Source organism: Triticum aestivum, chromosome 1D, assembly GCF_018294505.1.
Source record: "Triticum aestivum cultivar Chinese Spring chromosome 1D, IWGSC CS RefSeq v2.1, whole genome shotgun sequence".
NCBI lineage: Eukaryota > Viridiplantae > Streptophyta > Magnoliopsida > Poales > Poaceae > Triticum > Triticum aestivum.
Window position 1 is genome coordinate 489,900,373 of NC_057796.1, and position 144,179 is coordinate 490,044,551.

The window sequence follows — 144,179 nt, forward strand, 5'->3', positions numbered from 1 at the left end:
GAAAATTAATAGAACACGTTTATTTTTATTAAATGCTTAGTTGAATTAGTTGAATTAATATAACTAGTAAGTGTTTAATGTTTCACCTATATGAACATAGGAAATGTCGTCTGACGACGAAAAAGATTTTATTAAGTGCGAATTCTGTGAAGACCAGCGCGGCCTGTGCGACAAAAATTTCCTTGTTGATGATAGGCGCTTCAGCATCAAGCTGGATGAGACCTTCGAAGTGGATACAGTAAGTCACAAGGACAGGTCTTTTTCCGTAATTAAGAATGACTTATATATGCTTCATTTGCTTCAACTTATAACTTTAAATTTTCACTATTCTACTAGCGCATCCCCTGCCATGCAAGAATTTTTGTCTTGGATAAGATAGGTTTCAGTGCTATGGAAACTACGGAGGTAAAGAGAGTTTACCTGAAGACCGAGCATGCTGGTTATACTTTCAACGTCAAATTATACAATGCAGACACGTACACATATTTTGAATGCAAAACTTGGCAAGCACTATGCAAGGCTTATGCATTTGAGCCTGATATGGTTATCACATTTGATATTCGTCCGGAAGATGATATTGAAGGTAATAGAGACATCTGGGTCGATGTGCATACGCGTCCAGTTCTACCATTATGTGAGTTTCTCAACCATATTTATGTCTTTGATATTGTTTATTCAAAAATAGTTGACAACTAATTTCTATTGACAGCTTATTTCCATTCAAGCAAACATGTCCGGCGCTTGGTAGACAGGACCTACTACTGTCCCGGAGCTGAACTAAACTGCGAGGAGATAAGTCATTATGTTTCATGGCTTGAGGATCTTGATGCCGTTAAGAGAAATCATTTTCCTGAATTTGAAAATCTTAGTACTGAAAACGTGCGACCAATAGTGATCGTATTGAACTACGGTCACATGTATTTAGGAAAGATGGTAAGATTTTACTATTAGTCCTCAGTGCATCTTTTGCATACATTATTTTTCAAGCTAAACTTTCATTGCTAAGTATATTAATTACTATACGATGTTCTTCAACAGGGACTCCCGATGACAGTTGTGCCTCAGTGGATCGAGACTAAAGGTCGCATGTCAATTGTTAGCTTACGGCCAAGATATCCTACAGTGCACATGAGTGCATTCAGGATTTCTGAAAGCGATGAATGCTTAATAGTGAAAGATTGGAGCAAAATTGTTAACGATCGCAGAGAAGTACTAGGGGGCAGCAATCAGAAGCGCAGCCCACGATTAGGAGACAGGTTCATCTGCATGCTCCAATATGATGAATCAGGAGAGCTATACATGTTCTATGCTGTTTTACCTGAGAGAGAGAGAGCAGCAGGAGTGATTTAGCTAGTTATCATGCTCTTAGTACTTGTTGTCCTCTCATGCGTGTCCGTGTTCTTCGTCCTGAACTTAATCTCAAAGAGTGATTTGCTTTTGTGGTGTTATCAACGCTTATAATATCATGACCATGTTGAACTCGATGATATCTTTGCTAGCTAGTATATACTGTTGTTGGTGATGATATGATGCAAGAGTTTTTATATTAATATGATGATGATGAGTTATTATATCATTTATGAAAGAAACCACATATTAGTTTCAACTGGATGGATCCTAGCTAAGTGATCAAGTATATGCCATATCCATATTACTTGATCACTAGTGATCAAGTAATATGGATATGGCATATACTTGATCACTTAGCTAGGATCCACATGCATCTAGTCGAAACTAATCTGCGGTACTTTCACCTAATGATTCAACAACTCATTATAATGTAAAACAATCACTAAATTAAATTGAAAACACAAAACTAAAGGAAAAATAAAAATTAAAACCAAAACACACCCAAACATTTAGTACCGGTTGGTGTTACCAACCGGTACTAATGTCCTACACGCACCCGGGCCTGGCTCGTGCCACGTGGTGGCACGTTAGCGCCGGTTCGTGCCAAACCGGTACTAAAGGGGGGGCTTTAGTCTCCACTCCATAGTGCCAGTTGCAGAACCGGCATTAAAGGCCCTTACGAACCGGTGATAAAGGCCGGTTCTGCACTAGTGCCTTCCATCATCCCGCATATCCCTCCCATCTTTTCTTTCCGCATATCGCTCCTTCCTTAACCGCCCAGAAAGTTTTGGTGTCCAGAGGTAGCCGTCGCCGGGATAATCGCCATCGCTCTGCGGAAGCCCACGCCGACGGCCGAGTAAAAAGAAAAAGGTATCATCCTCCACGTCTCCTCCCATCTCTTGAAACGTTCATACTTTTTCCGTTGATTGGACCAAAAAGGAGGTTGTGATGAGATTAGAGATGCCATATTTGTGTGCAAGATCTTTGGTATTTGTTCCTGGCGGATTAGTTTTTCGTCGAAGGTACTATTTTGGTGCAAGATTGTGTGTGCATGTCTTTACTTGGAGTAAAGGCCGTTATGAGATTAGATGTGATTGCAAGTTCACAGTAGTTCATAATACGATCTGGTTATGGAAATATTATGTTGGTGGAGCTAATTTTCTAGCCCTTTCTGCTATACTGGATTACTATGAATGATTTGCATAAGGTTGGAGTGAAGAATTTTATGCAAGAGCTTTGCGATTGGTTGTTAGGGGATCCTGATCATACGGTCTAGTTATGGATATAATTTTGTCGTTGGATTTTCTTTACAAGACCTTTAGGCTATCTTCCATTAGTAGGAATTATTTGGATGATGTTTGATTTAGCCACTTAGATGTGGCGTACAAAGACTTGTTCTCAATACTACAGTAAAGGAGGTGCTGTTGAAGGAGTTGCTGGATTATTTAGGACTGATTTGGATGAGGTATTAGGAATACGAATTTTAGGAGATTAGAGCGTTTGCTGGAAATTCATGATTCAGTTCACATACCATGCTATTCTATATTACGAGGTATTTAAATAGTCCTATGTTGTAGTGAGAATCGGTATATTTTGACAATCTGGATCTCATTAATCGCATTCTACTATCTGCTGTTGTAGGCACCATGGATTCACATGTGCATGGCAATAAGCGTGCGGAGTACGACATGTTGTTGCGTGAAGCCCGCCGGGAGATCGACGCGAAGGTCCAACACGAACGTGATGAGATGGACAGGGCACTCAAACAAGAACGTGCGTATGTCGATAGGATACTTAAGGATGAGCGTGCTGATATGTCTCAGAAGATTAAGCAGATGCGTGAAGAGATGGAAAAAAAGTTAAATCAGGACCGCGAGGCCATGGAAAAGAAATTCCAGCTGGCGTACAAAGAGATGCAGCTTAAATTGCAAAAGGACTGGAAGGTTGTCGACGGCCTTATACAGACAGAGCGTGTCAACATGGACGCGAATGTGTTGCAGGCACGTGCCAATATGGACATTAGGCTGCAACAAGAGCGCAAGGACATGGACTACAAGGCTATGGTGGAGCAGGTCATGATGGAAGGAAAGATGCTGGAAGACCGTGCGATGTTTCAATCCCACGTTCAATGCCACAGCAGTCAACCACAAGAGCATGTCTTCAGTACTCCCCCTGTGAGTACCTTGCAACGATGCTATTTAGTCACGATCACGACCGATATTGTGTATTAATAGTTTTTTTTTGTGAGTAACTTTGTGTAAGCTATTCATATGCAATTCAAGAAGCGTTACGCAGCACAATCTCCAAACACTAAAGGCCTAGTGATGTCGGTGTCACCCGTTGAATGCCACAATTCTCCACTCGAAGAACATGTCTTCAAGTCTCCACCTGTAAGTACGTCGCACCCATGGTAAACATTCACATCCAACATTTTGTATGACCATATTTAATTCATGTGTAACTCTATGTCGGCGATTCATATGTAGGCTAAGCATCCAGTGACGGAACAATCCCGAATCCTCGCAGATGAAGTTTACATCCCATATAATAATAAGGTAACTTTGTCGCGATGTTGCTACGCACATAAAAAATTATTTATGGAACTTTGGTGATTGCAATGTATTAAATTTGACGTGAGATACTCGTATGTAGGTGCTGGTAATGGAATTTTACATTCATAGGGATTGTGAGCTTTCGCATGTCCCGACAGGATACTTTGACGAAAGACCCATTGAGATGAGATTGTTCGAACCCGGCGTATTGGACTATGATTTTATCATGAAGGAAGTGGCTGGATATGGTTATAAAAAGGATTCGGATTTGTACCACTTCTTACCTGAGCATGCGTGCAACCTACCGGAAGGAATGTTCCTGATTTCAGGACCAGGTGATTTTGCAAAGATGATTTCCCGCCTGAACGGCAGCAAGACATGTCATTTGTATTTGGTGTATAATCGTCCACCGAAAGATGATTATGAGTGGTGGTCGGGCATGGATTCAGAGGTTCCTATTCTTCATGTTACATCAATTTTACGGCTTCATCATCCTTAAGTTTGTCCTAATACGTTAGTATGATTTTACAGGAACTGCGCATCCAAGACTTGCAGCATGAGGAGGCTCTGCCTAGAGATCTTGAGGCAAAGGAACAACTTAAATCCTTAGGTTACATTGATGTACCGTGTAAAAATATTGGAGAAGGTGGGTCGTCGCAAATCCTGGCGCAAACTCCAATGACCAATACGAAGAAGTCACTGGATTTTGGCACCGGAGACGAGCTTCCGTAGGAGGGCTAATGTTATTTTAAATGTTTTAAGCTGGAGACAACATTTTTTGGTTTTTTTACGAATGTTTGCTGTTATGGAACAATTCATTCACGATGGAGGTCTTGTAACAACATTTTTCTTGCGACATGCATGTGTTTATACCCAACTGTACACTCCGTCCGTTCCTAAATACTATATGTTTTTAAGATATTTCAGTATGAACTACATACAGATGTATATAGACGTATTTTAGAGTGTAGATTCACTCATTTTGCTCCATATGTATTTCATACTGAAATCTCAAAAAAGACTTACATTTACGAACGGAGGGAGTAGTTGTTGATGAGCAGGTGCAGCAGGATCATGTACAACTGCGACTGAAAAAAATTTGCTGCAAAACGGTGCAAGAAATAAACCAAACAGACATTTTATGTGGCACAAAGTGACAAAATTGCTGGCGAATCATCCTCGGGATCCGCAGAGTCAGACCTGACGAGATCTGCTCCGGGATCGGTGCGGTGTCAGGGCGCATCGAAGCACAGGCGGATCCCCGCCAAAGCACACGAGAAAGGGCCATCGCACGCCCGCGCGTCGTCACCCGGAGACAGGCCGACCGAATTAATCTATGCGGGCCCGCACATGTACGCCTGTCGGGCCCAGTTCGATAATCCCGCGCGATCCGCCTGCTGTGCAGTTCCATGCATGCACGTAGGTTTCCTACGTCCGCCACGCCTCCTCCCCCAAAGCCCGGCCCATTCAAGCAATTCAGGGCGGGCCGGCCCACGTCGTGCCGATCTCGAGCCAGGATCACGTCTTAATATTTTTAGTCACACCTCGCCCCCCCCCCCCCCCGAGCAAGTGCTGCACCGGCTTAAATACCTATCTATTTGATTATCACAAGCGTTGGTCTTCCTTGCACTCTACTTGGAGGATATGTAGGATGAGTATGATTAATCATATGTATTCATCCTATATATTCTTCACTTGGAGAGCAAGGATGACTGATGTATTTTTTAGGAATTATAGAAAATGCAAACCAAATATCGCAAAAAAGAGAATTTGAAATAAGATGTAACATGTTATTTTTTGAGTGGTCAGGTAATTTTTATGTAAACAAAAGGAAAAGGAAAAAAATAAACAAAAGGAAAAGCATGGGCCAGCCTAGACATCTAGACCCACGCGTCGTCCAGCACGCGGGATAGGCTAGCCTGTGAAAGCCCATCTAATCTGGCCCGTCGCGTGGGCGCACCAGGGCAAAGCAGACTGTGGTGGGAGTTTAGTCCCACCTCGCCGAGCGAGAGGGAGACACACCAGCTTATATACCTGGCTGTGCCTCCCCACTCAAGCTCTTCTCATATGCAGGCAGTACTTTGCCTAATGTTTCATGCTCTTTGCCCAGTTGGCCCCACCAACAGAAGAGTAATCTGCACCCCGGGCCTGTATCCTGGCCCATAAACTATTGGGTTCCTAGTCGTATACAGGTCGTGGTGTATGAAAACTCCTGCCTCTGGTATGGTAGGTGTGCATTTTTTTGCATTCATATTGAAATTAGTCAACAAAATTTAACACATGCTCACTGAATTACCTAGCTTTGTTTGTGCAAGAGATCATGTGTGCCAAAATTTGGGTGATTTGGAGGTGGTCGAAAAAATCACCGCATTCCGGAGGGACCATTTGGTCTAACTTAAGCCATTTTTTGAACAAAGGTGATTTTTTTCCACCACCTTCAAATCACCCAAATTTTTTATGACACGGTGACCCACATGTGCCAAACATGTCTATGAAAGAAAATTTGGAAAAAATATATTTTACAATGCCCCCTTGAGGTATAGACCGATGTTATGATCAGTCAATCTAGAGGGCAGTATAAATTCAAAAAGATTCAAAAAAAATATAAAACCTTGGAAACCTAGCTTTGTTTGTGCAATAGATCATGTGTGCCAAAATTTGGGTGATTTGGAGGTGGTCGAAAAAATCACCGCATTCCGGAGGGACCATTTGGTCTAACTTAAGCCATTTTTTGAACAAAGGTGGTTTTTTCCACCACCTCCAAATCACCCAATTTCTCTATGACACGGTGACCCACATGTGCCAAACATGTCCATGAAAGAAAATTTGGAAAAAAATATTTTGCAATGCCCCCTTGAGGTATAGACCGATGTTTTGATCAGTCAGTCTAGAGGGCAGTATAAATTCAAAAATATTCAAAAAAATATAAAACCTTGGAAACCTAGCTTTGTATGTGCAAGAGATCATGTGTGCCAAAATTGAGGTGATTTGGAGGTGGTCAAAAAAATCACCGCATTCTGGAGGGACCATTTGGTTTAACTTAAGCCATTTTTTGAACAAAGGTGGTTTTTCCAACCACCTCCAAATCACCCAATTTCTCTATGACACGGTGACCCACATATGCCAAAGATGTCCATGAAAGAAAATTTGGAAAAAAATATATTTTACAATGCCCCCTTGAGGTATAGACCGATGTTTTGATCAGTCAGTCTAGAGGGCAGTATAAATTCAAAAAAATTCAAAAAAATATAAAACCTTGGAAACCTAGCTTTGTTTGTGCAAGAGATCATGTGTGCCAAAATTGAGGTGATTTGGAGGTGGTCGAAAAAATCACCGCATTCCGGAGGAACCGTTTGGTCTAACTTAAGCCAGTTTTTGAACAAAGGTGATTGTTTCCACCACCTCCAAATCACCCAATATCTCTATGAAACGGTGACCCACATGTGCCAAACATGTCCATGAATTTTTTTTGAAAAAAATATATTTTACAATGCCCCCTTGAGGTATAGACCGATGTTTTGATTAGTCAGCCTAGAGGGCAGTATAAATTCAAAAATATTCAAAAAAAAATAAAACTTTGGAAACCTAGCTTTGTTGGTGCAAGAGATCATGTGTGCCAAAATTGAGGTGATTTGGAGGTGGTCGAAAAAATCACCGCATTCCGGAGGGACCATTTGGTCTAACTTCAGCCATTTTTTGAACAAAGGTGGTTTTTTCCACCACCTCCAAATCACCCATTTGGGCGGTCCTGATCTTCTGTGGGCCGAGGCGCTAGTGAGAGTGGAGCCGCAGAAGATCCAGGGCGGCTCGCAGACTCATCATGAGCCCATGATGCTGCAGGCCCACTGGAGTCAGGGGCTGTCTCCACGTCCGCCTGGCGAACGGCGGGGCGCCGCTTGTAGCACACGGGCTGGGCCGCAAAGCGCGTGCATCCCTGACCATTATCTGGTTGCCGCGTGGCCGCCGGTTATTGGTGCAGGCCGGAGGGCGCGCCTCGCCCGGTCCGAGGTGGCCGCGTGTCGAGCGGCGGGTCGGAGGCGCGCGTGCAGCCGACCGCAGCTGGCGCGTCTGGTCGATCTGCCGTGGATCCGCAGCTGTCACCTGGCGCTGATCCAGGAGACGATTGCCTGGGCCTCTGTGACGGAAATCCCGAGGAGGATATGTTCCCCACGCCGCGGCACACGCGATATAACTCGCCCGGAACGATTTCTTCACCAGTTTCTTCGCTGTTTTCACTGTTTTGTTTGCCTGGCTCCCTTGTAGCATGGTGAGTTGTACATGCAGATACAAACACACTGTGATAAGAAGTCGCAAGCAGTTTTCCTTGCACTCTACGTGGAGGATATGTAGGATGAGTATGATTCATCATCTGTATTCATCCTGTATATTCTTCAATTGGAGAGCATGGATGACTAATGTATTTTTTTTGGATTTATCAGGCTTTTATTTTGTTTTATGGAGCGAAATATAATTCCTCCATTACATCTATTTCCAAATTTTATCGTGCAACCTAAACAAGCTACACGCTGGCCACGAAGAAACCATGATTCTTGAGGTTGCACTTGAAAAACTCACATATAAAATGCAAAAAAAATATCCCAAACTAATACTGTTACAAGGGAGTGGACAACCAAATAGTTGACTCATACAATATGAGTTAGTCACTAACTGACAAAATGAAGTATTTTAGAGAAAAGGTCACACGATACTAGACATAGACGACAATGCACACGCCAACATCAGGTTGATCGTCGACGTACTTGATGTCCGACCGTGCGCACAATGTTGTAGCTATCATAGTTCTGCTTTGATATCCTGCACATAAGGATATTATTAATGCCATGGAATATATTTGGACACATTAAAACATTAAATTACAGCATATTACGTACCTCTATCAATTTGGCGCACGTACGTCGATTGTGACCATCTGCCTCATGACAATAGCTACATCTACCCTTTGTTCTGGTTTTCTTCATCTTTGCCTGTAGCCTTTTCTTCGGAGCACCCCGGCTTGGCACATGCACGGGATCCAGAACCTTTTCGAAACCTTCACCATCAAGGTTACCGATTGTGGCATCAACGGGCCAAACCTAATGCTGTTACCCTGAGCATTAGTTGATCCCTTGCTATCAGCTTGTTCACTTGTTGATCCCTTGCAAACATCTTGTCCTTCCAAAACCCTTTTTAGATGCTGAAACGCCTCATCAGAGTGGCATGCCTTGAAACATGCTGCGTGACTAAAATTCCTTAGCTTACAGTACCTTTGTAGGGCTGCAGAGTATGCATACATCTCGCTCTTTCTGGTCGGTGCGATGCACATTTTGCACTCATTGTCCACCTAGTGGGAACATAACACCTGGGCAGTGTTTCTTCTTGTAAAATTACCAATATGTAAAATATGTGGGAACATGGTGTGCCTGCGCATTCCAATTTGCGGCAAGAACAACTGATACTGCGAAGCATACCTTCCTTCGACTCCGTGCGCACTTCGATCTTTTTATCCATTCTTTCCTTCTTAGACACAACGTATGTGGTAACCTATGCTGCATCAAGTACCTCTCTGATCTCACATTTTTTGACAGCATCTATGCTCCATAAGACCAACTTAAACACATCAGGAGTGAAAACTTTCGCGGCGTGTTTTTTAAGAACTGAAGTATTTTCCTCTGTGAACGGAACGGACAGTAAGGCCTCGACGTCTTGGAGAGCCTCGTTCAAGCGTCGCGACGCAAGGCAACGCTCATAGTGCTCTAGCATTTGAAACAACGTCATCTTAGCCTCAAGATGCGTATGTAGCACCGAGTTTAAACTCTCACTCCGCTGATTGCTGCTCAATCCTAGAAAAGAACGGCCCTCAAGATATGGAGCACACCACAGTTTTCTCATCTTATACATCTGATGCAGCCAGGAGTCCTCACTTGTTACTTTATTCCATTGTAAGAAGTGTAACTATTTTCTCTCATGCTCTTCAATGGAAGATGTATCATATATGAAAGATCGGAATTCCTCCTTTACCGCGTCATCATGCAGATGGCGTACAATGTTCTGCTGAATGTGCCATATACAGAGCCTATTGTTTGAGTCAGGCCACAAAACCCTGATTGCTCTCTGCATTGCAAGGTCCCCATCCGTGATCACAGATATAGGATGCTTCTGTCCCATAGCATCAGGAAAGGTCCGTAACATCCACTCGTATGCCTGGCTTGTTTCATGTGAAATGATACCACATGCAAAAATAACGGTGCTGCGGTGGTGATTCAACCCGACAAACGGCACAAATGGCAGATTGTACTTACTGGTTCTGTATGTGCTATCAAAAACAATAACGTCTCCGAAAGCCTCGTAGTCAAGTCGGGATTGACTATCACACCAGAATAGTCCCTTCAGATGGCCAGCTTCATCAACCAAGTACCTGAAGAAAAAATCTGAATCTTGCTCTTGCCTCGCCACCATGTGATTGATCACCGTTTGAGCATCCCCGGAAGAAATTGTTTCCTGCTTGTTAGCATGGCAGAAATTGTAAATGTCCCTCATAATGCATCCAACCTCATCATATCCACCGTATTGCATGCACATAATATCTATGGTGTTTTCTGATCCCAGATTTTTCCATGTCTGCAATGTCCGCTTTCTGCTCATCGCTAATTCTTCTGTGTGAACGCAAAAGACACGACAGATCCCGTGGGGCTAGAGGATGGTTGTGTTCATCGATGAAATCCTTGATAAACCACTGACCTATTTCCTCCTGTCTTGCAATCACCAATTTAGCTTTACACCCTACACGAGTTATACTCCGTGGCATCCTCTTTCTATCTTCCATCTTCCTCTTCATGTGCTTCTCTTCACGAACCCCTTCATGACTACACACAAATTTCCTTAAAATTATATGGCAGTTGGATCCATCCCACTCGACATAGCTTCTCCGGACACTAAAACCTTTCTCAAGACCATGTTTGTTATAGAATGTATAACCTTCATCCTCACTATTAAACATCTTGTTGGCAATATGATAGTACTCCATCATTGACTCGTGACTTACGTCCGCCATGTCTTCCTGCATCACAATTCGGACGAATAAAAATCTGAAAGGACAGACATAAATGCATGCAAAACCCAGTACGAAATCTTGCATGGAATTTTAAACTTTGCTCCTTGTACATGTTATGGCAAGTGATCATAAACGTCCATAAACTGGGTCCCCCGTAAACTAGTGAAGTGACCATGGATGATGAAAAGATCTAAATTGAATTGCATGCACTAGGGAAACCTAAATCGATGATGACTAAACAAATCTAAGTAGGAAGTGCAGGCTACGAATCAAAGTATGTTGAGATTCGGGCGATTCATACCTTAAGATGCAAGTCCGGAAGCGATGGGATCAGCGGGGGGCTTTCTCCTATACCGCCGCCGCCGTCGCTGCCGACACTGCCGCTTCAGATGTCATGCCTTATTCTTCTTCCTGCCGCCGACCACGTCGTTTATAGTGAAGGGGACCAGGAGGAGGACGAGAACGACGCCGACGACGGTGAATTGGTTCCTCTCGCCGGGCTCGTCGGACAGAAGGAAGAGGACGAGAACGATGCCGACGACGGTGAATTGGTTCCTCTCGCCGGGCTCGTCGGACAGAAGGAAGAGGACGAGAAGGAGGACTTGACCGAGCTACTAGATCTATACGTGGTTCTGGTCGTGGACATGATCGGTTGATTTTTTTTTTTACCCTGGACCATTATGCCCTTCTCTGATTAAACTAATTAAGTTAATTCATTCTTAATCCCCCACCAGATCGGACGGCTAATAAAAATCGGAGGGGTAAGTACTCGAAAGTACTCCCAGTACCGCCCCAATCACCGTAAAGGAGCTCATCCATCATAGCCTGATACTATGTTTCCCGGGAGAGATATGGCCAAGACACATACCCTTTTTATTGGTTGTATCTGGCTTCATCTATAGTTTCCAGCTCCGATTAAACAACCATGTGATTTTATTCACCGGGTGAACTAAATTGTTCTTTTTTCTGGAGGCTGGTGAGCTCTTATAAGCTTCCCATCGAAGAGATGTTTTTCATTTCGCTGATGTTGTATTTTTTTCAAAACAAGGTGTCTTTTGGAAAACAGAAAATTGCAAAGCAAAGTAGAACCATGTCTAGACAAGGTTTTGCCGCCAGATTCAATCTCGCTATCTCTTGAACCTGCTTTCGTTTTGTTATCAGAGAAACTAGTTTACTCAAAAGGAAATGGAAAAAAACTGCCTAGCTGAGAGTGTGAGTGGTTTAGTCGTGGCCGATGTCGAGTCGGGTGGCCAGTGTCGAGATAGTCGCCATGGAGCCGCGGGCGCAAGGAGGCGCTGAGTTAGTCGTGGGCGCAGTGGTGTCCAAGTAGTGGTGCGCCAGAAAGAAGACATTATTGATGAGGCGTCGCGCCGGGTTTGTCAAACCCGGGGGCACGTCGTAGACGAAGGCACACGTCGGTGTTCCAGCACCGGGCATGCGTAGACGGACGGAAACGAAGTTGACGAAGTGCCGCACCTGGCTTGCCAGGCCTGGGGACACGTCATGAACGAAGGCACGCATCGATGTTGCCAGCATCGAGCATGCGTGGACGAGAGACCTACACGAGTGGTACGCCATGTCGAGGAGTCAGAGGGCCGGCAGAGAAGAAGACTCGACGACGGTTGTGGCTCCAATCAGCGTGGAGCAGATGTTACCGACGGTGGTCGGAGTAGACGAAGTGGTCGGGAAAGATGACGGCGACGCTGGCGACGGACTGATGTTGGGCGAAGATGAAGGGGATGGACGGGCGGCGGGCGCCCGACGGTGCGTGACGCTGTGCTCAGGAATTTGAGTGTCAACCGGCAATAGGTTCCAGGGTCCTTAAAGACAAAGCGCTGCAAACCAATAGTAGCATCATGGCCGGCTCTATATTGGGATTTTATATTTTGGGATGTTCAATCTCAATCCTCTTATTGTATTTTGGGATGTTCAATCTCAATCCTCTTATGGTATGAACAAAATTTTGAGACAGAAGTTTATGCCTCGATGGGTCAGTGAGCAATTTCTAGGATAAACCATAATTTGAAACCCTAACAACTAGTAATCGAACATGTTTCAGTGAATCGATGGTACGTGGGCGTACAAGTTTTTGGCGAGTGTTGTGAGAGGCTGGATGATGGCGAGCTCGCACGTCCCTCCTTGCCTTTGTTGATTTGACGTGCGGCGAGGCACTGGTACACAGTCGCAACCGCCGTTAAGCTTAAGACCAACTGACGAAATCGTGAGATGTGTTCTCCCGATGCCGTGCGGTTTCGTTCTGTTTTTTTTTTCTTGTAACGGTTTTGTTCGGTTTTTTCTTTCTTTTCGCTTTGCTAAATGTGTGAATGTTTTCTTTAAATTTGCGATTTTTTTTCCAAAATCCATTAAAAAAGCAAATTCTTGAATTTTTTTCAAAAATCAATTAAATATTTGTCATATTTTTGATTTTTTTAAATCCATGAACTATTTCCAGATTTGTGATTTTCTTTTCAACTCGATGACTTTTTTCAAATTTGTGAATTTTTTCAGAATTGATTAATTTTTTTTGAAATATGATGATTTTCTTTTCAAATGTGATGAAATTTTTTTCATAATTGATTAACTATTTTCAGATCCTTGAACTTTTTTCAAAAGGTGATTTATTTGAATTTATGATTGTTTTTTCAAAATTGATGAGCTTTTTAAATAAAATCAATGAACTTCTCCAAATTTGTGAAACTTTTTTTCAAAATCTATGAACTTATTCAGAATACGTGATCTTTTTTTTCAAAATGACCATGAACTTTTGTTTGAATTCATGATCTTTTTTCAAATTCCTAAACCTTTTTTCATTTTCGTGAACTTTTTTGTATTCCCAATTTCTTTCCTATTTTTGTTTTAAGTCAACGGTCAATGATCCATATCCTCGGGCAATGGTCAAAGGTAGCTGATCAATGGCCCTAGGTCAGTGTGTGCTTGTAATCAATGCGATTCTAATGTAGTGAACGCCGGTTGCGTTCATGTGCTGTTGGGCTGCCCACAACGATCGTCACACAGGTGCTAGAAGGTGAGCGGACGCATAAGGTGTCCTATAGGGGCTCTCAGGAACCACGACACAGGCTACATGAACTAGTGGACTGTTTGCGTGGTGGCCCGATGACCTCAAAACTTATAGCCAAGAATAAAAGTTGCATCCCTTTGACTTTTTAGGAAGGGCGCGCGACTATATCTCCGTCACGTGAGAGAAGCTTGCGACTAACTGATGCGATTAGCAATGTCGTGAGCATATGTGCCGGCCCAGTGTGTGGGAGGCCACTGCCTCATTATTTTTCTATTTTTTCACTTTTTTATTTCATTTTTATCCATTTTTACTTTTGTTTACACTTACAAATATTCTAACCATATAGGAGTATATTACAAATATATTCTTTACTTTTGTCTACACTTACAAATATTCTAACCATTTATATGAAAAATGTATACAAAATAATCTACAATATGTGTGAAAAAGTTGATCATGTATTTAAGAAAAAATGTTAATCAAGATTTTGAAAAACAATATTGACCATGTAATAAAAAAATGTTAAACTTGTATTTGCAAAATAATAAATGTGTATTGACAAAAAGTTAACCATGAATGAAAAAAGTTAAATTTGTATTTGAAAAATATTAAATAAGCATAAAAAAATTGTTGACCATATATTAAAAAATGAACTTGTATTTCAAAAAAAGCTAAATGTGTATAGAAAAATTATTGAACATGTATTAGAAAATTTTTAATTGTATTTGAAAAGAAGGTAAATGTGTACATTAAAAATGTTGACCATATATTAAAAAAGTTCCACTTGCATATGAAAAAATGTTGACAATGTATTAAAAAATGTTAAACTTGTATTAAAAATGATAATCAAGCATTTCGAAAATGTTATACATGTATAGGAAAATTATTTACCATGTATTTCAAAAAATATATAAATATGGTATTTGAAAATGTTAATAAAGCATCTGAAATATGCTAAACATGTTTAGAAAAAGGTATTTTATATATACCAAAAATGCGTATAGAAAAAAGAAACCCAAGAGAGAAGGGAAAACCAATGATAAACAATAAAGGAAGAAACAAACCCGAAGAAAATGATAGAAAAGAAAAGTTAAGGAAAAAATTAGTGAAAACCGAGAAAGTAATAAAGAAAACTTTTGAAAAACAATGAAATAAGAAAAGAAAAGAACCTGTGAAAATAGAAAAAAAAAACCCAGAGAAAAACTGTGGAAAAACAAAAGAAAAAACTTAAGAAAAAAGGCCGGAAACCCAGCGGAAAAACTGGCTGGTTTCGCATCAAGTAGGTAGCTCTCCTACTATTTAAGTGCATCTCGAACAGACGCACAAAAACTGCTCCGCGCGCTAAAATTTTGGTTTTTTGGGCGCCGAACAGCTCTAGCGGAAACTGTAAAATAGTGCACACACAAAAAAGGATGGGGAACGCGCTAAAAATCGCTATTAAAAGCTGCAAATTTGGGACACCGAATTACGCGCGCTTCACAATTTGCACTGCGTGTTTTTTGTACACACTTTTTTGACATCTGCTAAACCAATGTTCGGTCCGGCGCACTAAAAATGCTACAGTGACGCACATAAACTATTTTAGCATGCGAAATTTTTGTGGGCCTGTTGAAGATGCTCTAACACCAACCGGCTGCAGCGCGGAATTAATTAAAAAAAAACCGGATGCAGCGCCGGGCGTCTTAGGAGACCAGGGTTCCATCCCTTGCGCGCTCCCCTTTTCCTTCTCTTAGTTCATTTAACTGTGCGAGAATGGGCCAACCCACCCAATTACTGTAGACGCTTCAGTGAGACTGAAGGAAAACTCGCTATAAGTGAGATATAGCCTTTTAATTTTTTGCACGCGATGACATGGGCCGTCTGAGTCCGGTTCCGCGTTGTGCTAAACTTGGGCCCGTAACGCGTTAGAGTTCTCGAAACAAAAAGGGTGATCTCCCATCGATACAAGCCGAGGAAGGGGTACGTATCGTCATCGATCGATCATGACTGCGGCGCTTCGACTACAGGCGGCGGCGAGGATGCTCCAGCGATCTCCGGCGGAGCAACGGCTCCGGCTGCCGCCACGGCGCCGGTTCGCCGTCGTTCCCCTCCGCTGCTGCCGAGGTACGTACCTACATGCTCCATCATCTCACGACGTACTTTTCCTCATTAAAGCCTCATACATGTACTCACTCGTGTTGCGTTGCGTCCGTTGGTCACCAGAGGCTCTCGTTGGTGCAACTGCACGAGAGGCAGCAGGAGCTGTACCCCGTGCTCCTCGAGCTAGACAAGAGAATACTAGGCAAACACCACAAGGCCACCGGCTTGATCTTCCACACCAGATACTCGGATCTGCTCGGGATCGTCCAAGCACGTCGATCCTAGACCAAACGACTCCAACTGGTACGTAAGTATGGTACATACTACCTCTGTCCTGGTTTATTGTTCCCTTTATAATTTGTGCCAAATTTTGATCAAAGATTTAACTAATAAAATGTTAATGCATGTCAACAAAAAAAATATTGTTGGATTTGTATTTGAATGTAATTTTTAATGACATAATTTTTGGTGACATACATAAATATTTTGCTAGTTAAATTTATGGTCAAAATTTGACACAGAATACAATGAAGACCAATAAATCAGGACAGAGGTAGTACATACATACATACATACACACCTATTTTCTTGCGCTCTTGTTAGTTAATCAGTAGTCTTTTCTTTCATATGCATGCTTGCAGGCGGTGGTTTCGAGCCAAAGTGATATTGTCCAATAGGTGCGCATGGTTGGTGAGTTTGGGGTTCCTACATTGCATGTGCTTCCATGATTTCACCCTGTTTGCTGCAAAAGAGACTCCCGCGGAAGAAGAAGGAGATGATGTAGAGGAGGAGGAGGAGGGATAATTTTCATATATCTCGATTGGTGTCAGGTCTTTAGTTGCTCTATAGTTTATATATCATGTTTTTATCATTCAGGTCTTTTCTGGAATGCAAGGGATCTAGGAGATCCTCACATGCAAACCTTTATTGCTAATTTTATTTGACACTGAAACTAAAAGGCAATCTTTTACATATATGTTTTTAAACAAAATTAGTGATTACACTAATTTTGAGTGTATTTTTTGTCCCGCTGGGTGTTAATACTAATGCTTGTAAGGTATTAGATTCGAAAATGAAGTTGGCATTTATTTTGTTAGAGCTCTGGTAAAACATTCAAACAAAACAATAAAGTTTGGGAAAAGTTTTGGTGGAGCTCAGGCTCCATGGCACCCGTCTTACTATTCATGCGCTTAAATCGTAATTTAAAGTTTCAAAAAATTCTTTAAAACATACACATGAACATAGAGATGGCCATCAGGGGCTCCATAAATCTGCCGTGACCCTCCAGGGGCGTGGAGCATGGCGGGGAAGAAGCAGTGCCAGGGAGATGGACGTGCACGGTACATGACGCCGCCGACACTACCCTCGTGGTGGCCGGAGATGGCAGACGGTCTTCGGATGCCTTCAGCGCCACCTTAGGATCCGAAGTTAGGACTAGGAGTGTAAGCTATGTTGTTAGCTCTTTCTAACAACCTCAAACCCCCTTTATATTATTCCCGCGCTTAGGAATTGGACCAAAGCCAAGTAGTTGGTTCAGTGCCCCCGATCATGGCACTTATGAGGGAGTTGTCGGCTCCCCTTTACCCTCTCAGTTTGTTACAACTGGAGATTAATTCCAACACCCACCCTTAATCATGAGGTTAACAAACATCATAAGCCCACTCTCAATAGAAATAACGCAAGGTAAGGTGTTGCAATGATCAGTGAAATGCTACTGAACCTCAGTGCCTACAGTACATCATTCTATTTTGGAAAGGAAAATATATTGCTTTATGGCTGTTAGTTTATTTAATGGTTCTTGTTTCCATGAGAAAAGGGCTCCTAAGCCTATGTCAGCAACACCATCATAAAATAAAGGGTGGTAAGCCTTTAGTAAGCGGAACCGCAAAACTTATAAATACAACATCTTATGTTTGATCCTAGAATCTATCTTTCACAATGCAGACATAATGTCAATGTCTTTGGCAACACCAATTGACTAGTTGTTACTCGCATATAGAACTGTGTGATCATAGTCGCAGTGAGTGGTTTAGAGATATTGTGTACCACTCTTAACTTCGGAAATAATATTATTTCAACATCTTGACATGCCACAAAATTGCATATGATGATGCCATGGTTGTTATTTAGGAGCTTTTCCATGATAAAGCTCATTGTGCGAGGTGCGGATGTATCATGACGTCAAATTCTGAATATCCGCATACCTCACCAAAACAATGTCTGACTAACCCACAATTATGAGGTTATCGGACTCATTATCGACGAGCATGTAATAATCATCGCCTTGCATATACTACAAAGCTTGATAATGGCTTTCTAGTGACCCAGTTCTGCTTTAAACACAATTTTGCCAAGAATCCCAATCATAAATAAGAGGGCGCATTCATACTTAATACGCAAGGTGCTTCTGACAACTGAAAAATGATGAACCAATATTATCTGATCTGTTTAAAATTTCTTCTCCTTGGTCACTAAAATGTCCAACTTCATCACCATTAGCCTTAGCAGCATGTGATACGGAGTACTAGCGCACAACGTATTTCTTTCATACTCTGTTCATGTATGTCATCATAATATGAATTTTACTTTGACTCGATAAATCTCCATGCAATTAATGCACAAGATAACACCAAGATCATTCATGTCATTATTGGAAGATAGAAAACCTCTTGGTTTAGACAATAAGCTTTTCATCTACACGAGGGAGAGAACTTACTCCCCCAGAGTAACATTGTCTCAACGCTTGTATTAGTTCCTAAAATAAATTCTCCAGACAACATGTCTTATATATGCTCTTTTATCCTTTAATGACAAAACCTTCTAGATGAGCCATGTAAATAGAACATGTCAACACAAAACATGCCATCATGATAACACAATTTTTTTGACCATTCCTTAATCCCGACAAAATGAAAGATGTCATAAGACAAATTTCTTCTCTCTTTATTATAAGCCTTCCAGTTACAAGTCTTTTAGCCTCTTTAAGGATTTCTCTGAGAGTTATGTCTAGATTTGTGAATCCATTTATAGCCTACAATATTTAAATCATCTAGAAAACTGCACTAGATCATAGCCTTCATCCTACATGGCAACAAGATACTAAGATCAACACTCACACATTATTTATCACAGGGAAATGATGAGGGTTAACACGTGGTGTTGTGTTAGTGGTTTCATAATCCTCAATGCACCTCATGCACAGGAACACAGATCTCATGGTTAGTCAGTTTCTCCTCAAGTTTTGTGTTACTAGGCTCCAAGTTCCCAGTGATTACTTTATTCTTATAGAACATATATCATGCTCTAGAGTCTAATGTCTTAACAAGTATACATTTCAGTTCTGATCCACATCACCGTAGGGAAGAAGACGGAAAAAACTTTAAATGTGGCACATAATTACAAACAAGAGGATCCTAAATTAACATTGTCTTCAAATTTGTTGCCTTATTTGACACTAATAAACTTTTCTTTCCTTATTTAACACCGAGTGTAAATTTTATGCCTTTTATGAAACTTCCGTCTATTTTAAGCCTTGACGGTGTTAAATGACACCTTAAAAACATATTTAACCTTCATGTGGTATGTGACCAAAATGTTACGTGTATGTGCATCCGGCCGACTCGATCTGTATTGGCCTCGACTGTTGAGTATATGAGCAAATTACTACAAGATTTAATCCGAATAAATAGTAAATAAATCATGACAGCAACAATAGAGATTGAACTAATCATGCAGACTAACATAGTAGATGAACAAATCGAATCTAGGGCACAAAGTAGAAGTAGGAATTCTAGTACGATCCCAAACAAGGAGGACATAATCACATACGATGCAGTAGGAATAGGATAGCCTGGCGTTGATGTTGTCGCCCATGTCATTGATGAAGAGATTGCCAAGGTCGGGGAAGAAGTTGTCGTTGGCGAAGTTGTCGCTGCCAGCAGTCGCGCGAGTGCGCTCGCCAAAAACCTAATCGCCCCTCTCCCGTACAGGATCACGAGAGGCGGGGTTCCGGATGCCTGCTGTCCCTTCTCGTAGTGCACGCCGGAATGAGGGATGGAAATGACTTGCGTGGCGGCGCAATGATCTGGAACGGTGAGAAACCATATGATGTGGTGGCGGTTAGGATAGACGTCCGCCTGCCTATATAGAGCGGGTCAGCTAAGTCTTGTCGTGGGAGTAAATCCCACGTCCAAGTCAGTAACAGCCCGACGATCCTAAAGAATCGAAAACGGCTGACTAATTAACGCGTCCGTTATTAGTAATTAATGACTCATTAATTTTCCCGAGCAGAAAAAAATATAGACAATGTGCATAGCTTTGTCCTCGGCTCATCTCATCCCGAAACCCGGCCCGGTCTGACGCGGCGTGACGAGGCGGGCGAGGAGGCAAAGCGCGCGTGTAGGTCTCCTCTTCTCATGCTCATACAAGTGCTAGAAGGGCCCACCTTATAAAGAGGTGCAACTACCACTCAACTAGCGGGGTGGGACTAAACTTTAGTCCCACTCACGCCACTCACAGCCATGCATGAATGGGCCATGATAATTTCAGATTTTTAGTCAGGCTTTGGGCCAAAGGCCTACTAACAAATTCCAACAATCCCCCACAAAGTCTCATTGGCACATGCCATCATTTAGTTCCAAAACATTGTTTATATATCTGTGTTTACTGAAGACCGTTAAGTTGAACTTCCACTTAGAACTTTTTGCTACACTAGACCACAACTTCAATAGTGGACTATGCCTTGAACTACAAGTTTTCTGGGAACTAGTTTCACACAAATCCTTGGCCGATAATGGGCTGCCGCAAGCCTTCCCCGCGGGTGGAGCGTATACGCCATACTCCAAGGCCTTTTATGAATTTATTAGAGAACACCCAATTCTCACAGACTGTGACATTTAACAGTCAAATTCATGTAGGCGTGTTCATCAGGATATGCTCTGCAGGACAACATCTCTGCTTATATAGACAGGCCACTTGGAACATATTAAGACAAGTATTAACCTACCATGCAGATTAGGAGAGTACTTCATCTTCACGGAGTGGGATAATTAATATAGGGATACTCTCCACCAGCTGACCGACAGCTTGTCTCCCATTTTTATTTCACGGGATCTCCGATCACATAGAGTAGGCTACCATTGTGGGTAACTCATATGGTGGGTCTCAAACCCATCTCCATCGATGCATTATCTATCACACTGCGTGATAAAACCCTTTGTGAAGGGATCTGTCAGGTTCTTAGACGTTTGGATGTAATCCAACATAATAACACCAGACGTCAGGTTCTTAAAAGTTTGGATGTAACCCAACGTAATAACTTCGGAGTTCAATCTTTTTGACAGATTTCAATCTCCTCTTCACATGCCTTGAGGCCACTATAACCCTATTTTATAAGACACAACAAAGATGAAAAATACACAACTCCCAGGCTACGCCTTCAAGAAGGAATCACCACATGGTTGAACTCAGGATTCTCATACCCAAAGCCAAGCTTCAATTAACCACCTTCAACAAGAACACGACGCAGGCACGCGTCGACATAGCCCGATCTGTGATCTTGTATTTCCACCGGAGTGCATAAACTCGTCGTTGAAGCCTACTATACCATCCACCCTTATCCGTCTACCGATGCCTCGATAGCCGGATACCTCTGGAGAAGACAACGGAAGACAAAGACGTCCCATACGGCCTGCCTCCCACTACTACTGCACTACCTTCGATCCAACAACAACAGTCTAAACATGAGACCTCCACCAGAGCCACCGTGCATCACTTGCCGATAGCAGGCATGACTTGACGTCTCCACATAAGACGTTGTGCATAACATCCGTCGGTAGCGCATCCACCGGTGGCTTCACCTGTCGGCGACATGCGTTGCCTGACAACTCCGAAAGAGGCACATGTGTCACCCGCCGAGCCACATCGAACCCATACCGCCACCACCTCGAGATGCAGACTCCGAGTCACCCACACGACCTCAGAGTCCGCCGCCGTTGATGAAGAGGGGCCGCCACCCCGATTCCGGGCGCTACAGGGAGCACCCACCATCCCGCCAGTCGTTGTCGTCGCCCATACAACGACAACCAACGCCGCGATCCCGCATCAAGCTCCAGCTGCCACGCGCGTCCTGCGACGAGCTCGGAAACGGGGTCCCAAGATCCGCCGCACCGGCCGCCACAAGGACCCACCACCTGGCCCGTCATCCCTGGCAGAGGGGACGCCGCGATCACCATGACCGGATCCGGGCCAGACGCCGCCGCCGCCACCGCCACCGGTCACGCCCAGCCCCACCTCCATCCTCTGGCCACGCCCATCCGATCGCCACGCCACGCCCAGCCGAACTCCACCCTCGCCGTCAAGCGCCGCCGCTGGAAGCCGCCACGCCGCCGTGCCCTGAATCAGCATGACGCCATCGTTGAAGCCGTCGTCCCGCGCCACGCGACATCGAGCAAGGAGAAGAGAGATCCCCGCCGCCGCCTACGCCGACCGGATCGGCGCGCGCACCGGCGGCGACGAGGGAGGGAGCTGGAGGAGGAGGCCTAGCCCCGGCGGTTAGGTTTGCGCCCTCGCTAGCTCTAAGGAGCGCCGCGAGGGGGTATGAGGTTAGCGAGCTACTTGTCCCCGGATCAGGTGCACGTCTAAAATGGGAGATATTTTCACTTCCCAGTCTCTGCACCAACTAGGATGCATACAACCATTTTAGTATGAGCACCATGATAAACATGGTTCTCAACTTTTTTAAAATGAGTATCAAGATATTTCTTCATGAGTGGTTCCACCATACACCAAGCTTAATTCTCAATAAATGGGAGAAAATCATTGTGCATCACTTGTCAATTCTAGGAATTGAACTCGGGTCGTTAGGCTGCACAACCGCATGCCAACCACTGAGCCAAGACTCCTTTTGCATAGATCTCAACCTGTAGCCAAGACTCCTTTTGCACAGATCTCAACCTGGAGCGACAAACTCGCTTAGGCAGGTGCTGGTAGCTAGTATGCCTCGCTCCTATCATCCAACGTTGATCATGGCTCACAGGTGGGTTTACATTTTGGTTTGGGTAGCTCTCTCCCTAGCTCATTGCTTGTCGAAACGACTGTTCGAAACCTACTACTACCAGCGGTTCGATTACTGAACCCAAAAGTCCAACAACTGTATGGACCAAACTTATGCTCTAAAACCAGCTTCAGCTGATCTTCGAAGAGGCTGTCACTTGGTAAGCAAGCGGGGCTGAGAGTAAGAGGCGCTGCTAGGTTGAGGTTTGCACTAATCTTGTGTCTACTGTAGATGAGCGTTTTCGTCGAGTAGAGGTTTTGGGGCGTGGAAAGCCAAGGATCTGAGCACTATCTTAATCATTGGACTACGCAAATTATGGTTGGAGCTGAACTCAAGAGTCTTTGAAAAGCAAAAGCAACGGCGGTGGAGAGACTAAGAGCTAAACTTTGGAGGATGGCCAAGAGCAAAGAAGCAGGGAGTAGCGAGGAGTAGGCTTAGAGTTTGGCGGCGTTCGCTCGAGTGTATGTAAAATGTCGGTGTCTTGTGGTGGGGCATGAGCCTGTTCTCTTGCCCCACTGTGCCCTTGTAAATGTCGTCTCTCTTCCCCTTAATGATAATGACGAGAAACGTTGCGTCCCTTGTTCCTGAAAAGAGTACTGCATATCCAATTCTCAACTATTATCTAAGACCGAGTGCTTGCACTGTCGTCGCATTCCCTACCGGGTTATAGACCAGCACGTATGCCACCTCGGCACCTCCAGTGTCCAATATGACAGTTTCGCCGCAGATCTCAACCTGGATCGCCGACTCGCTTAGGCAGGTGTTGGTAGCTAGTATGCCTCCCTCCTATCATCTTGTATGTATCTACCTCTACCTGTGATGGCTTCCACCGGAGCGATGAGCGTTTCTCTTAAACCCTGATGCTCACCAATGCTCGCTGCATCCTAGGCATTTTGTATATTCTTTTCGTTGCCAGCGAACATTGATGCTCACTGCATCCTAGCTAGACACCATATATCTGCCAATTCCTCTTAATTTAATGGAAAAAAAAATGGATAACACCTACTCCCTCCGTTCCGAATTACTTGTGGCAGGTATGGATGTATCTAGATATATTTTAGTTCTAGATACATCTATTTCTGTGACGAGTAATTTAGAACGAAGGGAGTATTATATATACTCCAGCGGTTTGATTACTGAACCAAAAGACAAAAAGCTGTAACCATGCGTAAACTACTCCACGCACTTAGCAGCATGTGCAAGGCACTTCACATGACTCCACGCACTTTCCGGCACCAAACACGTTATGTCTGCCAAAGTTTGCACTGAGGCGGCACATTAGCCGAAACTACACACGTACGCCTTGGTAACTACTCCCTCCTCCCATAATGTTTTTTGACATTAGTGTAGTGTCAAAAAATGTCTTACATTATGGAACGAAGGGAGTAAATTAATACCCATACTAATACTAACTCAAGTGCATATAGAGCTGCCTTAGCACACCAAGCATACAGCTGTTAAGTATCGATCCAAACAAAAAAAATATATACAAGTCATAGAGATGCGTACAACTCTTCAGTAAAAAATGAACACACACACAAGGACTGAGCATAGAGTTGCTGTCTTGATGCAATTACCAAGGTCCGATCCAGCAGACCAGCACCCAAACTTCAGCAAGCAAGATCCCATCACGAACCTCGCCGTCGTCTGCCCTACCATTCTTCCTCCCAGCACCTTCAACCCAACACGTACGTGTTGAGAGGCGGCGGCCATGGCTGCGCTTGGCGGCATGCTTGCCGCTGCCATCCTCAAGGTGGTGGGCGACCAGGTTGGTTCTCTGATCGGGGGTCAGATCGCGCTGCAGATGAACTTGAACAACGACCTGAAGAAGATGAAGATGGCGCTGGAGAGTGTCGATGCCGTGCTCGAGGACGCCGAGAGGCGGTCCATCACGGATAAATCGACGCGTCTTTGGCTGAAGCGGCTCAAGGACTTCATGTATGTCATCTCGGACATGATTGATGAGTTCGAAGCAGACACACAAGCCATCACCCAGCCATCTGCGCGCAAGGTATGCATTTGTGCAGTAAATTGACGCAGTTATTTAATTTCTGAGTATGCTACTCTTCTCTTTTTGAGAAACAAGTGCTTTACGTCTGCTGCATCCAGATGCACACCGGGGTGCTGAGCGATAGCTTGCTTGGCTACAAAATGAGCTGCCATATAGGTATTCGAAAACAATTTGGAAAGAATGAGTTAAACTTACTGAGCTATTGAATCTGCTAGTAGATTGTTTGGCTTGATCTTGGATCTATGATTGTCCACATCTTCACCAACACTTTTTTTCACAAATGATGGATTTTATCGACTGAAAATGAAATATCAAGCGGACACAAACACAATGAGCACACACTCTGCCTGTTCATAGTTAGGATGCACACAACTAATAAACACACCGACATCTTTACAATACTTGGTATCTGTTATCCACTCTCCACATAATAATAATTTGGGCACCAGATCCTTGGATGAACTAGACATGGTTTTGACAGGCCTCAGCCTTCGGGCTGAGCATATGAAATATCTCCATATACCATTTTGTTTTAGCTCCAGTTCTCAGAACATCATTAAAGGTGGCATTGGTCTTAACCTTGGCAGTTACTGTCGGAGGTTCTTAGAAATAACAGGATGTCCCTCTTAATGTTTTAACCAATTTTTTTGTTGGCTGAATGCATTTGTAATATCTTACTATACTAAACTTCTGGGTGCTGGCCATTTTGTATTTTACTAACAAAGCAACTGTCTTGCAGTTCTCCTTCAAAAAATATTTGGCGTTCATGATCCCTTGTCTCACAATTGGCCCCAACATTACAATGGCCAATAGGATGAAGAACATGAGGGACGACCTGAAGGTCATAACAGATCAACACAAGGAATTCAAGTTAACAGACTGCACTAATGCCAATGAGCCAAAGGTGACTGATATACGGGAAACATCATCAACCCTGGAGACACAAATCGTTGGGAGGACTGAGGAGAGAGATATAATATTGGATTCTTTATCTGAGAGCATGACAGAAGATATCACAATCCTTCCTATATATGGCATTGGAGGCCTTGGCAAGACAACCTTGGCAAAAATGGTTTACAATAGTTCCCAGTTCAATGAATACTCTCAAGTGTGGGTTTACGTGTCTCAGACATTTGATGTGATCAAAATTGGAAACTCTATAATATCACAACTATCAGAGAAAGATAAAGAGAGTGCGTACACTGGAAAGCAGATGATCCATAATTCCCTTGAAAAGCTCCTCGCCAACAAGAAGATTCTGATTGTTTTAGATGACCTGTGGGAAGACAACATGTCTAATTTGGAAGAACTGAAAGATATGTTAAAAATTGGGAAGAGCAGTAACGTGGTTGTTATAGCAACCACACGAAGTGAAGGCATTGCAAAGGAAATCTCCACCATCCAACCATACAAATTAGCACCATTGACTGATGACATGTGCTGGTCTATAATAAAGCAAAAGAGTGCATTTGAATCTAGAGGTGATAAGGAACAATTGGAGGAAATAGGGAAAGTCATTGCAATGAAGTGTGCGGGTGTGGCTTTAGCAGCTAAATCACTTGGACACACGCTGAAATCTATGAAGCCTGGTCATTGGGAATCAGTGAGAGATAGTAATATCTGGACTGCATCTTCTTTGGAAGATACATCTTCTACACAAGTGCTTGCATCTCTGAAGTTAAGCTATAGTGTTATGCCTTCGTATCTGAAGCTATGCTTTGCCTATTGTGCAATATTTCCAAAAGGTCACAAGATACTTATAGATGATCTTATTCATCAATGGGTTTCTCTACTCGGGAGCTTGGCGAGAGATACATTAGTCAGCTTTTGGGCCTTTCTTTTCTTGACCATTTCAAGTCATCATCGGTGAGTTATGCATACCTTTTATGATTTATTTTCATTGTTCTTTTGGAACTGGTGTAAGATGATCAAGTATAGTTGTAAAGTACACAAGCTGAAAGATATTGAAATTATAATATAATTCTAAAATTGCTGAGAATGATTTGGAGTACATCACATAATCATTGCTTACAGTGCAGCTTTTCCAAAAATAACTTCTTGACAATATCTCAATGATTGATACACACAAATGCAACCCAACACATCCCTACAATATTCAATTATTGGTTTTACTGTAGCATCCTAGTTAAACAAAAAGTACACATTAGTAAGTACTCCCTCGGATCTAGTATAAAGTTGAACTAAAGCAGAGCGACAAGTAATATGGATCCGAGGGAGTACTAAGGCCATCGGGAAAATTGTAATGTCCTGTTGTAAGAAATGCCCACCCCGAGGTCTTTAGTTCGCATCCAAATGTGGCATATGCATTTGCATAAACACAGTCTCTTACTTACATATGCTATTGGGCTTACTGTTACTAGCATGATTACTTGGTGCGAGAAGTTAATCTCCCTGTTCTTTTTTCGATATTCTTTTAGAATCAGTCATTTTACAACATTAATCGTGAAATATACACCAATATATTTCGGTTCACTGTAGCGGTTATAGATATTCAGGACTAAAACACCCATCCGATGCGGTCTTGGAAACCATCATGGAGAATCACCCCTGGTATACATGCAAACCAGACAGTACCATCACAAAATACAGAACTGTTTCAGACATACTCCCTCCACAACTTAATATAAGATTTTTTGACATTGTTATAGTGCCAAAAACGTCTTATATTAAGTACGGAGGGAGTAGTGTACATTATACTAGCGGTTTTGCCAGCCACCAGTACTCGCGGGACAGAGATAGCTCGAGCTAACACACGTGGACAGAGGAACCCGCCAATGAACACATGCATCAGACGTTCAATCGCTAGCCATCTTCCATCAGCCAAAAGTAATAATAATAATATTCCTGCTAGCGAGCTCACATTACAAAAGCATTGATGTAATTCCTTTCACACAAAATGGTCAAATAGACAAATATATACACGTTTCTGTACAACTAAGAATAAGTTCGTACATATAATTATAAGCATATCTTCTGAAATCAGTGAGATCCCATCTTTAATGGACCATGGCAGCTATCACCACCGGTTTCGTCAAAATTGCTGGTGATGTATCTTATGTGATAGGTTGTTCCGTACTAGTGAGAGACTGAAAAATTGTGGTTGCTGCCGGGGGATCTGATGATGCAGGCTGCCTGTTGCAGCTACCACCTGCCTACATAGGGCGGTGGGAGACGATGAACAGCAATCTCCTCGTCTTTCTCGTTGATAGGTCATCATCCCTAGAGGCGAGGATGAAGCAAGGCACTGCGGGGTTTTCATTTTCCTACATATTCTTGTATTTTTGTGCTTCTCTATTGCAATAGTGTTCGCAGTGTTTTTTTCTTATTCTGAATTTTATCAAATAATCATTTTCCTTTCCTATTTTGTTATTTTTTGTTAAGTAAAATCATGTTTAAGTGGGCAGACGCTGACGCAAAAGAACAGCCGCGTCATCAAATATGATCTTGCAATGTTTGAGACAAGAAATTCGTATGGGCTTGAGACTCAAAAGTTCATAATTGTCTAGTTTGGATCTTAAAGACCAAATCTAAACTTGGGAAATAGCAGATGACCAAAAATAAAATTTAGTATTTAACCGAAAAAGGCTTTCTCCCTGCTTTATATATAAAGCAACGATCCAGTTACAACCAACCTCATACAACTCCACACCAACACACAGGGCAAGATACAAGAATGTTGGAACAGCTACACCACCCAACACAACTCCAAGCCATCTACAGGAAGGAAGAGAGAGTGCCGCTTGAAGTCGCCGGGTGCCTCAACCGTGAACGAATCACAACGAAGAGTTGGAGCTGTGCACGACGAACCGATCGCTCCAAGGCGGAGCCTTCAACAAGGTCATGGCACCTAAGTACCGCCACCGCCTGATCCAGGGATCGAGGTTTTCCCCGGAGCAACACGGAGGAGGAAGAGGAACCACGGCGGCGCCTTCAAGAAGGATACGATGCCCGTAGGCGCCGCCGCCGCCGACCTGGCAAAGCCAGAAAGAGTTTTCACCCGACAAGCCCTCTTCGCCTCCGAGACGGAGTGCCGCAAGCACGCTGCAGAACCACCTCCACCGACCATCATACCCAAGCTACCACGCCGCCCGCACGACCATGGTAACCGGCCAACATCCGAGCCGCGAGCTCCGCCCACGAGCATCACGCCTCCCACCACCGAGGCCGCCGCCCCGGCATCCGAGACCACCCCTCGACCGCCGCCGCCGCACACCGACATCGTCAACCGGTGAAGGGGCAGCAAAGACACCCTCTTTCCGCCCCAAACAAGCTCCTTTGCGCCGGCAGCCAGATCTGGGCAGGGAAAACGCCGATGGCCAGCCGTGCTGCAGCCACCCGAGACACCCGATCTGGCACCTCCAAATCGCGGCGACGGCTAGTCCGGGAGGCACCCCTGCCTCCCCCTCACGGCGCCCTTGCCATTCACCGGCCAGCCGAGCCACACTAGAGCACAAGAGGAGCCGCCACCAGCAGCCGATTCATGCGCCACGACGGCCGTAGAGGAGGGGGGCGAGCATACCGCTGCCGCGCCGCCACCTCCGCCAACCCGCGCCGGAGAAGAGGCAGCCACCCGCGACCTGTGCCGACCGCAGCCCTTGCCGCCGCCGCCCCAGGCACACACCACCAGCGCGCCGCCCGTCGCACCGTCGCTGCAGACGAACCGCCGTGGCGCCCGGCGTCAGCACCACGCCCCGGCCCGGGGTGTTGACCCGCGGCAACCCCACCGCGCGGGAGGACGAGGATGCCCCACCGCCGCCGGCGCCGACCGGCCTTTGTCCGGCCGGGCCCCCTGGCGGCGGCGAGGGAGGAGGAGGGAGGAGGGGAGGGGAGACCGGCGGCGTGATCTAGGGTTCCCTCCCCGTCGCCACGCGGGGGCGACGCGGGAGGGAGGAGGGGTCGGGCGGGACTTATCACATTTGCTCCGACCAATTTAGTATTTAATAAAGGAGTTGACGCATAAAAATGTTTTAGATTTGAAGAAGGAAGTCATAAATTGTTTAAATCTAAATAAATCCAAAAGTCTGACACTGCTGAATGATTATGTTGCAGACTTTTGAGCTATATGATGAAGATGTTATATTGTTGACCATGCATGACCTGGTGCATGATTTAGCAAGATCTGTCATGGAGGATGAAATTATTTTTGTTGGCAATATTAATAATGCTGAAGGAAGCCGCTACCACTATGCATTGCTAGATGATTGTAGCAAGTCATTGGGATCAGACTTGTCCAAGATAAGAGCGTTGCGTTTTATGGATTGTGACAAATATGAACTTCATGATGCTGCATTTTCATCTGCCAAGTCTTTGCGTGTCTTGGACTTAAGTGAGTGCGCCATATATACGTTGGCAGATTGTATTGGTGAACTGAAGCAATTGAGATATCTTAATGCTCCAAGAGTCCAAGATGCAAAGATTCCAGACAGTATCACCAAGCTCTCAAAATTGATTTACCTGAACCTTCATGGATCTCCTACAATCTTAGCACTACCAGAGTTAATTGGAGAAATTGAGGGTCTAATGTATCTTGATTTGTCAAATTGTTCCGGAATTACAAAACTGCCAGAATCATTCAGGAGGCTAAAAAAATTGGCGCATTTGGATTTATCAAATTGCTCGTCTATTGAAGGAATATCGGTGCTTTTGGAGAGTCTCACACAACTAGAGTATTTGAACTTATCATACTGCACAAATATTGGAGACACACCAGAAGTTCTGTGCGGCCTATCCAAACTGCAGTATTTAAACTTATCAAACAGCGCATATCTTCAATGTGGTGAAGAAGCAGAATTTTTGGGTGCCCTCACAAAAATCGAGTATTTGAACTTATCTTCAAGGGAATGTGGACTCAAAAAGCTCCCTGAATCTTTGGGCGGATTCAGTCAACTCAAGTACTTAAACTTATCTGGTTGGCCATATATGAAAAAATTGCCAAGATTATTTGGGAGTCTGAAGAATCTGCTCCATCTTGACTTATCACGTTGTTTGATGATTGATGGTGTAAATGAAGCTTTGGTCGGTCTTACCAGTCTTCAACATTTGAATTTACAACATACACAGCTAAGTTTGCTGCCAGATGATCTGACCAACCTCCGGTATTTAAATCTATCTAGACTAGGAACAATTCCGGTAGATTACTTGTATGATCATGAATTCAGTTTTCACTCTGAAGAAACCTGGGACATTCTCATCAACCAGATATGCAGAATTAATCTTTCAGAGCTAGAGCATTTGGACTTGTCTGGAAATTGTAATATGCAAAAAATACCTGAAAGTATCTGTAGCCTGACAAAACTGCACACATTGGACCTCTCGGAATGCATAAATTTGCAGAAAATACCTGAAAGTATATGTACAGTTGGTAGCGTGAAGTTTCTTTATTTTGAGAATTGTTGTTAGTCTTTCTGAAATACCTCAACTCGGTAGCAGTGCAACATCGTTACCACACTTTGTGGTTCGTGCTGGTAGTGATGGATCTAGCAGCAATCTTGTCCTGCTAAAGTCCACAGCTCCTTCTGAGCTGGAGATAACTAAACTGGAAAATGTGAAGTCCGCAGGAGAGGCACATAGTATAAAATTAATGGAAAAGCAAAGCATTTGGAAGTTGAAACTGAAGTGGACTCAAGGTGTTGACAGATTTGTGGATGACAAAATGTTGCTGGAAAACTAGTGCCACCAAGCACATTGAGTACATTGGAGATAAGTGGTTATAACAGTGTCATCTTTCCAGGCTGGGTAGTGGGCCAACTACCAAACCTGGACTCACTGGTTCTCAGAGATATGCCAAATCTGGAAGAGTGGGACGCTTCATACTCCACCGGTGAGGAAAAAGTGTTAACAAGAGTAGAAATAGATGGTTGCCCAATGCTAAGGATGAAAGGGCCTCTGCCTAAATCCAAAGATTGGGGGATAATATGCAGTGATAATGTGTTATCATCATGGGATGAGTGCATTGTGTCACACACCAGTGCTTACTCCTCTTCTCCAGTAACTACTTCGATATCAGTTAGAGACTGCAAGGGGCCTCACCAATGGAGGTGGCTTCAACACTTCCCTGGAGTCACTTATTTGTCTATTGACGATTGTGGCGATCTAACCGGCTCACCAGAGATCACCCAGCATCTATCCTCTTTGGAGACACTACGCCTAAAAGACGAAGACATGGAAGAACTGCCGAAATGGTTGGGCGAGCTCCCATCTCTGAAGAATCTAAAAATAAGAGGTAGCAATGGTATAAAGGAGTTGAATGAGAACATGAGGAAACTCACAAAGCTTGAATCACTAACACTGAGTTTCTGCAATAGCATATCCGTACTGCCACATTGGCTAGGCGAATTGACCTCTCTCAAGAGAATTTACCTATATAGCAATGGAGGCTTGAGGTCTTTGCCGGCAAGCATCCAACAACTCACCAACCTCCGGAAAATACTACTTAGTAGCTGCCATGCATTAGAGCACGTGGTTGCTGAATCAGAGGAGGGAAAGATGAAGCTCACTCACAACCAAGAAAGGGAATCTGTGCTGCCCACCTCTCTAAAGAGTCTTTATCTGAGTGGATGTGATGGTATCAAGTCTTTTCCAGAGGGAATACATCAACTTACTAACCTACAGTACCTAACAATAAAGGGGTGCCCTGGACTAGAGCAATGGTGTGAATTAGAGGAGACGAAGACCTTTCTGGCTCGCATAGAAAATAAGGTATATGTCCTGCCAAGCCCTTTGTCATACTAATCTTATTCTGATATGCTTCATCTTTCGTTTTTTCTTGATGTATTCAGTCTTGCATTTATTATTGGGTTCTTTCATGCATAAATGCAGAGATATTCATCTACTTGGATTTGCAATTTTCCTTTTGTTTTTTAGAAAAGGAATTTCCCTTTTGTTTAAAAGCGCCTTGTTTTGCAAAATATAATAATAGTGCAAAGACAAGTAGTCTAATTTCTAGAGTATGTCTACTGACAGTGTACCGCTACCAATGTAAAGATGGACATAATAAGTGTCTTGGGAGTTTGTTTGCAGTACAGGCCAGTGCGTTACACTTTTCTTCTTGATCTGAACAAAACATCTTACTTGTGTATATTGAACCTGCACTTATCATTCATATCAACTGTAGAATCGAATCTAATCAAATAATTTTCGCCATTCGTTTTACAGACGATTGAGTTCTAGACAGTGCATGCATATACTGCACAACCAGGTTGCAACATGAATCAACCTGCAAGATTTTGTTGTGGGTGATTCTAATTGTTGGAGTTGAAGAAGGACCTGAAATTACAAGCCATGGTGACGTGAAACTCGTTTGCAAGACCGGCAGCATGTGAGTTTGAAGCTGCAGGCCCAGGCCATCGACTGTACTAGTGTTTTGTTCTACGGGGTCTCCAAACTCAATGTAGTCCTCTCCTCTCCCCCACCATTTCTACTTTGTGCTTAGTTTGCAGGTATATGTTCCCTGCTCCTTTCACCGCCTCTCTGTTTTTGTATGTTTGACCAAACGGAAGATTGCAGTACTTGTAACGCCTGTGATTTCCATTTATTCGGTCCCGGTGAGTATGGTGGGTACTCGCTTGTGTTGAGCATGCCTAACACTTGTAATCTGCCGCTAGTTTGTCTGTCAGCAAACTACTCCACTCCTTACAGTCTTACTCGGTGTTAGCAGCCAACCAGAGTTCGCTACATGGTTGCAGGCCTGGATCAACCTAAAAGGTTTTGTTGCGGGCGGTGTTAAATTCACAAAGTTGAAGGAGGACCAGTGTTTTGCAAGATGTGCAGCATGCATGGATCTGCAGCATCACCTGTACTAGTGTTGCTTAGTTTGCATAGTTTTGTTTCCTGCTTCGATCACTGTACAAGTTTTGTAGCATCTTTGACCAGAGAGACAGATGATTGTAGAACTTGTATGTTAGTGGCTTGTATTCATTCGGTCCTGGTGTGGGTGATAGGTACTCTACTGTACTTGCTTGTAGAGCATGCCGAAACACTTGAAGTCTGTTGCTAGTTTGTCTGTCAGCAAACTACTCTACTGGTACTGTTGCTACTCTAGTCTGTTAACAAGCAGCTAACCATGCTGAAGAAAGCCTGAAACATATGACAGTGGCAATACATCGTCTTACCTGAGTGGTCGTCCGGTGCCCACGCGTCGCCGGTGAGGCGGTGACCTGTCTGTCTCCCTCGTCATCTCCGGTCACCGCGCGTCGACCTACGCACGCTACCAGTCAAAACATATAGAACAAGACACAAAAAATCAAAAGCTCCGATAAGAATAAAGAAGCAAAGACCAGCACCGGCAAGTCTTTAGAGGCGACCACCTGCTCCAGGTCCGAGGGATCTAGAGCGTCTCGTGTAGAACTAGCCAGGGTGTGGCCACATCAGCAACGGTGGATCTCGGGCCTTTTCACCATATCCGCCAGTGAGTCCTTGGCAAGCCCAGAGCACAGGACTTCCCACAAAGACAAGATGGACGCAGTTTTGCGCCACAAAGCCTGCATACCATACCAAACAACATAATTGAAACGCATGCCATTTCTAATTTTCCAGAGAGCCCAAAGAGCCCCAAGACCACCAGTTTGAGATAGACACCTTACTAGAAAGGGGAAACACCGATTGATTCCAAATTTTACCATCATCTAGGTGGTACCTCTTGACCCAAGAGGCAAGCAAACATAAATTCAAATTAGCTACGTTGGTTATACCCAAACCCCATGCTCTTTTTTAATAGTTATAAAGAACCCCAAGCAGCCAAGTGGTATTTGTGATGACCCTAGCTCATATTCATCACAAAAACAATGAGCTAGCTGGGAGTTGATCAAAGTAACAACCCATTTATGGAATTAATAATTCTCATAAGGTAAGAAGGTAGTTTAATAATTCAATGCCAATCATGCTTGTATGTTTTGGTTGTTGCGAGGAATCATGCTCGTATGAAGTTTTTGTACACTTCGATGCTCTTTTATTTCTCTCAGCTTTGCTCGTCGGTTTTTATGTTATCCGGACCTATGTTTTTTCCTTTCAATGGAAACTGGCGGGAAACTAAAAAAAGTTGCAGTACGCAAAGGAGGAACACATATGAATAAAGGAGCTCCGTAAAATAGGTGGTTTGATCATGCTGGCAATTTTTTAAACCTATTTGTGGACCATGAATACACAATCATTTTCTCAGTTATTACTTATTAGAAAGCCAATTAAATTCCATCTCAGTGGCAAGGCCAGTATAACATTATCATCATATATTATATTTGAGAAAGGCCCAACTAGAGCATGCAATATACAAAGATAGGTAAAAGGTAGGGGTCGTATACTAGTTGGTATTTATGTCGATTACTTATTGATCACTGGAGCAGATGAAGAGGTGATTGCAAATTTCAAGCTACAAATGAATTAGCTTTTCAAGTGGATGACCTAGGGCTATTGAGTTACTACCTAAAGATCGAGGTACAACAAAAGCTGGAGGGGGTCACGCTATGCCAGAAGGCATACACAAAGAAGGTACTTGAGAGTTGTGGCATGAAAGATTGCAATCCAACACATGTTCCAATGGAACATCGTCCTAAACCGAGCAAGAAGAGTAAAGCACGTGCGGTTGATGCAGTAGAGTATAGAAGTGTGGTTAGAAGTTTGAGGTGTCTCTTGAGCACAAGACTAGAGTTTGCCTATTTTGTTGGGATTGTGAGTTGTTTTAGGGAAGCACCCACTACGGAACATTGAACGGTTGTGGACAATATACTCAGATATGCCAAAGGGACGGAAAATTTCGGTTGTGTCTATGCGACAAAGAAGAAGAAAGAGACAACAAAACTACTCGGCTATAGTTATACTAAAAGGCAAGAGTTGTTGACGACTGTAAGAGTACCTTGGGCTTAGAATATTTCCTCGGTAGAAGCATCGTAAGTTGGCTATCACAAAAGCAGAAAGTGGTGACATTGACTTCAAATGAAGCGGAGTATATTGCAGCTCCTGCCACTATGTGTCAACTTGTGTGGCTAGGGAGGCTATGCAATGATCTCTTGGGTCGAGATCCCGAACGAGTGGTGCACAAAATTGACAACAATCAACAAGTCTACAATTTTTCTATGTGAGAATCCAGTGCACATGATAACAGCAAGTACATTGATGCGATGCATCACTACATAAGTGAGTGCGTGTAAGAAGGTATGATGAATCAACTATGTTTTGCACAGATGGTCAGCTAGCAGACATCATCGCCAAGGCTTTGGATCGAGTGAAATTCTTGCAGATGCAAAGAAGGGTCAACATCCGAGCTGATGTATCACTACATAAGAGAGTGCGTGGAAGAAGGTAAGATGAAAGTCAACTATAATTGGACAGATGATCAGCTACCAGACATCCTCAACAAGGCTTTGGATCGATAAAAGTTCTTGAAGATGCAAAGAAGGATTGGCATCCGAGCTGTAAAGTGAGCACATCGTGCTTAGGGGGGTGATATGGGTATACGTGGAGTGTCACACTTGGCATAGCCTTTGCCGAGGTGAATTTAACCTTCACCGAGTGGTTTGCACACTCGGCTTAAAAGCTTTTTCCTGTAGTGTTTCAACCTTTTTTAATTAAAATCGGAACTTTAATCATTAGAAATAACCATTACATCGTTTGTGAGGATCGTTACAATTTCATTTAAGGGTTCCTCAAACCCACCAGAAGTCAAAGAAAATCTAGCTAATCTGGCGAGCTCATGAGCAACTTTATTTGCTTCCTTATTACAATGTTTGACCCTAGTGATAATGAAATCTCAAGCATAATGAAAACAATCATCGAAGATTGCCTAGTGTTCTAACGTTGATCAAGGGTGACTGGTTGGTGCACGTTTAGGTTGGAGTAGGTCTTCCTAAGGTGTTGATTATTGAAACGATTGGTCAAGACCTACTACCATCTGTTTGGCTAATTGTTGAACATTGGTTAAAAAAAGCCTAATTGTTGAACACAAATGCCTAAAGCTCCATTAACCAAAAAAAAACACCCCTCTTGTAGGTGTCTTCTAGATGGACGCCATGTGAATAAATTACCCTATAAGCCTTGGACCAAACCAGGAAACGTTAACACGGAGGCGGCTCATTAGCCAAACCTACTCCCACCTTGGTTAATTGATTAATCGACGTGGTGTTAGGCGGCGCATCAGCCGAAACTACCTCCACTGTGGTTAGTTGATTAATCCTTGTGCTATTCAAGGGTGTCTCCTTCTAAAACAATATTTATGCAGAAAGCTGCACATTAAACAGGGCCAATAATACAGACGATGCAAAACCATCTGTTTGGCAGCACTATCAAAAAGGTATAATAACTGTGACAACAGTGCTTTATCAGAGTAAGCCAAACAACAAAATATAATAAAAGTGATCAAGACCAGAGCAAGCACATGATATGTACAGCTTTGTTCATTACCCATCCATCACGCGAAACAAAGTTCCCATCGCGCACCTAAGAAACGCCTACCTTTGCCATTCTTGTTCCCGCGACCTTCAACACCCTCATCTCGAGAGACGCCAGCACCAGCAGTGGCTGGCCATGGCAGAGCTGGGCGGCATGCTTGCCGCTGCCATCATCAAGGTGGTGGCCGAGCAGATTGGCTCTGCGATCGGAAGTCAGATCGTACTGCAGAAGAACTTCAATGAGGACCTCAAGAAGATGAAGATGGCACTGGAGAGCGTTGATGCCGTGCTCGAGGACGCTGAGAGGCGGTCAATAACGGATAAGGTGACGCGTCTGTGGCTGAAGCGGCTTAAGAACTTCATGTATGAGATCTCCGACATGATAGATGAGTTTGAAGCAGACACACAAGCCATCGCCCGGCCGTCACCGCAGAAAGTACGTGCCCCTACGAGAAACCATGTTCTTTAATTTGTTAGCATATGCTACTCTTTTCTTTTCTAGAAACATAACACTGGTATCTGCTGCATATTGGCATATACACCGGGTGCAAAAGCAGTATCTTACTAAGCTCTTGAAACTGCTGGAGGATAGGCTTTATCTTGGCTATGTGGTCGTCCTTAGCATTCCATATCGATCTTCACCAACACTAGGTAGTCAGTCTTCACAATAACATTCCATAGCATTTTCTTTTGGCCCGCATGATGCTGCATGCGGCTCCTCGCCACCACTCCAGTAGGCAGTAGCTCCAGTTCTCCGTACAACATTAAAGGTAACATCGGTGTTAACCATGACAGTTACAGTCGGAGGATCTTGTAAATAAGAGCACGTGACAGTTATATGTTTTAAGGGAATTTCCTATTGGCCAGATGCATGTGTAATACCATACTATATAACTGGCTATTTCACATTGTACTAACTAATCAACTGTTTTGCAGTTTTCCTTCAAAAAATATTTGGCAATAATTATGATCCCTTGTCTCACAATTGGTCCCAAGATTACAATGGCCAATAAGATGAATAAGATGAGGAAGGGTCTGGAGGTGATAACAGGTCAGCACAAGGAATTCAAATTAACTGAATGCACTAATGCCAATGAGCAAACAGTTACTGATGTACAGGAAACATCGTCAAAATTGGAGAGACACATCGTTGGGAGGACCAAGGAGAAAGATAAAATATTGGCTTATTTATCTGAAAGCATGATAAACGAGATCACTGTCCTTCCAATATATGGCATTGGAGGCCTTGGCAAGACAACCTTGGCAAAAATGGTTTACAATAGTCCCCAATTCAAAGAATACTCTCAAGTTTGGGTTTATGTGTCCCAGACATTTGATTTGAAGAAAATTGGTAACTCTATAATATCACAGCTATCAGAGAAAAATAGGGAGATTGCGTACACTGAAAAGCAGATGATAGACAATTACCTTCAAAAGCTCCTTGCCAATAAGAATATTCTGATTGTTTTAGATGACTTGTGGGAAAACAATAAATCTCATTTGGAAGAGTTGTTGGGTATGTTAAAGGTTGGGGAGAGCGGAAAGGTGGTTGTTGTAGTAACCACACGCTATGAAGACATTGCAAAGAAAATTTGTACTATTCAACCTCACAAATTAGCACCACTAAAAGATGACGAGTGCTGGACTATCATAAAGCAAAAGAGTGACTTTGAATCGAGATATGACCAACAAGAGTTGCGGCACATAGGGAAGGACATTGCAAGTAAGTGTCGAGGTGTGGCTTTAGCGGCCCAATCACTTGGACACATGCTGCATTCTCTCCCGTTTGACGAATGGGAGTCGGTGAGAAACAGTGATTTCTGGAATTTATCTGATTCAGAAGATACAAGTTTGACACATGTGCTTCCATCATTGAAGTTAAGCTACAGTGTTATGCCATCGTATTTGAAGATATGTTTTGCCTACTGTGCGATTTTTCCAAAAGGTTACAAGATAGTTAAAGATGATCTGATTCATCAGTGGATTTCAATGGGATTCATCAAGGCAGAGAGCAAGTCATCCACTTGGCAGCTTGGAGAGAAATGCATTAGGCAGCTTCTTGGGCTCTCCTTCCTTGAACATTCAAAGTCAGCACTGGTGAGCTAGTTCATAACTTATACTTGATGGTTTTAATGATTTCTCTGAATTGTTGTAAGGCAACTCACATGATGTATATGTACATCACACACACTGCATGACATTGAAACGACCATGCAACTTACAATATATTTTTATAAAGTTTATTGTGATGATGTATTCCATCATAAAGGTGCATCTCAGTACAACATACTATTTTCCAAATAGCATTTGAAAAGATGCCCACTGTTCATATACCAAAAAAACCTAGCGCAATCCTTGATATTAGAATATTGATGTTGTTTTTCTAAGTGTCTCCCACTGCATGTCCATGGTTCATACACACAAAAAACACACCCCATAGAACATCCCTATACATTAGAATATTGATGTTTTTCTGTGGTATGATACTTAACAAAGGATATCCTGTAATATTATGAAAGTATGCTCGCAGCAAAACAATGTTCAGGTGTAGAGAGAATCTCGTGTAAACATAGCTTCTCAAACCTCTCTTGAGTAGGTGGTACTTTGTGCTTCGCTTTGACTAACTACCAGGATTAATTAGCATTAGAAATAACACCATATATTGCCTGACCTGTGGGTTTAGAGGCATAATGTGGTCAACCTACACAACCATGTGTGTTTTTCTGGACTCTTGCATGCTACATGTCATTTGATTTTAGTATGCCATAAATGTGTTAATACAGAATACGAACTGGAATATTTAAAACTAACATAGCTAAATTATCATTACAGACTATAGGAGTGAATTTCGAAAATGATACATTGTTCACTATGCATGATTTGGTGCACGATCTAGCAAGATTGGTCATGGCCGACGAAATACTTGTCTCTAGCAAACAAGGCAACACTAGGGGAAGCTGCTGCCACTTCGCATTGCTCAATGATTGTCGCAAGCCATTGGAGTCATCCAAGATAAGAGCACTCCGTTTTCTAGGTTGTGAAGAATATAAACTCCATGATGCCGCATTTTCCTCCGCTATATCCTTGCGTGTCTTGGACTTAAGTGAGTGCACTATACATAATTTGGCATACTGTATTGGTGAACTGAAGCAACTGAGATATCTTAATGCTCCAAGAATCCAAGATGCAAAGATTCCGGACAGTATCACCAAGCTCTCAAAATTAATTTACCTAAACCTTCATGGATCTCCTACAATGTTAGCACTACCAGAGTCAATTGGAGAAATTGAGGGTCTACTGTATCTTGATTTGTCAGGTTGTTCTGGAATTGCAAAACTGCCAGAATCATTCAGAAGGCTACAAGAATTGGTGCATCTGGATATGTCAAATTGCTCCTCTGTTGGAGGTATATCGGTGTTCTTGGAGAGCCTCACACAACTAGAGTATTTGAACTTATCATGCTGCCAAAATATTGGAGACATACCGAAAGCTCTGGGAGGCCTATACAAACTGCAGTATTTGAACTTATCAAACAGCTCCTATCTTCAATGTTGTCAAGAAGCAGAATTTTTGGGTGCCCTCACCAAGCTCGTGTATTTGAACTTATCTTCGTGGTATTGTGAACTTCAAAAGCTCCCTGAAGCTTTGGGCAGATTCACTCAACTCAAGTACTTAAACTTATCAGGTTGGCGAGATTTGACGAAATTGCCAAGATTATTTGGGAGTCTAAAACATTTGGTGCATCTTGATTTATCACATTGTTCCATGATTGATCGTCTACATGAAGCTTTAGTTGGTCTTATCAATCTTAAATACTTGAATTTAGAATATACACGCCTCAATTTGCTGCCAGATGATCTGACCAAACTCCGGTATTTAAATCTATCCAATCTAAGAAACATGCAGGAAGATGCCTTTGACAGTCTCATCAACCATATATGCAGTAATCTTTCCGATCTAGAGTATTTGGACTTGTCTGCTAATTATGATATTAAAAGAATACCTGAAAGTATTTGTAGCCTCACAAAGTTGCATACATTGGACCTCTCGAGATGCAATTTGAAGAAGGTACCAGAAAGTATACATACAATTGGTAGTTTCAAGTTTCTTTATTTAAAGGGATGTGACCGTTTTTTCAGAAAGCCTCAACTTGGTGGCAGTACAGTATCATTACCAAAATTTATTGTGCGTGCTGGTGATGATGAATCCGGCAGCAATCTTGTGCTGCTACAACCCACATATCCTGTTGAGCTGCAGATAATTAAACTTGAAAACGTGAAGTCTACAGGAGAGGCACATAATGTAAGATTAATTGAAAAGAAAAGCCTTCAAGACTTGAATCTGGAGTGGACTCGAGGTGTTAAGAGATTTGTGGATGACAAAATGTTGCTAGAAAAACTAGTTCCACCAAGCACATTAAGGAAATTGGAGATATGTGCTTATAATGGTATCAGCTTTCCATCCTGGCTAGCGGGCCAACTACCAAACCTCCAGTTTCTAGTTCTCAGAGATATGGCAAACCTTGAAGAGTGGAACACGTCATACTCCACTAGTGAGGAGCACGTGTTTCAAAAAGTGGAAATACATGGTTGTCCCATGTTAAGGATGAAACCGCATCTGCCTAAATCAAAATCCTGGGTGATAGAACACAGTGATAATGTGTTGACATCATGGGATGAATGCACTGTGTCACACACTAGTGCTTCTTCCTCTTCTTCTCCTGTAACTACTTGGTTGTCGGTTCAATACTGCAAGGTGCCACTGCATCAGTGGAGGTTGCTTCGACACTTCCTTGGACTACCTTCTTTGTCAATTCACAACTGCGGTGATCTAACCGGCTCACCAGAAATTACCCAACGTCTATCCTCTGTGGAGACACTATGCCTAGGAGACAAACACATGGAAGAACTACCGAAATGGTTGGGTGAGCTCAAATCTCTAGAGAATCTAGATATAATAAGTGGCGATGGAGTAGCGGAGTTGAATGAGAACATGAGGCAACTCACAAAGCTACAAGCACTAGAACTGAACTTGTGCAACAACATAACACTGCCGCCTTGGTTAGGCGAATTAACATCTCTCAAGGAACTTAACATAGCTCACAATGGAGTCTTGAGGTCTTTGCCGGCAAGCATACAACAACTCACCAGGCTCCAGGAAATACAAATTATTAACTGCCCTGCACTAGAGCACGTGGCTGTTGAATCAGAGGTCGGAAAGATGAAGCTCAGTCACAACCAAGAAAGGGTATGTGTCCTGCCCACCTCTCTCAAGCGACTTAGTATCAGTTATTGTAATGGTATCAAGTCTTTGCCTCAGGGCATACATCAACTCACAAACCTCCAAGAACTAGACATTTCTAACTGCCATGGACTAGAGCAGTGGTGTGAATTAGAGGAGAACAAGATGAAGCTGGCTCACATAGAAAAGAAGGTATGTGTTCTGTGGCGCTCTTCTTCATACTAATCTTATTTTGCAATCCTTCCTCTTTCTTATTTTCTTGAAGTTCTTTTCTTGATGTTATTAGAATATAATATATTCAGTCTTGCCTTTCTTATTGGGTTCTTTGATGCGGAGATGTCTATTGGATAGTCATGCACTTTTCCCAGTACTTTTCCTTTTGTTAAATAACACCTCAGTTTGCAAAATATGGCAATATCAATTAGACGACTTATATGATTTTTAGAGTACGTCTAGTGATTGTGTGCCACTACCAATGTAGAGATGGACATAGTAACTTTGGGATTTGCAGCACCGGCCAGTGCATTGCACTTGGATCCATTTGTTTGTTGATTTGAACAAAACATTACCTGATGTATAACTCTTATCACTCATATGAACCAGAATCCAAGCTAATCAAATAACTATCATTATTTATTTTGTAGGAATTTTACTGGGGTTAGTGACCTAGACGGCGTACATACAGCCACCAAGTTGCAAAGCAAGACCTGTCAGATTTTGTCCAGAGTAAAGAAAGAAAGAGTTATGGGAAGCAGTGACAGGTTTGCAAGATTCAACCGTATTGATCAAGCCTCTTGGACCTTCCACATGATTGCACAAACGTACGGTTTGGTGTTTCATGATCTTAAACATGTCATGGACACTCGATTTGATCTTAAATGTAGGGTTTAACACTATTTCACAATCACCTTATCTGCAGCATGGAACTGGGGTCTTGAGCCCCCAAATTGATTTCCATGGGGGGCCAGGCTGCACGTCATCATCCTGTACAATTGTCCTCGACTGGTGTTACTTGTAATCCGGGAGAGGAACCGTATTTTGCAAGGTTACTTGGTGCTAACCATACCATGGTCACATGACAGTAGTACAATAACAGTGGTCATCGTCTTACCCGATTGGTCGGCCAGCAGCTCCGCCTACCAAGCGTCTCCGACGAGGCGCGCGTGGCGTGACCTCAATCACCCGCATCCTCTCATACCGGGGATGCATGGAGGAGATAGAATTACGGCAGGCCCCCCGCTTGGAGGAAGTGGGCAGCGGAGGAGTATTCCGGCCGGCCGGCGAGCTGGGCGCCGTGTTCTCTGGGATTTGGGGATCGAGCAGTGAAGAGGACGAGTCTTTTTTTTTCAGCAACAGAGGACCAGCCTATTTTTTTTTTTTTGTTTGAGGGGTACCAGCCTATTGGTATCGGTACCCATTTTGGGCTCGATTTGGTTAAGCGATCCATCTGTTAGGCCCAGCCCACCGCCGACCAATCCAGTTTTTTTTTTTTGCGAATAGACCAGTCCAGTTTAATGACTGGACTGGTTCATCCATCTGAGTGGACCTATTTGAGGGTAGTTATGTTGAAACTGGGATTTACAAACAGATGGGTCAATATTGTTATGAGTGTGGTCACCTCAGTTTCTTTTTTAATACTATTTAATGAGCAGAAGCTTGATGCTAAACCAACACGTGAAATCTGTCAGGGGATCCTATCTCACCATACCTCTTTTTGCTCGTAGTAGAGGGCCTTTTGTGCCTTTTAAAAACCAGTGTTCAGTCATCTAATCTTAGTGGCATCCAAGTGGCATCATCGGCTCCACCAGTACATACAGCCTGCTTTTTTTAAAGCAAATAATGAGGGAGCTGAGGATGTTTCTCTTTTGTTAGAGACATATGCAAAAGCTTCGGGCCAGAGAATAAATAAAGATAAATCCTCCCTTTTCTTCAGTATGGGGTGCCCTAAGGAGGTAAGGGTGAACATTACGAATATTTTGCAAGTCCCAAATGAGAAACCAGATGAAAAATCCATTGGTATGCCCTCAGATGTGGGGAGGAGCTTTCAAATATCTTGAAGATAGATTATGGAGCAGAATAAAAGGTTCAATGGAAAAGCTCCTATCTTCAGCTGGTAAAGAGGTATTACTTAAATCAGTAGCCCAAGCACTGGCAGTTTATTCCATGTCATGTTTTAAACATCCCAGATGTTTATGCCAGCAGTTAACTTTGGTGTTTAAAGCTTTCTCTGGTGGCGTAGTAAGCAAGGACAACATAAACCGTATTGGGTGTCATGGTACTCGATGAGCATGCCAAAATATATGGGAGGCCTGGGCTTTCGAGATTTTGAAATTCTTAATATGTCTCTTCTGGCAAGGCAGGCATGGAGGATACTTTAGAACCCGAGCTCTCTTAGTGGTAGAATCCTCAAAGCGGTATACTTCCCAGATAGTGAGTTCTTGTCAGCAGAGCTGGGTGACCACCTGTCACAGATTTGGAGAGGCATGTTAGAAGGCCATGATACAATGAAGCTAGGCCTAATCAGGTGAGTAGGCAATGGAAATACAACTAACATATGGGATATGAATTGGTTACCACGTAGGGAGAACATGAGGCCTATAGTGGCGCTAGTTGCTGATCCTCCTCAACTACTGTCAGAATTGAGAGACCAAGGAAATGCAAGATGGAACAGTGCATTGGTCGCACAAACTTTTCTTCCATATGATGCAGCGGAAATACTTAAGATTCCTATCTGCACACGAGTAATGGAGGATTTCTGGTCGTGGGCTTCGAGAAGAATGGAATCTTCTCGGTTCAGTCTGCATACAAGATGATCGTGGAAACAAAGAAACGCAGGGAAGATTGTTTGGAGGAGAAGGCAGGATCCTCGAACAATACTGAGAATGAAAAGGCCTGGAAGAAACTATAAGAAAGGTGGCGGTACCATCAAAGATTCAAAAAAATTTGTGGCGTTTGTCAAAAAATTCGCTACCTACTGAAGATGTCCGCAAACACAGGAAAATGTCTCATCATGAGGAGTGTTTTGTGTGTGGGTCCCAAGACTCTTGGTGTCACAGCCTGCTAGCGTGCAATATGGCAAGATGTGTATGGGCCTTTGTAGACCATGATCTTCTCGAACATATGATTGCCACAGCGGAACCTTCGGCACATGCATGTCCTTTTTCCATGATGGAAGTATTGACTCACGAGGAGCTGAAAAAGATGACCGTTACACTTTTGGGCAATATGGTATGCTAGGAGGAAACTTATCCACGAAGGGATAAATCAGAGCCCATATGAAACTCAAAGAATTGTGGCTAGTTTCATTACAGAACTGGAACAGCTAACACCTTTTTTAGAGACAGAGGAGACATCAAAAAGGGTGCAGTCTAATGCGACATTCAGGTGGATCCCTCTTGCCGATGGTTTTATTAAAATAAATTTCAACACGGGTGTTTCGACTGATCAAAATGGGGGCACAACAATAGTGGTATGCAGAGACCGGGATGGTGCTTTTCTGGGCTCGTCCATGTTGGTGATACATGGCTTGGTCGATCCTCTGTCGCTCGAGGCGATTGCTTGTAGGGAGGGACTATCTCTAGTGCAGGATCTTGGGATGCAGTTCATTCAAGATGCATCGGACTGCAAACAAGTGATACAACATACTCATCAAGGAGCAGGGGGGTTATGGAGCTATCATTAAGGAGATCCTGCAAACTTCTTCTACTTTTACTTCATGTAATCTTGATTTTGAGTCTAGAGGGTGGAACTTTGAAGCTCATAGGCTAGCTAGGCTCGATCGGTATTTCTCTTTCGTTTGGGAGACATATTTTGCTGGGCACACCCCATGACCAAATTGTAATTCCAGCAAACATTCTAGTTGATCAACAAAAGCCTAGAAAGCTTTGCTAGAATATCCATCTAGTGAGTTTAATAAGTATTTTTGATCGCCTTGTTAAACTTGTAGCTCGCTTATTAATGAACACAGTCAATTTCTATCATGGCTATGTGTCATTTTAGGACAGTAAAACAGAGCCATTTCCATGCCCAAACATCCTATCAGCATCTTGAGCCATCTGATTTGGTGTTTGGATCATTTTTGGCCATCCAATGATTGTTAATTGCCAGCAGGTTCAAATTTTCAGCTTCATATTAAAACAGAAGCCGTCGAAGCGGACGCTACTCCGGAAGCCGAATTGAAACATATTGGTTCATTGGGCTGTCCGCCGTGTCTCCGTGCTTGTGAAAAAGGGCCCAGATAGTCTACCAGGTCCATCTAACACAATCGCTTTCGTTCATCCCGACCCTTGCTCCTCGCATTCCCTATTTGGTGCTTTAGCCCGATATAGTGCTTTTCTCCAACGGGCGCACACCCCTCTTGCGAGCCGGGCCGGCCATCTATGTTTCTTTTTTCTGTTTTTAACCCGCAAAAAGAGTGTGTGCGCTCTGTGACTCGAAACCCCGACCTTCTGATTGAAACGACATTGCACTAACCAACCATACACCTCACATTATCAAATTCCTTACATCGTTTTACACCTTTTGTTCTTTTCACTTTTCTTTTTCTCCTTTTCGCTTTTTATTTTTTACTTTTCCTTCTTCCTGGTTCGATGAACTTTTTCAAATTCATGATTTTTTTTTCAAAACTACTGAACTTTTTTCAAATTAATAAATTTTTCTACAAGGTCAATGAACTTTTTTTTATTTTTTGATAAACTTTCTTCAAGATCGATGAACTTTTTTCAAAGCCATTGTAATTTGTTTCAAAATCATGGAAATTTTTTCAATCAATATTTTTTTCAAATTTGATGAACTTTTTTCAAATTGATGAACCTTTTTCAAATTCATGAAATATTTAAAAAATCCTTGAACATTTTTTCAAAATCTATGATTTTTTTCAAATTTCTGATTTTCTTTTTAGAATTGATGGATTATTTGAATTCATTCACTTTTGAAAGTTGGTGAACTTTTTTCAGAATCCATGAACATTTTTTAATTTATGAAATTTTCTGATTTTTTGTGATTTTTTTAGACTTTAAAAAGAGTATCAAAAGTCAATGGTTGACCGGTCAACCACGACCAGTCAGCAGCTACCCAGCGATCACTCAACAACAAACGAATGAAGTTCTTTTTCTTCAGCAAATGAGTGAAGCGGCGTGCTTTGGGCCGGCCCAAGTGTGGATGCATGAGCACCCCTTCACGAACGGGCAAACCCTCGCGTTGGGGGGAGCCCAAGATGAGCCGGCCCAGCCGCGCAGGAGGCCGCGACCTGTTTTTTTTTTTTCTATTTTCTGTTCTCATTTTTTGCTATATATTTGTACTTTTCCTTATACATTAAAATATTCTACACACACATTACAAAACACTCTTCGAACAAGTATGAAAAATGTTGAACGAATATTTGAAAAATGTTGAACAAGTATCTGAAAATGTTGAACAAGTATTTGATAATGTTGAATCTATATCTATACCTAATAATAAAGGACGGAATCTTTCATAGTTCTTCATAAGTCATGCATTTATATCCTTTGATTTTTTGTTAATCATAAAGATTGACGATTGAGATTTAAAAGTACATCTACACAACTTTACGTAAAATAAAACATGCACATAACCTATGGAGAATCCCTTTGATTTTTTGTTAATCATAAAGATTGACGATTGACACGTCTATGGAGAATCCCTTCTCCTTTTAGAGTATGATGAGAGTCAAACCCGCCCACAAACACATTGGTTTCCTTTTTGTTTTGAAAATAACACTTATATATATTACAGGTTAAAGTACGGATTGTTTTTCCACTTTTTTCATCCTATTATGATCTTTCGTAAGTCAGCCACGTGTGTGTTCGAATTATTAAACAGAGAAAAAAGAATAAAATAAAGGGCTCAAGCCAAGGATTCGATCGTTGGTCTCTTGTGTGGAGTCACGCGCTGCCAAGCAGTTCACTAAGCTCATGGCTGCGCTTATAAATGGCGCCTGGTCCCTTTTGACCCAAACAGACCTGTGTGTGTGTAAACAAAGAAACAAAAATAAGTGTGTTGGGATTCGACCCCTGACCTCCTAAGTGGATGCTCGCAGTGGCAAGTGGCAACCACCTTTGTTGGCTCCTGCCTGTGATTTCTAAGGGCCCCTGGTTCATTTCGAAAGATAAGACGATTTTTCTTGTGGCGCAAGGATGTTGTCGAGTTCATGTCTTTTTGGCGAGCAAATCAGCTGTAGTATGCTGCGGGCGTGCAGACATAGGGTGTGGTGGTGGCATGGGTATGCAAAGCAGCTACAGTTGTCATGTGTGCAGTGATATGCCTATGGCCCATCAAGGCAGTGTATAACAATCCTATAATCAATATTCTTATATCTGTTCACCCATTAATAGACCCATCTTGCTATCTTGCACACTATTTTCACCGGTTTATACATAATTAAGCCGATCATTAAGAAGGCTAGAGCAATGCGGCAGCCCCGTTGGTTCAAAAAAAGGGATTTATGACATGCATGATAAAGGATAGGCAAAACGAAAAACATAATCACAAGGTGACTCAAAGGATGATGCACACGAAACGCCATTATGATCACTGAGAAGGCTGGAGCAATGAGCCGTTGGTTTAAAAAAATGGGATTCATGACATGCAAGATAAAGATTGTTAAATTCTTGGATCAGTCAAAGGAAAACAACATAAGGTGACTCACAGGATGATCAAGAGTCAAACAGCGGCCAAAATGACATAGAACATACGAACTGATCTATATATCGCGGTGTCGCTCTAGGGACTGGAGGAACTCGCGATTTCCAGGCTCGGTCAGACTCATGAAGCTCGTAATAATGGACGAGCGACGCTCCAAGGTGTTCGAAAAAGGTCGTGCCAATCCAAAGTCTCCCGTTGCAATGCACGGGCAAATGTGCTAGTAATTATTAAAAAATGTTGAATGAGTATTTGAAAAATGTTGAACACGTATTTACAAAATATTGAAATACGTAAATATTGAACAAGTAATTGAAAAATGTTGAATAAGCGTTCGAACAATGTTGAATGTCTATAAAAAAAGTTGATCGCTTATTAAAAAATGTTTTTTGGGACATACGAAAATGTAGAGTGAAAACAAAAACAAAAGAAAAACAATAAATGCAGAAGAAAAAATAAAACCAAACAAAAAAATGGAGAAGAAACAAAATGCAAGAAAACAAAAAGCAAAGAAAAAAAATTCAAGAAAGAATGAAAAAAATGGAGAAAAAAATAAAAGAAACAACAGAAAACAGGAAAAAAAAAACCCGGCTCGAATAGCCTCAAGTAGGACGCGCAGACCTTTTAAGAACAATAGCTTACCTTAAGCACAATAGCTTACCATCAGAGGGACCTAGAAGGAGTGGCTTTTTTTAGCGGTCCTAGGAGGAGTGGCTAGTAAGGCCAACCACTCGCTACTACGTGCTACTGATTATTTACATCGCAGACCTTTTAAACTCAATAGCAGACAGACTATTTATTGCACAAAACGTGTTTTTTGAGATGTGAACCAAAAAATTGATAGTTCACATATTTCAAAAGGAAAGTTCATGAACATGCCGAAAAGCTCATGTATTGAAAAAATGTTCAAACGGTTTGAAAAAATTCACAAATTCAAAGCCATACATGAATTTGAAAAAAGTTCGTGAGTTTGAAAAAAAGTTCATTGATTGTGAAAAAAGTTCATCAATTCTGAAAAAAGTAATTTTTTTTTTGCAAAAAGTTCATCGAATTTGGAAATAAGTATCGATTGTGAAAAAAGTACATCAATTCTGGAAAAAGTTCATCGATTTAAATTTTTTTCATTGAATTTCAAAAATGTTCAACAATTATGAAATAGTTCATCGGATTTGAAAAAAAGTTCATCAATTCCAAAAAAGTTCAGAAATTTAGAGAAAGTTCATTGATTTCAAAAAAATTCACGAAATTTAAGAAAAGTAAAAACAAAAACGACAAGAAAAGGAAAAATAAAAGGACAAGAAAAAAGGAAAAAGAAAAGGAGAATAAAGGAAAGAAGAAGAGGAGGGAAAGGGGGGGGGGGGGTTAACATGTCAGGCATTGTGGTCGGGTGGTTTGTGCTGATTACCGAGTACGTGAGATCCTGGGTTCGATTCTCCTCGGCGTGGGGGAGGGGGAGGGAGAGGGAGGAGCCGGCGCGGATGGGACAAACCCCGTGTATGTATGCCGGGCGCGGGTGATGTCTCTGCTCGTGCTGGTGCGTTGGCGTGTATGGTGTCTCGCCGACGGGCGCGACAGCGGCCGAGCGCCCCAACCTCAACCTCGCGCTGGAGTTGCAGATTGCAGATTATTTGGTATACTACTGAAGAATTAAGTATCTAAAACATTTGTGTCATTCCTTACAGAATTAGCCCAGCCGACATATATGAATTGGCATCAAATATTTAGGTCGAGTAGTGTACTTATATTAAGTTCAACATGTTTTACATTCACCAAAGTGTAGGTAGTTCTCACCATCAGCATCACATGGGACAAGTATAAATACAATCTCTAGTCGAGAATGTAATTTTCATGTTAGTTTGCTACTGATCATGATCATATTTTGTTAGTATTGATATACCTTCATATTAGAATATCTTTCTTATATCAACTATTTGCTTCAGACTGTAACTTAATTGTTGTAGCCATGGGGTAAAAGAAGCAAACAAGCATTTGAATCCATCTAGAACCTCAAAGAGCGTACGACTACGGTGCGGGCAACCCCTTGCAGCGGAATAAAAATGTGCCACTGCAGCCTCCCCCCTTCTACAGTGATGGGATCATGCCTCCAATCTCGACTGACTCATGCGAGGGTGCTGGTGCCCCCCACCCCCACCCCACTTATGCATCAGGAGGTCGCCAAAATATTACCATTTATGTTGCATCTTTAGTTTAGTCGAGACATATGTTCATCTTCTTGTTGAGTAGATTTGATGAGAGACTGATGCTGCTGCGATCATAAGTGCAGGTGATTTCCGTACATGCCCCTGAACCAACTAAATTTGACATTGATTCCGTAGCTTCCTTGGTAAGAATAATGCACACTCATCTTTGGATAGTTTGTATATAGTTAAGTTTGTAATGTACATGACCAAGTGCAATCACATGGCTCACCAAATAGTATTTGCAGTGTCTTGGACTGTTATTTACACACAGAAAAATCATTTGTATTGCTCTAAACACGGTTGCATTTTGGTTATGTATATGTAGTACTTCCACCAATCTTCTTTTCCATACAAATATACAAGGCGCAAGCATTGGGAGTATGAAATGCAGCAACGGTTGATGGAGCTCGTCCAACCAGTGCGGCATTGTAGCTTTCCACATGTCATTGATTAATCGATCTACTTCTTAGCCCCATCAGATAATCCATCCTTCAATTGTATTGCTGATGTCATTACATATATGTAACTGAGAGAAAATAGGACTTTGTGAGGACTTTGTAAGCCCGGTTTAAGGTGTCTGGCTGGGTCGATTTTTTATGACCGTTCAATGACTCGGGCGTTCGCCAGGACGTGTGGGGACGATTTGGGGTGCCCGACTATTCTAAGATCTGCTGGGAAAGAAGTAAAGACCAACACCGGCATGTCTTTAGAGGCCACCTGCTCTAGGTCAGAGGGAGCTAGAGTATCTCAATAGAACTAGTCACGGTGCGGACACATCAACAAAGGTGGGTACCTGACCATTTGTTCAATTTTTCACCATATCGGTCAGCGGGTCCTTGGCAAGTCCAGAGTGTAGTATTGAATACATGCACCAACCAACTCATCCAAAAGTCTAAAATGATAGAGAGAGGTGAGTAATACATTTCAATACCCCCTCACGTCCAGGCTTATTTAATCCTTAGACGTGAGATTTATGTAGGCCGTAGAATGTTTTTTTATACTACATTGGCAGTCTTAAACCTATGACCTCCCAGCTCTGATGCCATACTGAACTAATGCATCAACCAACTCATTCAAAAGTCCGAACTGATAGAAAGAGGCAGATAATATATTTGAACACACAATACTTCCCACAAAGACAGGATGGGAGCAGTTTTGTGCCACAAAGCATGCATACCAGACCAAATAGCATAACTAAAACACATGTCATTTCCAATTTTCTATCAGAGCCAAAAGGGTTGCTGCATGAACAATATCAGCATCAGTGTTTTTATCACCCCAAGACCACCAGTTTGAGATAGACACCATACTAGGAGCATCTCTAAACCCCATGAGTCCAGTGATCACTCTCCAAAGCTCAATCGAAACAACACAATTAAGAAATAAATGCTTGCAGGATTCAGCTTCACAACAAAATAAGCAACTTTGATCAGCTACACATTGCCTTTTGCGTAGATTATCTCTAGTGAGAATCTTATTATTAGCAGGCAACCAAAGAAAGATATGAGCTCTAGCAGGATTCTTCAAACGCCACACTTCAAGAGTGTTAACAGGAAGAATCCCCCTAAATTTGATAATCTTGTAGAAAGATTTAACAGTGTAAATACCTATAGGATCATAGTTCCAAATTAAAGAATCTTCACTATCGACAACTCACGAGTAAAGCATCTCCTAAAGGTAATTTTAAGCTAGACACCGTCCCAAAATTTTCTAATAGTAACATTATGTTCATTAGCAAGGGATAAATATGAAGGAAATATGCCCTAGAGGCAATAATAAAGTTATTATTTATTTCCTTATATCATGATAAATGTTTATTATTCATGCTAGAATTGTATTAACCGGAAACATAATACATATGTGAATACATAGACAAACAGAGTGTCACTAGTATGCCTCTACTTGACTAGCTCGTTGATCAAAGATGGTTATGTTTCCTAGCCATAGACATGAGTTGTCATTTGATTAACGGGATCACATCATTAGGAGAATGATGTGATTGACTTGACCCATTCCGTTAGCTTAGCACACGATCGTTTAGTATGTTGCTAATGCTTTCTTCATGACTTATACATGTTCCTATGACTATGAGATTATGCAACTCCCGTTTACCGGAGGAACACTTTGTGTGCTACCAAACGTCACAACGTAACTGGGTGATTATAAAGGTGCTCTACAGGTGTCTCCAAAGGTACTTGTTGGGTTGGCGTATTTCGAGATTAGGATTTGTCACTCCGATTGTCGGAGAGGTATCTCTGGGCCCTCTCGGTAATGCACATCACTTAAGCCTTGCAAGCATTGCAACTAATGAGTTTTTTGCGAGATGATGTATTACGGAACGAGTAAAGAGACTTGCCGGTAACGAGATTGAACTATGTATTAAGATACCGACGATCGAATCTCGGGCAACTAACATACCGATGACAAAGGGAACAACGTATGTTGTTATGCGGTCTGACCGATAAAGATCTTCGTAGAATATGTGGGAGCCAATATGAGCATCCAGGTTCCGCTATTGGTTATTGACCGGAGACGTGTCTCGGTCATGTCTACATAGTTCTCAAACCCGTAGGGTCCGCACGCTTAACGTTTCGATGACAGTTATATTATGAGTTTATATGTTTTGATGTACCGAAGATTGTTCGGAGTCCCGGATGTGATCACGGACATGACGAGGAGTCTCGAAATGGTCGAGACATAAAGATTGATATATTGGAAGCCTATGTTTGGATATCGGAAGTGTTCCGGGTGAAATCGGGATTTTACCGGAGTACCGGGAGGTTACCGGAACCCCCCGGCAACATAATGGGCCTAGGTGGAAGAGAGGAGAGGCGGCTAGGGCTGAGCCGCGCGCCCCTCCCCCTAGTCCGAATAGGACAAGGAGAAGGGGGCGGCGCCCCCCTTCCTTCTTCTCCCTCTCCTCTTTCCCCCCTCCCAAGTCCTAATCCAACAGGACCCATCATATAGCAACGCATTTTTCCGTATCTAAATGTCCATATATGCGTTGCTAGCGTCTTTACCAACGGTTTTGGATGCGTAGCCTTATCCAGTGTTGCTAGCGCATAATGCAACGGTTATACTTCCGTTGGTAAAAGGAACCGTTGCAAGAGTACAACACATAAAACCGACTTTTACTACACTCATATACGTTGGTGGTTAATGTCGAGGAATTCAAATCTCATCTACAGGATTTCAAATCCCATTGCTTGGCCACAAAGAATTTGCAACGCTTCAGGTGTTTTACATATAAAATGTGAATAATATTTTATATATTTCCAGTAATTAAATTAATGCTCCACATAATGATGATAAGTATGTATATCAAGTCAGAAGAAAAAATATACGCACGACAGGAAGAAATCATATATTGAAAACAACTGTGGGATTACAATAGTTGATATTACAGGAGGAATAACATCCAAATGTGATGCATAACCTGAATATTCTCTTGACAGCAAAACTTAAACTGAAATCATCCATCAACATCCCTACAGCTTAAACTAAAACTTAACCAAGGAACATCATCCAACAGGAAAAGCATCCCTACAACTAAACTAAAACTGAGAACAGCCATCATCGTCTTCATCGTGAACCGGGAACATCATCATCATCATTGCAGTATACTTGCCACGCACCCATATAATCATCCGTATATCTTTTGAATCTACAAACAAAATAACAAAATGAACTGTTAATACACAATGCATTGACATGATGCAAATAGTGATGGGTTGCCCAGCAAATAGGAAACATTACTTCTTACAATGGGTCATTACTTTCGAAACATTGGTTGCCTGCCTAGATTACAACTATTACAAAGAAAAGTTGTGACCTGAAAGTATTCCCTTACAACTCAATATACTACCTCAGGTCACAAAACAAACATAAACAGACTCGGAGAAAAATAAACAGATGTGGTTGTGGCCTAAAAGCAAGCCACTAATAACATAGTACCTACTTAGTTGACGGATTAAAATCATAATAGACACTGCTTGTATGGAACAGTGCAAGCGACATAATGGGAAATTCAGCAATTTACAAACCATGACAGCAAGAGTTCATGAGGGTAATTCAGCAATTTATGAATCAAAGTGGTATGAGCTCAGTGGTCACTTTAGCAATGTACAAATCAAAAAGGCAAGAGCATCTAAGAAGAACATTACTTGCATTTCCGTCTTCGCAAACAGTTAACATATGGAGATCGCAGACAGTTACCAGAACTATGACTACGAACACTGCTGTATCTTGGACAAATCTACTCGCAGCTCCAGCCGTCCGTGATGTCGCCTCCATCTCGGCAGTGCTGGAACGGATGAGTGCGGTGCCTCACATTAAATTACACACAACAATAGGTACACAATTGGTGAGATAGGAGTACATAAATAGTTGAATAAGAGCAGAAAAGAAGGCTGAAAAATGGTTAGAGCTAATCTAAGCAATAAAGGAATAAATAAATAATCACCTCAACGGAAATAGTCTTAGTTGAAGGTAAAACTCAATGATGTACTATGAATGTAGACACTGGCACATTGAAAACCACCGAATGGCATTGAGTATTTCTTTCTTCGGAAACCTGCGCACAAACAAACACTGAGCCTCTATTTAATGAATGACTAATATGATGATTAACAGTGAGCTGCTGCCGGTGTATATGTGCGTGTGCTTGCTGCAAGCTTTAGTATATGAATGTTTGCACATGAACATGCATAAAGCTCAGGTGTGGGTTGCATCTAAGTGGGGTATTGGGATTCAGTTTTTTTTACACTATGATGTACAGCGGTAGTAGATAAGTATCTTTTTTAGATTAGTAGATAAGTACTTGGTATAGATGAATCCTTTGCATTGACTTGACCCAATTGCATATATAATAACTGCATGCTATGAGAGCAGTGGCGGAGCGTGACCAAAACACAACAGGGGGCCAAATCCATCTAAAAACACACAATATGCATGAAAAAGCTACTCATCATAGAACATGTGTAAGCGATAATTTGTAGGGATCCCATAATTATATGACTAAACAATATGTCGTTTCCATTGTTGCTATATATCTAAATCAGGAATTTATAATGCATCAAATTTTCCAGCATTTAACCGATGCAGTGAACATCTATATGAATAAATTATCATCACACCTCGCTTCTCAGTTACTCTCTCCGTTCCAATCAAAAAATAGGACATACACTTTCTGTAGTAAACTAACCAAGCGATTAGCGAGGCAAGCACGAAGCACCAACCAGCAGTGTCCAAGGCGTTTGGTTTCAATCAACAAGGAGCCGCAACCCAGCAAGAGGATTAAGGTCCAGTGCGCACAAGTGCTGGTGCGTCATCCATCCGGCGTGGTGGCTTGCCGGCGTCAGCGGCATGCAGCTCCAAGCCTCCGACCGATAAGAAGGGGATAGACAAGTCGATAAAGAGGAGGAGCCAAGGAGGTCATCAGACGAACGGACGAGTTCGCAATGGTCGGTCGCTCAAATCATGTCAGCGGAGGATGGTTCACAATAGCTGTGCCCTGGTAGTGATCTAGCCCTGCAGGAGCAGTCTATCGGAGCCGTGGAGAATCGGGGATGGACGCTGTTCCTAGACTGCTACTGGGCATTATCTCCTGGGCTGTGCTAAAGTAGTGAATAAACTTTGTATAAAATTCTTTTTGTAATTTTGGAAGGGAGGTCGTGGCCCAGTTTCGCCTCCACTACCCTCCTCCAGTGTATGAGAGGACAATCACATAACCAAATGACAAAGAAAATGTGTACTGTCTTATTTATCAGTGTTCTGAATCATATCAACAGCATCAAAGCAACATCATAGAAGAAACAATGTGGATTATTAATTCACCTGCTCACTAAACACAAAGATGTACGTGCTTTCCCCAACAGGTCCACGTCCACTAGTATTTGCGCTGGACGTGAAAGCCACCATTAGCAAGCTACTACCTCCACCTGAATAACCTGACCATCAGACTCCCAAAAAGTGTGAAATTGCAACAAAAACTTTGATTAGTAACTCATCAAAACTGCAATACAGAGATCTATTAAGACTGGACCCCTCTTTAAATATTGTAACTCTTGTAATAGACTATTTAACATGGGGTCCGCATATAAGAAGTAGTGCTTCTCTACATAAAAAAAATAGAAAGGATTAACGACTCATCTACCAAGGATGGATGAGTTAGCACTTAGCAGCGTATAAGAATTTTTAAAAATTTGATGCTCCATTGATATCTAATAATTACTAATTTAATAGAGTAGCAATCAGTGCATAAATGTAAATCAACGGAGATAGGAAGTCAGTCTATAGGCCTATCAGTGTTCGTCAATGAATTGCACAAGGGTCAAACTTTTTTGACAGGGATTAGCAGCAATAGAATCGGGGGAGGGGGGGGTATACCGAGACGTCTCAGGAGAAGAGAAGAACAGAGGTTAGAGAAAAGGGAAGAGAGAGAGGCCAAAGCCAAGGGAGGGAATTCACTCACCGGACGAGACGACGCCATGGCCACCGGCGCCTGAGCCGACGCCCGAAGCCCTAGCCATCGGGGAAAGGTCGCGGCCGGGTGGGCTTTGGTGGCCGCTACCGCCGGATCTAGCCGCATGGAAGGGCGCCACGGTGTGAGGGGACGTCGGGCTGTGCTTCGCGATGGCGGGATTTGCCGGACATCGCCTGAATCAGCCGCCGCAGGTGGCGCAATGAGGAGTCGCATCAAGAGAGAGAGATGGGATGTGAGAGGGATAAGTGGGTGGGTGGGTGGGTGATGCGGCGGATCCGGTAGCCTCCGGAGCTGCGAGGTGGGAGGAGGGCAGGGGAGGGCCGGCGGCAAGGGGGAGAGGAGGGTGATGAGGCGGTTGGTGGCGGCGACTTGGGAGAGAGGAGGGCATCGGGGGATCTGTTTCTCGCGCATCCCTCTCTCCTTCCCTGTTTTTTTGGTATATGTCCCACGATAGGGTCAAAGAGATGTAAATCTGCATTCTGCAACGCATACGTGCAACCTTTCATATGCGTATCTATTATGAATTTTACAACGTATAGCTAGTTGTAGAATGTGCGTTGCTTTATAAGGGGTATTCTTGTAGTGGTGTGCGTAGGAATTTTTTTGAAATTACTACGTTCCCCAACAAAATATCCCAGAATTGAGTAGCTAGAGTAGAGAGGATCCAGACCACTGGTCCTCCTAGAATCTGATCTTCTGGCCATTGCCAACCTTTCAAGAATAACCAAATTTAGTGGCATTAGCAGCCCAAATAACATCTTACCAGAAAGGGGAAACACCAATTGAAGAACAAGAGAATAGGTTGGGATTATGTGTCCTATATTTAGCATCCACAATCTATTTCAAATTTTACCATCATCTAGGTGGTATCTCTTGACCCAAGTGGCAAGCAAACATATATTCAAATGAGCTATGTTGGTCATAGCAAACCCCCGTAGTCTTTTTTAATCGTTATAAAGAACCCCAAGCAACCAAGTGGTATTTGTGATGACCCTCATAATCATCCCCAAAATAGTGAGCTAGCTGGGAGTTGATCAAAGTAACAACCCATTTAGGGAATTCAATAATTTCCATTAGGTAAGAAAGGAACTTAATAATTCAATGGCAATCGTGCTTGTATATTTTGGTTGTTGCGAGGAATCATGCTCGTATGAACTTTTTGTACACTTCGATGCTCTTTTCATTTCCCTCTGCTTTGCTCTTCAGTTTTTATGTAGCTCGAGACCTATGGTTTGTTTCAATGGAAAACAGCGGGAATCTAAAAGAAATTCAAGACGGATAGGAGGAACACATCTAGACCTACTAATAAAGAGAATAGGCATTCTTGGCCCGTTATTCAATTTTGCAGAGAACCCCCCTAAGTTACTGGTAATGAAGACGCATTCTAATTTTAAGTCAGATGTTCATTTTTGTAGAAAACACCCTGATATTTTTGGTAATCAACCCGCATCCCGGTTTTAAGTCAGATTATCACTTTTCAGGATACCCCTGATAATTGGGTTAATCAACCCGCAGTACATATTAAATGATTTTTTAAAATATCTATATCATTTAAACAGTAAATCCAAATTTAACTTGTTATATATGTAATTTGATTAGAAAAATATGTAGAGTTTGAATATGATGTTATTTAACCATTTAAAAATGCTATTTAGAATGCAACCTTAATCAATAGCATGATCCATCTTTCTTTCATATTGGTGCCGATTCAGATTGGAAATGAACACCTCAACAGAACTGAGATCAGCACTTATTTTCTTGTGATGATGTTCTCGAATCTGAACTTTTTGCAATCAAGGAGGGTATCGTGCTTGCCTTAAATGGAGTGATCTTCCCATCGATGTTAAATCAGATAGTCTCGAGGCTGTGAAGGTGGTGCAAAATGGAGATACTAATAGATCAAAAAATACTTTTTTGGTCAGGAGATTAAGGATTGTCTAGCTGAGCCTAATTCCTGTATTACTCGTATACAACGTAGACAACATTCTGGTAGTCATTTCATGAATACTTTTGGGAGTATTCAAGCTCGAACTGTTGTATAGCTTGCGTCTGGACCAAAGGAAGTCCTTGACATTGTCGTTCGTGATTGTATCGATGAAGGTTGAGTAATAAAATAATTTTCACGCAACAAAGATAGATATATACATTCACTATACCTTACACATACATCTACTTCGTACATGTTGAATAAAATCCATCTGGTGCATCTCTATCAAGTATTTCCACGAGCAGACATAAGGGTATCTCCAATACGGACCCTCAAACCACTCGCATCTGTCCGGACTGTGTTGGTCGGACGCATTTTGGTATCCAATGTGGTACCCCATCCGTCTGTAGATCGGTCCGGACATCCGTTTTCCTGCAAAAGGAAGCCAGGTCCCACCCAAGACCCTCTCCCACGCTATCTCTGCAACGAACAACCCGCTTCTCGCGCAACACGTATGCCGGCCCAGAGCCGCAACAGCCAACACTGATGTCTCATGATGTGATAGGATTTGAGGGCGGTGCTAGACCATATGGGCCACACCGCTTCAATGCAGACCGTCGTCCCGAGAAACGAACTCTGGCTGCTCTGTCGCATTGAAGCGGGCTTTTTTTTGAATTGAGGGGCATGCCCCCGATTTCATTTCATTTCATGAAAGGAAACCAATAAAACAGGTCAAGTATTCTTCAGATCCCATCCAGCCCCCAGATGTCCTACCATGACATCCAAGCATCAGCAACTAGACAACCAAGAGAATAAAGCTTGCAACTAAAAAAAAAACTCCACACTTATAAGAAATGCACACCCAGGTGAGAGGTAACCACACATGGCTCCTCTTCCCCACCCATCGCCACATTGAAGCGGGCTGACCGTCCGTTCTCCTTGCCGCAACTATTTGAGCATGGCGTTGACACCGTCCACATGGCACTCTGCATATCTCCATGTATTGCCGCCGCCCCCCTCTTCCTCCATTCATGGACGATGTGCAAGTCCCGGGCATCGGCACCGGCGGGCGGTTCCGAATCCGGCTATGGATCATGGCTCCACCAGCCTCGCTGTTTGGGGCCCAGCCCGTCACGGATAAGGCCCAATTGGTCCTCGGAACATTGGATAGGAATGACGCTGCCTTTCGCGGGGGTTGATCCTGAGACCAGACGTCACCCCAAAATCGTGCAAGATTGCCATGCAGATTTCCACATCGTTTGGCTCCAGTTTTAGGAACATCATCGCATCATCAACGAAGAAGGAAAGCCGGTGGTTTAGACCTCGTGGAGCTAGCGGCGTGAGGAAGCCGTTAGCCGTGGCGTATTTTAATAGGTGATGGAGGCCTTCCATGACGAGCAGAAAGAGTAGTGGCGAGAGGGAATCACCCTGTCGGTGGCCTTGGCCATTGAAGAGTTTGCGCCCCGGGATGCCATTCACCATAATCTGCGTTGTAGTCATTGATAGTAGTCCACATATATATCCACGAGTTCCATCGCCTACCGAAACCCATTCTTTGTGAGCACTTGAAGCAAGAAGGCCCAATCCACCGTATCAAAAGCCTTGGAAATGTCCAACTTAATCAAGCAAGCCGGAGATTCAAGTGTGTGTAGCTTGCAGGCTGTGGCTTGGACTAGCTAGCATGAAATTATCATGAAGGGTTCAGCCCCTCAGGAAAGCACTTTGGTGTGGTCCGACGAGCAGTGGGAGCTCCGGCGCAACCCTGTTTGCAAGCACCTGGTTTTTCTCGGAAAACCCTATGGTTCTTTATGGATCCTCTTATGCATTATGTTCGATATCAAGGAAAGGCAATTCTTGCATCAAAAGGCACTTTTTTTTTGAAGAAGAAATGGAAATGCTACCTTATCAATTTCTGGCAATATTATTTCTGTTTTTGGACTCAGCCGCGAAGAATCCATATAAACCAATTAGCAAACTCTTGCTTCGATTTTATGGGGTACCTTTCAAGTGTACCAAAAAGTTCTTTGTTAGTAAGGAATCAAATGCTGGAGAATTCATTTCTAATAGATACTCGAATGAAAAAATTCGATACCATAGTCCCCGCTACTCTCCTCATAGGATACTTATCAAAAGCTCAATTTTGTACTGGATCGGGGCATCCTATTAGTAAACCCATTTGGACAGATTTATCAGATTGGGATATTCTTGATCGATTTGGTCGGATATGTAGAAATCTTTTTCATTATCATAGTGGATCTTCGAAAAAACGGACTTTGTATCGACTAAAGTATATACTTCGACTTTCATGCGCTAGAACTTTAGCTCGGAAACATAAAAGCACGGTACGAACTTTTATGCGACTTGATGAGGATACGCGCCATCCCATGAACCAAGCTAACCAGGTGGAAGTCTTGAATCTGTATATAGCCCCTCCTTCTTTGGGATAAGAGTGACAAGAGAACAATTCTAGAGTGGCAAAAACAAAGTTTTCCCTTAATATTTTGAAACAGGTAGACTCCACTTTGCCATCTCCAAACAATCTATCGCAGGTAATGCCACCTATGTTGTTCCAACGTCGATGAAAGCTCACCCGCAAAGAAAAAAATAACGTCGATGAAAGCTAATGTGTGGATGCACGTTTTGGTTGGGCTCGCTGTCCTACTCTCTTCGCCGGCGGTTGGATTATTGAATCAAACAGCTTTAAGAAGACTTAAACTATCCCGGTGTGCAGCTGTGCCGTACCCGTATCGATGGATGCAAAACGCAGAAAGCAAAGACTTCTCATACAGTTATCAAACACGTTATGTCAGAAAAAACTTACACTTGGCGGCACATCAGCCAAAACCACCTCACTTTGTTAAGTAATTTTGGCGATTAAACGCAGCAAATAATTCAAATAACGCAACCCAGCCAATAACACTATCATCAGAATAAGCCAAACCAAAAAAAAGTAATATAGACCGGATCAGTTTGGCAGCAGGAGGGCCGGCCAAGCTACCACATGATGCGTACAGCTGTTCACTACAGGTAATCCCTCATAAAAATTGAAGACATAAAGAGACTTGGGACGGAGCTGACGAGCTTGATCAGGGTGGCATTTACCCATTTACCCCACCATTCTTCCTCCCCCGACCTTCAACAATAAGTCACCATTTTGTACCTCAGTAGCATTTACCCCACCATTCTTCCTCCCCCAACTATCCCGGTGTGCAGCTGTACCATATCAATCGAGCACTAGCAGCGGTGGTCATGGCGGAACTCGGCGGCATGCTTGCCGCTGCCATCCTCAAGGTGGTAGCCGAGCAAATTGGTTCTGCGATTGGGGGTCAGATCACGCTGTTGAAGAATTTCAATAACGACTTGATGAAGATGAGAATGGCGCTGGAGTCTGTCGAGGCAGTGCTCAAGGTCGCGCAGAGGCGGTTGGTCACTGACGAACTGACGGGACTTTGGCTGAAGCGGCTCAAGGACTTCATGTATGAGATGTCTGACATGATTGATGAGTTCGAAGCGGATACACAGGCCATCACCCAGCCGTCTGCGCGCAAGGTACGCGGATGTGTGCGCCTACAGGAAACTAACCTATTTCTTTAATTTGTTAGTGTACCCTACTCTTCTTTTTTAGAACCTACGGGAAATAACAACTTTATATTAATCACCTGCTAGCATTGTTACATCATGTTAAGAGCAAGTGTTTAGGAACCCTGTGGCACCTGCCAAGTGTTTAGGAACTCCAGATATGCAACATGTTTTGGCCACAAAATGAGATGTCATTTTGGAATGAATTAAAACACTCACTGAGCTCTTGAATCTTCTAGAGTATAGGTTTGATATTGGCCGTGGTCCTCCTTAGGATTCCACATCTTCACCAGCACTTAGTCTGGCTCCACAAGAATTATTGGGGCACCACCAAGGTTTTGGTTACCGGTCAAAATTTCAAGATTTTCCATGGTTACTGCGTATTTCCATGCCCCTCAGTAAATCGCCATATCAAGCAAAAAATACCATTTTTTTGAAATTTTTGAATTTAAACACTCAATTGACAGTAAAGTACGTAGGATCTAATTAATGCCATGAGAGTTGGTTCTGGCGTGTTGATAGCAACCTAGTTCCTATTTTGAGGGGTCTTTGGTTCGAATATTTGTTCATTCACTTATTTGAATTCAAAATTCAACTATAAAATTCACTCGAAATATTCTCGGTATTTCTCGATAACCATGGTAACCAAAATTTATCAGTCCTCCTCGGTAAAATTGCCTCATTCGGTGACCAAAATCTTGGGCACCACACTATCCTTGCATGAAACATTTCCATACCATTTTGTTTTATCCCGCTACAGTTAACTACCAGCTACCACTTCATAGCTCTAGTTATCTGCGTCGCATCGCTGTAAAATTTTCTGTTGGGCTGAATGCATGCATAATACCATATTATATACTACTCGGCATTTTACATTGTACTAACCAATCAACGGTCTTGCAGTTCTCCTTCAAAAAATATTTGGCAAATATGGTCCCCTGTCTCGCAATTGGCCCCAACATTGCAATGGCCAATAGGATGAAGAAGATGAGGGACGACCTAAAGGTCATAACAGATCAATACAAGGAATTGAAGTTAACAGAAGGCACCAATGCCAAAGAGCCAGAGGTTACCGATATACGTGAAACATCATCAACCTTGGAGACACAAATCATTGGGAGGACCGAGGAGAGAGATATAATAGTGGCCTCTTTATTTAAGAGCAAGACAAAAGATATCGCAATCCTTCCTATATATGGCATTGGAGGCCTTGGCAAGACAACCTTAGCGCAAATGGTTTACAATAGTACCCAATCAATGGGATACTCTCAAGTGTGGGTTTATGTGTCCCAGACATTTGATTTGAACAAAATTGGAAATTCTATAATATCACAACTATCAGAGAACGGAAATGAAAGTGGCTACAATGAAATGCAGATGATCCATAATTCCCTTCAAAAGCTCCTTGCCAATAAGAATATTCTGGTTGTTTTAGATGACCTATGGGAAGACAACAAATCTCATTTGGAGAAGTTACTGGGCATGTTGAAGGTTGCAGAGAACAGCAAGGTGGTTGTTATAGTAACTACACGGTCTGAGGGTATTGCGAAGAAAATTGGTACTATTCAACCTCACAAATTAGCACCACTAACACATGATGACTGTTGGACTATCATAAAACAAAAGAGTGATTTTGAATCAAGACGTGACCAAGATAAACTGCAACACATAGGGAAAGACATTGCGAGTAAGTGCCGAGGTGTAGCTTTAGCAGCCCAATCACTTGGACACATGTTGCATTCTCTCCCGTTTGACGAATGGGAGTCAGTGAGGAACAGTGATTTTTGGAATTTATCTGATTCAGAAGATACAAGTTTGACACATGTGCTCCCATCCTTGAAGTTAAGCTATAGTGTTATGCCTTCATATATGAAGATATCCTTTGCCTATTGTGCAATTTTCCCAAAAGGTTACAAGATAGTTAAAGATGACCTGATTTACCAGTGGATTTCTCTAGGTTTCATCAGGGCAACAGAAATGCTTTCACCTTGGCAGCTTGGTGAGAAATGCATTAGGCAGCTTCTGGGGCTGTCCTTCCTTGAATATTCACATTCAACACTGGTGAGTTAGTTCATACCATATACCGTTGAAGATTTAATGATTTCTCTGAATTATTATTAGGCAGCTACACAATACACACAATGCATGTTATTGAAAGGACAACGTATCTACTATGGTGTTTACTACACTATGTATTGTGATGTATCGTATCATAAACTTGCTTTTCATTGCGACGTACTATTTTCTAAATAACTTCTATAAGATGTATATTGTTCATAATCTTAAGGAAGTATGCTAGTGGAAAAAATAACATAATTTCAAATTTTGGTGCAAGAATATTCTTCCAAACATCAGGCAGGGCCTAAATTTTGCAAAGGTTGTCTCTGCCTAATACTACATAAGCATAGCTTCTCAAATCTCAGTTGAGTAGTGCCTTTTGTGCTTCAATCAACTAACTACCGTTCATCTGTTCATGTGGTTTAGGGACCACATGTGGTTGACCTACAGAACTGTGTATACGTTTGTCTAAACTCTTGTATGTTATATGCCATTAGATTTTAGAATGAATAAATATGTTCATCCATAAAATGCTTGGAATCTTAAAACTGACACGGGTAAGCTTTCGTTACAGACTACCGGAGAGATTTTTGGAAATGACACATTATTCACCATGCATGATTTGGTGCACGATCTAGCAAGATTGGTCATGGTTGATGAAATATTTATTGCTAGCAAACAAGGTAACACTGGGGGAAGCTTCTGCCACTTTGCATTGCTCAATGATTGTCGCAGGCCATTGAAATCATCCAAGTTAAGGGCACTCCGTTTCATGGAGTGTGTTCAAACTGAAGTTCATGGTGATTCCTTTTCACCTGCAAAGTCTATGCGTGTCCTGGATTTAAGCGAGTGCTCCATACTTAAGTTGTCAGATTCTATTGGTGTATTGAAGCAGCTGAGATATCTTAATGCTCCAAGAGTCCAAGATGCAAAGATTCCAGATAGTATCACCAAGCTCTCAAAATTGATTTACCTGAACCTTCATGGCTCTCCCAAAATCTTAGCACTACCAGAGTCAATTGGAGACATTAAGGGTCTAATGTATCTTGATCTGTCAGGTTGTTCAGGAATTGCCAAACTGCCGAAATCTTTTGAGAGGCTACAAGAATTGGTGCATTTAGATTTGTCAATGTGTTGCATCCGGAAGCTCCCTGAAGCTTTGGGCAGATTCATTAAACTAAAGTACTTAAACTTATCACGTTGTCAGGAAATAACAGAATTGCCAATCGGATTTGGGAGTCTAAAAAATTTGGTGCATCTTGATTTATCAAGCTGCTCTGAGGTTGCTTCTAACGATCTAGCCTTCGTTGGTCTTACTAATCTGCAATATCTGAATTTAAAATGTACATGTTTCACATCGCCGTCGCTATATGGTCTGACCAAACTCCGGTATTTAAATCTATCTGCACTCTATAGCCAAAGACACCATCAAGATATCTTTGACATGCTCTTCGATTCTATAACCATTAATCAAGCTGATCTAGAGCATATGGATTTGTCTGATAATTGTGCTATTAATGTTATACCTATAAGTCTTTATAGACTAAAAAAGCTGCATACGTTGGACCTCTCAGGATGTGTATATCTTAAGGAGATAGAAGAAAGCAAACACACAATTAGTAGCTTGAAGTTTCTGTATTTAAGAGGTTGTGTCAATCTTCAGAGAATGCCTCAGCTTGGTGGCAGTATAGTATCATTACCGCAGTTTGGGGTGCGTGTTGCTACTGATGAATCTAGCAGTAATCTTGTCCTGCTACAACCCACAGACCCTATTGAGCTGCATATAACTGAACTTGAAAATGCAAAGTCCGCAGGAGAGGCACACAGTATAAAATTAATGGAAAAGCGCAGTCTTGAGGACTTGGAACTGGTGTGGACTCGAGATGCTGAGAGATTTGTGGATGACATGATTTTGTTGGAAGAACTAATGCCACCATGCACGTTGAAGAGGTTGGAGATACGTGGTTACAATAGTGTGAGCTTACCGGCCTGGCTAGTGGGCCAACTACCAAACCTAGAATTACTAGTTCTGCGTGATATGGCAAACCTGGAAGAGTGGAACACGTCATACTCGTGTGCTGAGGTGCACGTGATTCAAACATTGGAAATACATAACTGCCCCATGTTAAGGATGAAACCACCTCTGCCTAAAGCTAAATCCTGGAAGATAAGCGACAGTGATAATGTGTTATCATCGTGGAATCACTGCACTGTGTCACACGCTGGTGCTTCATCCTGTTCTCCAATAACTACTACGCTATCAGTTCAAAGATACAGGGGGCCTCATCAATGGAGACTGCTTCAACACTTCCCTAGACTCTCTTCTTTGTCTGTCATAAGGGGTGATCTAAACAGCTCACCAGAGATCATTGGGCATCTATCCTCTTTGAGGACAATATGCCTAAGTCAGGTAGTCATAGAAGAACTGCCAAAATGGTTGGGTGAGCTCACATCTCTACATAATCTGGAACTAAGGTTTATCAATGGTTTAGAGGAGTTCAATGAGAGCATGAGGCAACTCACAATGCTACAGTCACTAAAATTGATCAGTTGCAAGAGCTTATCACTGCCACACTGGTTAGGTGAATTGACTTATCTCAAGGAACTTAGCATAGATGACAATAGAGTATTGAGGTCTTTGCCGGCAAGCTTACAACAAAACAGCAGCATCCAGAAAATACAGATCTCTGACTGCCCTGAATTAGAGGACGTGATTGTTGAATCACAGGAGGGAGCGATGAAGCTGACTCACAGCCAAGAAAGTGAGTGTGTCCTGCCCACCTCTCTGAGGGAACTTAAGATCAGTCACTGTCAGGGTATCAAGTCCTTGCCCGAGGGAATACAGCAACTCACCAACCTCCAAAGTCTAGTCATTAGTTCGTGCCCTGAACTAAGGCAATGGTGTGAATCAGAGGAGAACAAGATGAAGCTGGCTCACATAGAAAACATGGTATGTATGTGTCCTGGCATGCTCTCGGTCATACTAATCATATTTGCAATGCTTACTCATCTTTTCTTGATGGTAGAATAGTATATTCTGCCATGCATTTCTTAGAGAGTTCTTTCATGTATAGATGTGTTGATGTTCGTGTACATAGCTTTGCAATTTTTCTTCTGTTATAGAAAGCTCCTTGTTTTACAAAACGTAAGAGTAGCAGAAAGATTAATTCTCTTACTTTTAAAGCACGTCTAGTGATGGTGTGTAGTGTGCTACTACCGGTATAAGGATTGACACATCGACCGACTTTGGGATTTGGTTGCAGCATTGGCCAATGCGTTACACTTGCAACTATTTTTACGCAATCTGAACAAAACATTTTCCTTTTGTATGTATAAACTGCTCACTTATCATTCGCATGAACTAGAATCTGAGCTAATCACACAATTGTGATCATTCATTTTGCAGAGGATTTGGTCCTAGACAGTGCATATACCACACACTCAGGTTGTAAAATCATGGTGGTCTGGCGGATTCAATTTGATGGGGTCAAGGGAGGACCATCAGGAGCATGCAAGGGAAATTTGGAATTCCGGGCTATGGTGACGGGAAACTTGATTGCAAGATCTGCAGCATGTAACTTTGGGGCTGCAGGTCATCACCTGTACTAGTGTTCTGTTCTACAGGGTCTCAAAACTCTCAACCTAGTCATGTGTCCTTTGTGCTTAGTTTGCATAGTTCTTTTTCCTTCTTTGGTCACTGCCGAACTGCATGGTTGTGTTTTGTTTGTTTGACCAAACAGATGATTGTAGAATTTGTAATCTCTGTGACTTGTATTCATTCGGTCCTAACATTTGCTTGTTGAGGATGCCTGTCACTTGTAGTCCGTTGGTAGTTTGTGATGGTATCAAGTCTTTTCCTGACGGAGAGGGAATGCAGCAACTCACCAATCTCCAGGAACTAGACATTTATAAATTATAATTGCTCGGGACTAGAGCAGTGGTGTGAATTAGAGGAGAACAAGATGAAGCTTCCTCACATAGAAAAGAAGGTATGCTTCCTGCCACGCCCTTTGTAATACTAATCTTATTTTGCAGTGCCTCATCTTTCTTCTTTTCTTGATGTATTCAGTCTTGCATTTCTGATTGGGGTTTTTCATGCATAAATCTCAACATATCCGTCTACGTTGCTTTGGAATTTCCCTTTTGTTTAGAAGAACCTTATTTTGCAAAACATGACAATGGCACAAAGACGACTTGTCTAATTTCTAGAGTACGTCTAGTGACAGTGTACCGTTACCAATGTAAAGATGGACACAATAACTGTCTTAGGAATTAGACAAGTGCAGCACAGGCCAGTGCGTTACACTTTTTTCTTTATTGAAAAGGAGGTCATCCCCCGGCCTCTGCATCGGATAGATGCATGCGGCCGCTTTATTAGAGCAGTGCGTTACACTTGGAACATATTTTTCTTGATCTGAGCAAAAGATCCTCCATGTGTACATAGAGCCTGCACCTATCAGTCATATATGTCAACTAGAATCGAATCTAATCAAATAATTGTCACCCTTCATTTTGCAGTTGATTAGGTTCTAAACAGTGCATATACTGCACAGTGCACACCCAGGTTGTAGCCTGAATCAACCTGCAAGATTTTGTTCTGGATGATTTTAAATTGTTGGAGTTGAAGGAGGACCTGAGATTACAAGCCATGGTGACATGAAACTTGTTTGCAAGACCTGCAGCATGGGACTTTGAGGCTGCAGTTCATCGCCTGTACCAGTGTTGTGTTCTACAGTGTTTCAAAATTCGCAATGTAGTCCTGCCCCCCACCCTTTCTACTTTGTGCTTAGTTTGCAGGTTATATGTTAATGTTCCCTGCTCCTTTCACCGCCTCTCTGTTTTTGTATGTTTGACCAAACAGGAGATTGCAGTACTTGTAACTTCTGTGACTTCCATTTATTCGGTCCTGGTGAGCGTGGTGGGTAGTCGCTTGTGTTGAGCATGCCTACCACTTGTAATCTGCTGCTAGTTTCTCTGTCAGCAAACTATACTCTTTACAGTCTTACTCGATCGGTGTTAACAGCCAAAGCAGAGTTAGCTGCATGTTTGCAGGCCTGAATCAACCCTCAAGGTTTTGCATTGTTGTGGGTGCGGTGCTGTTAAATTCACAGAGTTGAAGGAGGACCAGAGTTTTGGAGGATGTGCAGCATGCATGGAACTCTGAGGCTTTACTAGTGTTCTGTTCTACGGGTTCTTGAAGCTGTCAACCTAGTCCTTTGTATTTTGTGCTTAGTTCGCATAGTTCTGTTTCCTGCGTCGATCACTGCCCAAGTGCACGGCTTCGTTGATACAACCACTATACTACTCCCTCCGTAAACTAATATAAGAGCGTTTAGATCACTAGTGATCTAAACGCTCTTATATTAGTTTATAGAGGGAGTAGTTTTCTATGCTTGACATTGTAGAACTTGTATGTGACAGTGTACACGCTTGTTGAGCATGCCTAACACGTGTTGTCTGTTGCTACTCGCTAGTTTGTCTGTTTGTCTGTCAGCAAACTACTCTACCGGTCCTGTTGCTACTCTACTTGTATGTAATATGACAGTGGCAATACATCGTCTTACCTGAGTGGTCGTCCCGCTCCGCCGCGCGGTGCCCACGCGTCGCCGGTGACCTATCTCCCTCGCAACCTCCGGTCGCCGCACGCCGACCTCCTCTGCTCGAGCTCCACAGTGGCGAGAGGGCGAGAGGATGGCGGTGGGCCGTCCTAGCGCTTGGAGGAAGGGGGGAGGAAGTCAAGGGCGGGGGAAGATTGATTCCAGCCGGCTCGCCGGCGTCATGTTGCGCGTGATTTGGGGAATTTGCCAAGACGACGAGCCATGTGCGTACTGGACTCACTGGACTCGATTTGATGATACAGGCCCAGCCCACTGCCGACCAGCCCCAACTCTTTTTTTTATACTAGAGAACAATGCATATTCCTCTCCAAAGAAGAAAAAGAGAGACGGTCAACGCCAAGCATGCTCGTGTGTGTGTGTGTGTGTGTTTTGCGAGAAATCATGCTAATATTTAGCTTTTGTACTCTTGGATGCTGTTTTCTTTTTCTGCTGCTTTGCTCTTCGGTTTTTGTACAATCTTTTTCTCCATAAAAAAAAGAAGCTTCAGTACGCACGGATCCAACTCCGGCGAGCGGCGTAGATCCCAGACAACATGCTCCTCATACGATCTGATCTTCGTGGCGGCAAGGGTTGGCCGGCGCCTCCAATATATAGGCGCGGCCGCATGGAGAGACATGGGTTGGACCCATGTCCAAGTCGGTAGCAACCCACGATCTGACGTCTCAGATTGTGGTCTGCCTGTTAAAGAGTCTTGATTATTGACAGGCAAAAAAATAAGCGCATAGAAATGAGCTCGGTTCGGCTCATTGTCGCGACAGAGGAGGAGCGCGCAGGAACCATTTTTTTTTCTGAATTGCATGTAGGAGAAAATCCCTTATAAGAAGGCCCAACTCCTCATCAACTACCAATATGAAACTAAACTTTCCACCACACCTATTGCCATAAAAACCCGCATGGGCTTTTAGTGATTTTCTGACATTGTTATTTGGGCCAAAGCCCACACTATATTTCAACAACTAGTCTAAGTTACTTTGCACTATGACCAATAACTGGGACTTCAGACACCAAATTTCCTGCTAGTCTGGGGTCTTGAGCAATTACACTATTGTCGTATTGGCCATCAGGAGAAAAGAAGTTATGAACTGGGACTTCAGGCACAATTATCCGCGCTTATCTATAGTATCTATAGCTTGTTGACAATATTTGAGTGTCCACGTATCAAATAAACTAGTGGTTGGAGCGTCACCCAGTGACGCCGCTTAAGAGAAAGTTGTGCACATGTTTTCATTAAAAAAATACATAGAGTCCTTGTCTTCGTTTAAAAAAGCATCCCAGAGAAAAAGTCCTCACCTCCATCTAAAAAATGAAGTAAAAGAGAAAAAAAATTACCACCGTAGTCTACCAGCGAGCGTCACTTTGCATAACCCTCTATTTAAAAAATACCAGAGGTCCTCACCTCTATCTAAAAGAAACTACAATAAAAAATAATCCTTACCTTCATCTAAAAAAGTTTCAAAATATTTCTCACCGCAACCAACCGGCTTGCGCTACGTGGCATAGCTAGTTGGCCACCCTTCACGCGACGCTTAATGAGAACTGAGCGTAGCTTAGTTGGCAAGGCACGGGAGTTTGCAGCCAGCCCACTAGGGTTCAAGTCTCGGCTTGAGCGTTTGGTGCTCACGGAGTTTTCTTCTATAAAAAAATGCCAACATGCTAGTCTAGCCCGGGTTGGTCTTGTTTTTTTACATGACGCTTAATGGGTTTAATTATCATAGTGCTATTTTTTTTGAGGATATATGAGAGTGCTATTTAGCTGTCCGGATGACCATCTCCGCTCGCCCGCTAGGGCTGAATGAATCGTTGGTACTATGACGATGTTCGAGTTATGACTACTCCCTCCGTTCATAAATACAAGTCTTTTTAGATATTTTAATATGGACTATATACGAAGCAAAATGGATGATTCTACCCTCTAAAATACGTCTATATACATCTACATGTTTTCTATATTGAAATATTTAAAAAGACTTATATTTAGGAACGGAGGGAGGGAGTAGTTACTAATTATATATGCTTGCCATTTCTTTGACAGTTTAAAAACACACACAAACACACCCTGTAGCAACCAGTACTTCTCTACGATGTGCATCTTCAATTTGCCCTCTATCTCAATCTTTGAACATTTTGCAGACACGTCAGCTGGATAATAAAATTGCAGCTTTGTCTACAAGCAACAACGTCAATTAACACTACAAGACAATATCGTCTCTACAACAAATCTAGGGTGGTTAATGCCATCTCCGATCTACACATGACAATACCAGTTAACACTAATCTGGGACTGAATGCTCACACTGTCGTCGCATTTCCTACCGGGCTACTGACCGGTTCGCCATCTCTGATGGCCAAGATGGTAATATCAGCGTAAATTCCAACTTTGATCCACAAACTCTTGTTACAGTGATGCTGACACGTGTCCATCCATTCTATCAACGTTAATCAGGGCTCAAGGGTGGGTGCGTGTTTAGATTGGAGTCGCTCTCCCGAATGTATTGATTGATTATTGGAGCTAGTATTCGCCAATACCTATACTAGTAGCGGTTTGATTATACATTGAACTAAAAGGCGAAACAAAATTTAAACTGTAACCAAGAGATGTCATGAAAAGGGATATTTAACCAAGATCTGCATATTTGTCAACAAAATAACAAAACTTTTATAGCCAGTTAGGAAAACCAAATTACAAAAGTTGTACAAAGAAAAATAAAGCAACATGCGCAACTACCATACAAGGAGATTAAACGAGAAACCAGTCTAGCAATTACATTATCTTTGAATTTGGCTGTCCCGCGATAGCTTGAAGTAATCTTGGCATTGGAAGCGTCTCAACTTCAGACACACACTTGAGAAACTGCACCACCTCACTCATTGTAGGCCGGTCAAACTCAACATCTTGAATACACCAGCAAGCGACTTTGCAAACTCTTTCAACCTCCTCCTGATTCACTTCACCCAACAACTTTGCATCTACCAAAGTAGCAATCACTACTGGAATCTAGCTCTTTGCCGTCAGCTGGCTGGGTGGCCCACTGGCGATGACCACCTAACGGACACTTTCTTTGCCGTCTGCTAGCAGACGGCAAAGAAATGGCCAAACTAACGTCCGTTAGCTAGCTCTTTGCCGTCTGCTAGCAGACAGCAAAGAACCGTGCCCTAACAAAATGCCAATGAGCCCGCTGACCCATCTCTCTCTCTCTCTCTCTCTCTCTCTCTCTCTCTCTCTCTCTCTCTCTCTCTCTCTCTCTCTCTCTCTCTCTCTCTCTGTCCCGCCCTCGAGCTGCCGCCACCCCTGTCGCCGCGCCGCCCCCGTGCCGCCGCCGCCCCGCGCCACCCCCCGACGCGCCGCCCCGCCCCCCATGCCCAAGCCGCCGCTGCCCCACGCGACCCCGTTGCCACTGCGCCCCCCTCCTCCACCCCGGCGACCCCCCTCCTCCGCCCCTTGCCGTGCCGCCCCGCCCCGTCCCCCGTGCCCGAGCCGCCTCCGCCCCACGCGACCCCCGTTGCCGCGACGCACCCCTCCTCCACCCCGGCGGCCTCGGTGCCGTCCTTCCCCTCCGCCGTCGCCGCCGGGTGCCGCCCCCTCTTCCAAGATGTCGAAGCGAGGTACGGCGAAAAATTCCCCCCTTCCTCCATTTCTTTCCAGCATGGTTTACCCTGGCCGCCTCATGCCAGTAGTCGCGATTTGTTCCTGTTCTTGGTGCGAAGATGCTTAGGAATGGAGCCATTGTGCATGATGCATCTCCTAGGTTAAGTGACTATAAATTTTCTCAACTGCTTGTGTTTGTGTGGCTGTCATGCATCTCCAGATTATTCGCTTAGTTTACTGAAGATGTTTAGATCCGTCGGTGGTTGTATATGTTGTAGAAGATGTTTAGGAAATGAACCTACTCAGCTGATTGTTGGTGCGAGGTTGCTACCTGCTAGGCCCATGTAGTTACTTGTTGTACTGATGTGGGATGGATCGTTGCCTTGCCCGTGTTTAAATCCACTTCAGGGCCTTAGAGGGTTTTGGAAGTGAACATGTATGTGATATCTCTGCCCAAGTGGACAGATGATTGTAAAATTTATCAGATGCTTGCGTTTATCATGACTCACTAAATATATAAAATCCTTGTTTAACTTTGAAGAAACGTTCATGATATCATGTAATCATAACATGTGTGTGGCTTATATGTCAATATGTGGTTTATATGGCATGAAATTGGTATCATTAGCTTTTCTTTTGTCGATACTTAGTACTTACTAATAAATGTGAGTTTTTATCCTATAAACCCCACAGTGATAAAATAATTCTTGGTCAAAGTCTTCTCTCACTGGAACTTAATATATATGTCCTACATTTGAAGTACTCCAAAACAAAACGAAAAATCTCGATAAAACTAAGAAAACGTAGCTCATATCTATTGGTGGTAAATGACGGTGGATATTGAGCTCGGTCGACTCATAAATAGTCGCGAGCTAGTTGATGAAATTGCATTTATGCTCTAATGATATTTTAGTGATGACAACAATATTACTGCTAATGTACCTATGATCAACTTGTCTATGATCAATTTGAAACATGAGCATTAATAATTGGTCTCTTCTGCTGCTTATCAGAGATGGGGGGAGGCCGCCACCGCAGGCTGCGCTCTGCCACACCGGAGTACGAGTTGGATGCTTTCGAGTTCTTCAGTATCATACTTGAGAATTCATCCAGGAGGCAGGTATGTAAAAGGAGAGATCTCCCCTTCACCCATCTCTTTATGATAACTCTGCTGTTTGCTACATCACTCCTTGTCCCACACTGCAGAGGCTGCCAGACACTTTCATGAAGATGCTGGACGGCCATCGGCCAAAGAATGTGAAGCTGCGACAGGCCGGCAGCGGGCTTCGCAGGCATTGAGACGTGCAGCTGGTGATCAGGTACGGCCACATGTACCTGTGTCGTGGCTGGGAGCATTTCTACCATGCCTACGACCTGCGGCACGGGTACTTCCTTCTCTTCAAGTACGATGGCAACGCCATGCTCACCATGAAGGTGTTCAACACGACTATGTGCCGCATGCGCTACCAGGACGATGACGATGCCAGTACGTTCTGCCTCTTCTTCTTTTACATTTAGCTTTGTCTCACATCGATTGTTAACGGTCATTGTTGCATTTGGTCAGGCAATGGGAGCAACAACAGCGACTCTGGCTACAGCCAAAGCAGCAGCGACTCTGGCTACAGCAAAAGCAGCAGCGAGGATGATCCGAAATGGAGTGGGAAAGAAGAGGAGCAGAGTGGGGATGAGGAGGTGCAGCCTAATCTGTCTGACGATGACCTCGCGATGGTGGTGGCTGACGGTGGCCAAGGTATGGTAGTGGCTAACGATGGGCAAGAGATGGTGGTGGCTCATGATGGGCAAGAGATGGTGGTGGCTGAGGATGACCAAGCGATGGTGCTGCCTGAAGATGGCCTCGCGATGGTGGTGGTGCCTGACAATGACCTCGCGATGGTGGTGGTGCCGGCGAATCCACAACCGGGCGACATGACCATGCCAATTGAGGTAGAAGACTATATCCCATTTCATTCACTGCCTCGCCGCTCTTGGCGCATCAGGATGAATAAGTTGAAGGAAAGAAGGAGGAGTGAACTATGTCAAGTATGTCAGATCTACAAAATGATCTACACTTAGCTTTGTTTCCTCCGAAATGACTTAAGTTAGCTCTAATATGCCAAGTTATCTCTAATATGCTTAGTTACCTAGGTTTGCTCAATAATCACATACACTTGGCTTGTGTAAAAAATGACATATTTATGCTTAGTTAACTAAAAAATGGCATAATTAGTTAAGTTAGCTCCAAAATGACACATTGAACATAGGTTAGCTCCAATATGATCCATTTTAGCTAGATTAGCTCCAAAATGATCCATTTTACGTACGTTAGCTAAAAAATGGCATAATTAGTTATGTTAGCACAAAAATGACCTATACTTACCTTATTTTCATCCAAATTGACATAATAAGCTTAGTTAGCTAAAAATGACATAATTACCTATGTAAGCTCTAAAATGACACAAATAAGGAATAAGAAGAAGAAAAACAAGGAAGAGGAGAAAAAGAAAGAATAGAAGAAGAAAAAGAAAGAATAAAAGAAGAAGAATGAGAAGGAAAAGGGTAAAAACCTTCTTCTACTACTTCTTCTAGTCTTCTTCTTCTTCTTCTAGTCTTCTTCTTCTTCTTCTTCTTCTTCTCCAAAATGAACTAAGTTAGCTCTAATATGCTTAGTTACCTAGGTTAGCTCGATAAAGACCTATACTTAGCTGCTTTATATCAAAAATGGCATAATATGCTTAGTTCACTCAAAAATGGCATAATTAGCTAGGTTAGCTCCATTTTACCTAAGTATGCTTACTTCTTCTTCTAGTCTTCTTCTTCTTCTTCTTCTAGTATTCTTCTTCTAACTTTCTTGTTTCCCATTTTGCAGATTTCATTTACTTCACTCAAGCTTGCATGGATGGAGTGCTTCTTTTCCCTTTCTGCTTTTATTTTGTATCGATGAACAATGTGGAACTTGTTATATGGATGGATAGGTGTTAGATGAACAATGTGAAACTATTGTAATATGTATGGATGGAACTATGTGTTGGTTATGTATGTATATATGGTGAAACTTTTGTGTTGGATATGTCTGCTGTGAAATTTGTGTGTTCAAACTTGTTTGTTGAAATTGAATGAATCTAAGAAAAAACAGGGGCTATACAGACGGCAAAGAGGTTTGCCTTCAGCCAGCAGAGGGCAAAGCAGCCACGTGGCGGCTACCTGTGTAACCTGGGGGGTGGCCAATTTGGTTACTTTGCCGTCCGCTAGCTGACGGCAAAGCGCACCGTTAACCCCCTAACGGGCATAAGCTGGCACGTGTGCCGTCCAAGTCCTTTGCCGTGGGCTTGCGGACGACAAAGAACATATCATCTTTGCCGTACGCCAGCAGACGGCAACGAGCCCTTTGCCGTAGCATGTTCAGCCAGACATGTTGCCATCTGCTGACGGACGGCAAAGGCCTTTGCCGTCCGTCAGGCATGCCTTTGCCGTCAGCCATGGGGGACGGCAATGTGCCTGATTCCTGTAGTGAATATCTCCATCAAGAAGACTGCGTGCAACTCGCACCGGAAAATATGCTTCATGGACGCCATCTTCGTAGGAGGATTGCTTACTCGAGTTCCTGCTGCCTGATATAATCTCTAACAAAACCATGCCATAGCTGTAAACATCAACTTTTGATGTGATAGGAGTTCCACTGATCCATTCAGGAGCAAGGTATCTAATGGTTTCCCTCATTGTAGTAACAACATGGCTGAAATCCCTTCGGAAAAGTTTGGCCATTCCAAAGTCCGCGACTTTAGGAGTGAAAGACCCATCTAGAAGTATGTTCTCCGGTTTGATATCACAATGTATAATACAGGCCCGACAACTAGAATGCAAATAGGATGATCCTCTAGCAATTCCAAGGGCTATTTGGTACCTTGTAGTCCAATCCAACACCATGCCATTGCTTTGGAAGAGATGGGAATCGAGGGAGCCATTGGGCATGTATTCATAGACAAGTAACCTCTTATCACCTTGACAACAAAAGCCAATCAGTATAACCAAGTTGACATGTTGGATGACCCCAGTTGAGCTCACCTCAGCCCTGAATTGCTTCTCTCCTTGGCGGAATCCATCAAGCCTTTTCACTGCTATGGTTGTCGAGTCCGTTAGAGAACCCTTAAATACTGAACCAAAACTTCTGGCCCCCAACTTGTTTTCAAATTTGTTTTTTGCATGTTGTAAATCGGCATATCGGAATGCAATGATCCCCATGCCACCATGAACATTATCACCATCCACCTCCCTTTTCTCATCCAAAGCATCCATAGAAATATCAAACCAACAATGGCAACACTTGCACCAATAGCAACACCAATGATTAGCCCCCTTCTATTGGTATTACTACTTTGCTCTTCTTTTGCAGCGAGGCAAAGGTGAAGAATATTGTTACCTTGTTGCTGAATATTGAGCAGCTTGTCATGCCAAATGAAGCAACCACCTTGATCGTACGAATATGCGGTGCTGGAGCAGCTTCCCAAGCACACAAGTGAGCATTCATCTGCAGTGGTGGCTATCCCAACATTCTTGGCATCAACAGGAAGTTGGACAGAATTCATAGGGTAAAACTTATCTGCCTTGCCGACTCCAGTAATGTTGGCGCTGCAGTAGAGTGGAGTATTTCTTGCACATCCTCCTGTTCGATCATCAAGCTCCCAGTCTTGAGGTGATCGTATGGAGTAGCCCTTCAAGCAGCTGCACGATGGGGAGGGGACATCGTTGCAGACCGTGAAAGGGCCACATGAAGCATAGATATCACATTGAGATTTTAGTGCAGTGTAGATGGTTGCCAATCTTGTGATCCCTCGAACCACACGAGCACCTTCATTTGACCGGAAACGTCCATTATACCGCGTGATAGCACTGTTGGATCCTCAATTGCATACTGGATGTACGCACCTTCTTCAGTGCTCGTGAAATCAAGTGAGAGCCAGGTCTGTCCTACGGTCTCTGGGATGTTGCCAAAGTATCGGCCTCCCCAATCTCCGCTTGACCAATATTGTTGGGACGGGTTAAACATAGAAACAATGGTAGTATGACCACCATTATTGCCAGATAACTCCCAAGAGTACATGTCGGTAGTTTGGTCAATGGTGTTCTTCCTGGAGACAAGGCGGCGGATTAAGCCGGTGGAATTGTTCCAGCCTATCTTCGCACCTTGAAGAATAGTATCGGTGGGGTAATCAAAGCTTTGCCAAAAGACATTGGATGAATTGGATGCACTACGTAGGACAAGGTTTCCATCGTCGAGGAGAGTAGCGACGGTGGTGTTGGTTGTGGTGTTGGCTTTTGTGGACCAAGCCGTGGTGGTCTCCTCTAGGAGGACGACAAGGTTGCCATCATGGGAAAGCACAAGCTTGCACGATGAGAGGTTGGCGATAGGATTTTCACCGTTGGCGACCCATACGGATGTAAACTTGGGGACCGTGTGGAACCAAATCCCAAGGTACCATTTTGGTGTGTTGTCAGAGAACTTGCTCCCGGTTTGGAAGAAGCCAAGCGCAAACCTGCCATTGCTGGACAAAAGTTTGTCATGGCCGGTTAGTTCTTGGCTAAGCGAGAGGGTGTCCGTGGCAGCATGACATTGGAGAATATGCAGGTGCAGGGAGATGACCAAAAGCCAAAGGACCATATGAGACACGGCTGGATACATGGAGGAAGACTAATGGGAAGGAAGACTACTGGTGCTTCTCAAACGCTTGCTTGGAAATGACGCCCCTTTATAGAAGTATAATCCCACATGGTGTTCAATGATTCATTTCCTGCATGTTTCTCACCTAGTGTAGTATGTATGCGTGCCACAAGAATGCAAGTCGGTCAATGCATGTGCAGTCGTTATCTACGAGAAATCGTCAATTGAAATGGGACTGAAGTAAGTTGAAGTTACAAAATTTAAGAATGGGTTGACTCCGCCTACAATAATGCTAGAACTACGGGCCTAACAAACACTACGCGGAGAGATGATTTGTGCACTTCTAATCAAACTTTTAAATAGCTGACCCACATTATAACGGTTTAAGTAGGGCACCGCTAAATGTATATTCACATGCAATTATACGGCAAAATTACATAATAGCGGGCCATCCATTTGAACAGAATATCGCTATTTGACATGACACGCTATTTAAAACTATGCTTCTAATTGCAACCACCTTCACCATCAACACCACCACCACTAAATTTTTAGTAGCTGCTCCTTCCGTCTCATAATGTAGGATGTTTTATGACACTAGTGTAGTGTTAAAAAATATTTTACGTTATGGGACGGAGGGAGTAGTATTAGTACGACTACACATGGCACAATATATAATAATTTATATTAACATTCTATTAAACACTAGCAATTTATTGCTTCAGTATTGCATATTGTAGAGCACATTCTAGTCGATTTCGATACTAAACGGAGAAGCCAATGACCTCACGTCAAAAAAAGGAGAAGTACATGACCTGGTATAGAGTTCCACGCTCGTTCCGACACCCAAACACTTGGTGTGTGCATAAAATAACAATTAGCCCCTGACTTTGGCTAATTAATTAATCGTTGTGTGTTCAGTATTACTACTACTAGTACTTGTCAGTAATGCATGTAAAGCACGCTACCAGAGTAAGCCAAACAAAATATAATACTACAAGTGATAAAAGACTGGATCAAGTCTCGGCTAGCAAGCACACGCGCGATGCTTGGAACTTATCCATCATAGTACAAGACAAAAGACAGCGAAGATCTGATGCAATTGCCTGAACCTTTTTTTTTACGGTGACTACTGCATAAAAAAGCAAGACTGAAATCAAACTTCCTTTCAAAATATCATTGAAGATGATACAACACATCAGCTACAGAGTGTAGCATCTGACATGCTCAAGAAGGAACATGCAACATAGAGAGAAACCCAGAAATGAACTACGACAAGCAACCACCACCAAGAACTTAGCACCGATCACCACTAGGTCAGACCGAGAAGGAGCATGACCTAGCATTGTTGGATCAATCGATAGGAGAACCAACACCGAGAAGACGTAGAGAAGAAATCACTAGCTTGCGCTTCAATCACTCTACAACCATCGTCAAAGGGCTCCCCACCGCCTAGACATGTCACGAAAAAAGTGAGCTGGAGAGGGGCGTTGGCTAGGGTTGGGCTCCCTGGTCGTCACGGGGGACAACACATGAGAGGTGCCGACTTCCCGTTTCCTGACCTTCAACTTCCTCAACCTTTCCGACCACCATACGCCGATCTCCTCTGCTCGAGCACCACGGTGGCGCGACGGCGAGAGGCAGGCAAGAGGATGGCGATGAATAGAGGTTGTCCTCTTGGAGGAAGGGTGGGACATCGGCCGCAACAGAGGATTCCGGCCGGCCGGCTGGCTGTGTACTGGGACATTCGGGGGAGACCCAAGTTTTTCTTTTATTCCATGTTTTGCGTTCATGCCCGGAAAATCCTGTTTTTAAAAATTCTCAGGCATTCTGATTTTTTAACGTTCAAGGCAGATTTTGGATTAAAAATTATTTAGCATCAAAATATGTTATATTTTTTTGAACACATACACACGCAAACGCTCATACATACGCACCTACACTCTCCCCTATGAATGCACGCATGCCCAGCCTTCCTCTATGAGCACCTCTGTGTACTTAAGTTCCTTTTGTTCTGGTGAGCAGCACGCATGGGTACCATCAGAAGGTCGCGATTTCAACTGGATGGTACCGCCGCACCGTGACAATTTTTTTCCAGTTAAGCTTGAATAATGAAAAAAACAGTTCGCGAAACGGGGAGTCTAGGCCAAGTGCATGGTTCTTGAAGAATATGCACGCGGAGCCTGTTTGACCATTACTCTCTTGTTTAAATTGAAAAAACTGATTTTGTTTCGAATGGTCCTCAAATTTCTCAAGGTTCGCTAATTTTTTTGGAAACTAGCCGGTTCCAAAAATCTCGGCCAGAAAAAACAAATCCCTGGGGAGACTACGTGCCATGTTGAGACCTCTTAATTTGAGCCGTGGCCCATCTATCACTACTACAAAAACAGCTATAGCCAATATGGACACTAATGGCGCACTGTACATGTGGTGCGTCATTAGTATTTAGTAATGGTGCACCATGTGTTGGTGCGCCATTAGTGTGCACGGTGCGCCATTAGTAAAAAAAATTAATTTTTTTCAAAAGTACTAATGGCGCACCGTGGGATGGTGCGCCATTACTAGTTGAACTAGTAATGGCGCACCGTGGGATGGTGCGCCATTACTAGTTGAACTAGTAATGGCGCATACGCCATTAGTAATTATGTTTCAATTTTTTTTTCATTTTTTTATTTTTATTTTTTAAACTACTAATGGCGCACCACTCACAGGTGCGCCATTTGAATTTTTTTGAAAAACTACTAATGGCGCATTAGTAGTTGAACTACTAATGGCGCACCACCCCCGCCCATTCCACCGAATGCACCCCCCCCGGTGGACCGCCTTTTCAGTTTAAAAAAAATAAAAGAAAATGATGGAAATGTCAAAAACATAAAATAAACAAGTTTCCCATGTGATATGTGGTCTAGTTGTTGGGAAAATTAACAAATATGAATTTCGACTTTATTTGCAAAATCTCTCTGGAATTTCTTAAAATGGGCATAACTTTTGCATACGAACTCGGATGAAAAAGTTTTTTATATGAAAAATCATCTACTCGAAAAGTTACATCCGAATTTAACTGGGGAACCCTGTTAAACATTTTCAAAATCCTCAAAAACCTAACAGAAAAAAAGATACGGGGCTTTCAAGATCTAGAGGCAAAAAAATTCAAAAATTTTCAAACTTACTAGTGGCGCACGGTTTGCTAGGTGCGCCACTAGTAACAGAAAAAATATTGGTTTTGAATTTTTTTTTGGAATTTTTTTTCAAAAAATGATTCCTAATATGACAGGGAAGTTTGAAATATTTTTTGAAAATTTCATCATACTCATGAATATGAACAAAGTCCTAGACATCAACAAGGTTCAATAGGATTGATATGATAGTTATATCAACAAGTGGCTGTTAAGTGAGGTGGTGCTGGGGTTGGATAGAACTGCGAAGTTAAGCATGCTGGGCTGGAGTAGTGTGAGGATGGGTGACCTTCCGGGAAGTTTGACCACTTAGTGCGATTTGACTTGAGATTAAGCATATTGACCTGAGATTAAGCCATAGTGACCCGAGATTAGTAGTGCGCCATTAGTAGGCAAAATTGGTGCGCCACTAGTAGGCCTTTTTCTAGTAGTGTATATTGTTCGCTCGCGACCCAGCTATCTCCTTCGCTTGTTAGGAAATAAGAATTTCGTTCGCTCGGCCGCTCATCGCCAGCAGCGAGCATAGTAGATAGGGGGTGGGTGGGATGTGGTCATTTTATACTCTAGAAAATTCTTGAAATTTGCAAAAATTCATGGATTAAACAAAAAAAGTCGGAAAAAACAAATTAGTAATTCAAAAAATGTATGTGAGCTAAAAAAGGTTCATGAATTTGCAAAATAAAATACTCCCTCTGTCCTATAATGTAAGATGGTTTTGACTTAGTGTAGTGTCAAGAAACATCTTACATTATAGGACGGAGGCAGTAGTAAATTTGTAATTATTCTGAGTTAGAAAAGTTAACATAATTTATGAAAATTTTGTGAATTTGAAAAGAATTCAAATTTTGAATAAGTTTTTTTAGAAATTTATAAAAAGTCCAGAAACTGTTTTAAAAAGTTTGTGAATTTCAAATATGTTCACAAATTTGAAAAAAGGTCATGAATTTGAGAGAAGTTCACAATTATTTCTGAAAGCTTGAATTTTTAAAAAGTTCACAAATTTAGGGTTAGTTTGATTTGTGTCCTGGTTGTTTCAAGTCTGGCCTGAAGCATGCCTGTGATCTGCTTGGGAGTTGTTTGGTTCGATTCCTCGAAAAAGTAGCACTTGCCTGGCCTGAATAACCAGACATCTTCATTAGCCTGCCAGGCTTCCGATTTCCCACGCCCAGGCACAGGTTAACAATTGCCTAGCGCCTAAGGCTAGCCATAGTGGGAGTAACTTAGCTAGTAACATAACGCATCTCAAGACAAATGTGCTTATGTGGCAAAGAGTTAATGAGGAGAGAGGTGTTTGTGGTAACATAGTATGTTATTGTAACATAACGCACCCCAATGTAAAATGTGTCTACAACCTAATAAATGAATACTTGCATGACACTAAACTTATGTTACTACCCACTTGAAGGTAGTAACATAGACTAGTAACATATGCATGTTACTACTCTATGTTACTTCCCACTATGACTAGCCTAATGCTAGTGTGGGGACTCGTGCCAGCAAATACCTTCCTTTCTTTTGCTTTTATGCTGTAATTTATTTCTTGATACTAGTACATCCAGGCCAGGCCAGCCAATACCTTCCTTTCTTTCGCTTTTTCGCTTTCTCTCGGCTTGCCTGATCAGGCATGAAAGATCAAATTCTTAGGCAGCTATATTCTTCAGGCACGGTCTCCAGGCTAGTAACCAAACTAGCCCTTAAATTAAAATTTCACGAAGTTAGGAACTCCAAAATTAACAATGATAGTTCACGAATTTTTAAAATTCACAAAAATTGAAAACAATTCACGTCCTGCCAAAAGGCTGCCTCATGCAGCAGGCGCTATTTTGCGGTTTTATTTGATCGGGCGCAGCGCACCGCGACCAGGCCATGAATGTGTGTTTCTTTAGGAAAAACTAAAGAAAAAAACTCGGCTTTGGTCCCTGTGGCCATTTGGCAATCAGTGATTCACTTGAATGTTAGTTCTGCAGGGATTCATGTACGTAGCAATCAGAATAAGGCAATCATCCCATCCCCTACACACGAAGTGTTCCCTACCCTAGCCGCCGCCACGGGCGAGGCGACTAGGGAGGCGATCTTTTCCACCGATTTCCTCCGGGGAGGGCGCTGGCCCCCTCTCTCTTCGGTTGCTGCTCCGGCGGCAGGAGGGGGGTGGCGTTCCTTCGCTCTGTAGTTAGGGTTTGGATTTGTAGGTCGTGGTGCGCCGTTGGGGTGGTGGGAGCGGCGCCCGGATGAATAAATCTGCCTCAACTTCACTCCCACACCGGCGGTATCCTTCATGGCGGCTTCTCGGAGTTGGTGGCATCGTGTGTTTGTCGATCCTTTAGATCGTCGATGTTAGGGTTCATGGATGGCGTCGGCGGCGACTCCATCAGGTGTGTCTCTCCTTCTGCTCCGTCTCCGTTGTCGCGGTGTTGTCTCCGACGTCATGGTGGAGCAGGGAGGTTTTGTGTCCAGGAGTACGAGCAGACGCTTGTTTACGCAAGTGACAGCTGGAAGATGGTGCATCTTGTGTTGGGTTTGTGGTTGGAGGCTAACAGTTCTGGTTTCCTCCTCCGACGTCGTAGTCGTGCGGGGGTGTCAGTTCTGGAGTTCGATGGCGTGTCCGGGGACACATTGCCCCGGTCTGATTTTCTTTCAACGGCAATGGTTTTGCTTCAAGCAAACTACTTTGAAGGTCCGTAAAGCTGCTGATCAGCGATGGAGCCGCGTGGAGCTAGGGTGAAGAGGTGATCTGTCTCCTTTCCCTTAATGAAGAGGGCCAGGCGCTGTTTTTTGCATAGGATTATCCTATCTTTTCTGTCATGTAATATCGATGTTTACGTGGCTTGTAACTGAACCTTTATGTTATTAATGTGAGAGACGTATTAGGTATTACTAAGCAAAAAAAGGGATTCAAGTACGTATGCGAACATGTTGCATCCTACCTAGCCTGGACGCGTCAGTCCATCTCTAATTGATTTCGTAAGCATTTTTGTTACGAACTATCGAGTCGACGCTTCGACTTGCGCTTCAAACAAGTGCGGCCGATTGACTTGGAATCAGCTGCTGCAAGACCCCATAGAGCCTCCTGATCAATGAAAGATCTCGGACTATGACGCATAAGCTTCACCTACGGGAAAGTCTCACGGTAGTCTAGTATCGGTCAAGGATTTGTGTGAAGCTAGATTCGCAGAAAATTTGCAGTTCAAGGCCTAGTCCACTGTTCAAATTGTTTACTAGTGTAGCATAGAGTTCTAGGTGAAAATTCAACTTAGCAGTCCCCACTGCAGTACCGGTATATAAAACAGTGTTTCGGAACTAAAGGCAAATTTTATGTGCCTCTGGGATCTGGTGAGGGATTGCTGAAATTTAGTCTATTTTTGAGCCAACTCAATAGCATTTTCGGAAATTCCAAATAAATTCTAGAGGTCCACTTAGCCCATTCGTGCAAGGCAAGGGTCGCACTAAAGTTTAGTCCCACATTGCTAGTTTTGTAGGAGTTGGACCTCTTTATAAGGGAGGTTGTTTCCCCCACATGTATGAGCATGAGAACAAGAGGGACATTCATCACGGACGCTCCGGACACCGACGACCACTTCCCCAACGATGACTTCTTCCCCGACGTCGACAACTTCTTTGACGACATGGCTGGCGAGGACATCGACCCCAAGGCTGGTGCTTCTGCCGCTGTTCCGTACGTATTCATGTTTTCTTTGCTGAAGATCTTGCTACAGATTCTTGCTCTTGCCGTTCTTGTTCTAGGCTCTGTTCTACATATGTTCTGTTCTAGTTTTCATGTGCAGATGTTATTTGCCTTCACTCTGCTAGTTTACATGACTTGTTTCATCTTTACTATAATAGGTATGTTTTATCTACTATTTCTGTTAATGAAATCATATGGTAAATTGTTCATATTTCCAACCCTTTGGAGATGGATGGGCGGGCGACTAAGTGCAATGCCAAGAGCTGGTGCACCCACATATTCAGATGCAGCACCGCACACCGAAAGGGGATCGCAAAGAAAAAAACACGTACACACTGTGCCTACGTGAAGAGAGCGAGCAGTCACATCCTTCCCACGTACGAAGCTCGATCGTGCATGCATGTAGCAACTCACACTTGAAATAACAAAAAGAAAAGAGAAAAAGGATTCTACACAGTGCATGCAGTACTGCAGGACGATGTATGAGGCTGATGCGTTTTTGCCATTTCGGATGGTTGCGTCTCGTGCACGTGGGTCGTTCATTTTTCACCCCCACGTACGCGCTTACGGCCAACAATCAACATTTCAACACCAGCAGCAGAAAAGGGACTAGCAATGTTTTCATAGCTTTATTCGATGTATCATCTGATCTAATGTGACGTGCATGTTGAAGATATGAGTTTTGTGCTTAAAATGAGTTAGACATAGCTTTATTCGGCTTAGCTTAGCTAGGAGTATTGCCCAAGCATGGATGGATGCTAGCTACCACCGTCCACCGATCACCCGTTACTGTGAAGCCTCTCCTTTGAACAAGAAAGTAAAGGAGACCCTGCACCTTTGCTATACACGGTATATTGGAAAACCCATTTGCGCAAAGCCACCACATTATTTGCACCAATTCGGTTGCTCAGGGCCAAGCTTTACCATGCATGATTCGTTTTCTTTTTTCTTTGCTACGTACTATGAATGCCATGCATGTACGGGGCTGCTTCTACTGCTTCTACGTGCCGTTGTATGGGTGGATGCTTTTTGGTTTGTTGCTGCGGATACAGGTGCTTGTTGTGATTAGTGATGATTAGTGGCAGAAATAGAAACTTGGCACGCAGGAGGCGCCTGGAGCTGCGCACTACGATGGACATTGGATGTTGGCGCGGAAAGCACTTTATAAGCTTGCTGATCGAAAATCCGTAGCACGAGAGGGTGCTCAAATTTTTATCATGTTGTTACAGTGTTGTAAAGGACTGAGGGTGGTGTTTCCGTGTAATTGTGAGCTAATTAGAAGGAAGGAATTGGTGGAGGAGTTTTTGTAAGTGTTTTCCTTGGGCGTGAAATATATAGAAAACCTCCCGACACGTTATGCTACCCAAATTTTTGTATTGTTTGAAAGGAAACAAAAGCTTTAGGGTGTTTCATGCATGCAAAATGATAGGGTCTTGAATGGAAGATTAGGTCAATTATTTGTAGGTTGAGAAATGAAAGATTCCCAGCTCAGCATGAAAGCTCTCAAAGGCCCAAGTATGAGACGTAGGTGATGGTGATGGTGATCTCGAATCGAATCCATCGGGAGGACAAAGTCCTATATACAGACTCATAGCTAGTCCTCCCGGTAGTTCTCCCCTATATATTCGTTTACTATTATTGCGTACGTACGTACGTAGGAGAAAGAAGCGATCGATCGATGAAGCTGCCAATGCATGCGATCCATTCTTTTTGCTTGTGCAGGAGCATTGCTTGATGGAAAATAGAGAATCACGACGAGGAGTCAAGCACTAGTGAAAATGCCTGCGAGAAGAGAGCGAGCAGTCACAGGAGGTGGACATTTGGTCTATAGGACATATACACCCTATATGAAAAAAATAGTAATTCAACAAATATTCATTTTTTGCAGGTTATCTTCCGAGCCACTGCGTTGATCCGTATGTGGTTGCTACTCACTCCGACGGAGGCTAGGGAGCATATGGTTACTGGATCTATCCGATGGGAGATGATAGCACGAGCAATTTTCAACCGGTTTGGATGACGGTTATGTAATAGGATAGACAATTAGTTTTCCTATCTTTCTTATGCCAGCTGGTTGTGGCTCTACTTTTATTTTTCTGCTTTTTGTGAGCATTTTTTGTTCTTTTGTTTGAGACATCAAGACTTGAGTTGAACTTATTTTCTTATTAATAATATGGCCGTATGGCATCGTTCTGATGCTGAGGCCGGGGCGCTCCCCCTTTCCGAAAAAAAACAAAAGGTCAAAAAATTCTGAAAATATTTTTGAAATAAACTTGGCCTTCTATTGTACTTGTGAGAAAAATTCCACAAAAAGAAAACCCCCCTTTGACTTCTTTTTAAAAAATAGATTTTTTTGCAAAAATAGTGCAAATAGTGACATATAATAGCAAACAAAATTTGTCTTTTTTGCTATGAAGTCAACGTTGCTTTTTTCCGTGAAAATTTATAAAACTAGTGCAAAAGTAAGGCAAGTTTATCCTAAAAATACTTCTTACCTATTTTCTCTTTTTTGTTTAATTATTAGAAAAAATGCCCATATAGAGTGCATCTATAGGAATCAAAGTGCATTTCCGGCAGTCACAGCACATCCTTCCCCACGGATACATGCATGTGAGGTTGACGAGATGCCTTACTTCCAGCGCGTCACCCGTGACTATGAAGCCATCCACCCATCGAATATTGGTAGTTGTGCGCCGGCACCATGGTGCCCGTTTAAAAAAAAGGTTTTACAGCGCAAAAAAAACAAACAAAACTTTTTGTAAACACACACACACACACACACAACATATGTGCAAAAAATCCATTACATTTTACTTTCACACACACACACACACATACAACATATGTTCAAAAAATCCATTACATTTTACTTTTTGTAAACACACACACACACATACAAATATGTATTTACAAATGGACTAGGTTTTTTTTGTTTGTGGGCTGGATTTTTTTTATCTTACAGATTACCTTTTTTCAAAACAAAATTTCATGGATCCATATTGAACACATACAAGTTTCTGTAGAATTATTTTGAAACTTCTAAATATGGTTTTTGATTTTTTTTTTCAAAAAAATGGCACCATGGTGCCCGAGCAAACAAACTTCGCACTCATCCAGGATGAATCGATGTATGGGTGAATCGAGGCGCTTCTTGCTACGTGTCTGTGGTTGTATGGGTGAATCGATGTGCTTCATTGGCTTGCCGAAGCAGCTCGTTCTCTATATAAACCCTCTTCCCGGCCGCGCGCCATCAAGCCAAACCATCTGCTAGCTAACAAGAACAAATCATCGATGACGAACCCAGGCTGCATAATCCTCATCTGCGTCATTTGCTTCTTCGCCATCGTAGGCTGCGAGCTCGCCTTCCTCGTCATCGATGGCTACAAGAAGCCGCGCTACTACGCGGCCATCAACTCCTTCTCCGGCCTCGACCCGGCCAAGGATCTCCGCCGGCCCTCGCTCGACCCTGTGTTCAACATCAGCCTCGGCGTCGCTTCCGACGACCTCCGCCATGGCGAGTGCGTTGTGCCCGGCACGGCCGTGGAGGTCTCCTACCGCGGCTCCCCGCTCGCCAGCGGGAACGCCGTGCAGCTCTGCGCCTGGCCGAGGAAGGCGCCGAGCGAGCAGTCCCTCGTCGCCTGGGGCCGCGGCGTGCGCCTACCGGGCTTCAGGCTGGACAACCTCGCGGCCGACGCGCGGCGAGGCGTCGAGGCGTTCGAGGTCACGCTCCAGATGCCACCGACTAGCGACGACGTGGGGAAGATCGTGACGTGCACGGCCAGGCGGGTAGGGGACGCCGCCGCCTTGCAGGTTCCGTGCGATATGTCCAACATGGGCTACGACTGGAAGCCGTCGCCCAAGGATCTGCACGGCGGTGCCTGAGTGTCATGGCGGGCAGAGGTGGCATGGGCAGAGGCGCACATGAGGTGTCATGTCACGGCGGTGCTGAAGCTGTGTCAAGTTAATCTTGTTGTGTACCTCAGTGTCCTGTTTTAGTTCCAGTAGCTGTGTTGGACCTTGAGGTCCGTCCTTTCTTCATTCAGTCAGCGGCCAGAAACGTGCAGGTTCACGTTGCGGCTTTGAGAAGCTCTAGTTTAGTTTAGTCAAGCCACGATCCGCAGCTTGTGGGATGGCACGAGAATTAGGGATGGTGGCGTGGCTCTTGCTCACTAGTTGTTCCACTGAACTGTGCTCAGAATAAAAGATCGCAAAACTCTCCTCTCCGTAACTGCGTTTCCAGCTGCCTGCTGTTTTAGCTACCACAAATATGGTGGATTTTGCATGAACTACCGCAAACTTCATCCATCTTTTTTTTTTGAAATGGAGGATGACCCCCGGCCTCTGCATCTGAGAGATGCATACGGTCACTTTATTAATTATTCTCGAGGACCTTACAAAGTATTACAGACAATATTCATGAATCCACCATCTCGGCAACATGCCGCTACTCTTATCCATATGATGAAGGGATGCTAGGTGGGCCACTACTCAAACCACTCACCTAAACCTAACATCAAAAGCCAGAAGCCCTAGCCGAGCCACATACCGGGTCTGGGGCATAATCCGGTCAGACACACTCTTGTGTCGTCGCAGCCATCTTCCACAGGTCCGTCTTCAGAATATATTGAGTCTTCTACCTTGTGTAGGCCACTCCGCCATCGACGTCACCATGACGCCGGATAGCTACCTCCTCCTGCGCGAGTCCATCTCCATCCGCCTGTTGTTTTAGCTAACTCGCAATTACCGGGAGTGTTCTACCAAATTAACTAACGTGAATAATGCACAATTCATTTAATTGGTGTGGCATGCTTTAGAAAAGGCGAGGGTTGAACGTAGATTTATTAAAAATCTGTCAAGATGCCCATCCAAGCTCTGTTCTGTTAACGGATTTTGTGATCTAAATTAAGTCATCAGATGCGGATTTGTTGTGTGCCACACTAGCTAGGAAGTGTTTTCTGAAAACAGACAATTAGGTTATTTATTTGCAGGTCGAGTGTGGAAGCTCATTATGCAACATTTCTCTTGTTTATCTCAGAGCCATGCCCATGAATCAATGTATGTCACTGGATTCAATCTTGAGCGGAGTGTGAACCTCGTTATTCATTTTTTTATTAGTGTTTCTATTACCTGATCATACTTGTGCTTTTTTGCTGCCAAGGAGATTTCCGTATATGAAATTTTCTTTTTTTTAGTATCTCTTTGATATGTGATATATTTATTTATCATTACAAATATCAAAGCAAACCTGTCGTCGGAATCTCAATGGCCGGCTGATGAATAATCATTCATGGCATCAAGTTTTAGGGTTTAGGACTTCGAAAATTGTTTGCAAAGGATATAGCATATGCTTATTTCTAGATCATACAACCATGATGCATATGAATACGTAATTTTTGAGGCTCATTCCGTTCACGTCTTGCATGTCAACCTGTTAAAATTCTCATTTCTACGAGCAGTTGATGGAAACTGTAAATGATTTCATATGTCGTTCTACTTTATGAAAGTGTGTATTACGCAACCCCAACTGGCCCTCGCAGCACCCCACCGACCAACGGATGGCTCTTAGGCACTCTCTGCCTGCGAGGCACCCAGGGAGACGGGTACTCAACCATCCTTTATAGGAGTAATGTTCACTAAAAAAAGACTTAATAATGTCAATAATAATCCATCTGTTCATTTGCATATGGTATTATTTTATGTAAATAATTGCGGACAACCAATTATGAGTTAACGTACTATGTACATACCTCTCCATTCCGGGCTGTGGCCTTCGTGCCGAACAAGGTACGGATATCACTTTAACAACTCCAAGCACGTGGCAGCTAATTAAACACACGTAGGCATGCATGATCGAATCAAATTCAGAATACAAGTGCGACAAATTCGAATCCAACTTGTGTCCAAATTCAAACCGATTAACACAAATGGGATAGCTTTAGCTGTATCCAGTTGTCTGCTTTGCCTGGGGATCGAGCGAGGAAGGAATATATAACATTTTCTCGTGAAAAGAAGAGAGCCTGAGTCTCATGGTAGAATAACTTTTCCATTTGAAAAGAAGATATTCCTGCATATATTTGGTTCTCCCTAGCTTAGCATCGCACTGGTCTATGAAACTTTTTGCCGTTTTGGTAACAGAACAGTAGGCAGGCATCTAGCACAGGAAGATGTACGTCAAAGCATAGGAAAAGAGAGCAAGTAAACAAGAAAACACCAGGCCAGTGAGCCACCTTACACAAGCTCCCTCTCCGATCCGATCGACCCATATAAATTAATATAGTATTATTTTCCAGTAACCCAAGTGTATGTTTGATGGCATTTTCTATGAATTTTCAGGTATATATTCTTACTAACTGACTTATCAACTTGGAACTAATTTATTTAAGAAAATATGAGCCGTAGATTGTGAGACCTAAGTAGTGACTATACAGGCAAATTCTCTCTTCAATTAGAACCAATGTACTCAGCTTAGTTTTAGCAGCGCTAGGCGCTGCGCAGCCACGGGACAGCTGCTTGGACATGGGGAGCTCGTCCATGGAGGTCATGTGCGAGAAAGAATCGAGAGAGGGGAGGAGCCGGGGAAGAAAGGGAATGAAATGATGCACGTAGCCCGGAATGGATAAGGCATGGAAAAAGACTTCTCTCGCAAGCATCACAGGAATGTTTCGAGTGGATATGGAATGTACAATCTGGTGACCGAATGACGCATGCTCGACCGGTGCAAGACTAGTCTGGTCAACCAGAAGGGGTCGTTCCACCCCTTTTACATTACCACTTGACCAATGACATGTTATCAAGAATTAAAAATACAAAGTGAAGTATCATGGAAATTGACCACTAGGAAGTTTGACTATTTTGCGGGTTGACTTTCTCAGCAAGAAAAAGAGCAGTCTGACCAAGATTTTGGTTACTGAATGAGGCAATTTTATTGAGGGGGACTGGTTAATGTGCTTACCATGGTTACCAAGAAATACCTAGAATATTTCGAGCGAATTTTATAGTTGAATTTTGAATTCAAATAAGTGAATGAACAAATATTCGAACCAGAGACCTCTCAAAACAGGAACTAGGTTGCTACCAACACGCTAGAACCAACTCTCATGGCGTTAATTAGATCCTACGTACTTTACTGTAAATCGAGTGTTTAAATTCAAAAAATTCAAAAAATGATATTTTTTGCTCGGTATGGCGATTTAACAAGGGACACGTAAATACGCGGTAACCATGGGAAATCTTGAAATTTCAATAGGTAACTAAAACCTTGAGTCTGACTTTGATGCAAAAGGTGTAATTAATTTGGCTGGCATTTAGTTGTATGATAAAACGTGTTGATTTATCATACAAGACAACCAACGCCGGCTAAACGCGCTGACTAGTATTTGTAACGGTGCGGTCCAGAGGTTAAATTAAACCATGGTTTTGATTTGGGATATCCGCTTGCGGCTCCATACGTGCTATAATGAAAACAATGCTAAGATAGGTGAATTAATCTCAATGCAAGAACTGACAGTCGATCTAATACACAGTGCACCACAAAAAGGATTATTATTATTATTTCTCTCAATAGTTATAACATATACTCTTAGATACACAACAGGCGGATCGAAGGACAGTCATATATATATATGGATCCATTCTATATATCATCTGCGCATCATCAACTAAACACCGTGTTTATCATTTTCCGGATAAAAACAACAACACTCAAGCCCGGGATACCTCGCCACCTCGCCACCTCGCCACCCCGCCCTCCCCGGGACCTCCTCCCACCGCCGTGCTGCCACCACCCCGGCCATCCCTCTAGGCCCGGGCCTTGCCGGTTTTTTCTCCGGCAAACCTTCACCACCGCCCGCTGCCACCCCCCAACAACCGCCGTGCTGCCTCCCCCACCCACCACCCTAAGATAGATGGTGGGGTAGCCTGCCCAGCAAGGTTCTTCCTCCCCTCCGGCGAGTTCTTCCTCCCCCTCCGGCTGTTTCTCCGTTCAACCCAAAATCGACCGACACCAACTTCGAAAGTCAGGCGATTGACATGTAGCTATTGTGCAGTTCCGTACGTCTATGGCGTGCTGTCTCGTTTGCATCGGGCGCGCATGCCTACCTGCGTGGAGTGCGAGAGACGTACCTACACAAGAGCTGTACGTACATACGACCGACGACTCACCTCGTTTGCAAGCAATCAAGCGTGCGTGTGACAGACGTGCTCGTCCTCCTGTCGCCCTAGATCATCAATCAATCGTGCGAGCGGGACTTAAGCACGACTTGAGACTTTTTTCCCCCTCTGAGCGCTGCACGATGCACGAGTCCCTTTCTTTTCGTGTTCAACCAAAAGAATGCACCCTTTCTTTTCCCGTCTCAAGGAAAAAAACAACTTTTTTCCCAGAAAGAAAAGGAGCAAGTCACACGCAAGACTTACGGCAATGCATAACGACCGCACGTCCTTGGTGTTCAACCAAGGCCCAATTTCATGACCACCTAACACGTCGTTCCATTTTATCAATCATCTTGTATTACTAAAAAAAAATCATCTTGTGCTCAACAAAAGAAAAATCAATCATCAACACAAATAACATTCTGGGGTTTTCTTTCTCGTCCTCGTGACTTAGCCTAGCAATATATGATCCATCTCCAACACGGTACATCAAAATGCACGCACCAAACGTCCGTCACACAATCCAGACAAAAAAGAAAAGAAAAAACCCGGACGGAGTTCATCCGAACACGACGTTTTACATTAATATAAATATCTGGGTCCTTTTTACATATCAAAAGTGAAACTACCAATCCGGCACACACCAGCCGCGGCAGTGCCGCTTCCGGCCCCATCCACGTCCGTCCCTCGCCAACATCGTCGTTAGCGCTGCGCGCAGACGTAGAACACCGGCCCGCTACTGGACGACAAAGCCCGAGTCCTCCGGCAAATTTGACAAATTTGACCTATAATCGAAATCAAATCACAGAATGAACTGTCCGTGAAACTATTTCACGCGGCTGACCCTTGGCGCCTAACTCTCAGGCGCTGCACTAGTGCAACGCCCAGGAGCCAGGCGCTACACTGTGTAGTGTGGCGCCTAGCTCTCAGGCGCTGCACGCTGACTTGGGCACATATGGGTGCGACGCTGGCCGTGTAGCGCCTATCTATGAGGCGTTGCACAGTAGGGTGTGGCGCCGGCGTGACGGGCGCTACACAAAAGGGTCAGGGGAGTGAAATAGTTTCGCAACCAGTTCATTCTGTGAAATGATTTCGTCCCGAGGTCAAAATTGTCAAATTTGCCGAGTCCTCCACGATCATGGCTGTACTCGTTCGCCCGGTCGTTTCCGCCCGGCGCGCAGCCGCATCGTTTCCGTACGCCACCAACGGTGGCCGTCATATCTCATATCACTGACTCTCTCCCTCTGTTCAGTTCATCTCCTTCATCTCTCTCTTCGTCTGGGCTTTCACAGGCTCGATTGTATGAATGATTAGTGCGCAAATTTCAGACGAGGCGAGGCCTAGACATATGGATACCTTCCCTTTTCTGTCTCGTAACGAATATTCTTCTGTCTTGTTAAGGTTCGTGTTGTGTCGCACCTAAGGAGAGGTCGACAATGGCAGCGGCGGCGGCGAGGAGGCTCAGCGGCCGTGCGCGGGAGATCTACACCAAGATTCACTCCACATGCATGCCCAGTTTTAAGGTCCCTACGTCATTAAAATGTGATGGATTTCGATCGATATCAGCTTGATTTCCATCATGTGATTCATCTTAATTAGTAGTATGATGAAACACACACAGCACACATGATATCCTTGGAAACAATACTAATTCATGTTAATCTAGCAGTACTATATATAATATTGATCAAGGAGTACGTACTGTAGAAGCTGCTTAAGGGGGAGATGTATTAAACTATTAGGACGTCAATAACGGCCGAACGTTCGGTCTCGAGAACCATGTGCCCGAACGTATCGTTCGGCGGGCGACTAGGTACCGACCGAATGATTTCGTTCGATCTGGCGAACCAACCAGCCCGAACTACCCGTTCCCCCTTAATCGAGAAAACTTAATGCTAAGAAAAAGGAAATATGGGCCAAAAATAGGCCCATATGTGAGCACAAGTAGAAGGACTTTATAAAGGCCGAAAAGGCATAAAAAGGTCTGGAAGAAAATATTGCCCACATGACTATATTACAGCCATTTACTAAAACAATACCCCTCAATTTGTTTTTACTAAAACATGATACTTATATAACACATGAAAATTCCAAAAAAATGCCATTCGAGTTTGACCAAACTATTTCATAATTTGGCATGAATTATTTTTTTACAATGGCAAGGTTTACATCAAAAATGATTTCTAAGACAGCATGGCAGAAAATCAAAAATTGCAAAGGAAAAAGTTATGTTCAGAAATATGACATAGCAAAAATTACCAGGGAAAAAAATAGAATGCACAAAATACAAACAACCACATGGAACATATGAATTTTAGTTGCCATGTTCATATGTAGAGTGAACTGTTGAAGCAGAAAAGTATGGACAAGAAAATTGCCATAGCAGATTCATATAAAAAATTGGGGATAATTAGATTTATGCCCCTAGTTGTGTCCCACTCGTCTGTTTTACCCCTAATTCCCAAAAATCACCGGTTCTGTCCAAATCACTTTGCTCCTCTTATGCTTTTGCCCTTTGACCGTTTGACCGTCAGTTTGAAAACTTCATAACTAATTCATACCAAATCAGAAAAATGCAAATAAGATACCAAAATGTTCAGAAAAACATCACCTATATGTCAGTGTCATTTGCATTCATGAAAAAAGTGTTGGAAAGTGCCCATCCGAGTTTTACTCTTATGCTACCACCATGAATAGTAAAATCTAAACAAGTTCAAAAAAAATACAAAAATAATCTGGTGGCAAAGAATGACAAATGTTTTAAGTGCCTGCCAAGTTTCATGAGGGAATAACATTCACGGGTGCCGCGGCAAAAAAACAATCAGCACTCCAAAAACAATCAGACGAGTGGGACACAACTAGGGGCATAAATCTATTTATCCCAAAAAATTGTCATATTTAGTATGGAAAAAATGTCATGTTCGAAGAAGTAAAACAACAAAATTGCTTGGCAAATTCATATCAAAACTTGCCATGCTATTTTAATTGAATTTGCCATGTTCTATATGAGAAAAATGCCATCTTTGTAAAGCAAACACAAATTATGAATAAAAATTATTGCCATGGCAAATTCATATCGAAAATAGCCATGGTATTTCAATTAAATTTGACATGTTCTATATGAGAAACATGTCATGTATGGAAAGTAAAACTCAACTTATGAACAAAATTGCCATGGAAAATTCATATCAAAAACTTGCCGTGCTATTTTAATTAAATTTGCCATGTTCTGTTTGAGAAAAATGCCATCTTTTTTTACCATGAAAATGCCATATTTGTAAAGCAAACACAAATTATGTACAAAAAATTGCCATGCCAAATTCATATCAAAAATTGCCATGGCAATTAATAAAAATATGTGATGTTTTGTATGGGAAAAAATGTCATGTACGAAAAAGTAAAACTCAACTTCTGAACAAAATTGCCATGGCAAATTCATATCAAAACTTGCCATGCTATTTTAATTGAATTTTTTATGTTATATATGAGAAAAATGCCATCTTTGTAAAGCAAACACAAATTATGAACAAAAAATTGCCATGGCAAATTCATATCAAAAATTGCCATTGTATTTTAATTAAATTTGCCATGTTCTATATGAGAAAAAAAATCATGTATGTAAAGCAAACACAAGTTATGAATAAAATTTGCCATGAAAGATGTATGTTATAAATTAGCATGGTCTTTTAATTATAGATGTCATGCTTTTTGTAAGGAAAGATGCCATGTATATGTTCATGTAGAGAAAAATGGCATGACCCAATAACTACATTTGCCATGCCTCGTGCATTTATAATTCTGTCATGCCATGATGGTAACATCAATTTGAAACATTTTCATGAAAAAGACAAAATTCATAGGTTTGCCATGTTCAAATCTGATGTTCATAGAGCGTACATGGTTTCTAAACTTAAGTTGACATGCCACGGGATTTGCCATGATCCATAAACTAAATATGCCATGGTCAATTACTAAATTTATTTTTGCTGTTTGAACCCCAACTACAGATTGCCCGTGACATCTGTGTGTGCTTGGAAATTGTCCACGACAACTCCATATGCTAACTCCAAAAACTACAGACTGGAAGTAACCAAGGTAAATGTGGGGGTCAGATTTCTAGCACAAAAACAACATGGCAAAAACTACAGACTGATGCCATGACATACCACTGTAAGAAGATTAAATCACAAAGATCTTCTATGCAGTGGTGACAGAACATATGAAAATGCCATGGTAAATTTTGTTCTTGCTAAAAGCATATAAAAATGGAAAAATTGTAGTGGGGGTTTCCATATACAGCCACCAAACTCCTCTGCAACTAGCATTCTACCAATATTATTAGTAATACTTCATACTGAACTAGTAAAAATGGCTGGAAGAATCTCCGAGAACTTTATTACAATAGTGCCAAGTTTCCTTTTTATAACTAATGCTGGGATCGATTCTCAGCCTAAGCGTAACACTAAGCTGACCTCATGAACAATTTAATCGAAGGAAGAGAAGTACACGAAGGGATCAATACTTACACACTACACAAGCAAACAGCCAAGCCCACCATGCCTCCACCAACGATAGCAACGTCGAGCTCATCATCTTAAACCTTCAGACCCCCAACCTTCTCCGTGCGATCCTACATGTCAACACACAGATTCACCATCAGTTAGACACATTTGGAATGAAACCTCAATCAATCTCGCAACTCGCAGCGCCCTGAATGAGCCATTTCTCTTAACACTACGGGGTGACAGCATAGGTGATTACAGGGGAGAAAAGTACCTGTGAATTGGCCACCCTCGCCAGCGCTTCGTTGACCCGCGCCTCCTTTCAAAGCAGCTGCTGGTGCACAAGCCGGAGGCGTACATGCCCTCGTCGCCGAGTTCGCCGCCCGCCGCGCGCAGCGCCGCCTCCGCTCGCCTGACTCAAGCTCGATGCTCTCGTCGCCGAGTTCACCGCCCGCCGCACGTAGCGCCGCCTCCGCTCGCCTGGCTCAAGCTCGACGCCCTCGTCGTCGAGTTCTCTGCCCGCCCTCGGAGACGGCACAGCCCGCTCGTCTTCGCCGCTCGACACCACGACGTTGGTCCCAGTGGAGCTGCGAGACAGTGAACTACTTTCCTGGTCTCCGCCGCCACCTGCCTCCTCTCCGACATCACCGCCGTATGGTCGCTCTCCTGAGTGTGCCCCTAGGAGAGAGATGGGTGGGATGTAGAATGGGCGGTGGGGGAAAAGGATAAGACATAGGGCAACGTTTTACGCCGGCAGACGGGCCAAGCTTTTGCGCCAGTCGCGATGAAGTGTGATCGTACGATGCAGTCCGCACCGCTCTTCTTAAAAAATATCTCAGCTAACCTTATCCTTTCACGTCTGTTCCCCACCACTTATCCTCTCGCGTCTGTTCCCATCACCCATTCTCTCTCTCTGCTTCGTTGCTTTCACCGGAGCTCCTCTTCCCTACCCAGCCTAGCCCTGCCGTTGACCTGCTACTTCGATCTGATGGTGACGGTGGCGCTGCCGCACTGCTGCTTGTCTCGTTGCTGGTGGTCGCCGATGCCAGCCAGGTGTCGTGCGGAGAGAGTGGATCCGCGGTGCTGCGCGCGGTGGAGACGGCGCCGCCGCATGTCGCCGGAAATCACGAGCTGCGGGGAGCTCCAAGATCTCCTGCCTAGGGGTGGATTCGGCGCCCCGCGGGGTGGTGGTGTTGTGACGAGCGCTTGACGGTGCTGGAACCATTGACGTGAGTTTTTTTGCTCGAACCAGGTTTTGCTGGAATCAGGTTTTTTTTTGCTGGATCCACCCATTTTTATTGCTACAATCTCTGTTTTTTTTGCTACCATCCCCGTTCGATTTTTTATGAACATTTTTTGTTTTTTGCTGGAACCTCTTTTGATTTTTGCTGGAACCACTTCTTTTCTTTGCTGGAACCTTCGTTTGATTTTGCTGCAATTGACAAGATGGTGGCGCCGTCACTGCCATGATTTTTTGATGCATCAGATTTTTGCTGGAACCTCTTTTGGTTTTTGCTGGAACTAGCATTCGAATTTGCTGCACAGGCTATGATGATGTTGGGACGGTGACGGACACCGGCTACCATGGGTCTTTGCTGCATTGGTCTTTTTGCTGGAACCAACAATCATTTTTGCTCCAACGAAGCTACGAAATGATTGAACCGGCGAGATTATTTTTAGTTTTTGCTGGAACCTTCATTTTTTTTTCTTGTTAGAACAGTTTTTGGTTTTTCTGCTGGAACCGGTGTTATTTTTGCTACATCAGGCTGATTGTTTCGCTCCAACAAATTACTGGAGTTTTTGTTTTGCTTTTATTGCTGATTTTATTTTTGCTACAATCGGCATGGGGAAAGCTTCAACCGCGAAAAAAAGCACCAACCAGAGAGACTGGGGAAAAACTTGGATCCGGTGAGGACCGGTGCTGCGAGGACGGCGAGCCGGCGGGGCTTCGAAGTCAACGGCACGGGCAGCCATGGTGGGCTGCGTGAGTGAGGCGAGATCTGCTGGAGATTCTCTTTTTTGTTTTGTTTCCACATGATGTATCAGAGAAGAAAGGGGACCAGATCTGACGGTACAAAGAATTGCTATCAAACGGGTACGCGCTGACCGGCCCAAATTTGCGCCGGCGCTATCAGCGCCCAGCATAAGACCCGAGAGGCGTTCTCGACAAGGCGTTTATTTTCCGAACAAAAAAAGGGTGACATGGCTGATCTCCCTGCTCTAATATTCGTGCTAATGATCCTACGGCGCAAAGCACGTTCGGGACCAGGAGGAAAAACATGGCACGTTCGGAAGTTATTGATTCCGAACTATTAATGGCACAATTTTAGATCGCCCGCTAATCTGCCGCAATAGCTGCTGCGGAGCCTCCCTGATAGCCATAAGCCATGGCTGGCACTGTTGGAAATAAACACGTCTTTCCTATCCTAGCCGGCTCGGACTAGGACACAGTCACCGAATAGGATATGTATAGGATTAGCTGCTGGCCAGTATATATATGTATCTACCCGGCCCCGTGTAAACATTGTAACCGTGAGTTGAGAAGCAATAAAGAAACAGTTTGCCTAATTCATCTAGATGTTTTTTAAGAATATCACATCTAAGCTCTCACAAATACACAACAACAAGGAATTAAAAAAATCTGGAATAGGAAAAAAATATACCATAAACATAGTGGATATCAGGTTAGACGTGAGATAACTATGTCATATCTAGATGTATTCTAAACAGACCCATAAAGAAATATAGGAGGAACGACACGTTCCTCTGGCCATCAATCAGCGATCTCTGTGCATACGTACGTTTGAGTTCCGGCTGCTGTGTACGTGTGTTTGCTAATCGATCAGGATAGATTGAGCTAGCTTTGAAGGAGGATCGCATCATGGATTGAAGGCTAGCTTTGTACTGCGGTGTTTCTCGGCGTAAAAGTAATTCGCCGAGTTCGTCAACGAGCTTCGTCAGTCATCGTCGTTTGTCGTCGGTCGTATCTAGGCCAACAGGCAGCGCGAAATCCTCGGATACCTCGCTAAACAGCACCAAGTTCAGCAAGAACCTATTAAAATCATGTCTTCCGATTGCAAAAGTGCCCGCTATAGCCACTATGTACCGCAATAACTGCTGACAGAAGCCGCCGCAAATCGTTTCTCCCGTCGTTCGAAACTTTGATTATGGGCAAGCATCCTTACGGATCGGAGGGCCACACGAGGAGCTGAAGAGGAGGGTGCAGAAGAAGAAAGAGGAGTTGTATGATCTGCTGGCCGAGGTGGAGGAAAAACAAGTATACTCCGGTTTGTTCAGGACCAGCTTCCAAAATTTGCGCCTCAGATCTTATCTGTCCGTGGAAGTGCAGCCCCAGAAGCGACCTCGACTGGTAAGTACCAAAATTGTATGAGCAATCTCAGACAGCCTTGTGTTAGTTTTTTTTTTTTTTGGGGGGGGGGGGGGGGGGTTCTCTCTACAGAGATTGTACTGCGACTGCGTCCATGGTGATTTCATTCATCTCATGCACATGCATACTACTGGTCGATTTGCATGCATTCAGGTTTAGCTACCGACGATTTGGACGAAGTGAATATTTTGTCTCTGTGTACCTCACTTTTGCATACCTAGTTCTCCTTTTCTGGCTGGGATCTGAAACCAAAGAAGATGATGACCATGAGGACTAAACAAGAGAGTAAGACCACAACGAACGACGAAGTGGATATTGACAAATTATCAGCGGATATAGAAAAATGTATAGAAGTATATTAGAAGCACACAAAATAACTTCAAGTATATTGCAAGTACTATAAATATATCTATGGATGTTAATTGGCACATGGGCCTCTATGAGAGCGCAAACGGCCGTGATCCCTAGGTCTTTGAGACGATCTGCGTCCACGAGCGTCAAAAATATATCTTACAATTATCTCTCAATGCAAGAGCTAATGCCTTTGTTAATATGATTGTCGTGAAAGACATTCATTTATTAGATCTACACTACAACAGGTGGATCGAACAGACAATCATATATATGGATGTGTTCTATCATCTGCCCATCATCAACTAAACACCCTGTTTATCATTTTCGGGTACCGTCCTTTCGATAACAACAACACTGAAGCCCGGGATACGGTTGTAGTACGCCATGATCCCGCTCGCATTCACTTAACGTATCTTTTCCAAGATCGTCCTCGCATCTCTTCTGACAGTCATCAGGGAAGCAGTTCTGGTGGACCTCAAAACATCCAACTGCAAACACATGAAACAAAACCAATACACATCACTTGTTACTCCAGTCAGTTAATTCATATTGAATAACTATCTGTACAAAAATACCAATATCCATCGTGTGAAACATCGCAAGATATATACATCTTATGAAAAATGGTCGATGCTAACTACTCTCTCCGTTCCGTATTACTCGTCGCTGATTTAGTAAACCATATTACTCGTCGCTGATTTAGTAAACCATATTACTCGTCGCTGATAAAACTTTGTACTAAATCAGCGACGAGTAATATGGAACGGAGGGAGTATGAGATAGCGTACGTACTAAAGGCTGGGTTTCCTTCTGAGGCAGAAAGGGTTGCCATGAGCATGAGAGCCCCCAACCATACGGCAACAGCCACATTGTTCCTGAAGACTGCCATGAGGACCCAAAAAGAAAGCCTGATGAAGTTGCAATGCTCTTTCATTCGTTGCATTTATATAGAGGCAGATTGGTGGAGATCATGGAGAAGTATTTAATGCATTAATTGTGCAAAAATTATAACAGGACTTATCTCATGATTTAATGCATTAATTTTTGTGCTTAAATTAGTAGTATAGGGCTTATCTCATGCATCATGCACCAGAAAGTGGGAGTTTCTCAAAATTACTTTTGTCACTTATGAAAACAACTAATTCCTGATGACAATTTACAAAGACTCAGCTCTTGTGTGCGCGTTGCTGCAGAACTTTTGTATCACCGTAGACGTACCAAAGGTTAACAAATAAAAAAAATTATGGATCAAAGTGATTACCCTATAAACAGGAACAATATGTCATGGATAAGTAGAAGCTGACAGAAGATTACTAATGACATTTTTCTTGATTACAAATGAAGGTAAACTAATTACTAATTCTGAATTTAGGGAGTAACATAATTACTAATTTTAGGTAGAATCTGTAGTGTAGTTTGTACGAAGCTGCATGCGTTGTTGATGATGTAGCAGTTAGGTCGTCTCATAAGGAAATTCTCAAGGACCTTGGTCCATCGTTTTGCTATCACGGCGTAACCTATCCCCCGCGTCGTCCGCGTGGGCGACTCGATCCATTTCTTCAGGCACTCTCCTCCTGCGCCCTTCCCTCGCCGCTGCCGGTCAGCGCCGCCCGCGTGGCCGACCGCGGCGGCGGGGTTCGCTCCCGTGGTGCTATGAGCGACATTTGGCGAGGTGCAGGTGGCGGCCGGAAGCTATGAAGGCTGATGTTGCTGCGGCGGCGACGGTGCTCCACGCGGGGCTGGATCCGGCGGAAGTTTGACTGGGAGCGGCTGCTCGCGGCGCACTTCCTCAGCAGGAAAACAGGACCACGTAGGTCCGCTTGCATCTGTGGCTCCTCGTATGATCGGTTGTTTCCAGTGGCATACCCAATCCGGCAGCCCAGCCGGTGCATCCAACTTGGGAGCAAGCCCGTCCCATGGCCGCAACTCCAAGGGTGCCGCTGCGGCATCGTGGCGTGACAGGTTGGGGCAGTCGCCAAGCGCATGTGCTAGCGCTGTCGACCGCATCACGGTCATGGTGATACTTCGCTCATGCTCGCGCGCAAGATCGGGTGCCGTTGTGAATCTGGCCAGCATGCTGCTATGTGGTCATGAGCCGGGGCGGTCACCTAGCTTCGACCTATACGATCTGCGTCCACGAGGGAGGACAACGAAGCGAGAGTGGAAGCACGTGGAGCTGTCGTCTGATGCGGATCAGGCATCCACTGCCACTTGTGAGGATGGTATGGGCCTCTGAATTGTCCTGGATTCGAGATGTTGGCGGTGCCATAATCCTTCCTCCCATTCAAACACTTCGTCGTGTGGTGGCGAGAGGCACTTGTCGCGTCATGTCAGTCGACAAGTGCGGACATGGCCATCACTCGCCACATGGGCACTTGTCGCGTCATGTCAGTCGACAAGTGCGGACATGGCCATCACTCGCCACATGAATCGTGCGCATATGCAACTATTGGGACCGAGGCAAGTGGAGGAGACAACATGGGATGACTTCGATTGGGTGGTACTTCTCGAGTACCCAATCTTGAGCTCTAGGGTGAAAACTCTAGGTCGGACCCTAGTTGGTCATACCTGGCAATGGCGGCGTTCTTTGCGTCGTTACCCTGATGAAGGCATTGCTTGGAGTTTGCTCAGATTTGATCTCCAGGGTGAAAACCCAGAAACTGACCTTGGTGGTTCTATCTAGCGACGGCGACGCTTGCACGTCGTTCCCTCCATAGAGGCGTAGTTCTTGAAGAACCATTCTCTTAGTCCTTGTGCTGTCGAGAGATGTTTGGCACTGACGGTTACTATTGTATATCCTCAATCGATGTTGTTCATTCCTTCGGGTTTTTTCCTTTCTCCATCCGCTTAGGCATAGCTTTGATCTTGTATGACTTTGCTCATTGCCAGTGTGGTCGTTCGTGTGTGTGTTGTGTTGGCTATGTGCATCTTGGTTATGCAGATGTCGGATGTATACTCATCATAAGTGTATCCCTCGATGCTACATTATGAGTCAATAAAATACATCCTTTATCGAAAAAAGGAAATTTTCAAAGAAATAACAAATAACATTGCATCTTCTATATGTGAGTGGAATATGAAACATTGGGTTGAATTAACAGGAGCAGGCCTCTATAAAAAGAGTAAGGAATGCAAAAAAAGTAGGTAGATGAATGTGAACAAAAATAGAAGGTAACTATATATGGTATGAAATTAGATGTGCAAACTAATTTGATAGTCTCAAGGTAGATAAATATAATAGTCTTTTCAACTGATCCGTGTATCTTAAAAATCAAGAACCATTTTGGAGTTGTAGGAATAAGGAGCAAATTCATACATTCTATTGGCACATCAAAAGTAGTAATTATATATGACATATTCTTTGTCATGCATCTATCTCACTTGATGAGGTCATCCCGGAGATTACGCCATTACAGTACTACTCCCTCCATTCCAAATTACTCGTTGTGGTTTTAGTTCAAATTTGGAACGGAGGGAGTACATGCTTCATGGAATTAGTGAAAATCATGGATTTTAGGGTTGGAAGTCGATGGCCTCATGCATGGACATGGTTTTTTCATGCACAAAGTTTCTTTTGCCTCGAAGTTGCACCCTGATACAAAATGCTTCTGCACATATAGGTGTTTCATCTATCTGTCGGAAATAGGATCAGAATAAATATGAGGGAATATCATCAATCGGATAGTAAAGAACTCCATTGGTGCGTCTGAGACAACACTGAAAGCTGCAAGAATAATTTTTCTGTATCAGCCAATACAGCCAGAACGGAAATAACCCTGATACGGTCAATTAAAAATAGCTGCTATGAATATAATATAGCAAAGAAAGGTATGGCGGTCCAATAAAAACATACTTGATATGATTCCCAATATGTTAGCACATGCTTGTATTCATCCACTCCGGTGTTGGTCCAGATCCGACGTCGAGTACTTTCCGACGACGGCGACCATCAACAGCGAGGAAGATCACGACAACAAAGCAACGCGGTTGAACTTGGTTCCTGCCCCATGTCAGCTAGACATGCACGTTCCAAGCTAGCACCACTAGTTGGTCGTGTACTAGTTGGTTCAGCAAAGCATGCACGTTCCACACGCACGTATCGCGCCTGTTTTGATCTGTATTAATTCACAAATCCACGGTACGGTTACAGGGCTGTTGCACGCACACATATAAGTAGTCCATGGCTAGCTAGACCAATACTACTCGGCTGCTAATGGACGTCCTACTCGGTACATGCAGACGGACCTACACACGTACTACAACTTTGGGAGGCTATGTCGTGGCTAATTCCAACATCCCGGGTACAGCTTTATGTGAGATACTACATCAGAGCGGAGAGGGGAGAGAGATACACACGCACGCTTTACACAACAAACTCCGGTGCCTGACCCTATCTTTAGACTTTAGGTTAGCTGATGCTAGATACGTGCGGCATGTTTGTATGCATGGCCGCTTGACCAGAATGGCCCGTGAGACTTGCTCATATGAGAAACGACCATACTGATTAGCTTGAGATCGCAAGAAGAAGGTTTTGAATTTTCCTAGGGTCACCAATTGCATAATCTAAAAAGCATTCTATTACCTCCCAACCATACGGAGTAGTACTATCCATGCAGGGACGCAGGTTGTACCTTGGCTTCTGGGTGAATTCAAGAAAAACGATGATGGGCTGGGTTAGCTTGAACCGATGATGACGACGGCGCCGACAGCACTATCTGTTAGAAGGGAGAGAGAGGATTGGTGGAATAGTTCGTTTTATTGCTTGATCCTCATGAGCATATATATATATAGGAGTACAAGGTCATCTTGGAGTACAAGGCAAGGTGAAATAAACCCTACACTATCCTATGTTTCGATAATAACAATGATACTCAACATCCCCTGCAGTCACAACGGTAGCGACGCAGACGGTGAGACTGGAGAAGAATCCGAAGGCAAGCCGATAGACACCCCCCATAGTCGTAACGGTCGATGCATCACGGAGTTGTGGCTGGAGTGGAAACCGACGAGGTTGCTCAAGCATGGCGGTATCCCTTTGTGCCGTTTGTCGAGGTAGCCGAGAGGGTAGGTGGTGTAGCCGTAGTCGAGGTAGCCGTGCGAAGAACGCCGTGGTCGGTGTCGAGTCGGGGGTCGCCGGTGTCGAGGTAGTCGTCGTGGAGCCGCGGAAGAAGAGCAGCTGTGGCGGCGGCTAGAGAAGGAGCGCGGCGGTGATCGAAGTAGGCGATAATGAATCCGACGGCGTGACGAAGACAGGCGCGGACGGTGACGTTCCCGCCCCAAGGGAAGCGGCGCGGCGCATATCACGTGGAAGTCAACACGCGTAGCGACGGCGGGGAAGACCTCAGGGCGGTTGCAGGGATCGCGTGCCACGCTCGCTACGGCCCGACAGGGTGACGTAGCGGCAGCGCGAGGGTCAGTGCAGCCTCGGGGACGCCTGGAGCGGACGGGCTCGGTGCGGCGGTTGACTGCGGGCCGCGGCACTACGGCTCGAAAGGGCGACGCAGCGGCAGCGCGCGAGGTGGTGCAACCACGGGAAAGGCCTTAGGGTGGCGGCGGAGATCACTTGCCGCGGCACTACGGCCCGAAGGGGCAACGCAGCGGCGGCGCGGATCGGTGCGGCCACGGGGAGAACCACGGGGCGGCGGCGTGGCGGCCCGACGGGGCGACGCTGCGGCCGCCTATTGCTCGATTGGCGGAGGGGCACGCTGAACTCGGCGACAGGGCGGTGATGGCCGGCGTAGATCGACAAGCGGGCCGACGCGTGGACGACGACCGTGAGGGACCGCCTGTCGCACGAGGCTGCCGGGTCGGGGCGACGGCGGGCAGACGCGCGGACGACGACCGTTGGGGGCCGCGTGTCGCGCGAGGCCGCCGGGACGATGTATATGCCGGCCGGTCGCGCCGGTGTCGGAGTAGAGGCCCACAGGGGTCGATGGCGGTGGCGAGCGACACAAACCGATCAAGTATAGATCGGAAAACCAAAAAGAAAAACGCCGATTAAAACAACCGGCGAGAGAGCGAAAATACCCGGAGCAAGGGCTCAGGGAAAAAGACTCTCTAGGGCAGCCGGTCAACACGACCGGCGAACGAACCCTAGGTACGGGCGGCGCGGCCCCCGGCGGCGGTCATGGAGGCCGACCGCCCCAGGGGCGGCGCGCGGGTGCGGAAGTGGCGGCGACTAGGGTTTAGAACCCGGAAAATGATACCATGTTGAAAGGGAGAGAGATAATTGGTGGAATAGTTCGTTTTATTGCTTGAGCCTCATGGGCATATATATAGGAATACAAGGTCGTCTTGAAGTACAAGGCAAGATGAATAAATCCTACACTATCCTATGTTTCCATAATAACAATGATAGTGAACACTATCAATACTTCAGCTTCTAGGCTTGAACGACCAGATCGAGATTCGATATCGGCAAGACTGCTGCGTTGGCTACGACTCTCGGAGGAAGTGAAGTTAGATGTGGAGAAGGCGCCAGCCGCAAGAATAGTAGAGCAATGAAAGGGCTCTTGAATAATAGATCGAAGGGGAGAGGTCCAAGGGTCAGCTTAGTGGAGCAGCACCTGTTCGGTTGCCTGTAGGTAGCTGGTCGTTTACCTCGGCAGCCTGATGGTCGCCTGCCTCTCCTTTTCCTTGTGTGCATGCATTGCACAGTGCCGAGAGCAGAGGAAGGGACAAACCTGCATGCTGGAGGGTGCCCGCTGCCTGTACGGTCGTCTGCCTCGCCGGTTTTGTTTATATGCACCGAGTGCTGTGAGAGACGAAAGGACGAATCTGCATGTATCTGGTGGGTTGTGGGGAAGTAGTGCGAAGCTACATAGCAGTAACTGCAGCGCTGATCAGGGATAGTACAAACCGTAAGACACTCCATAGAAAACAATGACAATAACGAGTGATGTGGCTTCAGCATATGTCAGAAAATTTGGTAGTGGAAGCTGTTGTGGCAAGAATGATGATGTGGGTAGCTTGCATGTTTAGAGAAATAGGATAGCAGTGATGAACTACTTAGATATTGTAGATTATAGATGTGTGTGCTGGTCAGTCATAACACACATGTTATGGGGATCACCAGGTGGATCGGTCACTCAGTTCCTGCCTTCCAAAGCCCCAAATCCTCGTGCATGAATTAATAAACTATAAAATCAGGGGGGAATAGAAAAATTGTACCGACTATTCCTGTTTATATGAATCATCAATTGCTTAAATCTCTCCCTCTTCACATCAATACAAGTGGTTGAAGTGGAAACGTACAACTTTTGGTTTTGAAACCAGACAAAATGAAAAACATGCCTATTTTTAATTCTTGTCTTATAAGTCTATATGTAGTCCAGAACATGCATGAAGTACAAATTCATACACAAAATTGCTTGAGTTCTAAAGCATTCAACTAACCTAAAGCTTCATGTACTTTAGGTTATCCAAAACTGCTTGATGTACTCCGGAATAAGGCATGTTTTTCATTTTGTCTGAGTAACGGGAACTGAAGTACAAATTCGTACACAAAATTGCTTGAGTTCTAAAGCATTCTGGAGCGCATGCATCTACATGTATGCCCCCTGAGTTGCCTTAAACCGTCAATCAGTTAATATATTATTGTTTCACATATCAGACTTTTGAATGCATGACTAAGGTTATTCGAATTTTCTCAGGATGATGATGTTCTTAACACAAGAAAAAAGAAAGTCGGACCTAAAACAACTTTTATTTCAATGCTTTAGAACTGCATTATGTTGGTCTACATTGTATAAGCATTTGATAAGCAGAATTACGCACATGTATCAGAATTCTACACAGATGTATAGTATTCTATTGGTCTACATTTTACAAAGTCGATCCGATAAATGTACAGTAGCATCGTCATCTCATTGGATGTAACTTAATGTGTGAAGTGTAAACTACAAAATCTGCTAGTAGCATGTTTTACAAGAGCAAGTATTGTACAAGTTCCATGATAAAAAATTCCATCAAGTTTATGCACTCTTGCATAGGCCTTTGGATAAGTGAAGGCATGGAACACAATCGGTAGTACATGTTACCATGATTGAAAAAATGATGCTCCATTTGCAGTTTTCTTTTTCAATTGAAAGAATTTGCAATTATAACTTTAGTCGGTTAACTGGTGCTGCTTTGGTTGGGCGCAGACATTGAAAGTTGATACTTCTTATGGCAAGGTGCTCGCGAGTCGGAGCCGCTTCTGCTTCACCCAGGCTATGGACAGAAGGGTTTGAAGATAAAAAATCACCGTAAATTTTCACACCATTCCGAGATCTTTTATTTCTGCACAAAAAATAACATCACGGTAGTTCTGCTAAAAAAATGTCAGTCCGGGTTACTTCCATTCAAACCATACCAAAACCATATAAAATTATTGTAATTCCTGCAGGTAGTCCACATGAATACTTCATAAATTATAGATACATTGAAGATGTATCAGCATCCCCAAGCTTAATTCCTGCTCGTCCTCGAGTAGGTAATTGATAAAAAGAAATAATATGAAGTGTGAATGCTAACATAGTGCATAAGTTTGATCGATGATAATTTCAACAACTTTTTCTAGCATCATAACAACAACGCTTTCTCATAAAACTCATCATGATAAAATAGCAATCAGTTCACATGTTATGGTTCAAACAATGCATTCTCTTGAAACTTAACAAACTATGTTCTTAGTCACCAAACAATTGCAGTTCAACTTACTTTCAACAAAGTCTAAGTAAGAGCTTCACATACTCAATTATCATATAGTATTCTATGATTGCTAATACGCAAAGTATATTTTTAGAACTAATGGCATCCAGCGAACACAGAGAAAGATAGGGGCTTAATGTTTCGCCTCCCAATTCATTTATCATATAGATAATTGTTAACAATAATAAATCATGATCAAATATATTTGAATGACCATATGTGTCTGAATCTTTCCCCACCACATGATACTTGCCAACTAGAGTATAATTGAGGTTGAAATGGGAAGGAATACTATATTGACTCTTGCATAAAAGTAATACATAATGTAAAAGATAGGCCCTTCGCAGAGGGAAGCAGAGGTTGTCATGCACTTTTTATTTTTGGATGTGCAAGCTCTCGATGCAATGGAATGTCACTTTATATTGCCTCTTGGGATAGCAACCTTTATTATGCAGTCTGTCGCTTTTATTTCTTTACCATCACAAGTTTGTACAACGCTTATTTTTCCCTTACAATAAAAGATCATACATACTTTAGGAGCAATTTTTATTGTTTTTTTCACCTATTAAAACTTACTTGAATGATCTTATTCAATTCATAGGTAGATATGGTGGACACTCATGGCAACAAACTGGGTTTAAGGGTTTTTGGATGCACGCTTAATACGAACACTATTAGGGCAAAGCCTAGCAGTAGCGCTGGTTTGTGGCCTAGCAGTAGCGCGGGGTGCCGCGCTACTGAGAAGGCGCTACAGCTAAAGGTTAGCAGTAGCGTTGGTCTACACACGCTACTACTATACGTACTTAGTAGTAGCGCGGTTTTTATAAAGCGCTACCTGTAAATACTAGCAGCGCGCCTCTGTGCCCGAGCTACTACTATTATTGCGTATTCTATTTCTTTTTCATTTTATGTCGTATTCATACACCATTATACACGTTTTCATACAGTAGCAATTTAGAGATTGTTTTTACATCATAATGAGTTATTACATCACTGGGTGAAAGAACCGTGGACTAGTTTCAAGTGGATGGATCCATCCACTTGAAACTAATCCAAGATTCTTTCACCTAATGATATAATAAATCATCATCATCATCATCATCATCATCATATCATTAACAACTTATCATCATAATACATTATTGTCATATAAAAACTCCTCATGATCATCATTTTCATCAATGAGACATCATATAGCAAGTTGGTCACCAGTCATAATCACAACTCCTCCTCCTCATCATCATCAACTCTAACACATTGTAGCACATAATAACACATTGTACCTAGGACCTACTCCTCTCTCATAGGACCTACTACCCTCTCTTAGGTAAAATAGCATAAAATAAGATAGACCCTGACTCTCCATTATGGAGAATGGAGATTATCTCGTCTCTAATTCTTGCACCTCGCACAATGTTGCTTCCAAGTAGCTCCCTATGATTGACCATGCATTTTTTCCAATCATTGATTGTCATGTCTTCATCGGTTTTAGAAATCTGGTATGAACAACAGTGATGCGTAGGATGACCTGGCCGTAAGCTCATAACATCAAGGCGACCTTTCGGAAACATCAGATGAGGCACACAATCCTTCGGGATTTTCTGTTGAAAAACATAGTAATAACTTCATAGTTAGTAATGTAGTTTAGTTTTAGAACAAATTATGCAAAAGATGCACGGACGTCGTAATAGTAAAAAATCTTACCATGCCATCTCCATGGATGTTACATAGTTCACCACGTGCACTAGTGGCACGTATTGACCATAATGTGGAGGAGTTTGATAATAGGTATTGTAATTCTCAAGATCATTAATAAATGAGATCAGATGATCTTTCTTCCGATAAGTTAATTCAGCGCCATCGGCGTAGTAGGTTCTGTCTACCATCTTCCGCACATTCTTTGAAGAATGAAAATAAGGTATTAATGGAAATAAGCTGTCAACTATTTTGAAATAAACAATATAAATTACTTAATAACTATGTTTGAGAAACTCACATAGCAGTAGAATTGGAAGCGTATCAACAAGGACCCAAATGTCCATATTGTCTTCGTCGATGTTAGGATCACCAAGATCCAAGGTGACAAGCCTACCCTCATGGAAATCATATGCCTTGCAAAGTGCTTCCCAGTTCCGGCAATCAAAATGGGATATGCTCTCAGAATTGTATAGATTTACAGCGAAAACAAAACCATGATGGGTCCTTAGGTGAACTATCTTTGTTTCCATATTTTCATGATCTTCAAAATCCATCCTCTCCAAGACATAGCGTCTTGCATGGCATGGGATAAGCTATAGTCGAATTGTAAAAGACGAAAATTATAGGTTGAAGAAGCAAAAGTCATGCTTAATTACGAAAAACACTTGTCGTCGTTGCGTACCGTTTTAACAACGAAGGTCTCCTGAAGCTTAATGCTGAAGCACCGACCTTCTACCAGGTGAGGCCTATCGCACATACCACGATCATCGCCACACCAGTGGCACCCCACCGGGAGACTTTCGTCCTTCGACGCCGACATTTCCTAGGTTCATAATTCAAAGATTAAACTTCTAAAATTCAATATATGTACTACAAAAACTAAATTAGATCATTATTATTCATCACGGGTTGACTATCGGTCTGTCGAATCTTTTTTTTGAAAACTCAAAGCTCACGTGGTGTATATATTTGACCGTTGGTGATGGTCGCTCCTCCCTTCGTCCCCGAGTGCATTAAACCAAAATGTCTAGCACACGGGAACGAAGAAGAAGCGACCCCCACGACAACAGTCGGCATTCTTCTTCTCTCATATATGGTGGAGTCTCGACAGACTTAAGGTCAACCCGAAATGTCGTTTAATTATCTTTCTAGAAAATCCAGGCCACTCGATATTTCCAACATATTCGAGCACAAGTCATGCCAAAATTCACGGAAAAATCCGGCATGACCTTTGCTAAAAAAGGACATATCGAGCGCCTGAAATTTGCCGGAACGGAAATTAATCAACACTGGCTAAACATTGGCCACTCGGAGGTGTTACCTGCATACATGGCCGGCCACTTGGGCAAGCACATATTCTATTTGAGCAACACAAGATATACTGTCACAGCCCTAGAATACCTGAGTGAACTAGTTCACTACTACAAAGGGCTATAGATGATATGGACACTAATGGCGCACCAGACATGTGGTGCGCCACTACTATATACTAATGGCGCACCAGACATGTGGTGCGCCACTACTATATACTAATGGCGCACCATGTGTTGGTGCGCCATTAGTGTCCAAATACTAATGGCGCACCACATCGACGGTGCGCCACTAGTAACAAATTTTTTATTTTTTTTAAAACTAGTAATGGCGCACCAGGGGATAGTGCGTCATTACTAGTTACACATCCACGATTCGCCAGTAGTAATTTTTTTTCAATTTTTTTTTCAAAACTAGTAATGGCACACGAGGGGATAGTGCGCCATTACTAGTTAAACTAGTAATGGCGCACCACATCCACGGTGTGCCACTAGTAATTATTTTTCAATTCTTTTTTCAAAACTAGTAATGGCGCACCATGGGAGTGGTGCGCCATTACTAGTTCAACTAGTAATGGCGCACCACTCCCACGGTGCACCATTACTAACTTGACCCAAAAATTCCACCGAATGCACCCCCCTGGACCGCCTTTTCAGTTTAAAAAATAAAAGAAAATGATGGAAATGTCAAAAAATAAAAGAAAATAAGTTTCCCATGTGATATGTGGTCTAGTTGTTGGGAAAATTTACAAATATGAATTTCGACTTTATTTGCAAAATCTCTTTAGAATTTGTAAAATGGGCACAACTTTTGCATACGAACTCGGATTAAAAAGTTTTTATATGAAAAATCATCTACTCGAAAAGTTACATCCGAATTTAACCGGGGCAACCCCGTTAAACATTTTCAAAATCCTCAAAAACCTAACAGAAAAAAAGTTACGGGGCTTTCAAGATCTAGAGGCAAAAAAATTCAAAAAATTTCAAACTTACTAGTGGCGCACCGTTAGCTAGGTGCATCACTAGTAACAGAAAAAAAAATTGGTTTTGAATTTTGTTTTCAAAAAATGATACGTAATATGACCGGGAAGTTTGAAATATTTTTCAAAATTTCATCATACTCATGAACATGAACAAAGTCCTAGACATCAACAAGGTTTAATAGGATTGATATGGTACATATATCAACAAGTGCCTGTTAAGTGAGGTGGTGCTGGGGTTGGATAGAACTGTGAAGTTAAGCGTGCTCGGGCTGGAGTAGTGTGAGGATGGGTGACCTTCCGGGAAGTTTGACCACTTAGTGCGATTTGACTTGAGGTTAAGCATATTGACCCAAGATTAAACCATAGTGACCCGAGATTAAGAAAAAAAAATTGAAAAAAAATTCTGAAAAAAAATTGTTACTAATGCCGCACTTCTATGTGGTGCGCCATTACTAAGTCAGATAGTAATGGCGCACCGTGGGCTATACTAATGGCGCACTGCCTCAGTGCGCCATTAGTATCTGGTATACTAATGGCGCACTCTAATGGCGTGGTGCTAGTGGCGCACCTGTAGTGGGCCATTAGTAGGCAAAACAGGTGAGCCACTACCAGGCATTTTTCTAATAGTGGTTGCAACTGCACTCATGCATCATGTCTAAAATTCCTGAAAATTGAATTGAGGTTTGTTGAAACCCTCAGAAATCAGTTCAAAAATAACCGACTTTAAAAACTTCTCAAATGAGTCCAGGAAAATGTTCCTATAAAAATATTGGCAAGAGGTAAAATTCAAACCAATATTTTAGGAGCTCAGAAACATTTATTTTGGCCATTTGAATTAATCCAATAATTATTTGCTTTGGATTTATATTTAATTTATATTAAATATAACTCCAATAATTCTGGGAGTTGTGAGTGGCTTTGTGTATATTTTAGCAAGCCATATAATAACCTACATAATTTATTAAAATGATTTAGTGGCTAAACTAAATCAGAACAGAGGAAATGAAATAGTAAAAGAAATATAGGAAAAGAGAGAGAGAATTAGTACCTGGCCTCACCTGTGCAGCCCACCTGGCCGGCCCAGCTGGCGGCCCAGCCAACTGGCCCAGTCCATCACCGCAGCCCCCTCTGTCGCCTTCCTCCTCGCGCCAGTAGGCACGGGCGTGTGCTCGCGGAGCGCTAGCACGCGCGCGGCCACCGACGGCCACCTCCTGCTTCTGCCGACGCCCTGGACGACTCCAGACGACGCCACACACCCCCGTGGAATCTCCTCTCTCTCCCCCGAACGCTCTCCCCCTCCTCTGTTCTTCCCGCCCGAACGCCTCCGTCGCCGCCGATCGCCACCACCGCGGACACCGCCATCCCGGCGACGCCCTGAGATGCCCAAGAGCTTCGCCTAGTAACCCACTTCCTCCTCGTCGAGCTGTGCAATGCAGGACGCCCCCAAGCGCCTCCACGCCGTCTTCTTCAACCTCCCGACGCCGGAGATCTCCATCGCCGCCCCGCTTGCTCCGGCCCCTCCCCGAGCCCACTGACCAACCCTGCGGAACCGCTGTGAGCTCCTACGCCCTCGCCCCTCTCCCCGTCGACGCGTTCGTCCTCTAGCCGTGTTTTCCACCTCGGCCGAAGCTCGCTGCCGCCGTCCATGGCGCCGCCGCGGCCAAAGCTGCTGCCACCCGCGTCCGAGCTCATCAGCGCGCTCAGCGCACCCCTAGGAGCACGATGCACTCACCAGCTCCTCCCCTGGTGCTCCACAGCCCCGTTTCCATCGATGTCCGAACTCCGGCCGCCGCCTTTGAGCTCGCCGCCGTCGATTTAGGTCGCCCCCAGTGAAACTGATTGCTCCACTAGATGCGTGCGGACGCCAGCTCGCCGTAGCTCCAAACCGCGCCGCAAATCACCGCCTGTAGCGCCGTCTCGAGCAACTCCGGCGTGCCACCGCCGTGCCTTTGGTCGCCGGCGTCAACTGCTGACGTGGCGCCGGATTAGTTAGCACTAATGACCCGGCTAAATACCCTTAGTGCCACTGCCATGTGGGCCCTGTGCCTGTTTAGTTTAGTTTAATTTTCTGTTTAGATTAGTTCATAACCCAGTGGGACCCACTTGTCAGCATTGACTTTGCTGACATGGCTTTTGACCGGTCCCACCTGTCTGTGACTCGTGCCAGCACTGTGAGACTGACGTGTGGGACCCACGGGTCAGGTTTGACCCTGGTGAGCCCCTGTTGACCTGATGACATCACACCGACATCATGCTAATGCAGTAATGCTTTTCTGGATTTTAAATAAATCTAAATGATTTATTTATATTTAGAAAATGTTTAAAACTTCTAAAAAGCATAGAAATTAATCCATAGCTCAGTTTAAAAGATTTATATATGAAAAATGATCAGAAAAATCCAATCTATTCATCTGTACCATTTTCATACATGTTAGAACAGCTTATAGCTGCTGTTTAGGACAAATCATATAAATGGCATTTGAATATCCACATATGGAGTTTGAATTTGAATCTTGGATTCAAACCAACTTCATTTAATCTAGTTGCTAGATGCATTAGCTGAAATCACATCATACTACCATGTCATGATCATGCATCATATTGTCGCATTGCATTGATTGTGTTCTTTCTCTGTTGCCGGTATTTGTTCCCTCTCGATAGACGTGTTCCGACGACGTGATCGATGACACCGATGAAGAGCTATACTATCTTCAGAAGTGCCAGGCAAGCAAAACCCCCTTGTTCATTCCGATACAATCCCACCCTCTCGCTCCTGCTCTCTTTTACTGCATTAGGACAACAATGATTCAATTGTTACATGCTGCGGTAGTTGAACCCCTTTTCCTCTGCATGACCTGTCATTGCCGCAGTAAATAGATGAAACCCACTAGCATGAGTAGGAGTTGTTTGAGCCCTATTGTGCCTACTCATTCATGCTTGTTTGTCATGTCTGCTACTGCTTAGAGTTGAGTCAGGTCTGATTCATCGGAGATGAATCGGAGGTGTGTGAACATGTCCTATTGCTGAGAGCTAAGTGTGTGAACACGATTTGGTAAAGGTAGCGGTGAGAGGCCATGTAGGAGTACATGGTGGGTTGTCTCATTGAAGCCGTCCTCAGGAACTGATTTCTGTGTTTGTGATCCATGAACAGCTACTACCACACATTGGGATCCTTAATTGACTCTCTCAGCTTCTTAACCACCAATGTCCTCTGTCCAGGAGTTGCAAGTAGTTTCTGGTGTTTGTAGTATGCTGGAGGCCGTGCGCAGCGCTGATCCGAGGGGTGGGCTGTGATGCGGTAGGCACGTGGCCGGGTATACCGGGCACCCGTTTGGTGTCGCGGAGCCCTGTACACATCGTTCGCGGCCGTATGTGGAAACCTTGGCCGGACTCCCTGCGGATGGAACCTGAATAGGCAATAAACCTGGACTAGAGACTTGAGTGTTTAGGTAGGCCGTGGCCGACACCCTCGCTGGGCTTCCGCTTGAAGGTTGCCGAGTACATGTCGTGTAAACGGCGATAAGTGGTGAGAGCGTGTGTGAAGAAGTACACCCCTGCAGGGTTAACATCATCTATTCGAATAGCCGTGTCCGCGGTAAAGGACTTCTGGGTTGCCTTTACAGTTCATAGACAAGTGAAAGTGGATACTCTAAAACTCGCAAGATAAGCGTGAGTGCTATGGATGGCCTTCTCGTAGGGAGACGGGAGCGGATCCATAGTGGTGTATTGATATGGTGAATATGTGGACTCGTGTGCGCCACCTCAAAAGAGTTACTTGCAGTCGTAGTTCAGGATAGCCACTGAGTCAAAGCTGGCTTGCTGCAGTCAAACTCCACCACCCCCTTTATTGATACCGATGCATATGTAGTTAGTTCTGATGTAAGTCTTGTTGGGTACATTTGTACTCACGTTTGCCTATTTTGTGTTTTTGCAGAGAGACATTAGTCTCGCTAGTAGTTCCGCGTGGACTTCGACCTTTAGCTTGTTACCTCAGCTACGATCTTGTGCCCTCGGTAGGGTCTTGTAGATAGTCAGGCTTCTCAGCCTTCTTCATTTGTAGTTGTCTGTACTCAGACAAGTTAAGCTTCCGCATGTGCTTGTTGCTTGTATGCTCTGTATGTTGGGGTCATGAGACCCATGTTTGTAATACTTGGCTCCTCGGAGCCTAATGAATAAATACTTGAGTCGTAGAGTTATGTTGTGATGCCATGTTGTATTTACACATATCGAGCATATTGTGTGTATGATTGAAATGCTTGGTATGTGTGGGATCCGACAACCTAGTTGTTTATCCTTGGTAGCCTCTCTTATGGGGAAATGTAGTCTTGTGCTTCCATGAGCCATAGCAGTTCGCTACAGCCCGGTTCACCGGAGTCCTGCTAGCCCAACACTACTGCTCCGGAACACTTGACTGGCCGGCATGTGATTCACTTCGTTCCTGTGTCTGTCCCTTCGGGGAAATGTTAGGCGGTGACATCCGGAGTCCTGCCTAGCCTGCTACAGCCCGGTTCACCGGAGTCCTGTTAGCCCAGTGCTACAGCCCGGATTCGCACGCTGCTGACCGACATGCTCGATGTTGATTCATGTATGCCTGTCCCCGTAAGTTAGTTCCACTTTGGGTTCATGACTAGTCATGTCGGCCCGGGTTCTCTGTCATATGGATGCTAGCGACACTATCATATACGTGAGCCAAAAGGCGCAAACGGTCCCGGGCCATGGTAAGGCGGCACCCGTGGGAATACCGTGCGTGAGGCTGCAAAGTGATATGAGGTGTTACCGGCTAGATCGATGTGACTTGGAATCGGGGTCCTGACATATACATGTTTATATCTACATCATATGAGCATTCAAACTTGATGGTCATTTCATTTCAACGGGTGAAAATATGAACAAAAACATTTCAAAATATCTTATAGGACTCATATTGACATGGTGATTTGGCTGGTCTCACCTCGAGGTCGGAGGGGGTCGGTGACGGGGACGACGACGGGGATGATGGAGGGGCTCCTTGATTTTTGCAAAAACAAATATAAACAAAAACATTATTATCCTCATCTTAGGACTTAGTGAAACCCTATAAGCTATCAACTAATCAAATGCATACGCCTTGCATAGTGCTCTCCAATTTGAGCATTCAAAATAGGAGTAGTTCCCCAATTTGAGCATTCAATAAGAAAAACTAAATCATAAAATAAATTAGTGTTCAAATTAGCATGCATTCTATAAGCAAAACTAAATCATCTCTTGCATCTGTACATCGTCAAATATTATCACTAATACATCTCGAATAGTATCATACATATAACATCACTAATACAGCTACAACCCTAGCGAACGACGGGTATCGACGCGGGCGGTGGACACCGAAAGAGAAGGAACCATCACATGATCATAGCTCCAGTGAGATCCCTGAAGAACCTGCCAGGTATTGTCGAACCTGCCCTCCAACGAAACAATGTAGCGACGGACGTGCTCGTCCTCCTCGCTGACACAGTGACGTACCACATCCGCGGGGGACGAAAGCCTCCGCACCGTCAGTGGCCCACGCGACCGGCACCAAAGAAGGTTTGGGTCAACGACGGGCTGGCTCCTCACCAAGCTGGCCCCCCGGAAGGTAGTACCTCACAGTACTAGCCCGGCGGAGCCCAGTCCCGGACATGGCCCCTCTGATCAAGCAGGCCTCCTCCGCTGAGTCGACGACGCGGATGCGGGATGGCATCGTCGACGTCGATGCTGGAATAATTGCTTTAACTAAAAATAGAACAACAAATGTGACATGTTCAAAATATGACATGTCCACTTCAAAACGAACCAACCTAGAATTCTGTTAAATACACCTAAAACACCTAAATTCTATTAACTACACCTAATTAAAACCCTACATTTTGAACATGGTTTGATCATAACTAGGGTTCATACTACATTAATTTTCTTACTAATTCTATTAAACACTTACTAAAAATAGTAAAGAAACTACATTATACAAGAACAGTAAAAAACAGTTTAGGATTTGGAAGAGATGGAGGGAGGAGGGGGTGGGAGGAGGCAGGAGGAGGAGGGAGGAGAGAGGAGGAGGGGGAGGAGGGCGGTGGGAGGAGGAGGGAGGGAGGAGAGAGGAGGAGGGGGAGGAGGGAGGGAGGAGGGAGGAGAGAGGAGGAGGGGGAGGGGGCGGTGGGAGGAGGGCTGCCGGCGAAGGGCTTGGTCGGAGGAGGAGGGAGGAGGGGCAGTCGAAGGAGGAGGGAGGAGGGCATATCGAGGAAGGAGGAGGGAGGACGGCGGCGGCAATGCGGTGGCGATGGCAATGTGGTAGCGGTGGAGGACTGAGGCACCGGGGAGTGAGGGGAGGAAGAAGATGGTCGGGCGCGGGGGAGACAAATTTGGGGATAAGGCACCCATAGCAGTAGCGTGGGGCTAGGAAGAGCGCTACTGGTAAGACCAATAGCAGTAGCGCTGACTGTAGAACAACGCTACTCCTATACCTAGCCTGCCGGCAACGGTGTGGTAGTTATAGTAGTAGCACTTTTTACCTGGGCCGCGCTACTGCAACTTATATAGTAGTAGCGTGCTTTTATACACTGCGCTACTGGTAGGTAGCAGTAGCACTTTGTTTTGACCAACGCTACTGGTAAGCTTCTGTGTATAAGGTTTTCCCTAGTAGCGGAATTTTCAGCTAGCAAAAGATCCTTAGCAAGCACCACATGTTGGAGGATCCATAACAATATGACTTCTATAGAAATATACCCGTGTTCTCTTCCTTGTCCAACATCAACTAATTTCTCAAGTTTGAAAATAATTAATGGGTATTCACAATCATAAAAAGATGCCCAAGATAATATATTTATATGTGAAAGTTCTCTTCCTTGTACTAATCATTCGTGAATTGCTTGTATGACTAATATTGTGATTGTCAAACTTCAATAGATTTTGCTTTCTAAATCCAATGGGAAGCTACTACTAGGTATGATACAAGCATATGACGCACATATAATTTCAACTTTATGATATTCTATTCATTAAACAATTTACTCTTAGCATATAAGTGAAGAATGAGAGTAAATGACAAACTAGTCCGAAAAGATCAAATGAGTAGTAAGTAAATAGGTAGCTATGTGAGAACTCTCTCTCATTTAAAAATTTCAGATCTTAAATATTTTATTCAAACAGCAGAGAAAACAAAATAAAATGACATTCCAGAATAGCACATCTCATGCAAAGAAGCAAAAACTTACGCTCAACCGAGACTAACCAATAATTGTTGATGAAGAAAGATGGGATGCCTACCGAGGCATCCCCAAGCTTAGATGCTTAAGACTTCTTAGAATATATACTTGGGATGCCTTGGGCATCCCCAAGCTTGAGCTTTTGTGCCTCCTTAATTCCTTTCATATCACGGCTTCTTTAAATCTTAAGAAATTCATCCCAAAAAAACTCAACAAGAACTTGTGAGATAAGTTAGTGAAATTAATGCAAAATCTTACCATTCTCTACTGTAAAAATTTACTAAAATTATAATTTAACATTGTATAATAAATGCCCCTACATATTTAATACTCCTATCCTCAAATAGGATCATTAAACAAGCAAACATATGCAAAGAATTCCAAAATATCCTCAAATAGAATCATTAAACAAGCAAACATATGCAAAGAATGCCAACATAAAAGTAATCTATCTAAATAGAACAGTCCGTAAAGGATGAAGAAGGATCCATACTTATTTAACTCAAAAATTCTAAAAATTTACCACATTGTAGAAACTTTATCATATCTTATTGTTTGAAAATTTCAACATTTTATCACATTATGACTTTTCTAGAGAATTCTCGCAATAGCGTGCAACTTCCTGTTTTGAAACAACAACTCATATACTTGCAAATTGAGTATGGTAAAGGCTATACTTGACACTTTTATTGAAATAAAAGATACAAAACCTTATTCTAAATAATAGCAAGAAAATATAAACAAAATAAAATGGCGCTCCTAGCAAAGCACATATCATGTGACTAATAAAAATATAGTTCCAAGTGAGGTTACCGATAATGTTGAAGATGGAAGAAGGGATGCCCTTAGTTGCTTGAATCTTCCTTGAATATTACCTTGGGTTGCCTTGGGCATCCCCAAGCTTATGGTCTTTCTACTCTTCATTCTCCTCATATCAATATCTCACCTAAAACATGAAAACTTCAATCACACGAAACTTAACGGAACTTCGTGAGATTGGTTAGTATGGCAAAGAGCAAACCATTCACTTTGGCACTGTCAAGACAACATTTATAATTTTGATCAGATAATTCCTATTGTACCTTATAATTTCCACAATTTATATTGACCAATATAAGCCATAGAAACTAAAAAGCAAGCAAACTATTCAAGGAAAACACAATCTCTCAAAAACAGAACAGTCTGTAGTATCTGAATAATAATCATACTTCTGCAACTCTAAAAATTCTGAAAACTTAGGACAACATAGGAAATTTGTATATCAATCATGTGTAAAACTTTCAGATCAAAATCACGTTATAGGATTTTCTGCACTGAACGCAAAAGTTTCTGTTTTTGAACAGAATCAAGTCAACTATCATTCCAAAGGCTTACCTGGCACTTTATTGAAATAAAATCTATAAAACATGATTACTACAGTATCTTAATCATGTGAACACACAAAAAAAATAGATAGAAATATTGGGTTGTCTCCCAACAAGTGCTTTTCTTTAATACCTTTTTCGCTAAGCATGGTGATTTCAATGATGCTCACATAAAAGTAAAGAATTGAAACATAACGGGACCATCATGAAGCATATGACTAGCACATTGAAGCCTAACACACTTCCTATGCATAGGGATTTTGTGAGCAAACAATTCATGGGAGCAAGAATCAACTAGTATAGGACGGCAAAACAAGCATGACTCCAAAGCCTTCAACACATAGAGAGGAAACTTGATATTATTGTGATATGTAAAAGCATATGTTCCTCTCTCATAATAATTTCAATAGCATCATGAATGAATTCAACAATATAGATATCACACAAATCATTGTTTTCATGATCCACAAGCATAGAACTTCTATTACTCTCCACATAAGCAAATTTCTTCTCATTCATAATAGTGGGAGCAAACTGAACAAAATAACTATAAATGATACTTGATTGGAATAATCCAATTGAAAATAAAAATCATGATGACAAGTTTCATGGTTATCATTATTCTTTATGGCATACATGTCATCACCATAATCATCATAGATAGCAACTTTGTTGTCATAATCAATTGAAACCTCTTCCAAAATAGTGGATTCATCACTAAATAAAGTTATGACCTCTCCAAATTAACTTTCATAATTATTAAAGTAAGATTTAAAAACCTCCAAAATAGTGGGATCATTACTTCCTAGATTTGACACTCTTCCAAACCCACATTCATCAATGTAATCATCATAAATAGGAGGCATGCTAACATCATAATAAATTTGCTCATCAAAACTTGTGGGAATAAAAATATCATCTTCATCAAATATAGCATCCCCAGGCTTATGACTTTGCATATCATTAGCATCATGGACTTCAATAGAAAGCATACTAACAACATTGCAATTATGCTCATATTTAAAGGATTTTATGCCAAACATTTTATCGAATTCTTCTTCTATCAATTGAGCACAATTTTCCGATCCATCATTTTCAAGAAAAACATGATAAATACGAACAATATGAGGCAACCTCACTTCCATTTTTTTTGTAGTTTTCTTCTATAAACCAGACTAGTGATAAAACAAGAAGTTAAAAGATTCAATTGCAAGATCTAAAGATATACCTTCAAGCACTCACCTCCCTGGCAACAGCGCCAAAAAAGATCTTGATGTCTACTATGCAACTTTACTTCTTTCAAAATAGCGGCACATTTTTGTAGGACCGCAGCAAATTTCCCTCAAGTGGATGACCTAAGGTTTATCAATCTGTGGGAGGCATCGGATGAAGATGGTCTCTCTCAAGCTACCCTGCAACCAAATAAAGCAATCTCTTGTGTCCCCAACACACCCAACACAATGGTGAATTGTATAGGTGCACTAGTTCGGCGAAGAGATGGTAATACAAGTGTAGTATGGATAGTAGATATAGGTTTTTGTAATCTGAAAATGTAAAAACAGCAAGGTAGCAAGTAACAAAAGTGAGCACAAACGGTATTGCAATGCTTGAAAGCAAGGCATAGGGTTCATACTTTCACTAGTGCAATCTCTGAACATTGCTAGCATAATTGAATCATATAACAATCCCTCAACATGCGACAAAAAATCACTCCAAAGTTCTTGTCTAGTGGACAACATAATATGAAATTGTTGTAGGGTACGAAACCACCTCAAAGTTATCCTTTTCGATCAATCTATTGAGCTATTCCTATAAGTGTCACAAACAGCTTTAGAGTCGTACAAGAATAACATCATGTGATACACAACAACCAACGCTAATGTGACCTAGATACTCCAATGTCACCATAAGTAACCATGAGTTGATTATTCAATATGCATCAAACAACTTCAGATTCATAGTATTCAATCCAGCACAAAGAACTTCAAAGAGTGTCCCAACATTTCTACCTGAGAAAGTAGGATGAAAACATGCATCAACCCCTATGCATAGATTACCCCAATGTCACCTCGGGAATCCGTGAGTTGAGTTCCAAAACATACATCCCATTGTCACCACGGGTATTCATATGCAAGACATACATCAAGTGTTCTCAAATCCAACAAGTATTCAATCCGATTATAGTGAAACCTCAAAGGTAAAAAATCAATTCATCATAACAAGATAGAGAGGGAGAAACACCATATGTTCCAACTATATTAACAAAGCTCGCGGTACATCAAGATCATGCCAAATCAAGAACATGAGAGAGAGAGAGATCAAACACATAGCTACTGGTACATACCCTCAGCCCCGATGGTGAACTACTCCCTCCTCATCATGGTGGCCGCCGGATGATGAAGATTGCCTCCATTGATGATTTCCCCTTCCAGCAGTGTGCCAGAACAGGATCACGATTGAGTTTTCATGGATACACAGGCTTGTGGCGGTGGAACTTCTCATCTTGGGTTCTTGTCGGAGTTTTGGGTATTTATAGGAATATTTGGCGTCGGTCTCACGTCAGGGGGTGCCTGAGGGGCCCACAAGCTTGGGAGGCGCGCCCCCAGGCTTGTGGCTCCCTCAGCCATCCCCTAGTCCAGCTCCGGTGTTTCCTGGGTCTCTTCTGGTCCATTGAAAACCACTGTAAATTTTCAGCCCATTCCGAGAACTTTTATTTCTGCAAAAAGAAAACAACACCACGTAGTTCTGCTGAAAACAGCGTCAATCCGGGTTAGTTCCATTCAAATCATACAAAAACCATATAAAATTGTTGTAAACATGGCTAGAATACTTTATAAATTGTAGATACGTTGGAGATGTATCAGTGGACATGGGAAAAGGCAACAATATTGAAGCGGCAGGAACGCTCGTTCCGCGGCTGGCCGATTCCCCCTGGCGTCTTCAAGGTTTACCTGGCCAGTTTCAAAGCAGGCCACAAGAGTTTGGCTCCTCCGGTACCACTCGGAGGAGATGACAACGAGACCCTGCCACAGATTGGTGATTGCAAGAGTTGGATGCTATTGTGGCCGAAGAGTCTCCTTCGTGTGGAGGTGACCGGGAGCACACAAACAACTATGCCTCAGCAAGGTATGAGCACCACCCCACCTACCCAATTACCAGCGCCTGTTGTATCGGGTGATAGCGGACGACTTGAGGAAGAGGCTCCATTAGTGGCTGATGACATCACCCCTATCGAAGAAGGAATAATGGATGATGTTTTTTTTGAACGTGTAAGACAGTAGGAGAGGCTCCTACTGACATCTTTTCATTAAAAAAAGTTACAAGTTACATTTTTTGTAGCCCACCCCACTATCAACTAAACGGGTTAACCCCATCGGGGGTGATTAACCCAGCCTAGTTTGAGCAGGAAGGTTGGTTAGTGGGGGTTGCAGTCCGGATTTTACGCTAGGGAGTTACAAAAGGTGGTTACAATATCAACCAGGGAGGGCTTAACCCTATGAACTAGAAGGGCAAAATCAGTCTTGAAGCTTTTCTTCCAGGACACGTGACTCAGTGGGATCCCCTGAAAGATCTTGCCATTGTGTTCCTTCCAAATGCTCCAAGCCAATGTTAGGAAGATTTCCATGAACATTTTACTAGTCCACCTATGTCTTCATGAATGGATCAAATTTAGGCGGTTCCCTCCACCCATCCAACTGACACCCAATGATGCCCAGCAAGCACGACTGAATGGGCAAGCAAAGAATAGGTGCTCAACAGTTTCTTCTTCTCCTGAGCCACACATTACACAGCTAATTCCATCTGACACATTATAATGTCTTCTTTTTATCATATTTTTTGTGTTGATTCTGTCAGCCAGGAGGAGCCATGCGAACTTCTTGATTTTCATCGTGCACCTTGATCACCAAATCCATTTGAAAGAGTCATCAGCCACCACATCTTTAAAATAGAACTTGTGGAATTTGGCAGAAGAAAAGTTGCCTCCCCAGGTGCATGTCTGATACGTCTCTGTCGTATCTATAATTTTTGATTGTTCCATGCCAATATTCTTCAACTTTCATATACTTTTGGCAACTTTTTATACTATTTTTGGGACTAACATATTGATCCAGTGCCCAGTGCCAGTTCCTGTTTGTTGCATGTTTTTTGTTTCGCAGAAAATCCATATCAAACGGAGTCCAAATGGGATAAAAACTGACGGAGATTTTTCTGGAATATATGTGATTTTTGGGAAGAAGAATCAACGGGAGATGATGCCCGAGGGGGCCACGAGGCAGGCGGCGTGCCCCAGGGGGTTAGGCGCGCCCTGGGCGCTCGTGGCCATCCCGTAAGGTGGTTGGTGCCCTTCTTTCACCGCAGGAAAGCTAATTTCCGGATAGAGATCGTGTCAAAAATTCAGCCCAATCGGAGTTACGGATCTCCGGGAATTTAAGAAACGGTGAAAGGGCAGAATCAAGGAACGGAGAAACAGAGAGAGACAGAGTGACAGATCCAATCTCGGAGGGGCTCTCGCCCCTCCCACGCCATGGAGACCAAGGACCAGCGGGAGAACCCTTCTCCCACCTAGGGAGAAGGCCAAGGAAGAAGAATAAGGAGGGGGGCTCTCTCCCCCTCGCTTCCGGTGGCGCCAGAACGCCGCCGGGGCTATCATCGTCACCGCAATCTACACCAACACCTCCGTCATCTTCTCCAACATATTCATCACCTTCCCCCATCTATCTACAGCGGTCCACTCTCCCGCAACCCCTGTACCCTCTACTTGAACATGGTGCTTTATGCTTCATATTATTATCCAATGATGTGTTCCCATCCTATGATGTCTGAGTAGATTTTTGTTGTCCTATCGTTAATTGGTGAATTGCTATGATTGGTCTAATTTTCTTGTGGTTATGTTGCTGTCCTTTGGTGCCCATCATATGAGCGCGCGCGTGTATCACACCATAGGGTTAGTTGTATGTTAATAGGACTATGTATTGGAGGGGAAGAGTAACAGAAGCTTCAACCTAGCATAGAAATTGATGCATACGGGATTGAAGGGGGACCAATATATCTTAATGCTATGGTTGGGTTTTACCTGAATGAACGTTAGTAGTTGAGGCTGCTTGCTAATAGTTCCAATCATAAGTGCATAGAATTCCAAGTCAGGGATGACATGCTAGCAGTGGCCTCTCCCACATAAAACTTGCTATCGGTCTAGTAAAGTAGTCAATTGCTTAGGGACAATTTCACAACTCCTACCACCACTTTTCCACACTCGATATACTAACTTTATTGCTTCTTTACCTAAACAGCCCCTAGTTTTTATTTACGTGCTCTTTATATTCTTGCAAACCTATCCAACAACACCTACAAAGTACTTCTAGTTTCATACTTGTTTTAGGTAAAGCGAACGTTAAGCGTGCGCAGAGTTGTATCGGTGGTCAATAGAACTTGAGGGAATATTTGTTCTACCTTTAGCTCCTCGTTGGGTTTGACACTCTTACTTATCGAAAGAGGCTACAATTGATCCCCTATACTTTTGGGTTATCAAGACCTTTTTCTGGCGCCGTTGCCGGGGAGCAATGCATGGGGTGAATATTCTCGTGTGTGCTTGTTTGCTTTATCATTAAGTAGATTTTATTTGCTGTTCTTAGTTGTTCTCTATCTTTAGTTGTGGATATGGAACACGAAATACCAAAAAAAAAAGGCGTACTTGCTACTCATGGAGATGGGGAACCTCCTGAAACCCTCGATTCTCACTATGTGAAAGATATTATGCACTACTTTAATAATCCTGAGAAAACCCCATTCAATTATATAATGGGAGACACGTTGGATCAACGTGAATACTTTAGGGATTATCTCTTGACTCAAAAAGGGAAACTATTATGGGATCAAATTCATATGTTGCATTGGTATGCTCGGGAACTATGCTTGAGATATGATTATACTTGTTGCTCTAGGATGAATGCTCCACATCTTCCCTTTTCATGCAAATTTAATGATAATAAAACATTGTCTTCTTACTAATGGTATATATGATTACTATGATGTGGAACAAATAGAAGAATTCGTTGCTTTTATGGGTGCTTATGAAATTGAATCTTTGTTTAAAGAGTGTGAAATTCTTTATGATGTTGTTTACAGATCTGAAAATTTTGCTATACTTAAATATTGTTATGAGAATTATGAATACAATGCCAATATTGATGCATTTATTGAGAAAGTCTCCACTGTCCAAGAAGAGACTAATATTTTGCAGGAAACTATGGAAGAAGAAATTACTGAAACTGTGAGCTCATTAGATGAAAAAGATGAGGAGGAGAGCGAAGAACAAAAGGAGGAAGAGCGGATTGATCACCCGTTCCCACCTTCTAATGTGAGTAACTCTTCAACTCATACATTGTTTAATTTCCCTTCGTGCTTACCGAAGGATGATTGCTATGACAATCGTTATGATCCCGTTGATTCTTTTGAAATATCCATTTTTGATGATGCTCGCTATGCTTGTGGCCATGATGCCAATATGAATTATGCTTATGGAGATGAACTTGCTATAGTTCCTTATGTTAAACATGAAATTGTTGCTATTGCACCCACGGATGATAATCCTATTATCTTTTTGAATTCTCCAAACTACACTATATCGGAGAAGTTTGTGCTTATTAAGGATTATATTGATGGGTTTCCTTTTACCGTTGCACATGATGATTTTGATAGATATAATATTCATGTGCTTGCTGCTCCTACTTGTAATTATTATGAGAGAGGAATTACATCTCTGCCTCTCCATGTTTCCAATACGATAAAATTGCAAAGAACTGTTTATACTATGCATTGGCCTTTACTATGTGTGCATGAATTGTTCTTTTATGACATGCCGATGCATAGGAAGAGAGTTAGACTTCATCATTGCTTGATATATGTTACTTTGTGCTCACTACTAAATTAAAAATCATTGTTAATTAAAATTGGCTTGGATATACCTTGGGATCCGGGTGGATCCATTACTTGAGCACTATATTCCTAGCTTAATGGCTTTAAAGAAAGCGCTGCCAGGGACACAACCTGGAAGTTTTAGAGAGTCATTTATTTCCGTTGTGTGCTTTTATAAAGTTTAAAAACAAAAAAATAAAGAGGGGAACCCAAAACTTTTCAAAAAGGAAAGTGAAAGTGAAAGAGACAAGCATTGTTGAAGTGGGGGAGCTCCTTGAACTTTGTTCATGCTCACAGAAACTTTGTGAATCTTAATTACAGAAACTTTTCAACAAAAATAATTATCCCCTTGTATAATTCCATTGTATTATAATAATAATGTGCCAAGGTTTGCCTTCAGGATGTTTACATTGCTTGTCGGTTTGTGCGGTGCAAGACAGAAACTTTGGCTGTAGTGCGTGATTTTTCATTTTTTACTGGAACGTCAAACTGTTCTGAAACTTTTTGCACTGTCTTTCTATACAAATTGTTTATTTTTACTAATTTGTTCAGAATTTTTGGAGTAACAGAGGTATGGTGAATGTTCGGATTACTACAGACTGTCCTGTTTAAGACGGATTCTGTTTTTGATGCGTTGTTTGCTTGTTTTGATGAAACTATCGATTTCTATCAGTGGATTAAGCCATGGAAAAGTTATATTACAGTAGCTACAATGCAAGAACAAAATATGAATTGGTTTGCAACAGTACTTAGAGTAGTGATTTGCTTTATTATACTAACGGATCTTACCGAGCTTTCTGTTGAGTTTTGTGTGGATGAAGTGTTCGAAGATCGAGGAGGTCTCGATATGAGGAGAAGGAGGAGAGGCAAGAGCTCAAGAGTGGGGATGCCCAAGGCACCCCAAGTAAATATTCAAGGAGACTCAAGCGTCTAAGCTTGGGGATGCCCCGGAAGGCATCCCATCTTTCTTCAACAAGTATCGGTATGTTTTTGGATTCGTTTCGTTCATGCGATATGTGCAAATCTTGGAGCGTCTTTTGCATTTAGTTTTCACTTTTCTTTTATGCACCATGCTGGTATGAGATAGTCCATGGTTGATTTATAGAATGCTCATTGCACTTCACTTATATCTTTTGAGTATGGCCTTATAGAATGCTTCATGTGCTTCACTTATATCATTTGAAGTTTGGATTGCCTGTCTCTCCACATAGAAAACCGCCATTTGAACAATGCTCTTTTGCTTCACTTATATTTGTTAGAGCGTGGGCATATCTTTTGTAGAAAGAATTTAAACTCTCTTGTTTCACTTATATCTATTTAGAGAGATGCCAGGAATTGGTCATTCACATGGTTAGTCATAAAATCCTACATAAAACTTGTAGATCACTGAATATGATATGTTTGATTCCTTGCAATAGTTTTGCGATATAAAGGTGGTGATATTAGAGTCATGCTAGTGAGTAATTGTGGATTAGTAGAAATACTTGTGTTGAGGTTTGTGATTCCCGTAGCATGCACATATGGTGAACCGTTATGTAACGAAGTTGGAGCATGAGATATTTTTTGATTGCCATACTTTGTGTGGAGGTCGGGGGCGCGCGATGGTTAACTCCTACCAACCTCCCCCCTAGGAGTATGCGTGTACTACTTTGTTTCGATGGCTAATAAATTTTTGCAATAAGTATGTGAGTTCTTTATGACTAATGTTGAGTCCATGGATTATACGCACTCTCACCCTTCCATCATTGCTAGCCTCTTCGGTACCGTGCATTGCCCTTTCTCACCTCGAGAGGTTGTGCAAACTTCGCCGGTGCATCCAAACCCCGTGATATGATACGCTCTATCACACATAAGCCTCCTTATATCTTCCTCAAAACAGCCACCATACCTACCTATTATGGCATTTCTGAGATATATTGCCATGCAACTTCCATCATCGTCATATACATGACTTGAGCATTCATTGTCATATTGCTTTGCATGATCGTAAGATAGCTAGCATGATGTTTTCATGGCTTGTCCGTTTTTTGATGTCATTGCTACGCTAGATCATTGCACATCTCGGTACACCGCCGGAGGCATTCATATATAGTCATATCTTTGTTCTAGTATCGAGTTGTAATATTGAGTTGTAAGTAAATAGAAGTGTGATGATCATCATTATTAGAGCATTGTCCCGAAAAAAAGGAGAGGCCAAAGAAGCCTAAATTAAAAAAAGGGGGCCAAAGAAGCCCGCCAAAAATAGAAAAAAAAGAAAAAAGAAGAATAAAACAATGTTACTATCCTTTTTCCACACTTGTGCTTCAGAGTAGCACCATGTTCTTCATATAGAGAGTCTCTTGAGTTATCACTTTCATATACTAGTGGGAATTTTCATTATAGAACTTGGATTGTATATTCCGATGATAGGCTTCCTCAAATGCCCGAGGTCTTCATGAGCGAGCAAGTTGGATGCACCCCCACTTAGTTTTCAGTTTGAGCTTTCATATACTTATAGCTCTTAGTGCATCCGTTGCATGGCAATCCCTACTCCTTGCATTGACATCAATTGATGGGCATCTCCCTAGCCCGTTGATTAGCCACGTCAATGTGAGATTTTCTCCTTTTTTGTCTTCTCCACACAACCCCGATTATCATATTCTATTCCACCCATTGTGCTATGTCCATGGCTCACGCTCATGTATTGCATGAAAGTCGAAAAAGTTTGAGAATACTAAAGTGTGAAACAATTGCTTGGCTAAAGCCGGGGTTGTGCGTGATTTGAATATTTTGTGTGGTGAAGATGGAGCATAGCCATACTATATGATTTTGTAGGGATAACTTTCTTTGGCCATGTTGTTTTGAAAAGACATGATTGCTTTATTAGTATGCTTGAAGTATTATTGTCTTAATGTCAAATGATAGACTATTGCTTTGAATCACTCATGTCTTAATATTCATGCCATGAATAGATTACATGATCAAGATTACGCTAGGTAGCATTCCACATAAAAAATTATCTTTTTTACCATTTACCTACTCGACGGCGAGCAGGAATTAAGCTTGGGATGCTGATACGTCTCCATCGTATCTATAATTTTTGATTGTTCCATGCCAATATTCTACAACTTTCATATACTTTTGGCAACATTTTATACTGTTTTTGGGACTAACATCTTGATCCAGTGCCCAGTGCCAGTTCCTGTTTGTTGCATGTTTTTTGTTTCGCAGAAAATCCATATCAAACGGAGTCCAAATGGGATAAAAACTGACGGAGATTTTTTTTGGAATATATGTGATTTTTGGGAAGAAGAATCAATGGGAGACGATGCCCGAGGGGGCCACAAGGCAGTGGGGCGCGCCCTGGGCCCTCGTGGCCACCCCGTAAGGCAGTTGGTGCCCTTCTTTCGCTGCAAGAAAGCTAATTTCCGGATAGAGATCGTGTCCAAAATTCAGCCCAATTGGAGTTACGGGTCTCTGGGAATTTAAGAAACGGTGAAAGGGCATAATCAGGGAACGCAGAAACAGAGAGAGATAGAGAGACAGATCCAATCTCGGAGGGGCTCTCGCCCCTCCCACGCCATGGAGACCAAGGACCAGAGGGAGAACCCATCTCCCACCTAGGGAGAAGGCCAAGGAAGAAGAAGAAGGAGCGGGGCTCTCTCCCCATCGCTTCCGGTGGTGCCGGAACACCGCCGGGGCCATCATCGTCACTGCAATCTACACCAACACCTCTGTCATCTTCACCAACATCTTCATCACCTTCCCCCATCTATCTATAGCGGTCCACTCTCCCGCAACCCGCTGTACCCTCTACTTGAACATGGTGCTTTATGCTTCATATTATTATCCAATGATGTGTTGCCATCCTATGATGTCTGAGTAGATTTTCGTTGTCCTATCGGTAATTGGTGAATTTCTATGATTGGTTTAATTTGCTTGTGGTTATGTTGCTGTCCTTTGGTGCCCATCATATGAGCGTGCGCGTGTATCACACCATAGGGTTAGTTGTATGTTGATAGGACTATGTATTGGAGGGCAAGAGTGACAGAAGCTTCAACCCAGCATAGAAATTGATGCATACGGGATTGAAGGGGGACCAATATATCTTAATGCTATGGTTGAGTTTTACCTTAATGAACGTTAGTAGTTGCGGATGCTTGCTAATAGTTCCAATCATAAGTGCATAGAATTCCAAGTCAGGGATGACATGCTAGCAGTGGCCTCTCCCACATAAAACTTGCTATCGGTCTAGTAAAGTAGTCAATTGCTTAGGGACAATTTCACAACTCCTACCACCACTTTTCCACACTCGCTATACTAACTTTATTGCTTCTTTACCTAAACAGCCCCTAGTTTTTATTTACGTGCTCTTTATATTCTTGCAAACCTATCCAACAACACCTACAAAGTACTTCTAGTTTCATACTTGTTTTAGGTAAAGCGAACGTTAAGCGTGCGTAGAGTTGTATCGGTGGTCGATAGAACTTGAGGGAATATTTGTTCTACCTTTAGGTCCTCGTTGGGTTCGACACTCTTACTTATCGAAAGAGGCTACAATTGATCCCCTATACTTGTGGGTTATCAATGTCCAGGTGTCATGTGCTCCAGTGTTAATCATAGTTGAATCAGTGAGTCGTAGGAGGGCGCGAACCTCCTCTCTGGCTTGCTGCGACAGCGGCAGATGAAATCCATCACTCGGTTCTGTCATATTCAGAAAATTCACAACCGAAGCATCTTCAATTTTTAATTATGAGAAGGCACGGGGGTGCGAGTCTTCAAAAACTTGGTCTTGCCATAAATCCTTCCAGAACAGTATGATGTCTTGGAGGAGGAGGATGACCCTCTCCAGTTTTTCAATACCAGCTATGACGATAGAGGATTGATGGCTCAACAGTATGCCTTGGGCTATGAGCATGATGACTTGATGCCTGATTTGCCAGAGATGGAACGTCCTAAGGTTGAGTGCAAGAAGTCTGTCTTCATGCAATCCTCGTAGGACACACCTATAGATGATGCCTCATCGCAGCAACAACAACGTGAAGGTTGTGCAATGCTTTGCCCGACAACACTAGGGGTAGTGGTCAGGGATGGTATGTTAGGCTGACTTCTGGTACCCAAGAAGAAGAAAAGGAGGAGACCGAAGAAAGGCCCTACTGGCGCCAGAGCTGCTTGTAGCAGCCACCCGCGTCCACGGCCCCGAGTTGCAGAGAGTATACCTATCAAATGTGCGACAAAATTCCATATCACCGGCAATCCGATCCTACCCAAGGCAGTGCTAGTGGGCAAGAGTGATCTAAGGAGACTTCATGACGATGTGCTGTCGAGAGAGAAAAGCCTTCTCGCCTAGAAAAATCCAGGATACCTGCTCTATGCGTTTAATGTGTCATGACAAAGATGGTATGTCCAGACATTCCCCGCAAGTTCTTCCTTCGATTCGATTACATCTTTGACATGTTTCACATGACAAAGCTGGATTTTACATTCCTCTGCCGTTATGCCCTGTACATGAAATACATCATCAGGAGCGAGCGAATATCTTATATCTCAGTCACGGACCCGTACTTTATGCACGAGGGCTTCTTGGCAATCTGCCCAGAGCACCATGAAAATGCGAGGAACTACATCGCCGACTTCATGGTGGCCATTAAGGACAAGGAGACGATTCGCGTGCCTTATCATCCCATGTAAGTCATCCGCGGATATCCTCTGTGACACATCCATACTTTCATAAATTTCAATCATTCCTTTGCACGCGTGGAGGCTAATTTAAGGTGTACCTATTTGGCGCAGCAATGGGTGCGCATCCTCATCAATCTTTACCCCTGATTCTCCCACGCTCTTTACTTGGAATCGTCGAAGAGCATAAAGAAAAAAGATTACACACATGTAAAGAGTTTTCTCGATAGTGCTATCATAAGCTGCGGCCATCGGGGTGGAGAAGTCACGATCAAGAGGAAACTAGTAGAAAAGGGGGCTTTTGGCCCGGTTGGTAAGGGCCTTTAGTCCCGGATTTTGAACCGGGACTAAAGGGTCGTTACTAATGCCTCCCCCCTTTAGTCCCGGTTCTTACATGAACCGGGACTAAAGGCCGCGGCCACGTGGAGCTCCACCTTTAGTCCCGGTTGGTGACTAAAGGAAATTTTATGATTTTTTTTTGAAATTTTTTTTTGTGATTTTTTTTGTGATTTTCAAAATTCTGAATTATTTTAACCTCTAATCTCTAATCACGACCCCTCATCACTGCTCAATTTATCCTCTAATCTCTAATCACCCCTCATCATTCCAAATCATCTAACTTCCCGGACGGTCACCCATCCTCTCACTACTCCAGCTTGAGCACGCTTAACTTCCGGGTTCTATTCTCCCTCGTTTCCAAGTCTGCACTTGTTGTTTTCCTGACAATAGTAAGATGTCAATCCTATTAACCCTCAGGAATTTAGCTTGAGCATGAAGTGACACATTTCACTGTTTGAGTTTGAAACTATTGTTTTAAAAAACAATAATTATTTAGTAACACTAATATTTCTGGATTAATTAGTTTGACCATTGTTTGACCACTATTTGACCATAGTTTGACCACAGTTTGACCAGATTTGACCAAAATTCAAAAAACTGAAATAATTATTTAGTAACACTAATATTCTAGAATAATTAGTTTGACCATTGTTTGACCACAGTTTGAAATTTTTTGAATTTTTTTGCCTCTCCAGATCTTAAAAGCCCCGTAACTTTTTTCTGTTAGGTTTTTGAGGATTTTGAAAATGTTTAACGGGGTTCCTCCGGTTAAAATCGAATGTAACTTTCCGAGTAGATGATTTTTCATAAACTTTTTAATCCGAGTTCGTACGCAAAAGTTATGCCCATTTTACAAATTCCAGAGAGATTTTGCAAATAAAGTCGAAATTCATATTTGTAAACTTTCCCAACAACTAGACCACATATCACATGGGAAACTTATTTTATTTTAATTTTTTGACATTTCCATCATTTTCTTTTGTTTTTTCTAAAACTGAAAAGGCGGTCCACGCGGGGGGGGGGAGGGGGTAGAGTTTTAAAATGGCATTAGTACCGGTTGGTGGCACCAACCCTTTAGTCCCGGTTGGTGCCACCAACCGGTACTAATGGGCATCGCACCCTTTAGTCCCGGTTCGTGGCACCAACCGGGACTAAAGGGCCCAGGTGAACCGGGAGTAGTGCCTTAGCCGCACGAACCGGGACCAATGCTCACATTAGTCCCGGTTCATGACTGAACCGGGACTAATGTGAATATTGCCGTGTGACGGAAGCCCTGTTTTTTACTAGTGGGACAACGAACGGCGCGCCGTGTTTCGGCCATAAGACCGACTTCTGGTGCATCCAACAACCGAATGATAGTCTCAGTGATGGATTCTATGTCATCCACCACATGCTGAAGTACAAAAGGGATCGGCAAAAACTTCGCATGTGACCTAAATCCGGCGATGCCGATATTCTGCGATGGGCAAAGAAACTAGGAAACGTACCGAATCATCGACTCCGAGCTGAGTTCTATCACATCTAGTGTGAACTTGCCCAAGTCATCATGAAGGAGGTCGTCGAAAAAATAGGGATGTTCAACGAAGCAGGGCCAATGTCGTGGGCTGACGTCCGAACACGCGTAGCCGCTCAGCGTCTCGACCTAAGCCTTTCACAAAGTTCGGGTGCATCCTCCCTATTTTGGAGGGATGGGCAGACATGCCAGAGTTATTGAAGATGATATTGTGTCCGTTTAGTTACTACTTTGTCTATGACGAAACTTTAAATTTATGCACGACGAAACTTTGTGATGTAAACTATGCTCCTTAACTAGTGTAGATCGCTCTGGTTAATTAGTTTGGGTACGATGAACTTTATTATTAATTTTTATGATATGTTGCTTCTATTTTTGCTTACTCTATTTCTTCATGTTGCTCAACTATATATTATGTTACATATTATAGATGAATTCATCATGTGACGATATAGGTATATAGATCATCGATGGCGAAGAAGTGCTACGCCATGTACATAGGGAGGGTTCCAGGAGTATACGACGAGTGTCCAGAGTATCAGGCCCAGGTATACCGCTTCCCCGGCGGCAGCCAGAGAGGGTTCAACAACAGAGGAGAAGTGGAAGATAGTTACTTGAGGTTCATGCTAGCGAGAGAGGGATCGGTACCGGCACCTCAAGAACTACTACATTATCTCGCTCTTACTCATAGTGATCGCTCTTCTGTTCTATCATAGTTTAGATATAGATGACGAAACATGTGTATGTGATGACCATGCAGTTGCTTGTATTCGAGACATGTCACATAACTTGTATCGCTATATCGAGATGATGATGAGAGACATCACTTATGTTGGAGGATGTGATGATATGATGAGACTATTATGTGTATGATATGATGAGAATATTGTATGTTTATGATACGATTGTACTATTATATAAAACCTATACAAATACAGTGCAAATACGCAGCAGAAAAAATACAGGTAATGTTAGCAGTAGCGCTGGTCAACTAGAAGCAGTAGCCCGGATTTATCGGCAATGCTGGGACAAGAAACTCTACTGCTACGTACGGGTAGCAGTAGCGTTGCTCGAACCAGGGCTACTGCTACCCCTACCTAACAGCACCATGGGTTGGCCCAGCACTAGAGCTAACTGGTAGTAGTAGGTTTGTTGGACCAGCACCACTGCTACAAGTTAGTGATACGTATCCAACGTATCTACTTTTTCTCACGCTTTTCCTCTTGTTTTGTACTCTAATTTGCATTATTTGAATGAAACTAACCCCGGACTGACATTGTTTTCAGCAAAACTACCATGGTGTTGTTTTCGTGCAGAAATAAAAGTTCTCGGAATGGAACGAAACTTTGCGAGGAATTTTTATGTGATATATAAGAATTTCTGGAGCCAAGACCTACTGGAGAGGGGCCCCTGGGTGGGCACAACCCACCAGGACGCGCCCCCTCTCCTGGCGCACCCAGGTGGGTTGTCCCCACCTGGTGGCCCCGCAGACCCTGAAACTAACGCTATAAAATCCTATTTTTCCAGAAAAAAATCAGGGAGAAAGAATTATCGCGTTCCACGAGACAGAGCCGCCGCCACCTCCTGTTCTTCATCGGGAGGCCAGATCTGGAGTCCGTTTGGGGCTCCGGAGAGGGGGATCTTCGTTGTTCATCATCACCAACCCATCTCCATCGCCAATTCCATGATGCTCCCCACCGGGAGTGAGTAATTCCTTTGTAGGCTCGCTGGTCGGTGAGGAGTTGGATGAGATTCATCATGTAATCGAGTTAGTTTTGTTAGGGCATGATCCCTAGTATCCACTATGTTCTTAGATTGATGTTGCTATGACTTTGCTATGCTTAATGCTTGTCACTTTGGGCCCGGGTGCCATGAACTCAGATCTGAACCGTTTATATGTTATATTCATTATATTCATGTTCTAGATCCGATCTTGCAAGTTATAGTCACCTACTACGTGTTATGATCGGGCAACCCTGGAGTGACAACAACCAGGCCCACTCCCGGTGATGACCGTAGTTTGAGGAGTTCATGTATTCACTATGTGTTAATGCTTTGTTCCGATTCTCTATTAAAAGGAGGCCTTAATATCCCTTAGTTTCCAATATGGACCCCGCTGCCACAGGAGGGTAGGAAAAAGATGCCATGCAAGTTCTTTCCATAAGCACGTATGACTATTTACGGAATGCATGCCTACATTATATCGATAAACTAGAGCTATTGTCGTATCGCCCTAGGATATAACTGTCACATGATGAATATCATCCAACGAGTCACCGATCCAATGCCTACGAACTTATCTTATATTGTTTCTGCTAAGTTACTACTGCTATCATCACTGTTACACTTGCTAGAAAATTACTGCTATCACTGTCACCGTTACTATTGCTGCTACTACTACTATCAAAAGTATCATATTACTTGGCTACTGATCACTTGTTGTAGATAATTAATCTCCAGGTGTGGTTGAATTGACAACTCAGCTGCTAATACCTTCAAATATTCTTTGGCTCCCCTTGTGTCAAATCTATAAATTTGGGTTGAATACTCTACCCTCGAAAACTGTTGCGATCCCCTATACTTGTGGGTTATCAAGACCTTTTTCTAGCGCCGTTGCCAGGGAGCATAGCTATATTTGTTGATTCGCTTGGGATTATTATCAATTTATCACTATGAAGAATCTGAAGGACGCTAAGACTACTATTTTCCCTCAAAGACGAGGGGAGGTAAGGAACTGCCATCGAGTTCTGCTTTAGATTCACCTTCTGTTATAAGTAGACTTTCAACACCACCACCACATGCTATTAATTCTGATATGTCGCAAGTTATTGATGACGCTACTTCTACTATGAAGGATGCTTATGATGATGCTAGTACCATGCTTGATAATGATGATGTGGCACTTGGTGAATTTCTTGATGAGCTTGAAACTGAAACTCCTGAAACACCTACTAGAACTAGCCTTCGTAGATATGAATTGCCTAAGGTACCAGAAGGTTTTGTTATGAATGAGGAGACAACTAGAGATATTCTTGCTTCTAAGGATAGAGATGATCTAGAGAAATTACTATACAAGTATAAAGAAAAATCTCTGAATGCTAGAATGAAATATGATCCTAAGTTTGCAAACTCACCAATCTTTATTGATGATAAGGATTATGGATTCTCTGTCGACCCAGAGTTAATTACTTTGGTTGAATCCGATCCTTTATTTATTACTTCTCTGAAAAATATTTTCCTGCTCATAAGAAACAAGCTGCCTTACAAGAAATATTTAACTTTGTGCAAACTAAAGAAGAGTGTCTCCCACAAGCTTGGGGGAGGCTTTGCCAGTTACTTAATGCTTTGCCTGATCATCCTCTTAAGAAAAATGAAATACTTGATATGTTCTATAATGGACTAACCGATGCTTCTAACGACTTCCTAGATAGTTGTGCTGGTTGTGTTTTCAGGGAACGAACTGTTGGACAAGCTAAAGAATTATTGAATAATAAATTGAAAAATTATGATGATTGGACTCTTCCTGAACCACTTGCTAAACCCATTCCGATGAAGAGGGGCATATTATATCTCAGTCCTGAAGATATGCAAGAGGCAAAGAAATCTATGAAGAAAAAGGGTATTAAAGTTGAGGATGTTAAAAATTTACCTCCTATTAAAGAAATACATGGGCTTGATACACCACCACTGCCTAAGGTGGTATAGGGGCTGTCATTGATTTCAATAAAAGCAAGGTCACTTTTCATATGAATGGTAATGAACATACGGTGCACTTTCGAAAGAAGCAATTCCAAGTGAATGGTATTAATGTTATTGAAAAATCTCTGACAATCACTATTGGACGTTTTCGAATACCTTTACCTACTGTCCAAAAGAAATATGAAATGCTTATTATTGGGGAAATTCACATCCTCATTGAGGTAACTTAGTGATTTACGAAAGTTCTTCGGTTTCATGCTAATCGAAAGTGGTCGTTAATAAGACCTGATCAACCTTATTAATGAATCATTTTTTAGCGGTATGAAGTTGATGAATTTAGTAAGCACGGCCTTCTGTCCCTACCTTTTATTTTCTGTTTTTCTTAGTTAAATAAAATAAAATGCCATGTCATGTCTGTTTTCTGAATTTCCCGTGCAATAGAAAATGACCCAAAAATAAAAGTTCTCACAATGCTCTAAAAATTTAATACGATTTTTTCCAGAATGTTTCCGAATTTCTGGTGCAAATAATATCAGAGGGAGGTGCACCAGGTGGGCACAACCCACCTGGGTGCGCCAGGACCCCCAGGCGCGCCCTGGTGGGTTGTGGTCCCCACGTGGGCCCCCTCACTTACACTAGTGCAGAACCGGGCTTTAGCGCCGATTCGTAAGGGCCTTTAGTGCTGGTTCTGCAACCAGCACTAAAGAGTGGAGACTAAAGCCCCCCCTTTACTACCGGTTCGGCATGAACGGGCGCTAAAGTGCCACCACGTGGCACGAGCGAGGCCCGGGTGCTGGTAGACCATTTGTACCGGTTGGTAGCACCAACCGGTACTAAATGTTTGGGGGGGGGGTTGGTTTTAATTTTTATTTTTCCAATAATTTTGTGTTGTCCATTTAATTCTTTTTTGTTTGCTGGTATTTTACGATACTACATATTGTACACGTTATGCATATATAGAAATTGATTTTCTTGTAGAACCGATCATATATATATAATCGAATGTCTCAGAACC

The 144,179-nt window shown here is 43.1% G+C and overlaps 3 protein-coding genes, 1 long non-coding RNA gene and 3 pseudogenes across 4 annotated transcripts; 5 read left to right on the top strand and 2 right to left on the bottom strand.

Annotated features, from left to right (window-relative positions):
- Positions 1 to 15,935: 15,935 nt before the first annotated feature.
- Positions 15,936 to 17,025, top strand: LOC123178757 (uncharacterized). Its single transcript, XM_044591497.1, has 3 exons — positions 15,936 to 16,075; positions 16,175 to 16,354; positions 16,693 to 17,025. Exons 1-3 carry the CDS (start codon positions 15,955 to 15,957, stop codon positions 16,713 to 16,715), a joined length of 324 nt encoding a protein of 107 aa, XP_044447432.1. The 5' UTR covers positions 15,936 to 15,954; the 3' UTR covers positions 16,716 to 17,025.
- A 7,653-nt stretch (positions 17,026 to 24,678) lies between these two features.
- Positions 24,679 to 33,720, top strand: LOC123183358 (putative disease resistance protein RGA1; annotated as a pseudogene).
- Positions 33,721 to 37,514: 3,794 nt separating this feature from the next.
- On the top strand, positions 37,515 to 44,090 carry LOC123178773 (putative disease resistance protein RGA1). The gene is made up of 4 exons (XM_044591498.1): positions 37,515 to 37,950; positions 38,451 to 39,611; positions 40,347 to 42,947; positions 43,400 to 44,090. The coding sequence occupies exons 1-4, from the start codon at positions 37,651 to 37,653 to the stop codon at positions 43,415 to 43,417; spliced, it is 4,080 nt and encodes a 1,359-aa protein (XP_044447433.1). The 5' UTR covers positions 37,515 to 37,650; the 3' UTR covers positions 43,418 to 44,090.
- LOC123161465 (maturase K-like) lies at positions 43,963 to 62,474 on the top strand. Its single transcript, XM_044579302.1, has 2 exons — positions 43,963 to 44,077; positions 61,726 to 62,474. Exons 1-2 carry the CDS (start codon positions 43,963 to 43,965, stop codon positions 62,472 to 62,474), a joined length of 864 nt encoding a protein of 287 aa, XP_044435237.1.
- An 802-nt stretch (positions 62,475 to 63,276) lies between these two features.
- Positions 63,277 to 71,455, top strand: LOC123161474 (putative disease resistance protein RGA1; annotated as a pseudogene).
- Positions 71,456 to 78,267: 6,812 nt separating this feature from the next.
- On the bottom strand, positions 78,268 to 80,545 carry LOC123178788 (G-type lectin S-receptor-like serine/threonine-protein kinase At2g19130; annotated as a pseudogene).
- Positions 80,546 to 99,768: 19,223 nt separating this feature from the next.
- LOC123183359 (uncharacterized) lies at positions 99,769 to 100,929 on the bottom strand. The gene is made up of 2 exons (XR_006492499.1): positions 100,307 to 100,929; positions 99,769 to 100,160 (listed from the first exon to the last, which is right to left on the bottom strand). It is a non-coding gene; the product is annotated as an uncharacterized lncRNA (long non-coding RNA).
- Between the last annotated feature and the right edge of the window lie 43,250 nt (positions 100,930 to 144,179).

Excerpts from the sequence above, each read along its gene's own strand:
- LOC123178757 (XM_044591497.1), top strand. The coding sequence starts at position 15,955 with ATGACTGCGGCGCTTCGACTACAGGCGGCGGCGAGGATGCTCCAGCGA. Across the intron at positions 16,076-16,174 it reads TCCCCTCCGCTGCTGCCGAG|AGGCTCTCGTTGGTGCAACT; the intron begins GTACGTACCTAC and ends GTTGGTCACCAG. Across the intron at positions 16,355-16,692 it reads AGACCAAACGACTCCAACTG|GCGGTGGTTTCGAGCCAAAG; the intron begins GTACGTAAGTAT and ends GCATGCTTGCAG.
- LOC123178773 (XM_044591498.1), top strand. The coding sequence starts at position 37,651 with ATGGCAGAGCTGGGCGGCATGCTTGCCGCTGCCATCATCAAGGTGGTG. Across the intron at positions 37,951-38,450 it reads CCCGGCCGTCACCGCAGAAA|TTTTCCTTCAAAAAATATTT; the intron begins GTACGTGCCCCT and ends ACTGTTTTGCAG. Across the intron at positions 39,612-40,346 it reads AACATTCAAAGTCAGCACTG|ACTATAGGAGTGAATTTCGA; the intron begins GTGAGCTAGTTC and ends TTATCATTACAG.
- LOC123161465 (XM_044579302.1), top strand. The coding sequence starts at position 43,963 with ATGGAGGAGATAGAATTACGGCAGGCCCCCCGCTTGGAGGAAGTGGGC. Across the intron at positions 44,078-61,725 it reads TGGGATTTGGGGATCGAGCA|GGTTCAGCCCCTCAGGAAAG; the intron begins GTGAAGAGGACG and ends ATTATCATGAAG.